At 36.0% G+C, this 144,179-nt stretch overlaps 2 protein-coding genes across 5 annotated transcripts in view; both read left to right on the plus strand.

The window, feature by feature from the left end:
- The first annotated feature begins 2,851 nt into the window (after window positions 1–2,851).
- BLTP3B (bridge-like lipid transfer protein family member 3B) lies at window positions 2,852–83,136 on the plus strand. The gene is made up of 21 exons (XM_054574653.1): window positions 2,852–3,138; window positions 34,287–34,449; window positions 36,106–36,144; window positions 37,046–37,137; window positions 40,662–40,851; window positions 41,415–41,555; window positions 42,434–42,604; window positions 48,219–48,399; window positions 50,777–50,860; window positions 52,103–52,285; window positions 52,770–52,888; window positions 55,676–55,817; window positions 59,449–59,642; window positions 60,946–62,444; window positions 62,787–62,905; window positions 66,890–67,032; window positions 67,684–67,834; window positions 70,583–70,836; window positions 71,208–71,316; window positions 76,947–77,140; window positions 78,806–83,136. The coding sequence occupies exons 1-21, from the start codon at window positions 3,095–3,097 to the stop codon at window positions 78,923–78,925; spliced, it is 4,332 nt and encodes a 1,443-aa protein (XP_054430628.1). The 5' UTR covers window positions 2,852–3,094; the 3' UTR covers window positions 78,926–83,136.
- A 21,641-nt stretch (window positions 83,137–104,777) lies between these two features.
- Window positions 104,778–144,179, plus strand: part of ANKS1B (ankyrin repeat and sterile alpha motif domain containing 1B) — an 811,229-nt gene continuing 771,827 nt past the window's right edge. For all 4 annotated transcript variants that reach the window (XM_054574655.1, XM_054574656.1, XM_054574657.1 and 1 more), the window contains exon 1: window positions 104,778–104,921. In XM_054574655.1, the coding sequence (XP_054430630.1) occupies window positions 104,788–104,921 (134 nt within the window). In that variant the 5' untranslated portion in view covers window positions 104,778–104,787. The remainder of the gene's footprint in view (window positions 104,922–144,179) is intronic.

Here is a 144,179-nt window from a genome sequence, read left to right on the forward strand (position 1 = left end):
TCAGCTACCTTCAACTATAATTCTAGACTGAATCTCTGGAATCTGTCCTTGACCTTCTTTCATCTCTACTGATACTGTCCTATCTCTCACCTGAAATAATACCACTATATCCTCAGTGTCCTGTCTTCATTCTCTTCTGATCAGGATATATCCTTTGTGTTGCCAGCATAATTATCAGCAAGTATTTCCTAAAGCAGAAATCCGATCATTCTTCCCAAATTCACTCCCCACAGAAGTCTTTCGTGGCTTGACATTGCCTAGGAAATAGGCATTTGCAATCTCACCCCCCTTCAACTCATCTTACAGTATATACTGGTAACTGTTTAACACCCACATCTCCAGGAAATAAAGCCCTGATTTATAAGGCTTAACCACTGTCTGTGGAACAAATACTGTCAAAATAGATCATTTCAAGCTATCTTGAAGTCACCAAACACTGAAAACAGGGTCAGGAAGAGATGTACACAGTTGGTCTCACGAGCCAGTATAAGCCAGCTTCAGCACAGACTCTTCAGTAAGAGCTCTGACTTGATTTAATTTCACACTACACACTCCTCCCAGATTTTACACTTGATCTTAGCTAAAAGGCCAAGAAGCTGTCTTTCCTGCCAGGTTTTAGCACAAATAATCTCAAGCCTGTAAATTCTACTTTTCAGACATATACGTTGGCAATGTATAATTTTAAAAGTTAAAAACATGACTTTTATAAATATGTAATACACATGTGCAACATATTTATCTGTCATATTAATAAATGAATAGCTTTATACCCTATCTTGTTGATTCTGACATTAATATGAGTTAACAAATCTTTGATGTATATTCATTACATATTTGTGTGATAGTCATGTTTTTAACTTTTTGAAAATTTTATAATTAAATAGTAATTAACAAAAATATAAATTAATTAAAAATGCTAAATTTATGGTGGGTTTGTGACATTATGTGTTCTTTCAATCCAGGGAGAGTAAAATTAAAATTATCATTCATTTTCTCAAAAAAAGATGCTATAACTACAATTATTAACTTGTGGGGTTCATTAATACTTATTACTTTGAAAAGGAATCTACATTTTGTTCTAGCTAAAACAGTAGGTCACTTGCTATTTAGAAGCCATAAACTTTGACACTTCTGTTTTCATAATTATGTTTCATCTATCTGAAACATCCTTTCCTGCCTAGTGAATTAATACCATTCTATTGCATTTGGGATTCTCTAAGTACTTTAAAACTCACAACAACCTCATGAAGGTAAATAGCACCATGAGGCTCAGAGATTCTTTTCCTATGATTACATAGGAAAAAATCACATTCTTTCCTATGAGCACATACTTTTTCTATGATCACATACCTAAAAGTCTACAGGGCTAGGTTTCAAATGCAAGTCTTTGACTTCAGAGCCAGTTCTTTTTAACACATTAAGCTGACATTCTCATCTTTGAAATAATACTTCCACTGTAAACCTGTCTGACTTAACCAGATAGAAATTTAATCACTCCCTTGTGTTCTCATAGTACCTTGTTTCTGTTTGCAATTATGCTTATGTAACAGCATTATTAAGAGCTTGACATATGCTAGGCACCCACTTTATATGTATAATCTCATTTAATCCCCACAAAATTCTGAGTTGGATAGCACTACTCCAATAGTTATAAGTGGTAACTGAGGGTGAGAGAGATAAACAACTTGCACAAGTTTACACAGCTACAAAGTGGTTGAACCAGCATTTGAACCAGTCTAATGACAGAGTTCAAGGTCTTAGCATTAGCAATTTACCTTCCACACTAGGCTCTTAACTCTTTGATGGCAGGAACACATGTTTGTTTGTTTTTTTATCAAGGTATCCCTAGTTATTTGAATAATGCCTGGTTTATAGTTCATGATAAATGCTAAGTAAGTAAATGGTCAATACATATATATCTCCTTTCCCATCTTTGGAAAGGAACAGGTGTTGGGCTATGTGTATACTACCTACTCTCCCCCACACATACCCATACATCTTCTTCATACATCTCTCAGAGATAGTGTAATTTCTTTTCCTCTTTTAGAAATCACTGGGTGGTCATTTTCACCTCTGAAAATGTTGGTTTAGGGTTGGGTGGGGTGGAGGTTCAGCGCTGTAATAGTGCTCCCTGCTGTTTCAACAATTTCCTTCCTTTTTACAAAAATTTTCAAGTAAAATTTTACATCTTTATTTCTTTAGATAGCACAACCTAATGAAAGCTGATATTATTAACTCATTTTATTTTAACTCATTTTATAGATGATTAAACTGAGGCTAAAAATAAGGAAATCATTTTCTCCAGGTTAACACATCTAGAAAATACTAGAGCCAGGACTTGATTAGTCCATTTAATTCCCAAGTCCTGGGCTCTATTAGGGCATGTTGTCAACTTTTACTTCCCTTAGAATTGGAATCGCTAGATGAAACATTACAGGATTTAGCCAGGAAAGCAAGATATCGTAGCAAAGGAAATGAAAATGAGGCAAGAATATGAAGACAGCTGAGTATGTAAACAGAGCAAAGCAAGCAGAGAAGTTTGTGGAGCAAATTCTGAGGAAATGAAAAAGAGCAACAGGATGTGGTAGGAGACTCGGTGTTGGAGACAGGAAGAGCAATAGAGCTGGAGAGGGGAACTAAAGCCCAAGGAGGTTTTGGGATCGGGAGTCTAAGGACCCTATAGCGTCAGGGCAACTGAGGACACCGCCCCAGTCCGGGAAAGCGTGGCAGGGCAGCATGCCTTCTGCGCCTGCCTGGAACCTGCGTTGCCCCGCCCTTCCCGCGCTCGCCCCGCCCCTCCCGGGGCTGGCCCCGCCCCGAGCCCGTACCGCCCCCGCCCTCCCCCAGGTCTCTTAGGTGATGCTGCAGCCAAGATGGCGTTCGCGGCGGCTGCGGCGGCTTGAGGGAGATGCTCCCGGTCCTCCGCGACAGACGTGGTGGCTGTGGCCTCGGCCGGGGCCTCGGGTCCTTCCCGGGCGTGAGCGCTCAGGCGCCTCTCCCTCGGCCGGGTTAACCCGGACAAAGAGGAGACGGCCACGAAGAGAAGAGGCAGCGAGGAACCGAGAGAGAGCGCGGCGCCTCCCGCCCCGGCACCATGGCTGGGCTCATTAAAAAACAGATCCTGAAGCACCTCTCTAGGTCAGTGAGAACCTCGGACGTGGGGGTCAGTCTGCTTCCGCCTTGGCCGGCACCGGAGGCGGCCAGCATCCTCGGGGACGGCGAGGAGTGGCGGCCGTGCGGGAGGCGACCCTGGGATTCCCCGCGCCGGTCGGGGTCCCGGCTCTCCTGCCGCATGCGGCGCCCGGGGTTGGCCTCACGAGTGAGCCTCTGGACGGGTTCTCCGCTGGACGGGTTCTTTCCCGGGCCGGCTCGTGGAGCGCGGCCGGGGGAGGCGGCGGGCTAGGATCGCCCCCGCCACAGTGTCTGGCGACGACCCCGGGACACCTCTCGGGCAGCCCGGGCGGGGAGTGGAGACGGGCTGGCATCGCTCGGGTGCCTGGCTGGCGTGGTAGGATGAACGCGAGCTCGGTGCTCGCCTCCGCTTGGAGCGGAGACGTTCCGTTAACCGAGGGCGTCTAGCGCTGCGTGACCCTTGAGGCGGAGGCTGGTCTTCTCGGTGAAATGTGAACCTCGTTATTGTTCTGAATTCACCCCACCTCGCGATCCCCGCTCGGAGGCATTAGAGGGTGTGCCCGTTTGCACAGTTAGGATTTGTTTTAGGTAAATAAGCACTGTTCCAGCGTTTGCCAAGCTCTCTTCTGGAGTCATTTTAGCCCCACGTCATTCTTGCAAAACAGTTGTTTTGTTTTGTTTTGCTTTTTTCCCCCTTAACCCGAGACCCATAAATTCAGAGTCAACATCTGCGGTGATAAACCCAAGACGTCGTTCTTTCCATTTCCTAACGCGGTTTTATTCAGGAGCATGACTCAGTAAAGCTGGCAGTTTGTTGCTCCTGGCTTCCCCATATGTGTCTCAAGACACAGGCTAAATGTGGGATCTTGTTTCCAAGTTGTTAACAGCGAATCCAAAGTGCTTTGTTATGACCCTTTACACTGTTTTTTGTCTGTAAATTAATGATTACTTTTAACTCATTGTAGGAAAAGACTTGGGTATAATGATATACTTGTACAGTAATGACAATTACTGATTTTACAGATCATTGCAAAATCAATATTTCAGTGATTCAGCAAAGTTTCCTCATAACATTGAAAAAATATAGTTTTATAAAAGAAATTACAGCAGCATTTATGAATATACATTTCTTAATATTACCTCTAAATAAAAAGTATCTTAAAATTGTACATATGGTTCATGTGAATGACTTATTTTGGAAGAAGTTTTTATCTTTATTTTTCATTTATTATTTAAGTAAGGCCTGACTTATCAGATGTCCTTCAGTCTTTCTTATACTTAGGTCCACAAGAATATTCAGACCTACAGAAAATGATTTGAATGTTTATTTTCTCACTCTCCCAAGAATGATAGAACGTAGTTCCATTCCAGATGCAGGGAAGCAAAGTTAATCCAATCAGTGAGTGGCTTCGAGCATTAGAGTTTAATTCCCCTGTACAACAGTTGAGGACTCTTACAAATTAATACCCAAGGTAATGGCTTACCTCACAAAATAGAGAATACACATATATTCAGAATTTGTATTTCTAATATCTTGTGTTGTATATAGTAATGAGGATTTTTTTCAGAGACAAACTTTTGAAACACTTGAATTTTTATTTCATATTTCAAAACAACTCAAGTGACTGAGAATATCAAATTTATATTCTTGGTTAATCTTACTGCTATTGCTGTAATGTTTATGATGCTATTTATAAATCTAAAGGATGACGGTATATGGAACAAGGTGGTAAATAATAGTTATTCAAGTAGGGATGAACTTTTGAAATTACCTGGGTTAGGCTTAATTTTACAAATTATCTAGTAATGAAGATGTCACTGTATTGATGTAATCATCTGGAATACAATTTAATGAAGTTTAGCAGGAGCTACTTAACACACATTACTTCCTATAATAGACATTTCCAATGGCCAATGGATGCAACCGTAGCACCTTCTCCAAAGAGGTCTTCCTTACTTGACTGACCACACTTCTCTCTATACCATTCATCCTCATCTGTCTTGCTTAGGTTGTGGCTTCTCGATCAGGGAGACAGACTAAGAGACAACCCATGAATGCATAAATAAGTAGAACAATAAAATCAATGTCTCTCTCTCCCCTATTCCTCCTCTCTCCCTCTCCCCCTCTTCCTCCCTCCCTCCTTATCTCTCTTGCCCTCTTTCTCTTTATAAAATCAATTTAAAGAAAAAGTTTTTTATTAATCCTCACCCAAGGATATGTTTACTGATTTTGGGGGTGGAGGATACAGATAGAGACATTGATGTGAGGTAGAAACATTGATTGCTTACACACCCTCACTGTGCCCCGGACCAGAGATCAAACCTGCAGCCTTTTTTTGGTGTACCAGGACAACAAATGCTTCCACGAACTGGACCACCCAGCCTGGACAAAAATAAAAAACCCCCACAAAAACAAAAAAAAAACCCTTTTTAAAAAATTCTCACCTAAGGATATGTGTATTGTTGAGAGAGAGGGAAAAAGAAGCATCGATTTTGTTGTTCCACTTATTTATGCACTGACTAGTTGCGTCTTGTATGTGCCCCTGCTTGGGAACCACAACCTTGGCCTATCAGGATGACACCCAGCCAACTGAGCACCCAGCCAGGGCCGCCCAAAAAACCACATACACACAAAAAAAATCCCACAAATTTATTTTCTGAATGAACGGAAGAAAAGCACTAATCACCTGACTCTCCCTCACATTGCTTGCCTTCTTTTTTTTTTTTTTTAAACTTAGCTGAGACTGTATGCCACCAACATTATCGAAGTTTACCTGTGGTTTTGAGGAAGCAATGGGTAATTGAATCATTGAATAAATGTGGCGTTTATGGTATCCTGGCAAAGAAGGACTAGGGAAATGAAGCAACAGGAGAAAGAGAATGCTTACTCTGAGCCTTGAGATTGACGATTAAAACCAAAAACAGTGTTACCTGGGTATAGGTGTGCGAAAAACCGACTTTGAGTAAATGCTGAAGTATTTGAGCTGTTTAAATTGACACACTTGTTCCTTGCCTAATTGTTTAGTTTCTATCCCAAGCATGTCTTGTATTTTTAATAAAGTAAGTTTGTATACTTGGAGCTGATCTGAAACTAACAGACATGGGGAGGGTGGAGGAAGGAAGAGAGAGAGAACATTTGTGTATGTGGTGGGGTGGGGGTTGGAGTTGTTACATTTTAAGAGAAGTGAAACAGGATGTCTTTGAAAGAGAAATTACCTCCAAGTTTCATACTGTAATTGACACAAAGTATGCTTTGGAGTATTTCCTAGGAGTGTCTTTTTTTTCACAAGGGAATGAAAAATTATAACAAGTATCAGAAAGGAAATAAGAGCAGGGGCTACTTTTCAGCTCAAGTCCTTATGATCTTTTACTGTGTTTGTGAGTGTACATGTATGTGCATGCTTGAGCAAAGGCGAAGAGGTGGGATACAGAAGCCAGAAGATGGGGTATATTTAAGCCAGGACCTGAAAAGGGGTAGGGGAGATTCAGATGCAGATGCTCCCCTTTTCCCTCTGACTTGAAGGCATACTGTAATGGGCACAAGGTTTCCTGGGGGGTGGGAGTTGGCAGGACAGACATCCACCAAACCTGAGTGGAATCTTTGTCTGGTTTGAAGCAGTGACTCTCAGTCAGGGGTGATTTTGCTCCATAGGGAAATTTGGCACTGTCTGGAGACATTTCTGATTGTCATTACAGGGGGGTGGCTTAAGGGTACTAATGTCTAGTAGTTAGAGGCCAGGAAATGCTGCTAAACACCCTAAAATGCACAGCGCATTCCCCCACAATAAAGAAGTATTCGGTCCAAATGTCAATAGTTTTGAGGTTGAGAAACTGGTTTATAGTGTACACATGTGTGTCAGATGATTGAACTAGGGTTACTGTACTAATAAAGGTTATTGTGTCTATAAACAACAAAACCCTGCTCTGCTTAACTTAGGTAAAAAGGTAAGTGTGACCAATAGCTATTAGGGTGGGTCACAGAATAAGGGGAAGGGCAGGAGCTAGCCAGCTCCTGGAACCTGTTTGGAAGTGTTCTTGGATCTCAGCACTATTGACATTTCAACAAGATAATTCTTTGTTGTGAAAGGATGCTCTGTACACTGTAGAATGTTTAGTAACATCTCTGATCTCCACCGACTAGATGCTAATAGCACTCCCACAATCTTGACAATTAAAAATGTCCCCCATGTTACTAAATGTCCCCTGAGGGCAAAATTGTTCTTGGTTGAGAACCACTGCTTTAGGGTGCTAGCTTATCTCTCTCAACTCCCAGACTATGATCTTTCCTGTCAAGTTTCTGGTTCCTGGGAGAAAAAAATCTGGCCCAGTTCTGTCTGTCCATGGACCAATTAGCAATGGCAAAGGATAATAGGTACAGTAGAGATATGTTCATGAGGTGAACTAGTATTTTGAGTCAGGCTTGTTGTCTTTAATAGGCACTGAACTAAATTAGATGTCAGAGGCCGTTTGTTATGTTCAGCAAATTGAACATCCCGGTGGTGACTGCCAACAAAGAATTTAAGACAAAAGAAGGACATGATCAGCAAAGATGCCTGGTTATCAGTTTGGTTTTTTAAGTCCAGGGTTCAGGAGCAATTTCTTGGGGTGGAAATATAGAGTCTGCAGAGGGGCTCTGATTAATTTAAATAGAAACACAATGTATTGGAAGGATGTGGTATCCCACAGGATTCATGAGGTTAGAGAATCAGACTCGGAAAGGGACTGGATCCAGGCCAGCCTCAGGGATCTAGGTAGGAGAAACTGTGTGACAGTTTCAATAAGATATGTTCCCTATACTAAGGGGAGGGAACAAATAGGAAGTGTGTGTGTGTTGCGGGGGGGGGGGGGGGGGGGGGGGATTGGTAAGGACCTGAGAAGGTGAGAAAATATTTGGGATATTTTTTAAGGAGATTAGGAAGGGTTGAGCACTTGGCAGGATCTTGTGACTGAATGGCAAAGTAATGAGGGTTTTTATTGCCTCGCAATGTATTGATGGGATGGCTTAGGTTGCAAAAGGTGGGGGTGGGGGAACAAAGATAGAAGGGAGGGAGGGAAGGAGGAGAGAAAAGGGCAGCTATTGATAGCTTGGGAAGAAAAGGAAAGACCCATCCAAGGGTTGGAAATTTTACCTAGGTGGAAGGGCAGTTGAGAAAACAAATGAGAGAGCTGGGAGGTTTGGAGGTTTTGTCTGAAAGTGTTATATTAAAGTTGAAGAGGTTGGGTAGACCTAGTTTAGTACATAGTGTCACCATAGAAATGAATTGCTGAAGATGTTTAGGTACATGTAATTGGATATGAATATTGGAGATGAATACTGTTAGGTCTATAATTGTTCCTGTACTGGACACTCCATTTTATTTTATTTTATTTTATTTATTTTATTTTATTTTTAGAGGGAGAAAGAGAGGGAAAGAAACACTGATGTGCAAGAGATAACATTGATCATTTGCCTCTTGCACACCCGCATCTGGGGAGCTGGACCACAACCACTGGGAATTGAACTGGCGACCTTTCAGTTCGCAGGCCAACGGCACGCAATCCACTGAGCCACACCAGCCAGGGCTGGACATTCTGGAAAGGAAATACAATATAGATTATTTAGACTGTCAAATTATTTTCTCAAATGGTAATTTTATATTATTATTGAAAGACTAATTATTTACATCTTCCACTTTTATAGTAAAGCTCAGTAAGTAATTTTTGAGATTTTATGTGTACATGGATTTTGAGCACTTGGCATTAGAGACACAAAGATGAGTAAGATATGGTCTCATCTCTTGAGAACCTTCACTGACTCCCATTCTGGCATAAGAAGCATGAGCAGGATCACTAAATATAACCTACTTATAGAACTATCCTGCCGTTGAAATTTGTGAGGTTTGTTTTACTTGGAGTAGATAACTGGGAAAAAATTGAGTTAAATGTTCCTTTTTAGGATTATAAATAAATTTACTTTTATAAATTTGGGGATTTTTAAAGTAACTTTTGGTTACTTAAATTGACAGTATTATTTTAAAAATCATCTCCAATAATATTTATTTTGACACTAGATATACTGGTCATTTATTTAACATATTTGCTGAGTGCTACTTTATACCACTTACTGGTTCCTATTCCTAGGGCAAAAATTCTCTGTCCTCAGTGGAGTTACATTTTAATTAGAGGATGCTGCTAGTAAATAAATAAATAAATAAATAAATAAGGGAAGTACATTTTATCAGTTTGTGGTAAGTGCTACTGAAAAAAAAAATAGTGGAAAAAGGGATAGGACATACGCAGAGGTGGGAATAGGGTTTGCAATTTCTAATGTGTTGATTCCAGAAGCCTTAATTGAGCAGGTGATACCTGAGAAGAGATCTGAAAGAGATGGTAGAAGCAAATGAAGAGATTCAGAAGTGGAAGGTTGCTTGTTATTTTTGATATATGTCAGGGGTGTCCAACCTTTTCGCGTCTCTGGGCCACAGTGGAAGAAGAATTGTCTTGGCCACACATTAAATACACAAACACTAACGAAAGCTGATGAACAACAAAAAAAAAAAAGGTCCGTGCATTATTTTCATGGTATCTGCCACTGCAGATAAGCAAAAAAGTCCTCCTCAGATAATAACCCTAATTATGCGGCGGCCCTTTCGATAATCTTTTAAAATCATCGAGCACGTCTAAAGTTTGTGATCACTAATATAAAAAATGTACATATCTAAGTTATAAAACTTAGTAATAAAACTAATATTTTAAGTAAAATGTATGATTTTGTTTTGGGCCGCATTCATAGCCATCCTGGGTCACATGAGGCTTGAGGGCTGTGGGCTGGACACCCCTGACATATCTAGGCCACTGATACAGGTAAAGTAGAGTGAAGAATGAAGTGAGAGCAAGATGTGATCAAAGGCCAGATCTTGTGGGGCCTTGTAATGACTTGGCTTTTATCTGGATGAGATTGGAATCCACTGGAAGGCTTGGAGCCAAGGATCACTCTGCAGCACTGTTGGAAATGAGTAACAAGAGGGCAAGGGCAGAAACAGGAGCCCAATTAAAAGTGTTAACTCTTCAGGTGAGAGAGACATTGACTTGGACCTAGGTAGGTGCAGTGGAGTTGTTGAGATATCGTCAGGTTTTAGATGTATTTTGAAGGTAGAACCACAAGATTTTATTGACAGATAAAATGTGATTGAGACAGACAGCAGTTATGGCTGACTCCAGCGTTTTTGACATAAGCAGCTTGACAAGATGCAGTTGCTGTTCACTAAGTTGGAGAAGACCGAAGGAAGAACAGGTTTATGGAAGAAGATCAAGGGTTTGGTTTTAGAGATATTAATTTGGATACCTTTCGAAATCTATGAAGACCCGTTTTATTTGTAAACTAATTTATACTACATGTTTTAGTCTGGCAATACTGTCCATATTTTTGGGGTGGTTATCCTTTGGTTTATGTGATACAGAATTTTTATTTTCTTGATTTCTTTGCTATTAAATGAGCCAGTAGGTGCTCGTTTCTTTCACATTAATTTCCAAATAAAACCAGACACTGATTCTTGCAGAAGTTACTTTCAGGGGATTGATTTGAAAACTTTAGGTGGAAAGAGGGTTGAATGCTTGGTCTGTTGGGTGTTGTAATATCACCATTTTGTTATAGAATCACAAGGGATTTATTCCTGTCTATGAGAAGGTGATTATTAAACATTGAGATGCGTCGCTTGCCTAAGGTTAAAGTTTGACAAGTAGTGTTGGGTGGTTAAGTCACTGAGCCAGCACCCTTTTAATTTGATTTTTCTGCGCTGCCTGCACAGGCTGTTGTTCCCACCTAATGACTTGATATTCTTTTACTCAATTTTCAACATTTCCCTTACTACTCTTACGATGTTTCACCATCTTGCTGCAGTAGTCCTTAGGAGATTTTTATTATTTGGGAATCTTTTGACACAGCAGTTCTTTGAAGTTGTGGGAGCATAATTTCTCCATCCATTTCTTTTTACTTGCATAATCTTTTTTTGCAACATTACTTTGTGCAATATTGCACTTTACCTTAATACTGAAGTTCCAGTGTAAACATTTCCTTAATAAGTTGATTTTTTATCAGTTATATAGCCTTTCAGTTCTGCATATTACATTATTTAGGGTGAGTAATTTAATATTTATATTTAATATTGGTATTTAATCAGTCGGTATGAGTGGCTGGAGTTCATACTGAATGCAAGTTATGAGTAGAAGACATAATGAATATTTCCATGAGTGAAATATGAACAGTCAAGATCAAATTGAGAGCTGAAGCAAATATGATTCAGGACATAGTATTTTATTGTTGTTTGATTTTTCAGGCAATAGACTTATTACTGGTTTGTCTGATAATTCGCTGACATTTTGATATTGCTCCCAGACAAAATGAATGTAGTGTATAAATTTTGAATTCTACAGGGTCTGGCATAAATAATGCCCCCTTTTTATTACAAAATCATAAGCATGTAATTTTGTAACATAACAATATCACAGTCAAGCACACTGTATGACATTTTAGGTGAAATGTTGAAATTGCAGTCTATCTTGTGTGAGACATTCACGTACTCTACCAACCACACTCAAGCAGGCATTACTTCTGCTGGACCCTGTATATTAGTCTATCCTATAAGACTTTAATGTATGTATATATGCTCTTTTTCTACCCAAAAAACCATTAAGAGAGAGCTATCTGGCTTATTTTGACACTGCTAGCATAGCATCAAGTGTTGTTTTCATCTACTGATGTCTATTTGTAAACCTTTTGTAATTTTATTCATAGGAATTAATATTTAGGAATAAATTTAGTAATACTGGAAAATCAGAGGTTTAAAATTTTGTAAAACCGTGTTTTTAAATACTAAATTGAGTTTCTGCTCCAAATTTTTAGTCAGTTGTGAGGCTTTATATATAAATGACATGCACTATAAAAAAGGGGCATCCAAAGTATGTAGGATTTATCTTATCTTTAAGAAATATTGTAAATATCCTCATTGATAAGTCATTTATTTTTTTTTCTACCAGTACTTAAGGTTCTATAAGATGTATAAATAAAATTAAGAGCTAGGAATATCTTCTGGGAACAATATAGTAGGTAAGTGAGTAAGTAGAATTTATGGGTGGCCAAGAGTGCTGTATGCAACTTTAAAGGAAGAGACAATGAGATGGAGGTGGTCTAAATTTCAGAAAATTGTAAAGCAACAACAAAATAAAAGCACATAAATGACAGTTTAGTGATACAAAGTGAATAGTTATGAAATCTATTTTGTCTGACTATAGCATGCATACCAAGGGAATATTTAAGGGAAGTATTTAGAGACATTAAGGATGATCGAGGTCTTCCAAATTTGGGTGCAATTTTGTTTTTCACTGTTTTCCCAAACTACACTCCCTCACCCTCACCCTTTTCACCCATTTTTGTTTTATTTCCTGCAGTCAAATTGTCTGCATCCCTTCATGACAGTGCATCCTCTCAGGCTTCATTTTACTTGTACATCTTCCATAGGGAACTTTAAGTAGACTAGTCTTTACAGGTCATCTTCATGTGAAGTTTTTTAGGTCTTAAAATATATTGTTTGTTTTATTAAAACAAAAACTTCATATTTGTTAGTAGTGCAGATCCTCATCTCTTTAAGGGCAGAATCATCCTGATAACCTCTGAATTCTGAGAACAGTGATTGTGCTTGTCTTGTTTGCCATTGTATCTTTATGGTACATAGTATTTGTTCAGACACATATTTAGCTGACTGGAGAAATACATTTATACTACATTGGCCTTTATAAAATACACAGGGTATGAATTGGTTGCCCGGAACCATTTTTGGCTGGTTTAAAAAGTTCATTCATTTCCATAAAATGAAGATTAAAAGTTTTTTCCTAATAAATACTATCCTTCTCCAATTTTTTTTTTGAGTATACAGATATAGTTTATTGCCGGATTTCTCTTTGGGTTTTGGGTTGCTTTTCATAGGTAATTTTACTCTAGTATTTTCTATAATGAAATGAGGACTGTATTTTTCACTGGGCCTTTTGACATTTAATTTTAGACAGTTTGTATTTGTAGATTATGTGTCTTTTAGAGGGCTTGTCCTAATTGGCTTTATTTAATGTTGAATTATACAGTTGAGTCTTTGTATAACTTTCTTATAATATAAGCTATCTCATTTTTCTTAATTAGCATTTTTAATATAAAATATTAAAAAACATTAATTTGGTAGAGTAGTAGCAATTCCTGTGATAGGTTAATTTATCTTAAGATTTCAGCAGTGTTTGTCTTTAGAATCCAGGGTGAAATACAAATATTTTTAAAAAGTGAATCACAGCTAAATATTTTTATCATATCATTCCTTTCTTCTCCCTTCCCTTAAACTTGCTCCCTTCTGTGTCCCCCGTGTACCCATTACTTGCAGTGATCCCTGCTGGCTGTGGTGGAGATTGGTATGCTGTGAATTTCATAATCACCCAAATGAGTACCAGAGGAGTCTAAGAGACCCTGGCAACTGGCTACTTGCTTTCACCAGGAATAGGGACCTTTTGTCTGAAATTTCCTGCCGTCAGGTAACACTCGTATTCCCCATGGTTTTTTTTTTTTTCCTCTGTAAATGCGAGCACTTACTATGCCCCTCTTAAAGATACTTAGAGAATAATTTCTAATTCTTATTGTTTTAGTCAGATACCAATTTCATTTAAAAATTAAAACAACTATGTAGCTACAGGCTGGTGTAATTCCTGTCTTACAGTATCTTTTCTAATATATAAGGTTTGGCTATGCTCCTATACTCTGATATTGTCAAGAGAAAAGTTTTATAATTTAGAGTAAGATACTTGGAAATAGTAGTTAGCATTTGATATATCCTTTAATGGGTAAGGCTTCATAATCTAATACAGTTAATGAGGTATGAAGGCTCTTTTGATAAAGAGGATGTTTTGATCTGTTCTGTCACTGGAGGACTTAAGAGTTTATTTTGAGTACTTAATGTTAATTATAATCTTTATTAAGGAGATTGAAGTAACTTTCATGGACAGCAATGAAAATAGGATTCATTTCTGAAAGATGTAAAAGCTCTCTACCTCATTCGTTTCTTCTCTGCTGCCCCTTTTAAAAATTCATTTATAAGGGAAAGCAATTATGTTATAAAACCAGATTCATGTGGAAATGGCACTGAATTTCCTTCAATTTAGGATTCAGTGAAAAACTTAGAAACTCAATGTTGTAGAACACTTCTAATGCTTGGAAAATATATTCATATAGATACTTTGAACCTATTCTAAAAGCCCAGTAAGAAATTGTAAATTAAAGAATAACCATGAGTAGAATTGTGCAACGCATTACATACTTACTCTAGGAGTAATGGGACGGGTGATTAACATGTTGGTCATATGTTAGCGAGCAATCACACAGTTATGGTGATGTACATATTATTTTTCAATATTCTTTTCTGCCATGATTCCATGCTATCATTTGGATATCTGGTACTCTACCAAAATTGCTAAAGGAGGGATGCCATGCTTTAAGCTTAGGTAGACCATTAGTGAAACCTTTGAGATTCTCTCTGTGATTCTGACAGTTAAGGTCTTGTTGTTCATAATGTCGTTCAAGGATGGTTCGGATTTTATATATTCCTCTAGCGAATCCTCTGGGGCCTTACTCCTGAAGTGTAGTCATACTGTCATCCTTTGCTTTTTCTAGATTATACATCCTTAACATATCTTTTTTGGTCTGGTTCATACTTAGCCTATTGAAGATGAGGTGTTACGATTTTATTTTTGGTTTAAACCACAGCTGTTCATGAGTTTATTCACGTCACTTACAAAGTTTAATTCCTTGGTGATTTCTGTACCTTCTCATTTTAATCAATTATGCCTTTTTTTATTTAAATAACTCTTGAATGTATGTTTTTTTTATCCTGAACCTAGCACATAGCTAACAACTTTGCACAAAGTAGATATCAGCAATATTTGAGTATCTCTGTTGTCACTACCCAGATGTAACTAGTATTGGCTTGCATCAGTTGTTGCAACTAAGTATTCTTCTCTCCTTCCCAGCGCATATTTCTTTAGAAGTTCCGTCCTTGACACTGTTATCAGAGAGATCTTTCTAAAATGCTAATCTTATTTAATTTCTGGATAAGAATCTTTTAATGGCTCATATTTAAGATTTTTTTTAGAAAAAGTTTGTTTATAGCAATAGAATATTTTCTCCAGAAAAAAAAATTAAAGTAGAACTTCACTGCATTGCAAAATAGACAGAAGTAGAGCTCTTCTAATTGAGTCAAGAATTAGAGGGGTCAGCTGTCACATCCTTTACATTTTTATTTCTTCTCCCACCTGGGTTGAATCACTGTGGGAACTAAATACTAAGATAGGATGAAATCCACATTTCTTTACGTGGGATAACAAGAGTTCTTTATGACCTGGCTTCAGTCCATCTTTCAAGGCCTCATTTCTTTCCAAGCTACCTGACGCCTTGTACTTCATCTTGGACTACTTGTATGTGAACCTGTAACCTTGAACATGCCGCTTCTTTGCTTGAAATGTCCTCCTCTGCCCTATTCACATTACTTTTACTCTTAAAAACTCAAATGCCCCCTCCTCCTTGAAGCCTTCCCAGAGCAGTATTCTTTTAACCATAGTTACTCACCTCTTTGTGTGTCCATCTCATCCTATTTTCATGTTTGATAATAGGATTATCTGACAGTGCCTGGCACATAGTAAGAACTTAATATACTACAATGATTTATTTATGTGCTTGTCTCTAATGATAAACTTTGAGGTCTTTGAAAGCAGTAATTATGTCTTATTTATCTAAGTTGCCCAAGAGCCTAAGCAGTACTGTTATTGCCATGAAGGATGTAGGTCTAGTTGTGTCAGATCTTTCATTGTTTCAATAAAATTCAGAAGCTCAGATTTCAATATAAGGTCCACCCATTTTAAATGTTAGCCACAAATTCATGTCTTTAAAAACACTATGCAAGCCAGAAAAAACATATCTGTGGGTAAAACTTAGCTCAGAGGCTGCCAATTTTCAACCCCTTTCATTCTTTAAATGTTCTTGTGGAAAAACTGGTTAGACAAGATTGGTTGATTTTCTTTACATGCATATTACAAAAATACCAAGCCAAACAAACTCTGTAAATTGAGAATGCTCAAAAAAGGGTAACTTACTGTGCTGTACCTTCCTTGACCTTTATTCCATTAACACTGTAGGTTTCATTAAAAAATATTAACATTTATGCTTTAAATACCTAATAAGCCTCACCAATTGACATGGAAGATGAAAATTGCCATATATCCCCATAATGCCTAGTAATTACTCAGTAACATTGAAATTTGGTCAGTATGATAATGGAATGGTAATTGATCCTAAATACCTTTTATGTTACAGTTGTACAAATTTGATTATAATTTTGGCTCTGCCTTGCTGTAACTTTGAGCAGTTGATTTAACCTCTCTGGGCTTCCCATTCTTTACTATAAAATGAGGACATTGGATTAGAAGAACTTTTTAGGTGCTCAGATTCTAAAATTATTTGATTCTTTTTTGCTAGTATGAAGGCTAGATGGCTCTACTCAGTTTTGTTTTTTTTTAACTTGGTTTAAAGTTACTTCTCCTATCTTTAGATGACAAATGCAATGGTGTAGTTTTCAAAAATCTATGATTCAGTTACCATAAAAATTCTTATTCCTTTGTATATTATTGACTTAATTAGTTTCTTTTTGTGTATACAGAGTGTATACACAATCTGTATACAGATGTGTGTGTGTGTGTGTGTGTGTGTGTGTGTGTATCAAGGTGTGCTCATGGTAAACAACTTTTTGAGCCTTCCCAACACCCAATATACAGAGTTTGTTTCGTTTAATTATTTTTGTAATATACAAGTAAATAAAATCAACCAATCTTGGATAATCCGCTTTATTGAAATATAGTTGATTTATATGAAGTCAACTGTAGATGCTTAAGATGTACAATTTGAAATTTTGATATGCCCCCAAGCTTTCTCATGCCCCTTTGTAACTTCTCCTTCCTTCTCTCCTGCTTTGTCTTTTTTTTATTATGTGATATATTTTATTTCACTTAGATTAGTTTGCATTTTCCAGATTTTATAGAAATGAATCATATCATTACTTTGTTTTTCTATCCTCTTTTCCTCAGCATGAATATTTTACAATTAATTTATTTCAGTTGTATGCATTTTATGTTATTGCTGTGTTTATTCCATTGTGGATATGCTACAACTTGTTGACCCATTTACCTGTTGGTGGCCATTTGGGTTTCTTCCAACTTTTAGCTATTACAATAAAGCTGCTATGAACATTCATGTATAAGTCTTTGTGAGGACATAGGGGGTCTGTCCAGAAGGTATCCAGCCACGTAATGTGAAAAATAGAGACATTTATTGAAGAAGATACAAAACACAAGAAATATTGTACATAGGACAAAGACATCTCAGTCCCCTTTAAAGTAGGCACCTTGGGACCTCACACAGTTTTCCCCATGTCCATCAGATGCCCCAACGTATTTTCCTGAATCTCATCTCCAGTCTGAAATCCCTTCCCTTTCAAAGGCGATTTTAGTTTTGGGAAAAGCCAGAAGTCACAGGGTGTCAAGTCTGGAGTGTAGCGGGACTGGGTGATTTGATGTTTCGCTAAAAACTCTGCATGGCTGTGATGTGTGAGTGGGTGTGTTGTCATGACGAAGCTGCCAGTCACCAGTTGCCCAGAGCAGCAGCCCTTGGAATCATCTGAATAGTTTCTGCAGAGGAATGTTTAAGCTTAATGCAAAATTGTTGACACAGATTCCTTGCTCTTCTCATTCAGTCATTTTGAATGTGATGGCCACAAAGTACACATGCTCACTCAAGGGCATCTTCTGCCCCCCTTGATTAGTACAGTGAAGTTGAAAAATGAGAGAACAAAGAGAGTCCACTCTCCTTGGCTGCCAGGTTACATCGATGTTGTGCAAACCGTTCTTGTTTTATTAACCGTGGATGAACTTTTTCTAGACAGACCTCGTATACTTTTCATTTCTCTTGGGTAAATACCTAGTAGAATGGTTGAGTTATATGTGGGTAAGAAAAACTTTTTAAGAAACTACTGAACAGCTTTGCAGAGTGGCTTCAAAGTGTACTTTTTATATTCTCACCAGCAAGTATATGAGAATTCCACTTGCTTCATATCTTTACCAATATTCAGTATGGTCAGTCTTTTTAATTTTCCCCATTTTAGTGGGTAAGTAGTGGTATCCTGTTGTGGCTTTTAATTTGCAGTTCCCTGTTGACACTGATGTTATACATCTTTACATGTGCATATCTGTCATTAGTATGTCTTTTTTGGTTTGAGGGTCTGTTTAAATCTTTTGCCTGCTTTATTAATAGATTATCTTATTTTTGAGTTGTAAGAGTTCTTTTTATATATAGATTCAAGTCCTTTTTCAAACAGCCTTTAGAAATAATATGCTCCTGGCCTGTGGCTTATCCTTTAGTAATAGTGTCTTTTGATAGGCTCGGTTTTTAATTTTGATAAAGTACATTTTATTGATTTTTTTCTTTTATTATTTGTGCATTTTCTGTTGTGTTAAATACATTTTTTGCCAAGCTCAGGATCCACCAAGATTTTCTCCTATATCTTCTTACAGAAATTTTAGTTTCCATTTTTAGAGTTCAGTCTGTGATCCATTTAGAGGTGCTTTTTTATGGTGTGAAGTGTCAAGATTCCTTTTTTTTTTAAAAAAAATGGTTATGTAGTTGTTTGAACACAATTTATTGAAATACTATCTTTTCCTCATTGAATTGGTCTTGCACCTTTGTTGAAAATTAGCTGATGAAAAATTTGGGTGTATTTCAGGACTCTGTTTTGTTCCATTGATCACAAGTCTTAAAAAATTAGTGGTACAAGGCCTCCAACTCTGATATATTAAGTCTTTGGCATTTTCATATAAGCTTTAGAATCATCTTGTCATTTCTTCCAAAAAGTCTTCTGGGTGTTTGTTTGAAATCTATAAATCTATTTGGGGAGATTTGACATCTTAATATTAAATATTCTGATCTACATACATGTTTTTATTTCTCTGTTTGTGTCTTCTTTAATTACCCTCAGCAACATTTTATTGCTTTCAGTATATAATTCTTGTACATCTTTTGTCAGATTTATCCCTAAAAATTTCATACTTGTTATGCTAATGTAAATGGTACTTTAAATTTTCAGTTTACAGTCCTGACCTGTGTGGCTTGGTTGGTGGGGCGTCGTCCCGCAGAGTGAAAGGTTGCAGGTTTGATTCCCCATCAGGGCACATGCTTGGGTTGTGTGTTCAGTCCCTGGTTGGGGCTGGTATAGGAGGCAGCCTATCAATGTTTCTCTTCCTCTCTTTCTCCCTCCGTTTTCCTCTCTCTAAGAATAAATAAAATTAAAAAAAACTCAGTTTCCAATTGTTTGTTGCTAGGATATGGAAATACAATTGATATTTTTATTGCACTAACTTTTTATTGAGTGGAATTTACATATACCTTCCATGTACAGCTAAATGATTTTTAAAAATAAGATGTTCAATTTAGAATACTTTTAGATTTATAAAAAAATTTTAAAGATAGCACAGAAAGTTTTCATATACCCTTCATCCTATCTCCCTTATTATTTGCATTATTAGTGTGGTAGATTTGTCAAAATTGTGGACCAATATTTATAAATTATTGTTAACTACAGCTCAGACTTTATTCAGATTCCTATGGTTTTTTACCCAATGCCCTTTTTCTGGTTCAAGATTCCATTGTGACTACCATGTTATATTTAGTAATCATGTCTTTTTAGACTCCTACTGGCTGTGACAGTTTCTTAGATTTGCCTTGTTTTTGATGACCTTGAGAGTTTTGCATAGTGTTGATCAGATATTTTGTTCAGTGCCTCGCCATCAGAATTTTTCTGATTTTTTTTTTTTGTGATTAGAAAAGGATTATGCTTTTTGGCAAGAAGACTAGATTGATTAAGTATGTTTTTATTATGTCATATCAATGGTGCTTAGTATCAATGTGTCTCACCATTGTTGACATTGACCTTGATCATCTGGTTGATGTATTGTTTGTCAGGTTCTCTGTTGTAAAGTTATTCTTTTTTATCCTCATCCAAGGATATGTTTATTTATTTTAAAGATTTTATTTATTTATTTTCAGAGATGAGGGAGGGAGGGAGAAAAAGAGAGAGGATAGCATCGATGTGTGAGAGAAAAGATCTGTTGCCTCTTGCACATCCCCAACAGGAGATCTGGCCCACAACCCAGGCATGTGCCCTGACTATGAAGCGAACCCGCAGCCCTTCGGTTCTCAGGCTGGTGCTCAATCCAGTGAGCCACACCAGCCGGGCTGTTTATTGATTTTAGAGAGAGAGGAAGGAAGAGGGAGAGGAAAAGGGAGGGCTGGAGGAAGAGAGGCAGAAAGAGACAGACAGACAATAATGTGAGAGAGAAACATCAATTGGTTGTCACTCATACACAACCTGACTGAGAACCAAGAATTAAACCAACAACCTTTTGGTGTATGGGGCTCCAACCAACTGAGCCACCTGTCCAGGGCTGTAAAGTTATTCTTTACCCCACTTTTGTACTGTATGTTTTGGAAGGAAGTACTATGTGCAGCTCACACAAGAGGAGTGAGAAGTTATGCTGCACTTCCTTGAGCTTAGAATATCTATAAAAGTAATTTGGAGATTTTCTGCATGGAAGGTTTATATGTTCTCTCCCAATTATTTGGTTATCCAGTCATGTGTATATATCTGTGTAGACTTATTTATGTTTATTTTATAATATGGGTTATAATCCAATAGTATTTTGTTGTTCAAATTGTTCAGGCCTTGGCTGTTGGGAGCTCATTTGTTTGGCTCCTGTGTCCCTTCAGTTGATTTTATTTTTTTTTTATGTTGGTCTTCTATCCTGTAACCTGCTAAACTCATTTATTAGTTCTAGCAGGGGTTTGTTTTTTTTTATAAGATTCTGTAAAATTTTTCTATAGATTATCATGTTATCTAGGAAAAAAGACAATTTTACTTGTTTTCCAAATTGGATGCCTTTTATTTCTTTTCCCTGCCTTATTTTTTGTGTTGGGTAGTGCTCTCTAATACAATGTTGGATAGAAGTGGTGAGAGCAGACATCCTTGCCTGGTCCCTGTCTTAGGGGAAAAGCATTTTAGTCTTTCGAAATTATGATTTCAGCTGTAAGGTTTTCATAGGTGTCCTTTATAGTGTTGAGGAAGTTCTCTTCTGTTGAGGGTTATTTTTCCATGCATGTTGTTGACTTTTGTCAAATGCTTTTTTTATACCTCTAATGAAATCATCATGTGATTTTACTTTTAATATGGTAAGTTACATTAGTTGGTTTTTGAATGTTAAATTAACCTTCATTCCTGCAGTAAATACTTGGTCATGATGTATTATACTTCTTATGTATTGTTTGTTAACTGTGGGTCATAGCTTTCCTTGTGGAATTAGTGTAATAGGTTGTGATCACCATTTGAAAAAATGAAATAAAATAGAAAATGCCAGACTATTAAGCTATTGCTTTGTTAAATTTTTGTTTCAATTATATGTGTGTATTAGATTGTAACTTAAGTAGTATATTTTTTGACCCAGCTCATATTAAACAAAAATTAAAAATAACTAATTTCGCTTTTGAGGCATAGAGTAGGGCAAGAAAGCAGCTATCCTTAAGAGGAGGGTGCCGGATTAAAGCAAGTACAGCTTGGGTGAAAAAATGCTGTTGGGTAAGGGAGAAACATAGTGGGTTTCTTTAGAAAAGCTTTCTCTGTTTCTTAGTTTTGATAGGTATATTTAGGTTGGACGGTGAAGCCCACAGACTGTGAAAGGATGTAATTAGTTGCAGATTAATAACTTAACGTTCCTAGCCAAAGGACTTGGCAGTCTATCAGATTTTGGGAAGTCTCTCCAAGAACATCTTCTGTTGTATGACTTGAACATGTGGTCATAAGGCACTTTTCTCATCTAGAAATACTGTTTTGAATAAAATCAAGCAGAAGCTGTTAAATTTGCTCACACAAAGATACTGCTTTTTGTACTATGTCTTCATATGCAATGAGAATTTAGTCCTCGTAAGGGCACAAATTTTGAGATACTAGCTAGTGCTTTCAATTTTTCATTTTAAGGGTGTTTGAGTTGGACTCAGTTGGGGAGAATGGAACATGATGGGAAAGTATTTGTACAGTACCTTTAAGATCTAAAATGTTGGATCTCTGTTTCTCTCTCAAATGGACTCTTTTATTATGTCATCCTGATCCTGTGTTAGTGCTTTAGTTTCAACTTTTGAAGGAAAGAATCTGATTAAACAGCCTAGAAACCTTGTCAACCTCTAGATCATCAGCTGTAACCAAGGAAGTGTTATAATATCTTAGATATGCACCTTTCCACCAAGTCTTTCTCTGAGAGTTGGAATCACTGGTAGCTAGCTGGGCAGACACCCTAAGAAATATTTGTGTATTAATAACAATTTAATTTAATAACAATTGTAAAAATCAAATTATGGTATTGAAATAATTTATGTTCTGAATGGTTAGAATTCTTTTTCTTTAAGGCATTTGTTCTTAGCCTTTTTGGTGTCTAAAAACCCGTTTTGAAAATATTAACAAATCTAAACCCCTTGATGAAGGGCATCCTCAAACTTAAGGTTGAGTGCCTATTTTAAGTTTTTTACTAAACAGTTTAACATGCATCATTAAGTTCTCTGTAAAATCTGGTTGTTCATTCTATAGCATGTAATATCACAGAATAGGAACGATCATTTCTAATCACAACTATTATTTTAGAAAACATTATCAAATAGCAGAGTCAATTCTTAAGTTTAGAAAAGTAGTAGGTATTGATGTAAATCTCTAACATCATACACAACAAGAGGAACTGTAAACAATTTCAGGACAAGGTAGATCAAGAAATTCATTATATGAATGCAAAGAGGTTAAGTGTGGAAGAAGGTCAGAAAAGGGTTTTTATAAACTCTGTTCTAAGATTCTTTTGAGCTCTAGTCTTTGATTTTACTCTCAAATATTATTGTTTTTAAGATTTTTATTTATTTATTTTTAGAGAAAGGGGAAGAGAAGGAAAAGAGGAGAGAAACATCAGTGTGTGGTTGCCTTTCACATGCCCTCAATCAGGCATCCGTCCTGCAACCCAGGCATGTGCCCTGACTGGGAATCGAACCAGCAACTCTTTGGTTCTCAGGCCGTCGCTCAGTCCACTAAGCCACACCAGCCAGGGCCAAATATTCTTAACCTGGAGATGGTTCACTTCACAAATCTGTTTCAGTTTTCTTTAGCAAATAACCAAACTATGATCTCAGTTTTTATGATGTTGCTATAAAATGAATCTAATGAAAGCTGAAATAAACCATGACTAAAATTTGTAATAACATCAGATATAAAATTTGTACCTTTGATTTATGGTTTGCTGCCTTCTTAGTGTTTAATCAGGTCAAATTTTTTTTTAGAAAATTATCATCACTGGTTATGTAATGTCTCTGTATTGTTCATATTCCTATTTAACCTGTATCTTAATAAGAGCTAACACTGAGTTTTCTGGTGTGGTAGGGACAGTTCCTAGCATTTTAAGTGTTGTAACCCAGTTAATGCTCAAAACAGCCCCATGAAGCAGGTGTCATTATTCCTGTTTCACAGATGAGGAAACTGAGGCATAGAGATGTTAAGTAGTTAGTGATATTTTTCTTCTTGCAGAGCTGGGATTCTTGACTTTTCATGCATTTATGCTGTGTTGCCTTAGCTGGTGTGGCTCAGTGGATTGAGGACTGGTCTGTGAACCAAAGGGTTGCTGGTTTGGTTCCCAGTGTATGGCACATGCCTGGGTTTCAGGCCAGGTCTCCAGTGGGGGGACGCACAAAATGCAGCCACACATTGATGTTTCTCTCCCTCTCTTTCTCCCTCCCTTCCCTTCTCTAAAAATAAATAAATAAAATCTTAAAAAATAATTATAAACCTTCATGATATGGACTTTCTTTATTTTGCCCTAATTTTTTAAAAAATATTTTTTTATTTATTTTTAGAGAGAGGGGAAGGGAGGGAGAAAGAGAGAAGAAATATCAATGTGTGGTTGCTTCTTACGCATCCTTTTCCGGGGACCTGGTCTGTAATCCAGGCATGTGCCCTGAGTGGGAGTTGAACCAGCGACCTTTTGATTCGCAGGCCGGCACTCAATGCACTGAGCCACACCAGCCAGGGCTATTTTGCCCTAAATGTTTGCTTAGCACAGTCCTTTGCACATAATTTAGTCTTTAATAATTATATATTAATTGTAAATTGTATAATATAAATCAAACCCATTCTTTCCATTTGCCTAGAACTTTTAGCTATTTTTGTTAATATAGTAAACATATTTTCCTGTATTATATGTAGTTAATGAAGATTTTGGATAAAATGGAAGCCTGTTTTCATATTTCAAGTGTGTTTTTAAATTGTTACATTGTTAAAAATGAGAAAGTTAACCAATAAAATATATACATTCACAATGAAATTTATTTTATATACTAATGTTAGAATAAAGGACACATGTATTTTAAAAACTCTCTGCATCCCATAATGCAGCAGTCCCCAACCTTTTTGGCACCAGGGACTGGTTTCATAGAAGACAGTTTTTCCATGCTCTAGGGTGGGGGAGATGGTTTCCGGATGATTAAAGCACAGTCCATTCAAGCTCAGCACGTGTTGTGTGGCCCGGTCCCTAACAGGCCCAGACTGGTACTGGGGACCCCTGCCATAATGTACATAGCAATGAAACATTAGTGTATGCTCTGAATTTTAAAAATATCAGTAACAGTTGTGCCATTTTTATCTTTATTATGTGGTATGACTTTCTTCTGTGCAGTTGTTACAACTTTGGCATATTGAGGTCAATCAGCTTTCATTTTTATCTTTGTTTTGAGTTTTTGTTAACATTACTTTGGTTTTACATAGATTTCATGCTTCTATTCTCCCCACCATCTCCACCAAATAAAATAAATATTCAGTGTTTAATTTACTGACCTAGATTTCTAACTTTTTTTAAGTTAAGCTTTAAAATATTAATATAACTTTTTACAACTTTAAATGATTTTTTAATGAGCTGAAATGGTTTCGTTCAGATATAATTTAATCCCTTTAGGATCAGGACCAGTGTTATAACACTTCTCAATTATAGTATTTAAAAGAGTAATACATTTATCTGGAGACTTCAAATGGCAATTTAGTCTAAAGAGCCTGTAACAACACTTGGAAAGATGCAGAGGTAGACACACTTTTCTTTCATGCCTTAATAGTCTTTTATGAGTATTCTTCCCTTTGTTTACCTAGTATACACTTAATGGATATCTGCTTTTCCTATATCAATTAAATTATAACAAATGTGGCTAAAGTCATTCTACTGTTTCTGATGTTAGAAGAAGCATAATTATATTAATAAATGGGAAATAGTTGTGCAAAACTGAGATATATATATAAAGTCTAACATATGAATAATAGAAGATAAATAATTTGATATATATATAGCCTACCCAATATAAGAAACCAGCTTTCTAATAGCTGTGGATGTGACAGTTACCAATATATATTCAGCTTCCTATTTAAAATATTTTAATTTAAAAAAATGTTATAAAAGATGAACACCACTAGTAGACGGTTTCGAGATTAGCCTCATAGCTCAGCCATTTAAAAATCCTGTTTGGATAAGCATGACCTTTTGATGTGGCTCCAATTAAAATTATAATTTAGTGTGTTCATTATTTAATCTAAATAGAGGGAAGGACAAAGAAAACTCAGTTGAACATCTAATTTGTACTGGATGCTTTACATATTATCTTTAATCCTCACTAAAATCTTTTGTGGTTGGTATTATTTTCCCCATTTTATAGATGAGCAAATTGAGTTAGAGACTTATCACAATAAGTAGCTAAACTAGAATTCAGATCTATTTGTCTGACTTTAAAGACCATGCTCTTTGCAGATGGTATCCCTTTGTTATGAAGTAATTTGAAGATAGGATTTTTCATGAATGACATCTATTTTAATCTTTCCATCTTTCACTTTTCACTTTTGCCAGGCCTGTCTTTTTGAGTTTCTGTTGAACTTTTGTTTTTATAAAAGTGATGCATGCTCAGTATACATTTAAACATGCAGAAGAGTATAAAGATGAATAAATAAATCTAAAATCTCACCAGCCGTAGGTACCCTTGATATTTGAGTTTTTATAATGCATTTTTAACATAATTGAAATCACGGGTTATAATTTTGAACCTAGAATTTTCACCAGACATTATAATATAAACATTTCTTTGCCAAAATATATTACTTGATATGTCTTTAGCGTAATGTATCAAAATTAAAGGGACTATTCCCTTTTGGACAGTTAGCTACTTTCACTTTTTTTACTTTGTAAATATTATTGACATGAACATTCTTGTACATCCCCAGTCAAGTTGTTGCCTGATTTCTCCACTAACCACCTCCCTCCACATGCGCATACACACATTCCATCCTGCCCAACACTAAGGATACATAGTTAAAAGTTGTGTTCATGAGTTACTGAGATTAGTCTTTGTCCACCAATCTGTTGTTCCTTTCTTCCTGTTTTTTTCCTTTAGTATGGTTTTAGAGTATTTTTGAAGTACAAATACGATCATTTGTTTAAGTTTGCTTTCAGTTTTAGGTGTTTCCCCTCCTCTTATTCTTTCTCATTTTATTTTTTTTATATATGTAGAGTACTAACATGCTTTCCAAAGTCAAAACTATTCAAAGCCAACCCCTCCTCTTGTGTACTTTTTTTGCTGTCTTCTAATTAAGGATTGTCTGTCCTCCTGGTACCATCAATACTAGTTTTTTGTCTTTTGGCTTTTTTCTGCATCATTGCCATCAGCATACAAGCTCACTGACTTTTCTCACCTTAAAACAAAATAATCCCTGGCTTGTGTGGCTCAGCGGATTGAGTACTGGCCTGCAAACCAAAAGGTTGCCGGTTTGATTCCTCGTCAGGGCATATACCTGGGTTGTGGCTCAGGTCCCCAGTTGGGGGCGTGCGATGTTTCTCTCCCTCTCTTTCTCCCTCCCTTCCCCTCTCTCTAAAAACAAATACAATCTAAAAACAAAAAATAAAACAAAATCTGGTTTCTCCTACCTCACTGGCCTTACTTATTATAAATCTCCTGTATTGGTTTCTTTTACATTGCTTTGGCCTCTTAATGATCCCTGACCACAGTCTTGGAGCCATTTATTTTTCTTTCTCCATCTTGTGACTATGAATACAATCTATAATAGTGAATACAAAATTTGTATCTGTAGCTTCTGAATAAGATTTGAATATCTGACTATGTAATTGACAGATGAGATCCTCTGGGATATCTGATAGACATCTCTTAATTAACCTTTTAAAAGCCTAAATTCTGATTCTTAATCCCAATTTATTTTTCTCTCTGTCTCCCTCTCCCAATAAATGGCAATTCTGTTCTTCCATTTACCGATACTTAGACCAAAAACCTTGGTATCATCCTTGAATTCAGTCTATACAATCAAATCCGGTTGGCTTTACCTTCAGGACATATCTAAACTGTTCCCTTCTCACTGTTTCCTACTCTTCCGTTTTGATACAAAGCAACATCTTCTCTTACCTGGATTGTCACAGTAGCCTCCTGTTGGGGCTTCCTGCTTCTGCCCATGAACTGCTTTTAAATATCCTCAATAGAGTGATTTTTTTACAAGTGAAAGTCTCCAGTCAAAATCATCTCTAGTCACTCTCATTTTCACTGAGAATAAAAGCCGGAGTCCTTAGAGTGGCTTAAAAGGTCCTGCATCATCTGGCCCCTGTTAGTTTTCTAACTCATCTCTTTTTATTCTTGCCCTTGTTCATTTCCTCAATCACAGTGGCCTCTTGTTGTTCCTCAGACATGCAAGTATGTTCCCACCTTAAATTTTTGTCCTTGCTTTTCCTTTGCCTAGAGCATTCTTCCTTGAGTTATTTGCATAGCTACCTCCTTCACTTTTTTCAGATCTTTGCCCAAATGACATCTTTTCTATGAGGCTTTTCCTGCCCACCCATAAAAAAATTGAAAGGTCCTCTGCTTGCACCTCTTATCTTACTGTATCAGAACCTGGCTTACTATATATTTAACTTATTTTTTAATTCTCTGCACAAAACTCCCCCCTACCCCGCCCCGCCGTTAACCTCCATTAAGGCAGAGATAGTTATGTCTTATTTATTGTTAAATTCCCAGTGCCTATTAAATTATAGAATTATAGGAACAATAAAACCTCACTTAATGTTGTCATTAGGTTCTTGGAACTGTGGTGAAAGGACGTGCAATGAAACCAATTTTACCATAGGCTAATTTATACAAACAAGAGTTAAGTTCCTGTGGTATGTCATTATTGTTCTAATAAAATGACATAATTTGAGGACCTGCTCTATCAATGAAAAGTTATTGAATATATGAATTAAGGAACAAAATGGTCAGGGCCCTTGGATAATTGGTTCCCTCTTTGCCCTCGCAGATTTATCTTCTACTCTCCTAGACCTCTTGCTACATACCAGCTGCTGATCTTTTTTTTAGTTCTATTTTATACCATGCTCTCTTCTGCCTCAGAAACTTTATATGCTTTATTCCCATTGCTTGGAATACTCTTTTTTCCCCTGCCATCTTCTTTTCCTTCCATAGTAAATGTCTACTACTCATCCTTTAGATATCAGCTCAAAAGTCCATGTTTCAAAGAAGCTCTGAATTAAGACCCCCCCTACTAAATGTTTGTTAGTCATGCTATTTGATCTTCTCTCTTACTAACTAAACTGAAAACTGCATGGAAGTAGGGACCTTGCATGTACTGGCCTGTACTGGTATGTATCTGAATCCTCAATAAGTACTTGTTGAATGCTCCATTCTAGCTGTAATATTTTGCCTTGACAAGTGGCTGGTCATTCCTGTATGGTTAGGAATGGTGGGTTGTCTGGAAACTTCATAGTATTAAAGTAAACATGATTGGTAGTTAAATATAATACAGCCCAGCATCATTAGTCAAGTATTGGTTAAATATGAACTTTGTATTTCTCAGTTGACATTCTCTGAGAAGATACGAATATAGATAAAATGTGACTCAAAAAATTCTGATTTAGTGTCAATGCAGAAGCATGTGTATATTTATTTGTATTCTTATTGATACGGCATGTACAAATCCAGCACATGTTGCTACTTTTAATATTTAATTCAGAAGAAGTCAAAATACTGGCTAATAGCTCTTGTTAGCCAGTAAATTTTATCAGTAGTTGCACCTTTGAAAAGTAGTTGCTGTGTGAAGTTAACAATTGTACACTTTTTAGGGTTGTTTTACAAATGTGTCATTTATCACTGTTGTTGCTCTTATTATCATTATTAGTTGTGACATTAAGCAAATAAGTTACTCATTATGCTTACTCATGTAAAAAGTGGGGATAAAAATAGTATTGACCCTAATTGGTTATTTTGGGAATTAGATGAGGTAATAATGCATGCAAAAGCCTGATATACAGTAAACCCTTGAAAAATGTTCACTACTATTTTAACTTATTATTTCCAATCTTCTAAAGTTTAAGAACTTTCATTTCTAAGTCATTATCTGAGTTCTTTATTTAGAATTCAGCATCCACTTTTGGCACTTTGATTATACACTTTATATAGTTACCTTAACTCCTGTAGAAAAGATAAATGGTATCTGTACAGCTAAATCAGGGTTGTTAATACTGGTATTTTTAAGAGTCTTCCATGAAGAACTCCAACATTGGCTGCTAAATAGAGTTGCATAATCCCTTTTTTGAGGTCTTTTAGAACAAAATATTTATACTATAATTTATTCCTAGAATGATCTGTCAGTTTCTAAAACTGAGAATCACTGGATGATTCTAAAAGGAGTGCTAATGTGGACTTAGACTTACTTGCTCTGAGCTCCAGCACTGGGGCAGCAGCTCTAAAGGCATCAAAGACAGTGTCTAGTGAGGGCTGGAGGGGCAGCTTTCTCCAAGAAAGAAACTTTGGAAGAGGCCATTGTTTCTTTGCTGAACCCTCCCTCTACAGAGCTGGTAGGCAGACATCATATATGAGTTTCCATCAGTCTGGCTAATACTGTTTGCCCTGTCCCACCCACCCACCTTGCAGGCCCACCCAAGCTGTTTCCAGTGTATTTTCCACACAGTCTATCTTGGTTCACAAGCTTCGGATTTTTCTAAACTCTTTCAAAGGTTCATAAACCCTAAACAAGCAATGCCTGGCATCTTGCACCTCATATCTCTTGCAGCGTGGGCACAAGCCCAGCACTAGTGGCATATGGCTTCATTTTGCAGCTAGGCTTCTGCCCAGTGCCTCCAAGCCCAGCAAAATAGCCATCTGTAGATTGTTTTGTAATTCATGCTGGGTGGCCCCTGGCAGGGCATAGGCAACCAGTGACTTTGGCTTATACCTCCAGGTAGGCCCTAGAGTTAGCACACCAGGTGGACAGCTTCGCACCACACCAAAACACCACCCAACCACCTCCATGAGTGAGAGACTCAAGAGGCAGGCTCACTGGACTCCAGAACCCTGCTTCAGTGAGTTCTGCTACCTGAGATTGGCCCCTGCATAGCCTATCCTCCACTGTGGTTGTTGTCAGTCTCTCTACAACCTTTTGGACTGGGGATAAACCCCTCTCATTGATCTGCAAACAGCAATCAAGGCACAGCCACAACAGGAAGGTCTATTCAGGCAACATGACATGGGGGCACTTAGGCTGCGCCCCTGGGCCCTACAGGCCGCCTACTATATAAGACCACTCTACCAAGACTGGGAGATGTAGCAGCTCTACCTAATACATAGAAACAAGCATAGGGAGGCACCCAAAATGAGGAGACAAAGAAACTTGTTTTAAATGAAAGAACAGAACAAAACTCTAGAAAAATAACTAAACAAAATGGAGACGAGTAATCTACCAGACACAAAGTCAAAACACTGGTTATAAGGATGTTCAGTGAACGTAGGGGAAGAATAGAGGAACTTAATGAGAACTTCAACAAAGTTTTATAAACTTAAAAATAGAGATAGAAAACAAAAAAGAACTAGTTAGAAATGAAGATTTAATTATCTGAAATGAAGACTACATTAAAGGAATTAACCCAAGGTAGATGAAGTAGAGGATCAAATCACTAATTTGGAAGATAAGGAAGCAGAAAACACCCAATCAGAAGAGCAAAAAGAAAAAAGAATAAATTTAAAAAAAAAAGAGGATCGTTTAAGGAGCCTCTGGGACAACTTCAAATGTACTAACATTTGCCACAAGGAAAAGAGAGAGAACAAGGAATTGAAAATCTATTTGAAAAAATAACAAGAGAAAACTTCCCTGACCTGGTGAAGAAAATAAGAGATACAAGTCCAGGAAGCGTAGAGTCCCAAACAAGATGAACCAAAAGAGGCCCACACCAAGATATATCATAATTAAGGTACCAAGTTCTAAAGACAAAAAGAGAATCTTAAAAACAGCAAGAGAAGAGCAGTTAGTTATCTACAAGGGAGCTGCCATAAGACTGTCAGCTGATTTCTCAACAGAAATATTCCAGGCCAGAAGGGATTGGTTTGAAATATTCCAAGTGATGAAAAGCAAGGGCCTACAACCAAGATTATTCTACGTGGAAAGCTATCATTTAGAACTGAAGGCCAAAGCTTCCCAGACAAAAAAAAGGTTGGAGTTCATCACCACCAAAGCAGTATTATGAGAAATGTTAAAGGTCTTTCTTCAAAAAGAATAAAAAATAAGATAAAAATATGAATAATAAAATGGCAATAAATACATACTATCAACAATTACTTTAAATGCAAGTGGACTACATGATCCAATTAAAAGACATACAGGGGCTAAGAATGGATAAGAAAATGAGACTCTTACATGTGCTTCACCTCATATCAAAAGATAAGCAGAGACTGAAAGTAAAGGGATGGAAGTATGTTCTCCCATGTAGTTGGTTTCCTTTTCATTTTGATGATGGTTTCTTTAGCTGTACAGAAGAAGCTTTTTAATTTGATGTCCCATTTGTTTATTTTTTTTCCTTTATTTCCATTGCCCTAGGAGATATGTCATATACATCAGACAAGGGTTTACTCTTCAAAATATATAAAGAATTTATACAACTCAATACCAGGGAGACAAGCAATTCAATTAAAAAAATGGGCAAAGGACAAGAATAGACATTTCTCCAAGGAGAACATGCAGGTGGCCCATAGACATAGGAAAAAATGCTCAACATCACTAGCCATCAGAGAGATGCAAATTAAACCACAATGTGATATCACCTCACACTGGCCAAAATGGCTATTTTAAATTAATCAACAAGTGACGAGTGCTAGTGAGGATGTGAAGAAAAGGGAACCCTAGTGCACTGTTGATGGGAATGCAGACTGGTGCAGCCACTGTGGAAGACAGAATGGAATTTCCTCAAAAAATTAAAAATGGAACTGCCTTTTGACCCAGTGATTCCACTACTGGGCATGTATCCTAAGAATCTTAAAATATTGTTTCAAAAGAACTTATGCACACCAATGTCCTTGGCAGTGCTATTTACAATATCCAAGATTTGGAGACAGCCTAACTGCCCATTAGATGAGTGGATTTAAAAACTGTGGTACATTTACATGATAAAATACTATGCAGCAGAAAGAAAGATGGAATTCCTACCTTTTGAAACAGCATGGATGGAACTGGCGACTATTATGCTAAGTGAAGTAAGTCAGTCAGTGAAAGACAAATATCATATGATCTCACTTATAAGAGGAATCTAATGAACAAAATAAACTAATTAGCAAAATATAATCAGAGACATAGAATCATGGAATAGATTGACAGAGATAAGAAGGGAGGAGGGAGGTCAGACTGATTGAAAAAAAGGTAAAGTGATTAGTCAAAGAAAGTATATGAAGGACCAACTGTAATAGCATAAACAATAGATCATTAATTTTAAAAAGGAAGTAAAGTGATGGAAAAAGATAATTCATTAAAATAAAAAAGGTAGATATCAGTACCTATACCAGACAAAATGACTTTAAAACAGAGACTATGACAAGAGATGAAGAGAAGGACCCAGCAATTCCACTTCTTGGTATTTATCTAAAGAAACCCCAAACGCTAAATTAGAAAGACATATACATCCATATGTTCATAGTAAAGGAATATGACTCAGCCATAAAAAAGAATGAAATCTTGCCATCTGCAAAAACAAGGATAGACCTAGAGGGTATTGTGCTGAGATAAATCAGACAGAAAAAGACAAATGCTGTGTGATTTCACTTATATTGTGGAATTTAAGGAACAAAATAAATGAAAAAGTAGAACTGAAACAGACTCACAGATAAAGAGAACATTTTGATGGTTGCCAGTGGGGAGGGGCATTGGCGCAAGGGTGGAAAAGGTGAAGGTATTAAGTACAATTGGTAGTTACAAAAATTCATGGGGGTGTAAAGGACAGCATAGGGAATACAGTCAGTAATTTTTTAATAGCTGTGTATGGTGTCAGATAGGTACTAGATTTATCAGGGTGATCATTTCGTAAGTTATATGAAAGTCTAATCACTGGACTGTACACCTGAAATTAATGTAATATTGTATGTCAACTGTGATTGAAAAAAGTTACTTAAAAATAAATTTAATATAAAAGAAAAGGAGTGCTACTGTCTTTTGATCATTCTTGGAATGATTGAATGGCCATGACTACTGTTGCTGCTGCTGCTTATAAAGGGCTCCTTTTTTCCTTATCTTCCTTGTAGGTTGGTTAGTGGAATAGGAATATCCCCTTCCTCTGATGCAAAGTGAACAAAATGTGATATGCACCGCCTTTCATAGTGCCTAAAAAATAGTAAATACTCAGAAAACATTCATAAATTTGCAAGGCAGTAAGAACCTGAGCTTGATTACATATGGGAATAGTCAAATAAATGTATGACAAAAACACCGTAGCTTTCTATAAAAGGGCTACAGACAAGAGAGATAAAAACAAGAAATAATGAAACCATGTTGAAAAGCATGAATTAAAGCAGAGACTGTCACTGTGCTTTTGGGGATCTTAGTGCTATTACATTTTTAATGCTCTGTACCTTTGCAAGAATGACTCTATTGTAACTGACACTAAAATAAATGTCAATGTATATTCTCTTTCAGATTTACCAAAAATTTATCTCCTGACAAGATAAATCTAAGTACCCTTAAAGGAGAAGGCGAACTGAAGAATTTGGAGTTAGATGAAGAGGTGCTCCAGAATATGTTGGATTTGCCAACATGGCTTGCTATCAACAAAGTTTTTTGTAATAAAGCATCTATTAGGGTGAGACTGATATCTGTGAAAAGCCATTTTCTGTTTTTATTTTTTAATTTCATCCCTATCTTTTAAAATAAATATTTTGTTTTAGATAATTCTGTAAAAAAGTATTTTTATTAATATAGTTTAGAAAGATGAATACCTTTGTCTAAATAATTACATGAATGTGTGCCTTATAAATTTAATCATATAATATATTAGTTATTAATTTGTAGAGTTTAATTTTCATTTAAAATTTCATGTTATTAACATTTAAATAAAATTATTGGTATTTTATAAATAAAATAATTGGTTAAACTTGGCACATTGAAACTTTTTTAAAAAGGATTTGTTGTCAAATGCAACAATTTAAATTTGTTTTTATTTTAAAACTCAAAACTATCAATAACTGAACCTAAAAACAAAAACAAAAGTGAACTACTAGAACAGGAACAGATCACAGAAATGGAGATCACATGGAGGGATATCAGCGGGGGATAGGGGAAAGGGGAGAAGAGGATAAAAGGTACAGGGAATAGGAAGCATAAATGGTAGGTACAAAATAGACAGGGAGAGGTTAAGAATAGTAAAGGAAATGGAGAAACCAAAGAACTTATATTATGACCCATGGACATGAACTAAGGGGGAAAATGCTCATGGGAGGGAATGTGCAGCATGGAGGAGATTAAAGGGAGGAAAAAATCGGACAACTGTAATAGAATAATCAATAAAATATACTTAAAAAACAAATTTGTGTTTATTTTAAATGAAGATTTTAAAATTATTATTACTACTACTTATTAAAACTTATTCCTACTTGCCTTGACACTATTCGTATCACTTCTTGCTCTTAAAGACTAGACTTAGTTAGGCCCTGACTGGATAACTCACTCAGTGCATTGTCTTTATATGCCAAGGTTGTGGGTTCAATTCTTGGTCAGGGCACATACAAAAATCAACCAATGAATGCATAAAAAATGAAACAACAAAAACTGATGTTTCTCTCTCTCTCTCTCTCTCTCTCTCTCTCTCAAAATCCATAAATTATAAATTTTAAAAAAGACTATCTTAGTTTGAAAGCCTGCTTAGTAGAAATAGTGAATACTAATTTGTTTCATAAAGTTAAACTTGGGCACCAAAAGGAGACTGTGGGGAAAAAGATAGTCTCCTTTAATTCTATACTTCTAATCTTCATAAACCTAAATATCTCCAAAGATATGATATTATAGTGCAGGTTATGTTTCAATATTTGATATTGGCTACATTTTACAGCAATGGCTTCACTTTTGTATTTGTCTTGAATATCTACAAAAAGATTGGTGAGAATTTCAGAATATAAAAAATTGTTAAAATGAACAAATTACAAATTATGCTTTGCTGGGAAGTCTTAGCTAAAATTCTGAAATTAAAATGTGTTTTAAGGACTGGAAAGAAGATATTTAAGGCAACCTGAAATCTTTATTTAAAAAGATTACTAGGAAAGTATGACTAGTCTTTTATGCAGTATGGGTACGTCTGATTTTAAGAGTATAAGTGAGTTGCTTATTTAATATTTTGCAATTTAAAAAATAAGTCATCTGATACAGTTTGGTATGTTTATCACTATATTAAGAAAAACTGTTGGTTACTGTTTTACAATTTTTTTAATGATTTGTTTTAAAGCAAAAATTTTTTTTCTTTTAGATCCCATGGACAAAACTGAAAACACATCCTATCTGTTTGGTGAGTTCTGAATTGCCTCAGAAATAAACATTTATATAAGCATATGATCTAACTATTCTTTTAATATTAACACGTTCTGGGATTAGAAACTGCACTTCTATAACCTGATGATCTCAGTAGTATATGGCTACTTCTTAGAGTTTTTCTCTCATAGTCCTATAATGCAGCTTTTCTACCAGATAGTAATTACCTTGAGAAAGGACTGAGCACATTGTTTTCTATTTTGATATGTCTCTTTTTTAATCAGTTAAATTTTATTTATTATTAAAAAACTTTTTTTTATTGTTCAATTACGGTTGTCCCCATTTTTCCCCCATTACCCTCCTCTGCCCTACCTACCCCACCTCCCACATTCAGCACCCCGCCCCCGTACTCTCCCCAACCCTTGTCTGTGTCCATTGGTCCTTTATTAGACATGTTCCTTGACTTAACCCTTCCCCTTCTTTCCCCTGTTGTCCACCTCTCCCCTCCCATCTGGTCACTGTCAGTCTGTTCTTTATGTCCCTGGTTCTGTTTTGCTCACTCGTTTATTTTGTTGATTAGGTTCCACTTATAGGTGAGATCACATGGTATTTTCTTTCACTGCCTGGCTTATTTCACTTAGCATAATACTCTGCAGTTCTATCCATGCTGTCAAGAAGGGTAGTAGCTCCTTCTTTCTTTCTGCTGCATATTGTTCCATTATATAAATGTACCATAGTTTTTTGATCCATTCATTTACTGATGGGCACTTAGGCTATCTTTTTAGGCCTTCAGAGAGACATTTAAAATGACTCTGCTTACTGTTTACTTTGCTCATAATGAAATGAAAGAGAATATAGTCTTAAATAATATTTTTATAATGTACATAACATAAAAAGGAAATATCTAGTTGTTTACTTTTTAAATGTAATTGTATTAGTCCTTAGATAAAGTAATAATGGAAATGAGTACATGTGAAGAACCACGAAATCCTAATGGCCCATCACCAATTGCAACTGCTTCAGGACAAAGGTAAGCCATTTCCATTAATCTGTATGACTGGCAAAGAGAAATTTTTCCCATTATCATTTCTATTATCTGCAGTAATGTAACATAAAACCCAATGTTTTAGTCCCTTCTCTCATCAAACATTTTACAGTTTTAGTATGTCTGTTATAAAAGTAGCAAAATTGATTTTTAGTCTCTTTTTTTTATCTTGCTTGTCTTGATATTTAAATAGTAATTGTCAACCAAAGGCAGAGCAGTAGTAGAAAAATGAAAGCAGAAGAGCTTAGGCATACTATAAATCAGATTTATTCTATGCATCGATAAAAAGTTAAATTGATGTCTAAAAAAATTATAGACCCTTTGGATTACTCTAAAATTTATTAAATAAAGAATGCTCACAAATTAGATTTTGATAGACAAAGTCAGATGCTAATAAAGTAGAACTGTGACCCATTTTACAAAGCCTTATTGAAAAGTTAGAATAGTTCTTGAAAAATAGATCTTTAAGACAATGCCTGTTTATTTTTGCATTCAGTGTGTTTGGATTTTGTACTGTACATCATTTCCTCAAGGCAGGATTTTGCACTATTTTAAATTGTACAACTATTCATGTAAAATGTTCATGTAGATTTTAATGTGATTGGTACAACTCAGCAGCCCTGAACATTTATAGTATTCTAGGTACAGAGTAAAACCAGTGATAATACACTTCTTGAGGTTAAAGAAGCACATACACAAACACACATACACACACTTACACTGTTCTCTTTTACCAAGGTCGAACCACCTTTACATCAGTGTATTGTACCAGATGTACAATTTATATTTGCACCACAGGTAATAGTGACTGGGAAAAGAGCTTTCACATGAACCTCTTTGTATTTTTTGCATTGTTCAGCAATTTGAGATTTTAGTGTATATTTTCAGGTTTGATAGAGTAGTTTGGAGCAGTTGGTCTTTAAATTGGCTAGAGTCAAAAAAATTAGCACATAGAGATGTTTATAAGATTATTGAAAGAGGAAAAGATCAGGAAAAATGATACTAATAAAAGATTTATTTTAGTTAGGTATGGCAGAAATTAGGTATTTTGTCAGTGTGCTAAATGTAGTTAATTGATAGTGTTCTTCCTCTTTCCATTTTTATAGTATCAATAAGATTTATATTCTGGATTTGTAATCATATGATGGCAACCCTTATATTTTGATGCATGGCAGTATGGTTCATCTATTTCATGTTTTTCAGACTTGCTTGATTGTAACAATCACTTAGGGTGTTTACTAAGTCTACAGAGTCTTTTAAGCTTCTTCTTTTGAAATTATGATTCATTAGGTTTATAATGGTTGTTTAGAAGATGAATATGGGCCCTGGCCAGGTAGTTCAGTTGGTTAGAGCATTGCCCCAATATACCAAGGTTGTGGGTTCAATCCCTGGTCAGGGCACATAAAGGAAATCAACTAATGAATGCATAAATAAATGGAACAGCAAAACAACAAGTTGATGTTTTCCTCCCTCAAAAAAAAAGTATGAATGTGTATTTTTTACAGTTCTTTATAGTCATGCAACTTCACGAAACACTGATCTATTTGGTTTCCAGCTAAGAGATTAAAATAGAGGGAAACTAATAATTAATGGGCTTAGAAGATACTTACTTGTAAACATGAAACTTAACCTTAATTTATAACGAATGACATAACCATCAACATGTAGACTTAGTCTTTGATACTGGCATCAGCCTGCTGATGATAAATCCTGCAAAACAATTGTAATGCTCTGTAATGTACATAAATTAGAGCAGATAGTATATTATAGACATATTCTTCTGATTCCAGGAATATTTGTACTTAAGTGACTGATATTTTTCCTTAGAATCAAAGCAGCTCCTCACTAAGATGCTGATGAGTTCTTACTCTTTGATTCTTAATTTTCTAAACCCAAGGTAGATGGTCACCTCTTTTTATAACAAAACTATGTCACGCAAGCCAAGAACTATGTAAATTACTACACATACACTGTTTCACTTAAGAACCACAACCACCTTTTGAAATAGGTATTATTTTCATTTTACAAAAGAGGACACAGGCTTACAGACTTTAAATAGTATTAATAATATACTACTGTTAATACTATGTTTTCATGAAGTATCATAAAACCAAAGACTATCATATTAACCAAAGAGAGAGACTATTTGGTTAATATGCATTACTTCATGCAATACTACAAAATATTACCTGACTTAAAAGATAAGTCAGGCCATGGCTGGGTAGTTCAGTTGTTTGGAGTCTTGTCCTGATAAACCAAGGTTGTGGGTTTGATCCCCATTCAGGGTACATGCTAGAAGGAGCCAATGAATGCATGGGTGGTGGAACAGCAGACTAATGTTTCTGTCTCTCTCCCTGCCCCCAACCCCTTCTCTCTCTCAAATCAATAAATAAAAAAATTTTAAAATGTATCACAAAAACATAAGTCATATGAGGTTTAGAAAGGTTAAGTGATTTCCATATTCAGTAAGGTAGTGAATCAAAAAGCATAGGAGCAGATATACTGGAGGCATGTACATAATCCATAAAGATGATGGATTTGTTTTTATTCCTGTTGGCTTTGAAATGTGTGAGAGCAAGCCTGGTGGAGCTATGTGGTACATGTTTGAATTTTACAGTCTGAAGTGAGAGATTGGGATAGAGACATGCAGTTAGGAATAATGGTGATATTGATAAAAATTGAAGTAATGTGCCAGTTGGGCAAACTTTCACCACCCCTCCTGCCAATATATTGATAGTCTATAGCCTACTTTCACTGTACTATTCATCATTCTCGAAGTATAACCTCTGCTTTCCTACTTATCTATGTCTTTCCTCATGCTTTTTCCTATTCTAAGATTTCCTTTCCCTCTCATCTCTCCCCATGGAAAGTTTTTTGTTTTTTTTTCTGGATATACTTCTCCCTAGTTATAAGCAATTTCCTCCTCTACTAAGTGTACTGATGATTTCCTTTTTAAAAAAACTACAGATAACCTCATGTTTCAGTTACTAGGGTCTTCCCCTGCTCCCCAAGTAACTTGAGATCCCTATAATGCCATAACTATATTTTGGTTTTCCTTATGTCCCAGTGTTGTTCACATAGTAAATGCACAATAAATATTAGTTGAATAGAATTAGAGAATGTGAACTTTTTCATACCTTATTCCTAAATTACGAGATTATATTCCAGCTGGACTCTGTATACTTCTTGATGTCAAGAATTTAACTTTCTTACTTACATTATAGATGCCAATTGCCTGGACTAATGCTTTTTGAGAAACTGATTATAAAAATTTAATTTGGGGAGTGACCTCCAGTTTTAAACACTGTTCGTCATTTTGAGAAGAACATTTTTATAACTTGCATGTAACCATGCTAAACTATTGTTTTAACAAAATAATTATTTTTAAAAACAAAATTTATAATATTATGATAGTTTATGACTTTGTGAGAATATTAACAGAAAATTTTTCTTTCAATGGTATTTTTTGGCTTTAGTGTATTATATATTGTTTTGCTTTACTTTTCCAGTGAATATGGCTTTGCTGAAAAAGTAGTTGAGGGAATTACTGTTTCCGTAAATTCCATTGCAATCCGCATTGGAGCAAAAGCCTTCAATGCATCCTTTGAACTTTCCCAGTTACGGATCTATAGCGTAAATGCCAACTGGGAACATGGAGATTTAAGATTTACTCGTATTCAAGATCCACAGAGAGGAGAGGTAAAGATTTTTTTCTTTGTTTAAAAACTATTTTAGTCACTGATAAGTAAAAGATGTTTAAAATCATTAACTTCTTGTGGTTACCTAGATTCACATACTACTAGATTTACTCTTGCTGTTTAACTGTACTTTTCTCTGTTTTATTCTTAATCATTATTAAATGTACATATATAATATTTTTATTGTAATAAATCCTCCAACCTGTAGGTTAGTAAGTTCTATTTTAACTTTAAGCTCTTCAGAATTGAATTTTACATTTACAAAACTAAAATATGTTATTTAAACTCTTGGTCACATGATTCAAATACTCTTTGTACTTTATATTAAAATTAAATTACTTGGAATAAAAGCATTAACAGCTTTACAGGTGATGAATATAATTATGAGGATGTGTTACTGAATTTATTGGAAGTAGACAATTTTTAAAAATATAATTATTCTGACTTTATCTAGAATGTCATATGAAAATTAGTGAAAAGGTACATTTCTGTTTTTTTTAAATATACATTTTTCTCATTCTATTTTGCATGTTCAAGTGAAGCTAATTTCTGTGTTCTCTTTAGGTTTTGACATTTAAAGAAATAAATTGGCAGATGATTCGAATAGAGGCAGATGCTACCCAGAGTTCACAACTTGAAATTATGTGCGCTCCTGTTCGATTAATAACCAACCAATCAAAAATCAGAGTCACACTTAAAAGAAGAGTAAGTTAGCAGGGTTTCCGGTTTGTTTTATGTAATAACTATTGGAATTGACAGGAAGTTTAAAATAATTTTTAGGCAAAATATTGGTATATTAAAACAAGCCAAAGTAAAAGGAAATATAGTAGCTTAAGCAATATGTGAAGATACCTACTGTAATATTAACATTTTTCAGTCCTCTAGATTTAATATTTCGATTTTTATTTTTTATGAATCAGTAGGTTTCTCAGTTGTCAGATATCTGTTGAATATTACAATTTTATTTCTCCTATTGACTCACTCAAGAGTGGGTAAACTTTAGTAACTAAAACTACTAGCTTTAGAAGTTTATTAAGAAATGACTGGTAATTAAGATAAATAGGGATGATAGGTACTTAAAGATGTCAGAATTTGAGAGTTTACTCTGGATTGTGATTAAATTTAATGACAGAGTAATAGTTTAAACAAGACTTAAAGTCTCAACAATATGTTTTGTATCACTAGACACAAATTACTATATTAAATTAGAAAAAAAATTTTAAAATATGTGGTTAAAATAGCATTTTCATTTTTAATTAATATTAATGCTCCTTTTGCTACCAGAATTAGTTGAATTGGCATAGGTAATTAAATGCCTTATTAGTTATAAGTGCAAAATTAAATTATATATGTACTTGTATCTATATTCCTTTTACCTGTTTAGGTAAAGGAATTTGTCAGTCTTTTTTACCACTGTATTGCCAGTACTAGGAGATATTCTTTTTATGCTTTTGGAACTCAGTAAATACTGGGTGAATGAAGGAAGGATCCATATTTAATTCATTCAAAACAAGTTTTCTAAAAAACAAGTACATTATAAGTTTTATTTCTTGGCTTAATTTTATGAATCAATTTTTTGACAGTTAAAAGACTGCAATGTCATTGCAACGAAATTAGTTCTCATATTGGATGACTTATTATGGGTTTTAACGGATTCTCAGTTGAAGGCTATGGTACAATATGCAAAGTCTCTTAGTGAAGCAATAGAAAAATCAACAGAACAAAGGAAGAGTATGGCTCCTGAACCTACACAGGTATGCTATTAAGTTAACAGGAAAAAAACCTTACTTTACATATAAATGGTTTAAAAATCAGAATGGATATTCTGGAATGTTTTCTTTATGTAAAATAGATCGTAATAATCTGAGTCCAGGAATCTCCTTACATATCTTACTGTAGAATTTTATATATTTGATACCTATATGAAAACATATATTAATTGTATTTCTGTCCGTATAGTGCTTATTTGTTTGGAGGTCTGTATTAGGCACTGGAATTAATGATGACAAAAATACTTGATTTCTCTTCAGGACATTAAAAATATACAATTTAAATATTACTAAAGATAAGACAAAAGGGAAAAAAACAGGTAATTATAGTCAAGGGTGGTATGTGAGAATTAATAGTGCAGAAAACTAAAACCCTGGGGAATTGCTGAAGTTGAACACAAAACTATTATAGTTGTCTGATGGCTGGTGCAAAAATGGGGGAAATACAATGATTACTTCTTAAAATCAGAAGCAGTACTAGTGTTGTCTGAAGAGTAAAAGGTTTACTAAAAATCTTTCCCAGTACTAAATTTTGAGAATTTAACATGAAAATGTTTGTAGAAGGGATATTGAAGATCCCATTGTGTAGTGTCTTTTGATAATTTTATAAAAAGTACAATTGCATTTTTACGTTAAAAGTCATTCGAGGAAAATGAATCAGGAGACTTTGCCAGACTTAAATGACAAAGTTTTATGTAGGGATCTTAAATGAACTGCAACTTGAGAAACACTACCAGGCCACACCTAGAGTGTTCAGAAGCAAAGAGAAGTTGAGAGTTTTTATAATTTAAAAAACAAAACAAAACATAGTTGAGAAGAACCAGTTCTCCATTCTTAGCCTCTGGGTTGGTTGAAGGGGGCAATTTTTGAGATGCCATGTGGTCTGGATAAGGAAACTGTTTCCTAAGTATGTCAGGTAGATAATGGATACATTTGTTCCTGAATGTTACCTGTAGGATTTATGTACATTCATGCATTGACCCACAACTGAAAAGTTTGAAAGTGTAAGCCATCAGGCTAGTTAAAGTAAAATAAAAGTTTCCTCATGGTTCCACTCACTCTGATTAATTTTGTTAGCTAACTGTAGTGACTCCATTTTGTTTCTTTACTCTTCCTCACTACTCAACAAAAATGTAGGGGTTACGGTAAAATCATACTTCTATGAAGCTACAGTATTTCTTTGGAAACTGAGTAACGTATTTCAGGTTTACAGTCTGGTGATTTGGCTTGTATGTGAGATTGGCGTACACTTAGGCTTTCACGTGTCTGTCAAATTGGCATTATTTACACAGCCTGCCTCCTTTGTGCAGGGCTAGACACTGGCGATATAAAAATGAATACTGTCTGACCTCTCATGGATCTCAGAGTATAATGGGGAATCAAATTAAAACAAATCATTGCAGTTCAACATAAATGCTAGAGTGCAGAATTAAAAAGAGGGGTGAGGTACAGAAGTTTTAATCAACTGCTTGTGGAGTTTGGAAAGGTTTCACTAAGGATAATGAAATTAAGTCTTAAAACACATAGATGTTTATAGGTGAGGGAAAGGGTATTTCAGATGAAGAAAAAGAATCTGCAAAAGTATGGTTATGTGAAAGAGAATAGTATTTCCTGATAAAGATGAGGAGTTTGGTGTTACTAGAACAGTGTTTTTGAGAGTGAGGTACACATGCCTCTGATAACTTTCCATATGACAACTTTCCAGTTTTTTAGGAAATTGAATACATCTTCCATTTTGATGTGTACTCTTTCTTAAATTTGGTCTACCTGAGAATGTTTCTTATGTTAAGGTATCAGACTGATTTTCCCTTTCCATAATTACTTTTATCCTACTTTACAATGGAAGGCATTCTTCTTATTTGTTCCCATTCTTACTGTAATGGATTTGTCCATGGGGGGGGGGGGGAACCTCGGGAAGCAACACAGGCAATTTGAAATACCGCTATCCTTATCAGAAGTGAATGACCAGTGATAAAGTAACAAGTTAGGTGATTTCCACCTGTTCACTTTCAGTATCTTTGAAGGAGGATCTAATAAATGTCAGCTTTTAGGCTATTAAAAGTAATTTATAATAGATTGCTTTGTGAGTCCTAGAATGTAACCTGGAGTTGAATCACATTACATTGCTAAAACAAGACTCACTTTATTCCAGCCTACCTGTTTATGTGATCAAAGTTTTTCAGAGCTTTTCACCATAAAAACAAATTAAGTAGGGAATTGATGGTAAGGCCTGTATCATTCTACCAGTGATATTTATTCAATAAGGTATCTTCGTAATTCTCTGGGGTAATCTAATTTTAAAAGTTTGATGAATAGAACACCGGACTGTAGCAAAGAATAGAATTTTCCTGGGCAGGTAGTCTGAATTTAGCAGAAGTATGTGGTGACTAAACATGAAATGCGTTATATGTTGAGGAATTTGGACTTTTTCCTATAGCCATGTTGAAGCCCATGGAAGTTTTTAAATAGGAAAGGACAATCAAATATGGCATGGTGGTATTACAGCAGCGAACACGATAACCGCTGCACCACCTTACATGGTGGTATTACAGAGAATGGACAGAAAAAGAGATAGCTAGTGTCAGAGGAGGGGTGGACTTGAACCTCTGGAAATGGTTTTAAAGAAGTACAAGCTAAATTGTTGAGAGTAATAGAGTCTTTCATCAGCTGAGGATAAAGAAAAGGGAACAGTTGAGGACTTTACAAATCATAATTGGTAGTTCCTTTAGCCAGTAATGGGAATGCAGAGAAAGAAGCAGGTTTCATTAAGGGAGGCAAGGCTAAGAAAAAGTAATGAGTTCTATTTTGGAGTTGAAAAATGATTGAAGATGTACAGAAGTTAATATTTTACAATTTTGCCATCATAGACATCAACAGTGGTCTGTTGAGGCTTGCAATGATGATTTAAATAGCTTAGGATGTCATTAAAAGAGGTGGTAGTTGAAATTAAAGACTAATAGACAAAATGTTGATGTTACCATAGCTCTTATTTATATAATGTGTAGACATTTATATAAAATAGAATATAGGTTAGGAAACTAATAAAGATAACAGATTAGGAAACTAGGAAGAAGCATGAAATTCTGTAATCTTACCATCATAAAATAAGTGTTAACATTTTGAGGTATTTCCTTACAGATTTTTATCTGCATTTTCTTAGTTTTAGTAAAGATGTAGTAAATGGATATATACAATTTTCTCCCATGTCATTAGTCTTTGTAATTATTATTTTTGTCCTTTCATAATACTTCACAGATTAACTTCAGCACTCACATTACCATAGAGTTTATTCCTTGGGTTGTAGTTGTCATATCACTACTTTAGGTATAATAAAGAATGTCCTGATTATTTGAGGTATCAAGAGAACGGACTAGAGAGTGAAGTAGTTGACAGCTCAGCTTTACAATTTGAGAGCCAGCTCTTACCGTAAATATTTGCTTATCCTCACCCTTTCCCTCTATAAGAGAGAAAGAGGACTACAGTGAGAATCGAGAGATGTTAAGATTAACCACAAGGCAAAAGAGTTATCGTGACCAACTTTTTTCCCCGCAGACAGCATCCAAACTCCTGAATCTACTACAGTATTAAGGGAGAGGTGTGTAGAAAGATGTGTATTTATTTTTTTAATTTGTATCAGTATTTATCTTGAAGAAGAGAGAAAACATGATTAATGTTTTCATTCCTGTAATGAAATACAGGAGAGTGTTTGCTTTCAAAATAGGACTATCATAGATATAAATACTAGTTTGTGAATGTTTTGAAGTAGATTAGAAAAAAATAAGAAAAATGATTTTTATGATGGAAACCATTTTAACAATCAAAAAGTTTTACTTGAGCCCTTAGTATTATTATTGTTTTTTATTATATTTTATTGATTATGCTATTACAGTTGTCCTGATTTTTCCCCCTTTGCGCCACCTCTCCCCAACACCGCCCCAGCACCCCACCCCCCCAACTTCCCCAGGCCGTCCCCACACCATGGTTCATGTCCGTGGGTCATGCATACAAGTTCTTTGGCTACTCTATTTCCTATATCCTATACCGTATTTTATATTCTCATGGCTCTTCTCAAACTACCTATTTGTACTTCTTAATCCCCTCACCTCTTCTCCCATTCTACCACACCTGGCTCCCATATGGCAGCCATCAAAATGCTATCTGTATCCATGATTCTGTCTCTTCTTTGTTTGCTTAGTTTGTTTTTTAGATACAGTTGTTGATAGATTTGTATTTATTGCCATTTTATTGTTCATAGTTTCCATCTTCTTTTTCTTAAATAAATCCCTTTAACATTCCATATGATGATGGTGAACTCGTTTAGTTTTCCCTTGTCTGGAAAGCTCTTTATCTGCCCTTAGATTCTAAATGATAGCTTTGCTGAGTAGAGCAGCCTTGGGTACAGGTCTCTGCTTTTCATGACTGAATATTTCTTGCCAGTCCCTTCTAGCCTGCAGAGTCTCTTTTGAGAAATCAGCTGACAGTCTTATGGGAACCCCCCAATAATAGGTAACTATTTTTCTCTTGTTGCTTTTAAGAGTCTCTCTTTATCTTTAACCTTTGGCATTTTAGTTATGATGTGTCTTGGAGAGGGCCTGTTTGGGACTCTTGTGTTGAGCCCCTAGTATTGAAGGCTTCACAACTACATTTCATCTTTTCTTTAATTACTGTAGGCTCCAGTTATTTTCATGGAGGTTTTTATTTACTGAATATATTTTGAAATTCTTTTACAGTGTGATCATAGTTCTTAGTAGATATGTATAAATACATAGAAACACAGAATATATACTTTAGTTTTCAATAAATAATCAATTATGCTTTTATTAATGCATCATTTTTAACTAAAATTTTTTTTGATATTTTTTAATGAAATATCTGGTGCTTATTTTGATTATTATTACCAAAGTTCCATGTAGAGTTCTTAGGCTAATGTATCAGATCATCAGATTATGTATGCAGAATTATTTTAGGCTATTAGAAGGTCACATATATGTCCATCTATATACTTTACTAATATTCTATGTTTTTTCTCCTTGAGGAGAAAGGAATTTGAATTTATATTCTGTTATAAGTCTCTTCTGCTTTGTAGCTTCTTTAGATATCCAAGTTCAAAGGACATATTACACCAGTAAGAGGCACCAGGGCACTTATGGTACTAAATAGTATCACGAGCACTTTTACAGAGAAATGATTAACTTCTATAGGATATATAATAGTGTATACACCTGATGTATACAGGGCTCATATTTGGTTTTTTTTTTCTGTAATATATTTAACTAAAAATAGTCAAATAAGCTGCCTGTGACAGTTAAGTATATTTTCTAAGACAAGAAGGGCTATAAATATATAAATACAGCTATTCGAATACTTACCAAAACATACTGGTTTCATATTCAAATTGTGTGTAGTTTTCCAGTTTTTGGAATTTAGTTTTATTCCTGTATAGTTCAGAAAATATTTTAGGAAAAGTGAGTTATTGATTCAAAAGAAAATGTATTAGTGTATTTTTCATCACTTTATTCCTGAAAATATTTTAAGTTTTATTGTTTGAGGAATTTCAAGTATTTAACGTGCAGTGATAAGGCAGCTTTGAATCTTACAGAGCTCTACAGCAGCCCCATCTGCGCAACAAGTGAAGACACCACAGACTTCAAATGCCCCTGATCTAAATGATGCAATTGCGAAACTATTCAGTGACTTTGATGTTAAAGAAACCTCCCATCATTTAGTGATTTCTCATCTAGATCTACACATATGTGATGATATTCATGCTAAAGAAAAAGGTAATTAAAGTTGCTTATTTTAAACTATTTTGTTTTTTCTAGAATTTACTATAAAACTGGATTATCATATGTAATATGTAGTATGTACTATAAGATAACTGGCCATAATTTTATCATTCATAAGAGATACATGCATGAAAGGTGCAACGTTAAACAGTATAGATTACAGTACATACATCGAGCTCCATGGAGACAGTGCTGGGGCATGTGCGGGATGGGCGGGCACTGAGTGACTCTGCTTCCTGTGGCAACGTAATTAACATGGGCAAAGGAGCACCTGGGAAGCCGAGAGGCAGAATGCCATCATATGCTTTATTTGTGCAAACTTGACAGTCGGAACACAAGAAAAAGCACCCAGATGCTTCAGGCAGCTTCTCAGAGTTGTCTAAGAAGTGCTCAGAGAAGTGCAAACCATGTCTGCTAAAGAGAAGAAAATTTGAAGACACTGCAAAGGTGGACAAGGCCCATGATGAAAGAGAAAGGAAAACTTACATCTCTCCTGAAAGGGAAATAAAAAAGTTCAAGGATCCCAACATACCCAGAGGCCTCCTTCAGCCTTATTGTTGTTTGGTTCTGAGTATTGCCCCCAAATAAAAGGAGAGCATCCCGGCTTATCCATTGCTGATACTGCAAAGAAGCTGGGAGGGAGGTGGAATCCCACAGAATCATAACTATGAAAATTGTTGTTCTGGAGCAAAAAAGAAATTAAAAAAAATCATGGACACGGACAACAGTGTGGTGATTGCTTTGAGGAGGAGGATGGAGGAAGTAGAGGAAAGCTAAAAACAGAAAATAAAACAAAGAAAATTGTTACTCTGGATTTTTAAAGCTGAAAGAGTGAATACTGAGACTGGTCCTGCTGGATACTTAGTAGTAGAAATTATCTTGCCTTCATCATATAAGGCTACCAGATCAAAAGGTGCAGTATAGAAGGTGAAGAAGATTTGGATTTTGGAGGCTTATTGTCCTTCCTTTGTTCACCTTTATGCCATTTGGCACAGTTCATGATTTGGAAGGAAAATCTAAAAAAATTAAACCACCATAACAAAATGAGGGATCAGGCTTAAGTAATAAGCAAAAGAACAGAGAAAATTGTTTTCTAAGCTGTTTGGCATTCTTCACTTACATATTCCCTCAGAGAATAAGCTGAATGATGTTATTTCAGAGAAAGCCCCTCGACCAAAATATCTTCATCATTGTACAGATCTGCAATTAGTTCTCTGCTTTTGTGAAATACAGAAAGTTCTGAAATGTTCCTTTTTATGTTTGTGAAAAACTTATTTGCTGGAAAAAACTTGTCCTAAACACATTGCTATTAATCATCTGTATTTTACCCACTTAGTGTAAATATTTAAGTTTTACTGTGGAATTACTTGTTTTTTTTTTTTAATTTAGTGCTGCATCAGAATCTGCTGGAGGTGTTATATGATATACTTTGTGTATATATACTTTTACTTTCATAAAATATTTAAAAAATTTTAAATTCTAAAACATTTGGTTCTGGGGGGTTTTTTTGTTTGTTTTTTTAATTGATAAAGGGTAAAAACATTACTCATCTTTATTTTTCCCAATGGTGTGCTGTTGTCCCATCATGATTTAGGAATAACCTTTCTCCGGCTGCACTAGTAAGGGTGCTGGGCTATGAATTAAATACCATGTCCAGGATTTTAAAATGAGTGGTTGTAGATAGATCTGTACTAGAAACTCTGCCAGTTGAGATAAATTAGAGTTAACAAATCAATAAAGAGAATGTGTACGTAGCTGTGACTTAATTTGTATTTGATTTGCCTGTGCTGTTATAAAATTTGATTTTTATGTTGGAGTTACACTGACTTACCAACTTCTGGTCTTAAGATAGCTATGTGATCTTGGACAACTTACCCAGCCTAATAGACTCAATTTCTCTTCAGTAAGAGGCAAGATGACATAATGTAGTGGCAATATTTCTTGGGTTCAAAACCAACTCTACACTTACTGGCTATATGAACTTTGCCTATTTTACTTAACTTCTTTATGTCTTAATTTTTTTATCTAGAAAATGAGCATAATAATAATAGTGTCTATCTCATAGGGTTGTTATGAAGAACAAATGAGTAAGTATACCTAAAGTATTTAAAAACAATGCCTAACATATTGTTACGGCTGTAAATACAAAAGTTGTGCTATTGCATCCTCATTTTTTAGCCTATTACTTTGCAAATGATAGAGGCTTAATACTTATTAAGTTGAATTGCATTTCCGAAAGTCCTTAATGTATTATCTGTGATAACAGAGAGACACTTATTGCTTGGACTGTAGGTATGATAAATTAAGTGTGTCTGATATTTGCTTAATATCCTTTCCTCTTTCTGTCAAATCCATTCTTTTCTTTTCCCAGAGTCCAATAGACGTATTACTGGAGGAGCTATGCAACTGTCTTTTACACAACTAACTATAGATTATTATCCTTATCACAAAGCAGGTATGTCTAACAATTTTTTTAAAAGACATAAATCTTGCTTTCAAATTATATAGCCAATTTATTTCATTTTGTTTTATTTTTATTTTAGTTTGATTTTAAAAGCAAAAAGAGATCAAGACATTTGTTATTTTCTCCCCATAGTGTCTTACCAAGAAAATAAAATTGCCAAAGAAAATACTCATGCATTTTATGCTGAGGTTTATGTAGCTTGTTAGAAAGTATAATTGTGAGATATTGGCAATACTGTAAATAATTTAAAATTTGTTAAAAATGAGAACACAGGGGACACATATTTGTGCTATTAATTGTGACAAATTTATTAATCAGTGTTTGAATTTTTAGGTAATATACTTAGATACTAAAAAAACAACAAAAGAGGGCCATGTGGGGATAGAGCAAAAAAATAGTTTTAAAAAATCAAAAAAATATAAAACAAAAGGATAACAGTGATTTTAGCTAAGATGTAAGAGTCCAGAAACATGTTTTTTAAAAACATTTTTATATTTTCTAAATTTTATCATTAAATAAGATTTAATAGAGTCTTTAATAATAAAATATTGATAAATTCTTTATCCCAAATAATAAAAACAAAAAAGAATGTATGTTTATGGCCAAATTAATTTGACCTTATACCCATCTCTGCATTTTGACGGTATGTGGCTTTTTGTTTTTGATTCATACAAATAACTGTAATGAGTTTTCTGGGTTACATACACCTAAAATATTTTTAACTATAGATCATTCATATTGGGAGGCAAAAGTTTCCATTATAAAGTAGATTTTGTTTTCTTAATCCTTTTACATACATAATAGTTGCCAGAGAAACCTAATATCCCGATATTCACCTTGAGAATTTTTATTTATTCAGTGTTTTAATAATCACTTCACAACAGATGAAAATAGTCTTTGATGAAAAGACTATTTTCTTTGATGGTTGAGTGTTCAGTGAAGGTTCGTTCACTAGTAGTGCTGCTTCTAATTGAAACTTTGAGTGATGTTTTTGCCAGTGGTAGTTTCTAGATAGAAACCCTCCCTGATTATTGCTTTTGACCTTCTTTCCCTCTGTTCTAAATGTTTGCTCATATTTTCTAGGAAGATTAAAATCTGTAGTAAGTTAAGGCTGTAAATTTATTGGAAAATGGGAGAATCTCCTGAGAATATGCATAAATCTCATTAGAAGCATAATAGAATAAATGAAAATTGTGTACTTTTCAGTGAAGTTTGTTGTTACTCATTTTACAGGAGATAGTTGTAATCACTGGATGTATTTCAGTGATGCAACCAAGACAAAAAATGGATGGGCCAACAAATTGTTAGATGAATTTGAAGACAACGTTGAAATGCTTAAACAGGCTATAAAGGATCATAATGTAGGTTCACCTCCTAAATCACCAACACATGCCTCTCCACAGCACGCACAAACAGGTATTTTACGTACAACAACGTTATGACATTTCCCTAATATTAATTTGTGTATGATCATAATAGGATATTTTCTGGAAATAAGTATTAATGTTTAATTAAATGTGTAAAAATTCTGCATCTTTTTCAGACCATATGCATAGAATATTTTAGACTCTTAAATGGCTAGTAGATTTCTCTTTTTAGTAATTATTTCAGCCAGAAGTTATATGGGAGTATCTTAAAAGTTTCCTTGTTTCCTATTAAAATATATATACATTAAATATGTAATATTTAAATGTTTCCTATTTAAAAAATAACCATCATGAAAAAAATCATCATAATAACTTACATTTCTATATCAGTTTATATGTAAAGTGTTTCTATATATATTCTCACATTTGCAAAATCAGAGTTCATCTGTACTTCTAGTAGCTGTCATAATAGTAAAAGAGCAATTGTTAGAAAAAAATTGCAGTAAATTGAAAGGAGTTTCTGTTTCCCACAGAGAAAGATGCAGCTCTGAAATGGACTTCCAGAACACCTCCAGTATTATCTCAACAGTCCAAAGCTAAGTTAATGTCTAGTTCTGTTGTGGTAAGACTTGCAGACTTCAATATATACCAGGTATGTTTTACTTTTTAAGTTAAATTTTCTGATTAATATATTTAGTATCTCCTGCAACTCTTACAACTAATGACACTATTTTATTTAAAAACATCTGACCAGATTTGTGAAATGCCTAAATTAGACAGGATAGAAAATATCAGTTCATTAATTTTTGTGTATATAGTTCCCCAGGTTTAAGCACACTGTAAGATTAAGGTCACAGTGCTTTAGATTGCCAAGTCTGCTCACGACTTCTGATACCAGCTTCAGGTTCAGGAGTTTCCATAAACTGGCCACAGATTCCTGAATTTGCTGGAAAAATTCACAGAACTCGCTGAAATCAGTGATACTCAGAGTCACATTTATTAGAGGGAAGAATACAAATTAGAACTAGCCATAGGAAGAGAACATAGAGAGGAGTCTGGGAGGGTTCTAAATTCAGAACTTCGTTTTCCTCAAAACACATTAGCCTCCTTGCATGCATACGTAACAATATGTATGAAATGTTGCCCACCTAGTTGAATTTAGTCTCTAGGCCTACTGATACCAGGTGACCCAAGGAGTCCACCTTCTAAACACTACTAAGACAATTAAAGTGTGGCCAGTCTCACTCTGAGACATTTTGTGAGCATAAACTATCACTTGCGGCCACAGGGGTCCACCATGAATAGGAAATTCCAGTAGTTTAAAATTACCCCCCCCAGGAGCAGGGACAAAGGCCACACCTCTCTTTGTAGTCAAGATTCCTTATTACACAATTGTTTAAATGGAAGAAGCTAGAATGCATTTTGCTTTACTGAACTACCACCTATTGGCTATACTGTGAACATAATTTTATAGCTAAGAACACTGTGTCCCATTTTACAACTAAAAATCTTATTCAGGCTGTAATCTCACAACATAGTTTAACCTTACAGTTCTTGAGACCCACACTATAGAATATATGACCTATTTTTTAAAAATAAAGGATTTCAGATGTGTTAGTATTTATGAATTGTTCTCATTTATTTTGATAAGCCTGTGATTTTGAGACTTAGTTTTATCTGAAAAGTTTTTATTTTACTCATCGGTTTTTAACTGGGCTGGTTTTGCTCCTCAGGGGACATTGGGGGACTAGTCTGAGGACAGTTTGGGTTGTCACTGTTAGAGGAGGGTAGCTACCAACATTAGTGGGTAGAGACCAATGATTCTGCTAAACACTCTGCAATGTCCTGGTCAGCGTCCACAACAAAGACTTACCTGGCCCAAAATGTCAATAGTGTCAATTTTGAGAAACTCTGGATTAACAGTTATGTTTTTTATTGTGCTATTGCTTCTTTTTTTACATTCTCTATATAATGCATACCATTTAAAGCAGATTTTAAATTATGAGATTTAATAAGTTCAAATGGTAATGAATTGCTTGTAATTTCAAATGGTTGAAGGTGAAATACAGTAAAGAAATCCCACATACACAAATACACCAAAACAAAACAAAAGTAACTGGAAAAAAATAAAATAGTATATTCATTCCAGTTTTAATAACTTTTTATCTATTAAAGGAAAAAGTAAGCTGTTGTCAATTAAAATAACTTGACACTTTGAGTTGGAAAGGATTTCCATGTATGCAGAGAAAAGCTTCTTAATTAGATAATATGAGGAACTAACTTAAATTTATAAAGACTACAAATAATCAAAAGGTTTGATTAGCAATTTACACAAGAGAAAACATAAACCATTGAAAAAGCATTTTTCTTTGTATGAGAACTATACATGTTTGTTGAATGAATGAAAAGAAAGTGACCTTGAGATACATCCCTGGGTCTACTAAGTGAGCATAAATAAATGAAATTGATAAAACTCTGTTGGTTGAACTTTGGGGGAAATCAGTGTATACCTTTTTAATATAATTATAAATTATCAGTTTTAGAGATAACAGGAACTTTAAAACTAATAGCTTCTTTTTGAAAAATAATTTAAACTATATAAGAAGCATTTATAATTGTATTATTTTTATTGTAAAATATGCATAATTTATCATCTTAATCACTTTTAAGTGTACAATACATTGGCATTAAGTATGTTCACATTGTTGTGCAACTCTCACCACTGTTGTTCTTCATGATTTTTTTATCTCAAACTGAAATTCTGTATGTACCTATATTATTTTTCATAATAAAGAAATTTGGATAGAGAATTACCATAAAGTACATAGTGGAGAAGTGTTCTAGTCTTGAGGACTTAGAACTATGCCCAGACCCTGCCATTTACTTATTTGCTTTATCTTACAGAAATATTCTATCTGTTATTTTAAGGCTTGAAATAATAAGTTTGCAAGGAATGTTGTACGGAGTTGATTTTGTAATTGATAAGAATCCAAAGAGATGATTGTTTTCTGAAAGTTAATTAAAAAATAATTTAATGTGCGCCCTGACTGGTGTGGTTCAGTGGATTGGGCGTCCTCTCTTGCAAATCCAAAGATCGTGGGTTTGATTCTTGGTCAGGGCACATGCCTGGGGTTGTGGGCCAGGTCCTGGGGGGAGGGAGGGTGCACAAGAGGCAACTGATGGATGTTTCTCTTGCACATTGATGTTTCTCTCCTTCCCTTCCCCTCTCTCTAAAAATAAATAAATAAAATCTTTTTAAAATGCCTAGTAAAAATAATTTAATGTGCAGTTAAATATATAACAAAGTTTTCAGTGGAAATAAGCGACTAATAAATTATTGGAAGCAATTTTAAAACTTTGAAGTGATGTTCTATTTGCATAAATTCTTTGGAAAGGGCCTTTCTCAGTGTCACTTTAGAAAACTTAATTATTTTTTCAGGTCTCTACAGCAGAACAATGTCGTTCTTCCCCGAAAAGTATGATTTCTTGCAATAAAAAGTCCCTGTATCTTCCACAAGAAATGTCAGCTGTCTATATAGAATTCACAGAATATTATTATCCAGATGGAAAGGATTTTCCAAGTAAGAGGGTTTCCTATTTTGTTATTATTTGTCCCATTGCTTGGGAAGTTGTTTTTTTTCTTGCTAAGTTTTTGACTTACGTGAAAAAGAAACAGAAGTCCATTATTCTTTACTCTTGTCATCATTGTATGTAGTATACAGCTATAGCATAGCATTTTTGTATATAATTTGTTCATGTTCTTTTCCCTCACTAGCTTGTAGCAATACTTAATGTCAGGAATTATGCAGTATTCACACTTAATTTTATCCCTGAGTTTTGACTCATTTTCATACTTAATAGCTATTTGTTTAAGTTAGAATATTTGTAGAATAAGATTTTTTTTCCTTTAGTAAAACTCCATTTATACTTCTGCTATATAAATATAAAACACTGTTATTTCATTGAAAAAGTGAATAAGTTATACCGTTAGCTCCAGAGAATTCTTTGGGCTGGTTTTTAATGACCGTATAATATATTTTGGACAACTTTTGGCACTTTAGTCAGGAACACTGAATTACATGAATATTTATTTGTAAGCTACTTCGGCTGCCTAAAGTTAAAATGACTATATATTTGTGGTCTCTGAATATTAAAATTCTGTGCTACTTGTCTTGGTTTATCAAGGAGTCCTTCAGACTAAAATTTGCCTTTGTTTATGTGGTACCTTTTTCATTATTGTAGTTAAAAATCATACTTGAGGGAAAAAGAGTTTAAATGAAACTGATTATGTTATTGGAAGACAGAAATTTTATGTCCTCTCTTAAAAGTGGAGCTCCAGAATAGTTTGACCTACTTTGCCCATTTGTTTAATATTGACTTAATGTAAGTTCTTAGTTTCAAACGGAATTTCTGATGCTCTTGCCTTTGTTGTTACCTAAAAAGAAGGTACCCTGGGAATTACTTTGGAGAAACAGATATAGAACTATTTTACTGCTTTAATTTTTGTTTATGCCAGACTTTTGTGATCTAATTCTTACCACATTATGCTTTTCAACAGTCTTTTGTGTACTTCTCATTTTTTGTTTCTTCTATCTTCCTGACTAAAATAATGAGAAAATTAAGATAGATTAAGACATTTGCTCAGCACCTTATAAAGAGTAAAATGGCACAGATGAAACTCAAGCATGGGTCTTCGAAGTTCAAATTTATTTCCCCCCAACTGTTTTCCCAGGACATTTACAGCGATTTTCCTGTAATTGGGTAATCCTGTTGGTTCCGGCCCTCTTGCACACCCCCAAAATTATTTTCCTTAAATAATGCATCATTGAACTAGTGATTTTTCTTTAGAGTTAAGACTAGTTTCCAGGATTTCTAACTTCTAATTGATGTTTATTTCTGTCAGTTTTTTAATGCATGCCAAAGGAATTATAATCCTATTCTATAATCTATATATTCTTTTCCTGATAAAAATAAAAAATTTATTCCCAGTAATTTAAATCCTAACCCCCTAGATACCTAGGAGTGTATGTTGTAACTCTTTTTACTTCAACTTTTTATTATGGAAAATTTTCAAGCACACACAAATGTGAAGAGGGTTGTATGTTGAATCCCCATCTATAGACATTCATTTTTAATCCTCCTGTTTCATCTCTGTGTTAAGTGATTCAACTTTAAAAACATAACTTTTAAAATAATTTTAAATGTAATATGTTAATTGTATTATAAAAAAGAAAATGCCAAAAATAAAAAATGCCCGTGAGCCTACAGTTTCGAAACAACTCCTCCTAAAACTTAAGTATATTAGTTTGCTAGCATTGTCATAACAAAGAACCACACACTGAGTGGTTTGAACAACAGAAATTTATTTCTTCACAGTTCAAGAGGCTAGAAGTTCTAAATTAAAATGTGGGCAGAGTTGTTGCCTCAGAGACCTCTCTCATGGGGTTGTAGATGGCAGTCTTCTCACGTGGTCTTTCCTCTGTGTGTGTTTCCTAATCTCTTCTTGTGACGCATATCATATTGGACCAGGGCCCACCCATAGGAACTCATTTTTGCCATAATTGCCTCTTTAAAAGCCCTGTCACCATATACAGTCACATTCTGAGGTACTGGAGATTAGAACTTCAACATACCAATTTTCAAGGGACATAGTTCAGATCATAACAATTGGTAGAGTGTTGTTAGTTTTGTTTTTTAATGTATGTTTCTTTTATATATTTGATTTACATCCTGTTTTTTTCCTTAATGATAAGAGCATATTTTTGTTTTCTACAAGTTCATTTTAAATATCTTTAATAGCCACATAATAATCTATTTCATAAGTAGACCCCTATTAGAAACTGCAGATTGATCTTTCTACTAGTGTTCAGTGTACTAGGTTTCTTCCTCTCTCCAAAATCTGCAGTCAGGGTCTTCTTTACTTTTGTGTTCCAGCCCTGGGGACTGCATTTGCTGCCCAGCCCCATCATCATCTGCCATCATCACTTATTCTATACTTGAGATGCTCTCCCCTTTCTTCCTTCCATAGTGAGACGTGATCTCTTCAGCATCCTACTTCCTTGCTGTTTCCAAAAACAAGCATCTCTACATCCCAGCTGAATGTCTCTGTTGGACTTGAGTTATAGTTTTTCTGCTTTCATGTCTGTCTTGTGTGATAGTCTATGAAATTTTTTAAGGGAAGAAACCATGCCCTATTTTTAAAAATTCTTTGTGCTTACCACAACACACAAAATATAGTTGCCATTCAGTGAATCTTTGCTGAAAGTAAGTAAATGAGAGTGAGAAAAGATAGAAAGAAAGAAGAGGAAGGAGGAAGGAGAAAAAAGAAAAAAGAAAGAAATCCTATCTATTCAGGACATTGTTATAATGCTATATCTACTGGTATCCTATCCGTTGGGCTTATTTTTCTTAAATTAATAAAGTTTAAAAGTTCTAGATATGCATACTCTTTGCTTTGGTAGAAGTAAATAGGAATGAATTTTTGGGATAAAATGTCTTCATCAAGATGATCTGAAAATGATACTGGCTTTTATGATATGAATATGTGTGGCTTTCAGGAAGTGATATATACTCTAATTATAAATATTAGTCTAACATTTATTAACACTAAAACATTTATCTAACCCCTAGGCATTCTAATATTTTGGAGGAGCTATGAAAATGAGTGTATTCATTTGATTACTTAAGAGATAGTTGAGTTTTTACTTTGCACCAAGCACTATTCTAAGTTTAAGATTAAGGGGAGAGTAAAACTATACATGGTCCCCCCCTCAGAGAGATTTCCCTGGTTTACCACTTCTCTCAGCTGTGGAGGATTCAGATTAAGATTCAAGTAGTAAAAGTCCTTACAGAAATAAGGGATTAAGGATCACAACTTATGTAATAATTCATTAAAAGGTAAGGTTTTTTGAAGTTAGCTTATTGGTGACTGTAACATTAGGAAAAGAAATCTAAACAGTATTTCCCATTTATACAGTTAGTTTTAGGTTAAACTGTATATTCTTCAGTTAGTGAAACAAAAAATAATTTTTGTCTATCTAAACATGTTTGCTACCATCTATGTGTGTCACTTTAATTTTGTAAATAACATCTGAAAAACTTTTTACCTTAATTAAAAAGAATACAATGTGTTAAAAATGCCTTTTCTGTTCTCAGGGAAGATTTAGAACTATCTGTTTATTAAAAATCTTTTAAAAATTTTTTTCTCCACAGTTCCATCTCCCAACCTTTATAGCCAGCTGAATGCACTACAGTTTACTGTGGATGAAAGAAGTATTCTATGGTTAAATCAATTTCTATTGGATTTAAAACAGAGCCTTAATCAATTTATGGCTGTATACAAGTTGAATGACAATTCAAAATCTGATGAGCATGTTGATATTCGAGTTGATGGCTTAATGCTAAAGGTACCATATAAACAGGTGGCTACAAGAACAAAACCATTTTTACAGAAGAAAAGCTAACACCATTATAATTCCCAGGATTTAAGAGGGGCATTCAAATATAACTCAGCTTCATTGCATCTTAATTTTGATTTTGAAATTTCAGTTTTAATTTTCAATTATAGAAGCTTTAAGAGACTTTTTTTCCCTTGCTTCTTTCTCTGCCTTTCTTTTATTTTTTTTTCATTGCTCATCCATTTGGAGGTAAGCAGTAGAAGTAAAATTTAGATCAGTCAGTTTGTTCCTACTTCTTACCAGAGCTGATAAAAATTTTCTTTTAAAGAGGGTAAATACAATGAAGCTTTCAAGTTAAATCTGGGTCTTATGTATTCACATTTATTCTATTATTAATATCCAAAGATAATAGAAAGTTGCTCAATATTATAACCAGGTGATTATTAATCTGAATTCCATGGATATTTAAACTTTGAAGGAAGGAAATTTAAAAAAAATAGTTTAGTGTAGAATAAGACTTGGATATGGATGAAAATTTCAGTGTTGCTGGTACACCAAATTTATATACCTTTAATTTCTTTTCTGTAAGTTGAGGTTAATAATTAACAGCCTCATTATAGAAATGTTTTAAAAATCTTATTATCAATATAGAGACATATTTTATAACATTTATTCTTATAATTTAAGATACAATTATATAATGATCTTTACATTTTCCAAATGTGGCCAGTTTTAAAACCAGTCACTTTTAACTCTTTGATGTGAATATTTTAAGGGCTGGGCTTAATTATCTCTGGAAAATTATTTTAGTAAAAATTAGGCATGTACATTTAAGTTTATATTCTTAATAGTTTTCTCCCAAAGAAGTGATTCTTATGGCATCTATTGAGTCATTCAATTTATTCATCTATTCACCCTCCAAATTGCTTGAAACAAAAATATCCTAATAAAAAACTTTCTCTTTTAAACTTGACACCTTTTATATGCTCGTGGCAGAATAAGCATTTAGTAATATCAGTTTAATTTAATTTTGTTCTTTTTATTTTGCAATATGTTGTATGCAAATATATTTGTATGCTATATACATTTTCCATCATTTGTTTGGTTTTTAACCTTTTCTTGGTGGTAAATTATTTAAGTCCTTTATACTCGGTTTAATAAAAACATTTGGAGGGGAGAAAGTTAGTATTTTATATCTGGTTAGGAAAGTATCATTTTGAGTGGGAATGTGAAAAGCTTTTTTTTTTGTATTTTATCTTCAAGATATATGGATATGTAAGTTAGACTAGATTAATATTTTTTTCTCTTCTAGTTTGTTATTCCTTCTGAAATGAAATCTGAATGTCATCAGGATCAACCACACGCAATTTCTATTCAGAGTTCTGAAATGATTGCCACAAATACAAGGCACTGTCCAAACTGTCGACATTCTGATCTAGAAGCCTTGTTTCAAGACTTTAAAGATTGTGACTTTTTCAGTAAAACATATACCAGCTTTCCCAAATCTGGTGACAATTTTAATCTTCTGCATCCAATCTTCCAAAGACATGCTCATGAACAAGATACCAAAATACATGAAGTTTACAAAGGAAATATTACTCCCAGGTTGAATAAACACACTCTTAAAACTTCTGCTGCCACAGATGTTTGGGCTGTGTACTTTTCTCAATTTTGGATAGATTATGAAGGGATGAAAAGTGGAAAAGGGCGGCCAATAAATTTTGTAGACTCTTTCCCTCTTTCCATCTGGATTTGTCAACCAACAAGGTATGCACTGTCTCAAAAAGAGCTGCAGACTTGTAATCAAGTATCTCTAAATACATCACAAAGTGAATCTAGTGATCTGACTGGCCGATTGAAGCGGAAGAAGCTCTTGAAGGAGTATTACAGTACGGAGTCTGACCCCTTGACAAATGGTAGTCAGAAATCTTCAGATACATTTTTAAGATTTTCCTCTTCCTCATCAGATGCAGATATTCATGTCCTGGTTCATGTTCATAAGCACATCAGTATGCAGATCAATCACTACCAGTATCTTTTCCTGCTTTTCCTCCATGAGTCACTTATTCTGCTCTCAGAGAACTTAAAGAGCGATGTCGAAGCTGTGACTGGCAGTCCTGCTAGTCAAACATCCGTTTGCATTGGGATTTTACTTAAAAGTGCAGAAGTGGCTCTTTTACTACACCCAGTGGATCAAGCAAACACTCTCAAGTCTCCTGTGTCTGAAAGTGTGATCCCAGTGGTTTCTGATCATTTGCCTGCAGAAAATGGAGAAGTCTTGTCTTCAAGAAAGAAACAAGTTAGTAGTGGTATAAATCAAACTAGAAGTGTAACTGTTCATCATAAGTCAGACAACAGATCTATGAGTGTTGACTTTAGCCATGTCCCTTTGAAGGATCCTTTGCTTTTTAAATCAGCTAGTGATACAAATCTGCAAAAAGGTATTTCTTTTCTGGATTATTTATCAGATAAAAATTTAGAGAAAATAAGTGAAGATGAAAGTAGTGGAATTCTTTGCAGAAGTGGCTCAGGGGAAATTGGATTAGAAACAGGCGACAAAAAGGATTTATCTTACAGAAAATCAAATAGTGTCTTAAACTACAGAGAAGATTCAAGTATGCTGTCATTTGATAATGATGGTAATCAAAACATGCTTTCAAATAGTTTAACTAGTAAAGGAAATGAAGCCATAGAACCTATTTTTAAAGCTGAAGATTTGCTTCCAGAAACAGCTTCACTCTCTGAGAACCTGGAAATTGGTAAAGAAGAAGCACCCACAGTTAGAACACTTAAATCGCAGTCATCTTTAAGGTAACAATGCACTATTGGAATGGCGGGGAGGTGGTTTGGGGGTGCACGTGTGTGTGTGTGAGCATATTTTGTTTTTAGACCAAAAACCTCTTGGCAAAATATGACATTGTCAGAGTTAACACATGGAAGAGTAGGTTTTTCACAATACGAAAATACTTTGAGCTTATAAAATAGAATTTGAAAACTTATGGATACTATATACATATTTTTATTTTGTTAGGAATAATTTTAGAATTTTTAATATTATATATGTGGTGTTTTTCTTATAGTTTTATTTGTTAACAGTGGGAAACCTAAGAAACGGTGCTCACCAAACCTGGTTCCACCCTGTATTTCTTATAGGAACATGAAAAGAAGCTCCTCACAAACCTCACTGGATGCCATTTCACTTGACAGCATGATATTGGAAGAACAGTTGTTAGAAAATGATGGAAATGATAGTCATATATTTCTGGAAAAAGGTAAAGCAGTACAGTAAAGAATTTATTTTACATATACATACTACAAGCACACGTATCTTAGAAGTGATGTTTAAGTATTTTTAGGTATATTCAATAATTAATTATATTCCCCAAAACACATTTTATTTATACACACATACACACACCGTACACAAAGACTATTGTATCTAATTTTCTAATAGTTGTTCCAGTGCTGCTTTTAACCAGTTCCTTTGTCTCCCTGCACCGCTCTCCCCACCCCACCCCCGCCCCCGCTTTCTCTTCTCCCTCTCTTTTGTAGCTGACTCTAACACTTACTTTGATTGTAGGTAGATCATAAAACAGACAGCATTAAAGTTACTAGCTCTCTTACAGGGCCTTCTACATCTGGAATTTTGATTAGGTGACCTTACTTAGCATTATGGATTCTCAATTATGTGGTCCTAGGACTGGAGTCCAGACTGGATCTTATTTCCGTATTAGGATTCTCTCACATACATGATTATATATGATGGGACTTCACAATTGCCCTTTTTTAAAAAGTTTTTTAATTTATTGATTGAGAGAGAGAAAGAAATATTGATTTTGTTGTTCCACTTATTTATGCATTTATTTGTTTAATCTTGTATGTGTCCTAACTGAGGATTAAACCCACAACCTTGCTGTATCAGGACAGCGCTCTATTTGGCCTGGTTCAAAGGCTACTAATGCCCCAGTAAAGACCACTAGGAATGACTTAGAATTACATGCATACCAACCACTAAGGCATTGGGGACTTTGTGAACAGAAATAAAAGCATGGGCCATAAGCAGAAAGTAGTTGTCCCATACACTGAAGCATAAAGGATGAGAGACATACAAATTTCTTTGTACATATAGAGTAATAACCCTATTAGATGTAGTTGAAGACATCTTAGGTAAGGAAAGACTCACAGCATCAGAAAATAAAGCTTAGAGAAATTAGAATGCAGTCAAGAAGCAATAGAGGTAGCTTTGGAACTCAACTAGTCTGATTCAAGAGCCTAAGCATTTAACCAACCAGTGTGCTAGACTAGCTCTGGACATGGGAAATGGTTACCATACCAAAAAGCCCTGATCTAACCCTGATATAGGCAATTTACAGTGATATCCTTTTCAGCATACTCTACCAATTAAATGGAGAACAGGTACTAATATGGGTCATAAAAATCTATCTTAGATTCACAGAGCTCTATTGCTCGTTCCTCTGCCCCCTTAATGGTTTTAAACTCTGCCTTGGCAGAGGATTTATGTTGTGTGATCAAAATATATTTTAAAAAGTGTCCTTTTAGGACTCATGGACAAAACCAAAGGGGAAGAGCTGAGGGAGGGAAGGAGGGAGGGGGCAAGTGAAAGTGGTGGGGGGTAGGCCGAGACAAATGTATTTGAAAAAATAAATTAAAATTTAAAAAAAAGATATATTCTTAGAAACTTATATTTCAGAATAAATCAGAAGATGCAACATTTTTGCAAGTTTATCAGAGTAGAACTGTCTTTAAATGACAAAAAAAAACATTTAAAATGACATGGTCATAGATTAGATTACAATGCGATTGACTAAGGAATTTGCTTTTTTTTTTTTTTTTTTTTTTTTGCAAAATTTGAAAATAACACTGAAAACTACAAATGAAAGTGTATCAGACTAAGGAATTAATTACTCTGTTCCCAACTGTCCATTTTACCTGTGGTTTCTTTTGGGAAATAACAATTGTTTTTGGAAAACCAAAGGAAGCTTCTGGCTTTTTGGTCATTAAAATTATTCTGCTTTAAAAAACAAAAAACAAAAATTAAAAAAAAAGTGTCCTTTTAGAAAATAGCCCTACATAGTCTCAGAAAGCATCACTGATTTTCTTGTTGTTATTTCTGAATATTAAATCATAAAAGTAACTGTCACTCAATTTGGAAAATAAAGACAACTGCAATTTGAAAAATAAAATAACTCCAAAGTTTACAATCTAGTGATATTACCTATCATTTATTCTGTAAATTTTTATATGTATTTACATATATGTGTATTTGGTGGTGTATTACATACATGATTTTTAACCTACTTTTTATCACACATAGATTATATAAATAATATAATCTAATATTATTTAATGAAATGACCTTTAATCATTTCCCTGATAGTGGATGTTTAGATTGTTTATAGTTTTCACAGTTATAAAAATGCTATAATTATTATCATTCATAAAGTTTGCTTGTATTTCTAATTACAATCTTAAAATAGATTCCAGCAGTAGACTATTTTTAGGATCTTAAACAAATCAAGGCATTATTCCCCTGTCACATATAAATATGTGACTATATAGCCCTAATTCTCCTGAACTGTAATAATTTTCTTTATGTCACAGGAATTGGTTTTCATTAGGAACACCCTTGTGTTTTTTTTATTTTCTTTGTTTTAATTTTATAAGAAATATACAATTATGTTCTCAGTTTAAAAAATTATCAGATATTATGGAAATTCGAGAGTCAAAAAGGAAGGTGTCACTTTAAACCACCCTTACTCTGCCCCTTGATACCTTTTCCCCACTCCAGAAATAACACCCATCTGAACTTTGGTATATACTGTATACTTTCAGACATTTTTCTGTGTTTTTCTATATATATGTGTATGTATATGTTTATACATATATACTCTAACAGGCATGTATACAAACAGATACACATGTGTAGGTATGTTTGTACACACATTTTTGAGTATATATACATCTTTATATACAGAGAAACAAACACATAGCTGGACTACGACCCCACCATGGGCTCCTATCTAGTCTCCTCACTTATATTGTTGTCAATTTTCAGTTCATTCTTCATAGGAATACTCATTTTAAAAATGTCAATACTATCATGTTGATTTCCATTTTAACCCTGATAACTTCTCACTGCTATGGGGCTAATAAGTTGAAAAACCTTAACGTTACTGACAGTGCTCTGTGTGATACGGCCCCTGCTTCACATTTCTGCTGTTTTCCTACATGCTTACTACACTTTAAATTTACGTTAGTATATTTCAGTCCTTTTCTCAGTTTCTTCACAGTGACAATTTCTTTTCCACCTCAGGGTCTTTGTACCTGTGCATAGAATGCTATTTTGTTTTTGTTTACTTTAACTTAAATATTACTTTATCAGGGAAGCCTCTTTAACCCCTAACTGTGGTAGGAACTCCCTGTAAAATGGAAGTTTATTATCTCTTCATGCCACAATTGTATTTTTATACATCTTCCCTGGCACTAAAAATAATTTTATTCATTCTTTCAGTGAATAATTTATTGAGCACCTACTATGTTGCCAGGCACTGGGTTAGAAGCTGATTGTATAATAGTAAATAGTAAATATAATAATGAAACCATTGAGGCCATGTTTTTGTATGTCTTTGGTTTTTCTAATCTAATTTCTAGTAATTTATTTTTACAGTATTTTTAAAAAGTACTGATCTGTGACAGACATTTTTTAAAAAATTATGTTTTACCGCAGAGAATTTGAGAAATACTGAAATATAACACACTGAGAAAGGAAGGCAGGCAGATAAGGATGGAGGATGATTACATTGATGATAGTGGCATCAACTTCATGTACAAGATAATTAGAAGTTACTTTAGGATACTGAAAAGAAAAATTAAGTGGTAAAACTGGAGCTATTCAATGTAGGACAAAGTGAAGCAGGCCGGGCTGGCTGACCACGACCCTGCTAGTTCCACAAGCACCGTGCCTGCCTGGAGACCACACGCTGTGGTCACCCTGGTAGATTTCTTGTTGCACTAAGTTTAGGTCTTAAGTATCTCTAACATTTTACTGTGAAAAGTAATTTCTTATTACAGTGTTTGTTAACTAATCATAACTTATTTTTATTTATTGTCTTTAAAACAAGGCTGTGCTTAGGAAAGAGTTAAAGCAGTAGCCCATCTTGGTTAGATAAATATAACATTTTTGCATCATTTGTAAAATTGATTTAAATTTATTAGTTTATTTTGTATTATTTCAGGTATTAAAAAGGATTCGAGCACAAATTATCAGAGCCCCGCAGATAGTGCAAATGCCAGTGCAAATCTACAAAATTATGGTGAAACTTCTCCAGATGCCATCAGTACAAATTCAGAGGGTGCTCAAGAAAATCATAATGATCTGGTAATCATTTCAGTGTGTGAAGAGAAATGCTGCCAGCTTTATTTCATATTTAATATGTTCACATTTTAATACATTGATGTATAAAATGACTTGACTTAGATTGTCGGTGATTTACTTTGTTCTTTTTTGAAAATTCTCCCCTCTTACTGAATTGTTTTCGTCTGATTTTGCTTTTAAAAAATTTTGTTTTTGTATCAAGGGGAAGTTCTATCTTTATCTCTCATTTTTCAATATTTAGTTTCCATTTAAATATGGAAAAACTTTGATAGTAAGGATGGTAGTCAGCTTCTTTGAGGAGCTTTCTACAAAAGAAATATGTTATTGGTTTATTTAAGCCCTCTTCATCCAGTGAAGTATTCTATGGATGACCTAGAAAATATGTTCAGCTTTTAATGGAAATAATTTTACACCAAAATGTCGTGTAATTAGTGTTTGTGGTAAAAAAAATTCCTCTCTTGACTGAGTAAAAGAAAGGGAGTTGAAGTTTATGACTATACTGTAATAACCACTTTCATTTGATCACAAGTATATATTTGGTTAATTAGGCCACAGGTGTATTTTTAGAGGTTATAGTATTAGTTTCTTGTGTTATTTTTTAACTTTTGTTTTAATTACTTGGTATACTAATATTATTTATGCAATCATTGTTAGATGTCAGTCGTGATGTTTAAAATTACTGGTGTTAATGGGGAAATTGACATACGAGGGGAAGATACAGAAATCTGTCTTCAAGTGGACCAAGTAACACCGGCTCAGTTAGGCAATATCAGTCTTCGGAATTACCTTTGTAATCGTCCAGTAGGTGAGACTTTAATATGACTTAAACTTTTGCTTCTTTATACATATGATTTATCAGTGTATAAGTGAATTCAAGCAGCATTACATTTACACCAGAGATTTATTCTCTTAGATTACCTTATTTTTATAATGTTGATTCAGTTATTAGAAATATAATCTGTTGAAGGTGTATTCTCTAATATTTTTTTGTTTCTGCTATTGATAAATTATTATATTTTTTCAGTTGTTCTGCTTTTTGAGATAACAGGTTTGAGAAAACCGAGGTCTTTCTATATGAAAAGAGTGATGAGTAATTCTACAAGGTCAAATTTAGTTCCATACTAGAATGCCAATTTCTACATTCCATTGTTTTGATTATAAGCAAATATTTCCAAATACTTGGTGTTTGGAAAAATCATATATCTTGTTCTTACAGTTTTTTGTTCTAAAATAAACACCTTCAAACATGCAGTATATGAAAAGGAACCACATTAAACCATCCCTTTTTCAAAGTTTAAATAAAGTGTTTAGTCATTTGAAGAAATGAACTTCTTAGAATAGTTATACTAAGAATTTAAAATGTTTAGTTTTAAAAATTTTTAAAAAGTCACTGTGCTGTGATACTTTTCTGTGCTATATGCACAGAATGCTATATCTCATATATAACATGTTGAAATACATGCAGTCCTACATGATATCAAAATGTGTGCTATTCACGTCTGAAAATTGCAGGCAGATGTGCTGTTTCCCTATAAATCAACATCATGGAAAGAAAATTGGCTCCTGGCTTTTTCTGTGTGTAGGCTTTGCCATTTACATCGCATCTGCTAAATCAATCAATCAATCAATTAATTAATTCAAGAATTCTATATTGGGAAGCATAAACCCCAATAGCATGCAAAAAGGAAAAAGCTAAGTATATAGTTGGAAAGGTTTCATAGTGGACAAAAACCAAAAAACGAACATAGTTGTTCGTTTTGAACATAGACTTTCAAAACTAGACTGTTGTTCTATACCCAACCCTACCTCTTTTCAAATTGTACAGTTTTAGATTATTTCCAGGTACACAATCATTTTTTTTCACTCTTCTTTATAGCTCACTTAGTACCATACTCTCTCACTTTTTTTCATATTCTTCCTAACTGAGGAAGTTATTTTGAAATGCCTTGTACGTATGGGTTATATAGTCAGTGCTATCTAATAGCTTATTTTTCCCAACTGTCTTGGTTGTTAGAAGGATAAAAAACAAACAGGAAGGGAGGGAGGGAGGGAGGGAAAAGAAAGGGAAAAGAGGATAAATGGAAAAAGAAAAAAAGTTTAGCTTTAACATTTCAAACATTAATAAACATATGAACAAAGATTGTATTTGATTGCTTTTGTTTGCTTTTTTTCCCCTATAATGTGTGGATTTTGGATTCCATTAATAGGAAGACCTTAATATAATAGGTTTATGGCATAAGAGAGAGTAGGGAGGAGTGGTTTTTGACTAATGAAGATTTTGTTTTATTTCTACTCCAAATGAGTACTCCTTTTGTTTGAAGTTATTTCTGGTTCTCAGCTCCCTGGAGTATGTATCTGGTGTATGTGTGTATAGATATGGTTATATAGATACATAGATTGGTAAAATACACTATAGAATAACATTTACCAAATTGTTTCTAATTGCTCTTTTTTTAAAAAATAGGTTAATTAACTCTTGTTCTTCTTGATATAGGAAAAAAACACTAACATCTAAATGTATATTCACATCTATGCTGAGGAAAAATAAACATTTTCTATTTTGAATTTAATCAGTGGGGTCTTCTTATGAGGACTCACAGGGCAGATAACTTTGATTCTTCAATAACTGAAACTGCTTTGCCTTTCTAGAACAATTAGTTTGCCTTAACCCATGGATTTTATGAATTGTGAAATGGATCATATTTTTCTCTGTGTTGCTAGAAAGCTCATTTTTGGTCCACCTTTGGTACAGAAATTTAAATAGTATATTTTGAGTTATTAACCTCTTACCTAGTTTTTCCTTTTCCCTTTTATCCTTATTTTTCTACTGCTTACTTATTTTTTTTTTAATCTGATTATGGCATGTATCTGTTGCCTCCTGTTCTTTTGGGAAGTAGGTAAAATAAAATAAACAAAATAGTTATTACCGTAAGGCCAATTTAGTTCAGTGGCTCCACTAGAAACTTTTCTTTTTTAAAATTATATATTCTGTGGGTGCTTTATTGAAATTTCAAAATTTATTTTTGAACTGGGGTATTTATATCTCTGTAAGCTATCCGAAATTCTTTTTTTGGAACAAGGCCAAGGCATAAATAATGTCAATATTTAATACTCACTTTTAATAAGGAAGGTGCAAAACTTCCGTCTTTTGTTATTTCTTGAGAAATGGCTTAGGAGTCACTTTAAATGCCATGACTGTTTCTTCATGACAGTTATCCATAATGTTACAAATGTACAGGTAGGTGCATAACCAGACACACTCTTAAGTATCTGAGGTGTGCATGATGTCAGATTTATATTTCATGTTACCAAAAAACAGAGCTGAGGCAATATTACTGTAATAGAAGATTGTTTATAAATATTGAAATTAATATGCTGTATATAGTATGTTGTAGATGTACTATAACTGTCACTTAAGTCACAGATAAATATTAAAACTTTATTATTGCTTTACCAATGTACAAAGTGGCAATAACCTCCAATGACAAATATTCGAGAGTGACATTTTTGAGTAGTATCACAGTTATAATTTTTATTTGTTCTTTTTCTGTAGGTTCTGATCATAAAACGGTTACTCATTCTAAATCTTCTCCTGAGATTGCTCTGAGGTTTGAAAGTGGGCCCAGTGCTGTAGTACACTCGTTGCTTGCAGAAAAAAATGGATTTCTACAATGCCATATAGAAAACTTTAGTACTGAGTTCCTTACATCTTCTCTTATGAATATTCAACATTTTTTGGAAGATGAAACTGTTGCAACAGTAATGCCAATGAAGATACAAGTTTCTAACACAAAAATAAATTTAAAAGTATGTTAATATCTTCAAATTATAAATGTTCACTTTACCTACCTGAACTTTGATTCATATCTAAGAATATGCTGTCTCTGTAATATATACTTCTCCAGCATTTATAGCAATGAATAGTCTTTGGTGTCGAATGATGTAAAGATCCTTAGGTGCTGGTTTTTGTGATGAATGATGTAAACATCCTTCTTAGAAATTAAAAAAAATATCAAAATGGAATGGGCAGTTTTCTCTCTATATTAACTAACGCATGTAAAAATGCATTTCTAACTCATTAAAATATTGACTGAGTAATATTTTTTAAGAAAATAATTACATTAGTTTAATCACTTACTTGAATAGCAACATGCTGATACTGTTTCCCTTCCCTGTAGGATGACAGTCCTCGCAGTAGCACAGTGTCCCTTGAACCAGCCCCTGTAACCATTCACATCGATAATCTTGTGGTGGAGAGAAATGACGATGGCTCTTTTCACATCAGAGGTATAGATGGAAAACAATTTAAGTGAATACTTACTAAGATTTGAAATTAAATTATTTACATGCTGATTGTTTTCACGCACACTTAACGCTATAGTTATGCACATATGTAGAAATAGATGGTTGAGGGAAACTTTCAGTGTGTTGTAATAAAATATTACCTATGTATGGATCCCTACCTATAGAAATAACTCATCTACAGTTTACAGGTGTTTGCTTTTGAGAATTCAGAGGAGCTTTTGGTAAATGCTTTGAATGGCCCAAATTTCTCAAGTAGCTTTTTAAGAAATTTCCAGATACGCTGTTTTTTTTCCCTTCCTTGAAGCAAATTTATTTAGCAAGCAGGAGCATTCAAAATCATCTCATTATTAGCTATTTCAAAAATTAGTTGTAGGTGTTTGTTGCTGTGATAACGGCAGTTTGCCAAATACTTTTCTTCACTCCTTTCCCCCCCCCATGTATTCTAATGTATACTTGCAGCTGTTCTGGATGTGATTAAAGTTCATCATGAAGGAATAGATGCTTTTATACTTTTTTTGCTGCTAATACTACTTCACATTTCTTGGGAAAGTCTTAAAAACAACGATCAACTTTTCAGTAAAGTCTTTAAAGAGAGACTTCAAATAATTTTTCAGAAAATTTGAAAGGTATACTATCACTAAAAGAAAAAGACAGAAAATGTTTGTTCTATGTGTGTATATATACAGTGTGTGTGTATATGCTATGTCATTTATCATTAATTACTTTTAATAGTAGTATACTGGCTCTCAACATTTTTTTCTCCCCAACGCCCGTAGGACCTAGCATATTCCCATCCAGAACAGTGGCTGTTAGGACATCAATTCTCAACCAAAAGGGTTGTGAGGGAGGGACTACCTCCCAATAGATTATATCAGAATGTATATTTGAAGGCCTGTAATGAGCAACTCTTTGCCGTATACACCCTTAAAATTATTGCTATATGCTTCCTAACTAGGAATATGGGAAGATTTATTTGATTACTAAACCTAAAGAAAGGTAACACCTAATTTCAGAAGACTGTCCTTATGATATGAAAAGAAAAACGAATAGAAATCTTCTATTTGAAAAAACAGAGAACTGTTGAAATATAAAGCCAAATATTTATTGAGCACCTATTGTGGTAATAATAACAATTCATATTTGAATAGTGCTTCCCAGTTTATAAAGTACTTTTACATTAAATGTAAACTCTTACCATAACCCTTTGTGATAATTAAGGCAAGTATTTATTCTTATCACCTCCATTTTGCAAATTACCATAAGAAATTGAAGTCTATCGAAGTTGGGTGACTTGTTCAAGATGAAAGAGCTAGAAAGTAAGTGGCAGATCCTGCACTAGGGAAAAGCGTATGTTGCTCTAAGACACTGCACATTTCATCCTTAAGGAGCATGGATTTGCTCATCAAAATTTGTCCTAAAAACTTGAAAGAAGAAGCTCTTTTAAAGCAAATGTAAGGAAATATGTCTTTCTATAGCAATAGATTCCAATCACCCGTGTCATTCACAGGTTCTCTTCCTTCCCATTCCTTTCCAGTTCTGCCCCCACCACCCCTGTCTTTTTACCTTCTCCACCTCCCTGCCTCTTTCTCCCCATTCCCTCCCTTCTTACCTCTTCCTTTTCCCTTCCTACATCTTTCTGCCTTCTTCTCCTTCTCTCTCACTCTACCTCTTCTTACTTACATGGCCCTCTCACTTTCTTCCATCCTCCCTCCTCTTTCTCCTTTACTCTCCAAATCTCTCCTTCTTTTCCATACTTTTTCCTCTTCCCTTCTCTCTCTCTCTGTTTTCTCTCCTTATTCTACCCCCCAGTGATTGATACAAAATGGTGTTTAGAGTTGTTTAATCATTTTTTTTTCATTATTCTTAGAATCCCATGAGTAGTAAGATGTAGGCTAAATAGAATGGGTCCTGAGTCTTCTATTGTCCTTAACTACAGCAAGGTAACTCAGCTTTTATTTTTAGTTCATCTTAGCATTTTAAGTCATATTTCACTTTTAAAAAAGAGGTCTGCTTCTTTAAAAGTTTGAAAACCAATGACTAATCAAGTAGTATTTTAGGGGTGCTATTAGTGTTTTGAGGTTGTTCCCTCTGGGGAATCTTTTTAAGGGGAGAGGGGAATTATGTTGAGCAGATATTACTCTTTCATTTATGCAATCTAATTTGACTTAGTGTACTGTCGTTCGCTCATTCCATGTGATTTTGCTGGACCTGGCAGTCATATGACACTCTGTTACAGACATGAGAATAAAACCTAGGCCAATCAAGAATTTGGCCCTTGAGACATGGTGACTAGTAAATAATTTGATTGTGACCCAAGCATTCTAAGCCTGTTTTGTGATAAGGATAGTAAGGGAGAGGGGTCACAGACTGTGAAACTTACTTGTTTGAGTCACAGGTGGCTGCCTTTGCTATCATCTGACTAAACCAACACAGAGAAAAATAAAAGTGGACCTAAGAAGTAAAGTCAGGTTCCTAAAGTGATACTCCTGAGGACATATGAATCCTCGTATCCAGCAATGCCTGAAGCATCTCACTTGGATTTCCCTGTTGCAGAAACAAATTTCCTTTATGAAAAGCAAGTTTGAGATGGGCTTCTATTTACTTGCAACCTAAAGTGCTCTGTGATCCGAAAAGTAAGAAAAAAGGTTGATGTATAAAGATATTCCCTGCCTTGTTTTTTGTAATTGATTTTAATAATTTTTGAGATATAATTCAAATGTCATACCATTCACACAAAGCATACAATTTAAGGATATTTAGTATGCTCACAAATGGTGCCACCATCACCACAGTCAGTTGTGGAACATTTCCATCACCCTCAAAAATACCTATACCTATTAGCAGTCTCTTCCTATTCCTTCCCCAGCCCTGGGCAACCACTGATTTGCTCTCTATGGATTTGCCTATTCTAGACACTTCATATAAATGGCATTACAGAATATATGGTATTTTGTGACTAGTTTCTTTCATTTAGCATAGTTTAAAAATTCATTTATGTTGCATTTATTAGTATTTTATTTTCTTGCATGGCTAAGTAATAATTTCATTTTATGGACACTACATTTTGTTTATTCATAACTTGATGGGCATTTGGATTTTCTGGTTTTTGACTTACGAATTATGCAGCTATAAACATTTGTGAATATATTTTCATTTCTCTTGGGTGTATGTTTAATAATGAAATTATTGGGACATATGGTAACTCTTATTTAACCATTTGAGGAAATGCCAGACTGGTTTTGAAAGTGGCTGCACTAGTCTACCTGTTTACCACTCAAGTGTATTAAAGGTTCCAACTTCTCCACATCTTTGTCAACACTTGCTTTCATCTGACTTTTTGATTATAGGCATCCTAATGGGTATGAAGTGATAATATCATTATGGTTTTGATCTACACTCTTCTAGTGGCTAATTATGTCAAGCTTTTTTTTTCATATCTTTATTTGCTTATTTGTATATCTTTGAAAAAATGTCCATATTCTTTGCTTTAAATGGATTATTAGTCTTTTTATTATTGGATTTTAGGAATTTGTTATATATTGTAGAAATAAGTTCCTTATCAAATATAATTTGGAAATATTTTCTCCCATCCTATGGGCTGTCTTTTTACTTTTTTCTAAGTGTCCCTTGAAGCACCAAAGTTGTTTTTTTTTTGTTTTAATGGAGTACAGTTCATCTCGGATTGTTGTTGCTTTTGTTTCTTTTGTGCTTTTGGTATAATATCTGAAAATCCACGAATACATCTGAAGTTATGAGGATTTATCTCTATGTATTCTTTTGAGAGTTCTATAGATTTAGCTCTAATCAATTTAAGTTAATTTTCGTATTTGGTGTATGGGTAAGAACCATAGCACATGGGTTTATTTCTGGACTCTCAAATGTATTTCATTTATCTGTGCATCTAATCTTGTAGTGGTACCACATTGTCTACCATTTCGATTACCATTTTGTTAAGGAGTAAGTTATGAAATCGGCAAGTGTGAGTCCTCCAACTTGGGTGTTGTGTGTGTGTGCGCGCGCGCGTATTCTAACAGAATGCATTTGTTCTAACTGTTCAGGTTCCTTACAATACCATATACATTTTAGATGCAGCTTGTTAATTTCTACAAATAAGCCAGCTCAAATTTAGATAGGGATTATGTTAAAGCTATAGATCTATTTGGGAAGTAGTGCCATCTTAACAATATTAAGTATTTTCATCCATGAACATGCAACTTTTTTTCATTTATTTAGATCTTTAATTTCTTTCAACAGTGCTTTGGTTTTTAGAGTTTAAGTTTCACATTTTTGTTAAATTTATTCTTAAATATTTTTTTGATGATGGTTTAAATGGAATTGTTTTCTTAATTTATTTTAGGGTGGTTTATTATAAGTGTTTAGAATAACAAGTGATATTTGTATATTGATTTTGTATTCTGCAACTTAGCTTAAACTCATTAGTTCTAAGAGTTTTTCGTATATTCTTTAGTTTTTTTCTATATGTAAGGTTATATCATCAGTGAGTAGAAGTAATTTTACTTCCTTTCTAGTGTGGATGCTTCTTATTTCTTTTTCTTGCTGAATTGCCTTGGCTAAAACCTCTAGGACATTGTAAAATGAAAGCTGTGAGAGCAAGCAGCCTTGTCTTTTGTTCTGATCTTAGGAGAAAAACGTGCTGTCTTATACTATTAAGTATGGTATTGGCTGTAGGTTTTTTGTAGTTAGCCTTTATCAGATTGAGAACCTCCTTCCTATTCCTAGTTTGCTGAGTGTTTTTATCATGAGAAAGCATTGAATATTGTCATGTTTTTTCTGTATTGAGATAATCATATGACTTTACTATTCTAGTAATGTGATATATCATGGTAATTGTTTTCTGGATATTATTTCTACCTTGCATTCCTGGGATAAATCCCACTTGGCCATGGTCTATAATTTTTTTAATATATATATTACTGGGTTCAGTTTGCTAATATTTTGTGGAGGATTTTTGTGTTTATATTTATTTGCACATTGATTTCAGTTTTATCTGGTTTTGGAATTGGGGTAATACTGGCTTCATAGAATGGAGAAATACTACTTCTGTTGTTTTAGAGAGTTTGTAAAGCTTTGATATTAATATTTCTTTAAATGTTTGGTAGAATTCACCATTGAAACCATCTGGTCCTGGTCTTTTCTTTGTGGGTAGTATTTTTGATTACTGATTCATTCTCTTTGCCTGCTATATGCCTGTTCCCAGTGTCTATTTCTTCTTAGTCTATTTTGGTAGTTTATGTTTTCTTCGGAATTTTTCTGTTTCATCTAACTTATCTAATTTATTGGAATACAGTTGCTCATAGTATTCCTTTATAGTCAACTTCATTTCATGAATGTTGATAACAATGTCCCCTGTCTAATAATTTCTTTTCTTCTTCTCCTTTTTTTTCTGTCAATCTAACTAAAGTTTTATCAATTTTGTTTATCTTTTTAATGAATAAGCTTTTGGTTTTATTGACTTTATTGTTTTTCTATTTCATAATAATGTCTTCATACTAATAGAAATATATTTATTTTTAAATTAGTTTTTCACAATAGAAATTAAGATATATCAAGTATTTGAAAATGTTGCATGAGCATTTTATTTGTTTTATCAGATTCTCAGATACTTAACACTGGAGATGACTTGAAAGAAAATGTCAGAAGTGAACCAGTGCTGCTTACCAGGGGAAGGTATGATCTGGAGAAACCGCACAGTGTCACTCGAGGCACTCAGACAAGTCCAGAGGTTCCTTGGCCTTCACAGTCAGTTAACTGTCCTGACTGCTCCTTTGGCTTTACTGTGGAACAGGTAATGGGAAAACTTAATTTACTCTCATTCAGTTTCAGCAATTAAAATAAATGTTACATATTAAATAATTAAGAAGTTATTTATTTATTGAAGGAGCATTTGTAGAGTGCCTGTTATGAACCCCCGCACTGTGTTAGATGTTACAGATGTAGTTTGAGCAAGATAGGAGCAGACTTAGCCTTCAGAGAGGTTGTAGTCTAACGGGGAGACGTAGGGGTAAATGTGGGAGAGTGCCGGTTTCTTGAATCTAGGAATGCTTCCTGGAGGATATATTCATTTTGATCTCTTATTTTTAAGTTGCAAAAGTATTATAATATTTCAGAAAAATATTTTTAAACCACTTTAATACTTTCTAACCTCCTGAAGTGCTATTAATTCTTCTTTATTTTCCTCTCAGGCCCTTTGCCATAATTTTCCTACACAATTGTTATTTTAGTGTATATGTTGTATTAGTTTTTACTTAATATTTAACAATTTTAAAAATATTGCTACATAGGCTTCATATTCATTTTTAATGGAAGAGTAATGTGGATGTCGATGTACTCTCATTTCTAAACTTTCTGTTAACATTGGTTAATATTTGACTTGCTTCTTATTTTTTGCCATTGTAAATAAATAAAATGTCCAGCAGAAGTTTAATTCTGTGTGATAGAACTACAGAATGAATTCATTTATGTTCAACAGGATATGTTGGATGTCAGCTGTGAGCTAGGATATAGAATTGAACAGTATACCATCCTTATCTATTGAGAAACTCAAAGTCTAGTGGGAAAGAGAGGGGCATGTAATGGGTGCTTAAAACATACCACCAATTGTAATGCTGTACTAGAGACTGAGGAAACACAGGAAAGTGCCCTGCCTGGTTTATAAAGCAGGAATTCTTAAACTGGGACTAAATGAAGTCTGAGAACTCTTTGAAATTAAATGTATATATTTTGATGTATCTGTAAATGCATTTTTTTCTGGGGGAGAAAGTACTTAGTTATATCAAATCTTTATAGTCAGGGGTTAGGGAATAGTTCTAAGAGGATAAAATACTTGAACCAAGTGAAATGAGGGAGACCTATTGGTCATCTAGGTGAAGATGCCTAACGAGATACTCAGAATGTGGGTCTGAGGCTCAGGAGAGTGGTTTACACTGGATCAGGCTCCATATGATAGTTGGAGCCACAGGAATACATGAGGTCACCTAAGAGAGTGACTGAAGTGATAATGGAAGATGACCAATTATGGAGTCTAACAGAATGTTAAAATGTAAAGATTCTTACCCAGCAGAAGAAAAGATGAGAAGCTCATATGTGGAGAGCAATAAACATGAAAGAGCTGTGGCAGAAAAGGAGAGAGACACTTAGGAAACTGAGGTGAGGTCAGCATTGTCTAAAGCCACAGAGAGGTCCAGGGAAGTTAAAATTAAACTAAATCATGGTTAGATTTTGAAATTTGGATTTAATTGTTGTTTTGAATTGCTGGGTCAAAAACTTGCAAACATAAAGCCTTGAAATGTGTTCCCAACTAGTTTCTCAAAGCAGTTTTCAGCGTAAGTGCATTCTTAGCATCATTGGGTATTTTTACTGTTCCAAGTGTCACACCTTTAGCTTCTATATAAATTGTCTGTATTTTCTGAAAATGATTAAATTCTCTGATTTTTCAAACGTGTCATTTCAGCTCTTGGAAGAGAATGAATCTCTTAAGCAAGAATTGGCTAAAGCCAAAATGGCCCTTGCAGAGGCTCACTTGGAAAAAGATGCTCTTCATCATCATCTAAAGAAGATGACAGTTGAATAGCGGGAGTGGCAGTCAAAAATTCAAATTATAACTCTGGAGCAGGGAGATTATATTTATAATGTGATGTTACCAATTAGCCAGAGAATTTGCTTTTCATGAAAAGACAATAAAATGAAATGGAACATGATGAAGTCGTGACTATTCCAAAGCCAGTTTAGGAAATATTAGGTACGGGCATTACAATCTTTTGGTTGTTTTGTGTTTTGGGTTTAACCCTCTTTTAAACTGGTGTGATATAGGGAAGTCAGTGCATACTGTAAAATAATTACATGCCTAATGAAAAGAAGATGTCATTTCCTAATTTTGATATCACACTATAGGCATTTTTTAAAAAGAAAAATGAAACCTATTCTGTTCCACAGATAATAATTACTATTATTTACAAAGTTTCAGATGCTTTTAGGGCTAATGTAAAATAAAAGGCTTTCATTTTAAATGTTATTAAAATAACGTGCTTAAATCTCTAATTATTTAATTACTGTACAAGTCCAATCAGATTATAAATTACATAATTACTGGGTTTGAATTATCACCCTACTGATCCTATAAAGTAATTTGAAGATGTGAAAAATAAATCATTTTAAATGATGGGTAAACTGTATAACGTGATGCTATAATTTTCAACAAGAAAAGATGGTACAAGTGTAAAAATAAAAAGCACAAACTGTAAAAAGCAAAACATTGGAATATATGGCCGACTGATTTAAAAACATTACTTGTACATTCCTTGAAATATTTATTGTTATAAGTAAAAGAGTAGTTTGACTATTCTGCTAAATTTGGCAGCATTTATAACTGTACGAATTTTAATTAATACTATTTATATTATTTCTTTATCTTTTCTGTATTTAAGGAGGGGGATGTTTTCAGAGAATTTTCTTTATACATACAAAAAACAATTTGATACCATTCTTGTAGTATCAGATTAGGTGGATGTTTGCACATACCCAATTTATATAGCTAGTTTTGATTAAAGTTCTTTGTGACATATATACTATCTTCTATAATAATAATAATTGCTAAATTTTGAATTCTATTTTCTAGGAATTGTTATGGTTGAAGTCAACAAGAGAGAGACTCTCAATCATGCATTATGAAATAAAAGTTCATGAGCGTTTAAGAAAGAGGCTTTTAAAGATTTAAAATATATTTCTGATAGAATTAAACTAAGTGGGGTCTATTTTAAAATTTACGTTCTTAAACATATCAAAGGTAGAACATGAAACAGCTGGACTACTTTTCTTTAACATACTTGAAAATTTTAAACCACATTACGACACTTTTATGGTGCTTTGCTTGTTGGCATGACTAACATAGCCATCCCTATATCTGAGTACTTGCAGGAAAATACAGGTTTCATTTACTTAAGTGTTGGAGTGGCTTAGATTTTACTGACAACTCTGCTGGCCTTTTTTCTGCTATAACACCCATTTTCATTGACATGGTTTTTAAATACAGGTCCTGTTTTGGGAGCCAAGGATACAGCAAAGAACAAATTTAAATTGTTAATATTTTACCTCAGAGTATTTAAAAATTATGTTAAACTATGTTAATCTAAAACTATTTAATAGTCTTAGATTAAAAACAAGATCTAATTAAAGATTTGAAATGTATAGCTAATATCTCTTTTTCTTTTGATGTATGGTATATCTTCAACAAATGCAGTCTCATATAAAAAAGCAGATTTGATGGGACATGAACTTCTTCAGAGCTGACAGTGTTTCTCAGGATTCACCTATGTGTTCTATAAAAATTTTAAATTTGTGGTATCTTTTAATTATTAGTGTTATATAAGCCAAATGTTTTCCTCATTCCTTCTCATTGGCCTTCTCAAGAGAATCATATACACAGTAGAGATGATAATTAATATGGATGTGAGCATTCTGTATGCTTTGATGGGTTTTTAAAAAAATTATAGTGTGTTATTTTTATAGAGATTTAAAATTCATAAAACCCTTCCAAAAAGCACTATCGTATATAATTCCCACCAGAAAAATATGGGAGATAGGTATTATTCACATTTTAGAAGTTAAATAAAAACTAGGTTGACTTGACTGAAGTGACAGTTAATAACCTGCTCTTTGGACTTAAATGCCAGTTATATACTCTTATTTTACGTTAGTCATTCATTCACACATTTTTGCCATGGGTGGGGAGAATCACTTACTGTCTTTTATCTGTTTTTCTTTTAAAGATAAATATAATACTTATAATAGTGTGTGTGCTATGTATTATTCAAACTGCTAAAATGATAGTGGGAGGACTTTTGATTGATTATGTGAATTCCAACTTTTTGGGTGGTATGAGAAATACAGGAATAAGGCTATAAAAAACTTACCAGAGTTCTTACATCACCACAAATTACAACTGAAGTTGCCATGTCCTGAAAAAAATTTTTTTTTTCTAAATTTCTAGCAGAGATATTAGTGATTGGGGAGAGAAATGCTAATTGTGTTTTGCATTTTAATCTTGTGTATGTCAAAAACATTTTCTTGGTAGCTTGTATATTTTTCTTTTCTCATTTTATCCTAAAATTTCAAAAGGCCACCTTGTGATACTAGTTGTGGTGAAACATTATTTTTATTTAAGCAATGTAAAAATGGCTGCGTACGATTGCAGGCAAATATATGTGGGTTTTTATTTTAGTTATTGTTATTCAATACTGGCCAATACAGAAATTATAACTTCCTTTTCAACAAGTTTTTATTAACCTCCAGTTTTTCAAAGCATCTTCTGTTTCAGTGAATGTCAACACCATCACCCTGGTTCCCAAGCTAGTCACCTATAATTCACCTTAGGCCTATGCTCTCCATAACCCTCTTTCTCTACCTTTGCCCCCATCGATTCATTACCAGGTCTTGGCATTTAACCTTGCAAACATCCCTCAAATTCATCCACTTTCCTAATCTAAGCTGCCATCTGCGCCTTTGCCTTGCATTACCTTAATTGCCTCCGAACAGGTCTTCCTAAGCCATCCTGGACCTCCTCTGGGTCATTCTCTATATACAGGCAGATTTCTTGTCTTTGAAGTGCAGTTTTAATGAAGGCAGCCCACCTATCCCTTTCTTTCCCTTAGCTTACAGCATTTCAGAGACTTTTCATTGCTCTTAGGATGGAAACAAAAATATTTTGTGACCTGTGATTAGGGCCACCATTTACTTTATAGGGTTACTCTAAGCATTAAAAGAGTTAATGTCTCATAAAATGACAACAGTGGCTGGCACATCACCTTAAAAAGCACTCAGTACAAGATATTATTATTGCTTAGTTCGCCTCATCGTGTTCCATGTTTCAGTTACTTTGCGTTCTGCTTTGGTTGCACTTTAAGTATCTGGAATAAATGAGAATAGAGTGGTTCTTCCACATTGGAAACTGTTCATGCTATTCCTTTGATTTGAAATATCTTTCAAATCACTCATTGCCTAGTTAACTCCCATTTGTGTTTCAGATCTCAGCTCATTCTCTGATTTCTGTCACAAAGCAAGACTGCTGTTACACATAATCATATGAACACATACCTCTAGTTAGTATTGAACACCTTTGTAATTTAATATGTATTTGTTTGATTAATGTAGACCCTCTAAATTGTAAACTCCATGAAAGTAGGGATTATGTTTGTGTTGTTGTCATTGTTCAACTTTGTATTCCTTATGCCTCCTCATACAGTGCCTGGCACATAGTAGGTGCTCAATAAATTTGTTCAAAGAATAAAATGGATAAGGTATCAAGGATGTTTTCAGGTATCGCGTTCTTCCTCTCAGTTGGATTGATGGGAGATGGAACATAGGCTGAAAAGTAGGTGCTGGTGGTTACAAAGGACAGACTCCTTTATCCACAGTGGGAAAGGTGGGGGAATAGAGAAATTTGCCATACTGTGTTCTTAAGAATTTTGAATATCTGAACTCCTAGTTAATTTATTGCAAGCCATCCAGAAGCAAAATTAGCATAGCACTTCATAAAACTACTACAGTGCCAGAAGGTCATCTGTCTTTGATTGTAGCATATGTTGTTGTGGCTGTCGAGATCAGCTAAACAGAATGGAAACAAGGCCGAAAGAGTAGTGGCTGAAAGTTTTCGCTTTTGAGAACTTGAGTGATAACACAGTATCTGTTGTGCTGAATTCCTTAAAGTGCAAGCAGTCTCATTTTAGCTTATGCCTAGAGAGGCAAAGGAAAGTAAATGTTGAACTTAACTTCAGTTTCCTTTTGGTATATGTAAGATATGGAAAGTTGAAATCACACAGGATATAAAAACACTAATGCAGTAATTTTAAAAAACCATTACATTATAATTTTTTAAAAGTGTTTTGCTGTCTTTATTGAGAAATACAAAACTTAAGGTAACATGAAGCAAAACAAGCATGGTGGTTTTTATAAACCATTAGATATTACCTAATGGATCATCATAAAGTGGAGGGAAATTCATGTTAATGTTACCATATTGAAATTCAGCATATCTGTTGCCAGCATTGCTGTGTTGTCTTGACAGATTTGAGAGTTTGAAGTTTTAAGAGAAAAATTTTAAGAAATATGAAGTCAACTTAATGTCTTTTTTCTATTTATATGATAAAACATTTATGATAATTTGTTTGATCTTAGAAAAATAAGGTATCTAAACTACCAAGAAGAATAATCTGGATTTTAAAAGACCCTGAAAAATTATTTGGACAAAAAGACAATACTTATAAATTAGATTTTATTTTCAATTTGTATTATCAATCAAAAGTTGGTTCATTCGTTGCAAGTTATACTTAACCACATGGTAAGTAAAGTTTCTCATTCTTGACTTGATTCTTAATTTTTATGTGAAGAAATATTTGATTATTTAGGTGAAATACTTGGTGTTTTGGTGGTTAGGAGAGTACAGTGAGGTGATTAACCTTTTTCTTGTGATCATTTAGCAGAATTGTTTTGGTTGGTATGACAGAAAAAGAACTCAAATGGTCATAAATGTCATCAAGAATAAAAGACATAGGCACATGAATAAAGGTTTAAATAAGTAGAGATTACAAGAATTCCTATAAGATATGGGTGAAATAAATTTATAGGGGTATGACCAAAGTGCATCTTTCACAGTATTTTAAATCACTCCAATTAAAATAGATACACAGTAAAATCAGAACAGGAGCATTTAAAAATAGCCACAGTGAACAAATCCAGTGTAAGGAAATATGTTGAACAAAATTCCAATAATTAAGGACTTGAGAAAGATTTATGATAAAGAATTCACTTGGTGTATCGTATGAATTAAAGCCTAAAACAAAAAATAAAAACAGAAATTCTTCATTTTGTGTAAAAATTGGCATATGCAGAAATTGTTCAGTAATGATATGCCCACAAAAATATATTTATTGGAATCTAAAGATTCCAATTTTGACATAAATATTCAGGGCATTCATTGCTGTTAGAGACATTTTATTGATATAACAGTAATGTGGCATCTTAGCATTTTTTATTGATATAACAGTAATGTGGCATCTTAGCATTTTGTCTGAATTCAATATATTTACTTAATTCTTATTAGCATAATTAGCATAGATATGATAATCATTTGGTGCTTCTGATTTATTTTTACTTTCTCTATTCCTTGCAGTCTAATGAGATTTTTTCCACAGAAAACATTAAAGCTATGAAGGCAAAGAGTTCTAAAGAGGGATACAAAATTAGCAAATAAAGCAACTTTTTAATATTTTATTTCTATAAATTTCCAGAACTAAAGGCATTCTCATACTGTAATATCAATATAAAAACATGTGAAAGCCAAGTATACTAAAACTAGTAGGTTCTTGCTTCTTAGCATAAATACTTGAGAATTACTGTAATATATGTAAGCCTTTCATATATTTTAATGGGAATCTAGTTTTTACCTGTATCTTTATTAAGTCCCCTCCCCCGACTTTTGTCTTCAGAATTGTTTCTTGTTAATATATTTTGCTGAGTAGGCTTCAGCTTTGATTTCCTTTTGATCCACTTGTTGGGCAGTTTTGTTATGTCTAGAGGTCATTATAGTGTGACCAGTTTTAGAAACTAAAGCACAACTAATATAAAAATATACACTACAAAGTCCCTTTTGCTGTGTAAAACAACATAAAATTCAGAGCAGAGAGGTGGGTATCATTATTCCCCTTACCACAGCCTTCTTGTACTCTTGGTTCTATTTTTAATTTTTTAAGCATAATTGGTTGGATTGTCCACTAGTTCTAAAATACCTTAATATATCTTTTGAGCGTACTGAGTTATTACTGTTAATGTTATTTCTCGTTTTCTAGCTACACAAATTATTAGACACTTACATTTATGTAACCATGGACTACTTTTCCTCCTTAATATTACCATGAACATTTCCCCATGTCACTGTTAGTTCTTTATAAAAATAATCTTAATTACTGTATAATGTTTCATTGAGTAGAATACTAAAATTTAACAATGGCTGTATTAATCATTCGGGATTTCCCAATGTTTTATCATTGCAAATAACTAATGCACATTTTTGTGCCAAAAGATTATCCATGTGTTGGATTATTAGTATAGATTCCCAAAAGTAGAATAACTGCATCAAAGGCCGTGAATTTCCTGTGATCAAAACTACTTTCCAAAAGTCTTCAGCAAAGCTTGAATGCTCAGAGGCACTGTCACCAATAGTGAATATCGTCATTAAGAACAAGGCAAACAAAGGCTGCAATGAAAGGACATAAGGCAATGTCTCAGAGTCATAGGGAAGTAAAAAAATGTCGGTAAAGGTAAATGTATAAGCAGTTACAAGAGATTATTGTAATAATGGTGTGTGACTTTTTTCTACAAGATGAAACTTTAAAAATTGTTAGTCTGAAAGCTAGCATTCTAACTTTGTTTTGTAACTCCATATTTTTTACGTAATTTAGGAGACCAAGACGTTAAAAATTAATTAGCTTATGTCTTTGGACACAGTGTATAAAGTATAATTTTGTGTGACATTAACAACTGAAAGGAGTAGGAGCAGAAGTGAGAAGTTGGGGCCTGAATATATTTTGAAGGTGCGTCTGTTGAGCATTTGGGTTGTATGTGTGAAAGATAAGACTCTAGAGTTAATCTATGGTTTCTGACCTGAGCAAGCAATTTACTGAAATGCCAAGTGGAGTGTTCAGCCTCTCTGGACCTGAAATGTTGTGCTGTGATCACACACACCCATTCAGCAAGCAAACAAAATTCCTGCAGATAACTCTCCCTAGACTTAGTTGGGAACCATCTGTAGTTACTTGAGCACATCTCTTTTGTGTAAGTAAGTATGTATGTGTGTAAGGTACGATGGATGTTAGTTAGCTCCTTCCCTAAGTAGCTAGTATACAGGGTTCAGCACAAATAATGCCCCTTTTTTGTTACATAAAAATCTCATTACAAAATCATAAGCATGCAATTCTGTAACATAACTATCACACTCAAGCACACCATATGACATTTTAGGTGAAATGTTCAAGTTAAAATTATAAATTATTACACCCATAGAATTACCCTACCAACCACACTCAAGCAAGACTGCCTTCTGCCGGACCCAGTAGATAAAAAACAGAAGAGGTTTAAAGACAGCTCCTTGTCACTCCAGTGTTCATGGGTCAGAGAGGTGAGGAAGAACCATGACAGATGACCAAGAAGCAGTGACAGGAAGAAAATCAGGACAGTGTGAAGAAATTGATTAAGAAGGGGGAAATGACTGTCTATGTTAAATGCTGCTCAAAGGTCAAAAAGGTGAGTGGTGAAAAATCAACAATTAGATTTCACAATATGGACATGATTGGTCACCTTGAAAATGGTTTCAATACGAACAGGAGCAAGACCTGTTTGCAGTGGGGCACAGGAGACAATAAAAGATGAAAAATGGGAGAGAATGAGCATAGACACCACTAAAGGAGTTTCATATGAAAAGGGAAGCTAACCATATAATTTACAATCCAAATTGGAACACGTTTGCAAAGGGCACCATTAATAATTAAGCCAAAATTTAATTAATTAATAATCAAGTGTAAATGATCTTTCATGACAAACTAAAACATTTCACAAAGGAAGGGAGAGAGGGCTATGACTGGAAATGATGGTGGGTTTTGTTTTTTTAAGGGAGAAATAGTAGGTAATAGGGATCCAGTAGAGAGGGGAAGTTTTATGATGGAGAAAAATGACGTTTTTGGAGCAATGTCTTTGGGTAGGCCAGAGGAGATCGTATACAGTGCACAAGTGGAATGGCTGGTTTTAGCCAGGAGCACAGAAGGCAAAAGATACGGGGGCAAATGCAGGTAGGGGAGGTGATGTCTTGGGAGCTCATGGAAATTTTCTTACTGAGATAGGTCATTAGCTGAGTGAAGATTAGGGAGGAGTTACTGGAGGTTTTAGGACAGAAGATAGGGAATAGCTTTATAGGAGAAATGAATGAATGGAGTAGAGAAATACAATATATTTGCCAAGCACCATTAGGGTCCAATTGCATTTAGTCATGTGTTCAAGTGAGACCAGTCAATGTGGTGGTGCGTTTTTCTCAAGCCAAGTTTCACTGCAGGTATAGTCAGAGAGTGCTGAAAATTGGATTTATTGTTTAGTCAAGTATATTGAAGTAAGCAAGGGAATTCAAGTGATATACAGGTAATGATTTTATCATTGGACTAATAATTTTTGTCATTTTTTCATTTGGCCATATATAACCTGGTGTATTAGTTTCATAGGGCTATAACAAAAATACCACAAACTTGAGTGGTTTAAAACAATAGAAATTTATTTCACATTTCTGGAGGCTAGAAGGCTGCAGTCAAGGTGTTGGCAGGTCCATGCTCCGTCCGAAGCTTTTAGGGGAGGATCTTTCCTTGCCTCTTTCAGCTTTTGGTGGCCCCAGGCATCTGTTCCTTGGCTGTGATTGCAGAATTCAAATCCCTACCTCTGTCTTCATATGGTTGTCTAAATTTTCCCCTTTTTTAAGGATACCAGTCATACTGGGTTAAGGCCCATCCTTAATTAATGGTAATAGGATCTAGAATGACAAGGAGTGAAAAGCTAACGAAGTGAACAGTCTCATTGAAGGAGGGGAGACCAAGGAACTGAGATACCAGGGTGTTGGATGGCTCAACAGTAAGTCCCCAAGAATAATGACAAAAGGAGTATTAAAGCGAAGTGATCCAGAAGCTAAAGTGTTCAGGGACCAAGAAGGAGTAAACGATGGTGCTGGAATATAACTGCAGCAAGACTGAGTAGTGGATGCTATGACCTGATGGTACAAGATTGAAAGATGATTGTTTTTGAAGAGAGGAAGGAGGGGAAATGTTCTGGAAGCATTAGTAAAATGCAAGAAAAACACCTACCCCGCTTCAGTGCCTGTGATACGAATGATTTGGGAGGAACAGCTGCCTCTACTTGAGAAGGCTGCAGAAGACGCCGTGCCCTAAGAGGAGAGACAGGTTCCAGTTAGATGAAGTCGGTAAAAGGACTAAAGAAAATGTTAAGGAAATTGGTTCTGCTGATGACTGACTGAGTTCGAGTGGGACTCGGTGGCAAGGTTTTGGGTGCTAGAGTGGGATGAAAGATGGGGTCAGGAAAGCTGATGTGCAGGTCAGCACGGGGATTAATGGCTTGAGAGTGAAGGATGCGTTAGGAGACTGTGGCTTGTGTTGCATGACATAAATACACATTGAGGGTACGATGATCCTTGTTTCTGCCCCAGCGATGAAGGTAGTGGTGAAACATTTGTTCTTTTAGCCCAGACAGAGACAGATGTGAAGCTATGAGTTTTAGGGGAAGGAGAAGGGGAGTCTTGCCTGGGTCACATGATTTAGAAGCTCCCAGTGGATTTTTACTGATGGATAATACATGGAGGTTTGCAGGGATGGTCTCATTCTAGGCACATGGACTCTCTTGACTTCTTCAGAGCAATTATCAGTATTCAAAATATCTTGTATATTTAATTATTTTGTTTATATGTTTTCTTTTTCCACACTAAAAAGTACAATCTTACGGGAGATAATGTTGGCTGTCTTCATTTTCATAGCACTGGTGCCTAAAACTGGGCTTTATATAACACTCAGTGACTACGCTGACATGTGGGTACATGAAGATTCCATTCTTTCAATCTCCTGATGGGTTTGAATGCATTTACTCCTTCAGATAAACCCCATCTCTTTCATATCTCCAACCTATCAGATCATTTGTCAGCATTTAAAGATACGTTAGTACATCCAATCTTTAAAAACAAATTTCCCTTGAGCCTTCATCTCCAGTTACTGTTCCAATCTTCATGGCCAAGCTTCTCAGAAGAATTATCTAAAACAAGCTGTCGCCATATCCTCACAGTCTCCTTATTCTCAATTCCACCGCAACCTGAAGTTCCGCCCCAGCACCACCATTCAACTGGAAATGCTTTGGTTACCTCAACCTTCATGTTGCCATGTGTAATGGAAATATGCGTGTCCTTATCTTATTAGACTTTCTGGAGTTTCTGGCTACAGTTGACTATTCCCTTTTTGGCTTCCACGATGCCAGCACTCGGTTTTTCTCTTCATTGCCTGTTCCTTTTCCATCTCCTTTACTTTCTTCTTCTCTATCCAACCTTTATGTGCTGGCATTTCCTTTCTTTTTCTTCTCTTAGGTAATCTCATTCATTTCCTGTGTTTCTTAAATACCTTCTATGTGCCAAGACTTCCAAAAATACATTTCTAGCTCAGGCCACTGTTCTGACCTCCCACTGCCTACTTAACATCTTTGCATGGATGTTTCACAGGCATGTCACACAAAATGATCAAAATAGAGCTTTTGGTCCTGCTTTTCCCCTCTTCTTTGCCCATGTTAACATTCAACATAATATTCTCTTGGTATTTCTAATTTTAGTAAACAACACTGCCATCCACATAGCCAAAGCCTGGATCTTTGTTTCCACAATTTCAACTTATCCTCATAAACATGCAATCCATCAACTTGTCCTATTAAGTCTCTCTACACATGTTTTCAATATATCAATTGCTCACCATTTTCACACTCTTTCCCAGTCCGAGCGACATAATCTTACCTTCAATAGCCTCTCAATTTCCATCCTTGCTCCCCTCCCATCTGTCTTTTTAAAGAGCAACCAGAATGATCTTCTTAAAATAGAGTGCAGATATATCACTGCTCTACTTAAAATACATCAATTGCTTTTCAATATACTTAAAATAGAACTCCAAATCCCTAACATGTCTCACAAGGCTCAGCACAATCTGACTTCTGCCTAATCTATCTTGTGCTTATCTCTACTCCAGCCTTAAGGAAATGCTCACATGTTGTTCCTTCTGCTTGTAATGGTCTTCTCCCAATTCTTCACCTGCCTAAATATCTCTCAGCTTTTTGGTCTCTGCTTAAGTGTCATTTAAGGATTTGGTTTTTAATATAATATGCAGATACATGTATTAAAAACAAGTAATTATATTTAACTTTGTTTTATTGGACTCATTGATTACTACCAGCTCTTATAACATGACTTAGCCCTTTTGGAGTTGTTTTGATTCTCCTTTCAGTCACCTGTGATATTTTTAAGAAAAATTTTCAGGAAGGATATATGGTTGATATATTTTTTTAAAGTATTTTTATGTCTGCCAATATGTCCTCACAAAAAAAATGACAGTTTGGTGGGTTTTTATTTTCAGGTCACTTTTTTTTTTTTTTTTTTTTTGTTCTCTCATGAAAGAGGCACTGTTGGTTGCTTATCCAACAGCCATTTCCCCTTCTTAGTAAGAGAAGTCTGGTTTTGTCTGGGTAATTCAGCCTTCTGCACCCAGCCATGCACTTTACTAAGCCAGTTGCATTCTCCTTAAAAGTGACTGGCTTAGGAATGGGCATGTGACACAAGTCTAGCCAGTGAGATCTTTCTTCTGCTTGATATTGTCATGTCTACTTGTAATGACTGGAACTGTGGGATCACCTTATCAATAAAATAATGAGTAACTCAGGACAAGATTAGTCCCCTGAGCTTGGCAAAGCAGAATTATGGAGGGAAACAAGGTCCTTGAGCCACGAAATTAACCAGTCTCAGAACCAATTTAGAAATTCTTAATGTGAAATAACAAATCTTCTTTATTGCTTATGTAGTGTTGGGTTTTCTATTTCTTGGAACTAAAAATCTCCTGGTATATGACTTTTAACTCTATATTGTGGTCCATTGCTTCATTGGGGAAATATAAGGACAGCATGGTTCTTGTTCAGTTACCTATAACTTGTTTTTGTCGACTGATTGCTAGCAATATTTTTTAATATTTAAAATAAAAAATCTCTATAGCATGTATAACCATTGGTTTCTATTTTTATTGACACTTGGCCTTTTAATTTGGCAGATTCAAGTCTTAATAGTAAACGTTTTCTTCATTTTTTTCAATAATTCTTGCTTTTCCTGATCTTCCCCTCAGTGATCTTCCTTTAAATTGATGACTGTCAAACACTATTAAATCATCAGGGCTGCCTAGTAATCTCTTTATATTCACAGTTATACTCTTCAAATCAACTGTTTACTTATATCTTTCCACAAACATTCAACACCTCCTCCTCTCCCCAACTCAAGTCCAGGACTTCGCTTATTATTTCACTAAGAAGATGGAAGTAGTCAAAAGAGAAATTCTCCGTCTTCTCATCCTATGACAGATATAAGGATGTGTATCCATTCTTAATAGCTGGCATAGTTCCTTCAGGAAAGGACCAGTTGCCCAGTTGCTAGATGTGTGCTTGGTTGATAGCTGCCAGCTACTAACGCTTTCAGGGTTAATAGCTGGTCCATTTCGGCTTTCAAGCTGAAGCCATGGGCTTCTCAAGTGGTCTCCAGCCAATGACAGAGCGAGGTGGCATGCAAGGATATATACATTTTCATCCAAGGTGGGACTCCTCATGGGCAGTGTCGAGCCTGGACTTGGGCTGGCAGCGATTGTTTGGACAGCATTGCAGACGTGAAGTCTACATCGTAGTATGATGGCTCCTCTTTCCCATGTTTTTTCCTTCTGTAGACGTCACTTCCCAGGCGTCATTTTAGGCTCCTCATTCTGTCTCAGTGTCTGCTTCTTGGAAAACTTATATGCCCTCGGAACCTGAAACACCCCCTAAATCCATTGACCTAGTAATGCCGGTGCCTATAAATACTGCCCTCCATGAGTGAAATGTGTGGACTGATAGATAACTCTGGCCGAATCCTCAATTTGTGTGAATACTGGTGCCTATAAATCATGCAAGCCTTTTCCTTCTGATATGTTTTCCTCTCTCCTTTACATCATCAATTTTTATCTCTATAGGATTTTTTACCAGTATGCACACATGTTGTGAAATCTCTCAAACTAAGAAACAATCTTCCCTTAACCATACATTCCCCTTCAGGTTCTACCTTTTTTTTAGTTCATATATTTTATTAACCCATACACAATTGTCTTCTGGTTTGTTGAAGCAATAGGTCAGAGAACATTTGCCACAATAATGTCTGTCAAAGTGGCTGGCCATAAAAACTCCAGTACCGCATTCATCCGAAGGGCACTCCAGACAAAGGTGACTGATTTTGTCATTCTCGCCCACTTTATAGTATTTCAGGACAGCCAGTAATCTTTTTCTTATGGTTATTCTCCTTGGGAGTGGTGTAAGACTTCTTCCTTTTCTTAGCACCACCACAAAGTCTCAACACAAGACGAAGAGTGGGTTCCTTTTAAATGTTGTAGGTAGGAAAAGTGCTCCCATCTTCCAGTTGCTTCCCAGCCAAGAGCAGCATTTGCTGATTAGGAGGAATTCCTTATCCTGGCTCTTGACCTTTACATTTTCTATTGTATCTGAGGGTTCAAGTTCAAGTGTTCCCCCTAAGGGTTTTCACAAAAATCTGCATCTTGGTGGAGATTCCACTGCAGACAGTGGATTGGAAAAGCCAGCTTCTAATTTTTTCTGCTCCTCTCTATAAAAAAATATTCAAAGCATTGTCTCTTGATTTTTTCACCCCCTTCCCCTTTTATCTTGAACAAATTCCAATTAGGTTTTATCCCTACTGTTCCACCGAAACGGTTCTATCTCCAGTTTGCATCCACTCTCAGTACTCATCTGGTCTCTCAGAAGCAATTGACACAGTTGATCATTTCCTCCTTTTAAAATACTTGATTTATTTGGTTTTCAGGATTCACTCTCCTGTGTTTTGCCCCCTGCCCTGCTGGCTGCCCCATCTCAATCTTTTTTTTTTTTTTTTTTTTTTTTTTTTAATGCTCCTTATACTCTTGAGTGTCCCAAGACTCAGTTTTGTGTCTTCTCCGCCCACACTTATTTCCTACATGATCTCTTCTAATCTCATGGCTTTAAATACCACAAATACATGAACTATTCCCCAGTCATATCTGCAGGTCTGACTTTTCACTTGCACGCAAACTCCTGTATTTAACTCCCACCTCAGTGTTTCTCAGCTTATACTTGGTGTCACTAGGCTGTCCATGCACAGAGGAGGGGCATTCATTTTAATAATTGGAGATGAGTTTATTTCATCAAGATTTTAAAATTTTTCACATGTAGAATTATATATGATATTAAAAATAATTTTGTTTAGGTTTCCTTGTTTTTTTGTACTTCATTTGTTTTATTTCTTTTCATTATATGATTTCTCAGAGAAAGGTTTGAGATTGCTTAATTAAAAAAAATTTTACTAGTCACAATAAATCAGGATCTATGTTAGTAATTTTCAGGTGTGTAATTTAAGTAATTCAGTTTAGTGAAAAAAAATTATTTTGAAGTGATCACTTGAAAAGATGTTGATAAACTATATGCTTCATCTCTTCTATAATTTTGCCAGCTTTTAATATCATGCTTATTAGCATTTAGTTCCTGGAATCCTTTTTTTTTATGTTTTGAGAATGCAAACATCTGTGCATCTTCAGTCTTCTGGCAACTCTTGTGTTCTCCATTTCTCAAAATTAGTGACAATGATTCTAACATTGCATCACTTAGTATTATGTTTTATACACATGGATGTAATTAATCTGTGGCTGAAGACTTGAACCAGTTTAAAGGAAATATGCGTATTCTTATCATGCTTTGTCTCATAATCATGTTCATTTAACCCTCTTAAATTTGAATATAATGAATATGAGCAACATAGTGTTTAATAATAGTTTACTACTTCACACATTAGGCTTTTCCTTCTAAATATTTTCAGATCCAGTAAAAAAATGTCCAAAATGATCTAATTAATGCTTTTGCTTTAAACTGTATAGTAAAGAATACATTTTAAGAAAGATTAATCATTCTTGTTTGCTATTACTGTATTTAACTTTTGATAAATTGTATGCTTCAGTGGAAGGTATTAAATATTATTTTTCTTGACATGTTATTGTGTTCTACAGGATTAAAATCAAAGGACTCATAAGAATAGACATATAGATCAATGAAGCAGAGTTAAGGATCTAGAAATAGACCCACACTTAGGTGGTCAATTGATTTTCAGTAAAGGTATCAAAGAAATTTAATAGAAGAAGAATAGTCTTTTTAAGAAATGTTTTAGAAACAACTGTATATCCACAACTGGAATAGAAACATACTTTGATTAATTTAATTCTATACACTAAAATTAAAAATGATCATAGACCTAAATGTAAAGGCAAAAACATATACATCCTATGGAACAAAATACTGGAGAAAAATCCCTGTAACCCAAGGATAAGATACAAAAAAAACATGAACCAAGAATGAAAAAACTGATAAGAGTTAAAAACATTATAATCCTTTGCTTGTTGAAACCATTGAGAAAATGAAAAGACAAACTACAGCTTGGGGAAAAAAATATTAGCAAAACATATATCTGACAGAAGACATATCCAGATGTCAATAAAAACTTTTTCAACATAGTAAGATAACTCAATCTTAAGAAGCAGGAAACAGATTTGTACAGGAACTTAACCAAAAAAAAAAAAAAAAATGCTCAACTTCATTGGTAATTAGAGAAATGCAGATTAAATGCACAATGAGATACATACCTATTAGAATATCTTAAAAAGACTGAAATGCCAAGTGTTGGTAAAGATGTGGCAGCCATTGAAAAACAATTTTTCAATGTCTTTAAAGTGGAAATATACATCTACGTGACCCAGCAATGCCGCTCCTAGGTTTTTACCCATAAATGAAAATATATGTCCACACAAAGATTTGTATACAAATGTTCACAGCAGTATTATTCATAATAACCAAACAATAGAAACAACTCAAGTATCCATCAGCTGGTCAATGTGTAAAGAAAATGTGGCATATACATTCAATAGAATATAATTTAGCAAATAAAACAGAATAAATTGTTGATATACAGAACCCTGTGGAAGAATTTCAAAAGCATAATAAGTGAAAGAAAGCAGACACAAAAGACATGAAATATGCTATGAAGTTGTAGAAAAAGCAAAAACACAACAGCAAAAAGCAGATCAGCACTTGCTTTGTGGCTGGGCATGAAGGACATCCTGGTTGCAGAGGGGCATAGAGTGTTGAGAGTTCATGAATTGTTCTAAAACTCCACTCTGGTGCTGGTTGCACAACCCTGTATATGTACTAAAACTCACACGACTTCATCTTAAGAATGGGTGAATTTTATGTTACGTAAGTATGCTTCAGTAATGATTTTAAGGGTGTGTACATGAAACCTCAAGGTGGTTCCTCCTAAAAAAGAATTGCTATTCAGCAAATAAATTTTTGCTGATGAACATTAACTTAAAATGCCTAAGAGTTATAATATTTAAAAATACTAATTGTATTATAAGTAATTTGATAGCAATCATGATTTGAGTTACAGGATTATGAGGTTATAAATTTAATATGAGTAAAATTTTCAGTAACACTCTATTTGAAGTTAGTTGTCTTTAACAAATTCAGGAATGTGTAAATAATCTGAAATATATTTTACAGCTGACCTTGAGATCACAATATACAATAATTTTAGACATTTTTAAGGTGTTTGGCCAAGTCACTGTGAAAAATACAGTATATTACTTGCCAAAATGAACAGAATAACTTACACAGGGAATAAAAATGTATGAATGAATACATCTAGGCTTAGCTATTATTTTTCTTTTTAAAACTGATTTTAGCTAGGTACAGAGGAATGCAGCGAGAGGGGGAAACATCAATTTGTTGCATTCCTTGGTTGATTCTTCTATGTGCCCTGACTGGGGACTGAACCCACAACATTGGCATATCAGGATGAGGCTCTAACCAACTGAACTGCGCAGCCACGGCCTTATTTTTCATCATATTTGCCACCACTATTATCATCTACTATTAGAAGAAGAATGTATTGTTTTTATTTATCCTGATTTTGGACCAGAAGACTTTAGGAGCAGTCCAAGAGAATGCCATTTCTGTTAACAAAGAAATGAACACATTGCCAACCATCGATAATGCATTTCACAAATGATTTTCTGGAATAATAGTTTATTATAGTAACAGTCATTTGAGAGGAAATGTAATATTTACGATTTAAAATAACATTTCCAGGGCTGTGTATACATAAAAACTTTTTTCCCTTATAGCTAAACATAACATAGATTAATTTGAAGTTAAATCTTATCTTCAAAATGCCATTTTATTCTATGAGCACTGTCTTGTAGTCATTTATCTCTTAGATCAAAATATAAAACAAACTTAAAAAATTAGTAAGATGATGGGAGGAAGATGGGAAGATGAAATAAATACATCTCTTTAGTTCTATAAGATGAAAAGATGCTCAACATCACTAATCATCAGAGAAATGCAATTTAAAACCAGGATGACATACTACCTCAGAAAGGCTATCATTGATAAATCAACAGACAAGTGTTTGTGAGGATGTGGAGAAAAGGGAACCCTAGTGTGCTATATGTGGAAATGCAGCCACTAAGGAAAATAGTATGGAGATTTCTCAAAAAATTAAAAATGAAACTGCCTGATGATCTTTGATTCCACTTCTAGGTATATTTTGAAGAAACCCAAACACTAATTTGAAAGACTATATGCATCCCTATGTTCATTGCAGCATTAATTACAATAGCCAAGAAATGGAAGGAAGCCAAGTGCCCATCAATAGACAAAGTGGATTAAAAAAGTTGTACATCTTGTCATCTACAATGGAATATTACTCGACGATAAAAAAAGAATAAAATCAATAAAATCTTATAATTTGTGACAGCATAGATTGACCTAGATGGTATTATGCTAAAACAAGCTACACAGAAAAAGACAAATACCATGTGATTTCACCTTATTCAATCTAAATAAAATAGAAACAGACATACTGTAGAACATGACAATGGATGCCAGAGGGGAGGGAAGCTTGCAAGGCTGGGTGAAAAAGGTGAAAGGATTAAGAAATACTAAGTAGTAGTTACAAAATAGTCATGATATAGAGTAAAGCATAGGAAATACAGTCTATAATATTGTAATAGCTAGTATGGTGCCAGGTGGGTACTTGAAATATAGAAAGGAACACTTTGTGAAGTATGTGATTGTCTAAAATTTACTATGTCAAATGCTAGTAAGTCTCATTTAATCGGATCCTCAAAACATCAATCAACCCTGTTGTTATGGACTGAATTGTGTCCTCCCCAAATACATATGTTGAAGTTATTAGCCCTTACTACTAACCCCCAATACCTAAGAATGTGATTGCATTGGGTTGCCCAAAAAATTCACTTAGTTTTTTCATACAATGGCTCTAGTAGTGTTTAGTTGTCTTTAACTTTGCTCAAAACAATTTTGTTAGATTGTATTGTGACAGCTGTCATATCAGCGTGCATTTAAAAAAACTTGTCAAAATTAGTGAATTTTTATGCAGCCATTTTAATATTGAAGATGGAAGAAGATATGTGACATTTTTGATGTATCATGCTTTATTATTTCAAGAAAGATAAAAACAACTGAAATGCAAACTAAGATTTGTGCAGTGTATGGAGAAGGTGCTATGACTGATCGAATGTATCAAAAGTGGTTTGTGAAGTTTCTTAGTACTACCGACGTTTTAGATAAATAATTCTTTGCTGTGGGGCTGTCTTATACATTGGAAGATGTTGAGCAACACCCCTGGCCTCTACCTACTAAAAGCCAATAGTAGGAGATAGTTGACATACTCAAAATATCCAAATCAATAGTTATTGGTGAAGATGAAAAATATTTAATTTTATAGAAAAAAAACATATGGACCTCTTGGCCAACCCAATATATGGGGGAAAGGGTCTTTAAAGAGGTATTTAAGCCCTGGCTGGTGTGGCTCAGTGGATTGAGTGCCTGCCTGTAAACCAGAGGGTTGTTGGTTTGATTCCCAGTCAAGGCACATGCCTGGGTTTTTGGGCCATGTCTCCAGTAGGGGGTGCACGCAAGAGGCAACCACACATTGATTTTTCTCTCTCTCTCTCTCTCTCCCCCTTCCTTCATTCCCCCTCTCTCTAAAAATAAAATAAAATCTTTAAAAAAAGAGATATTTAAGTTAAAATGAGGTTATTAGAATAAACCTTAATTCAGGATAACTGGTGTCCTTGTAACAAGAGGAAATTAGGCCATACATGTGTGCATGTAAAGGAAGGACCAAATGAAGACATCAGGAGAAGATGGCCATCTATGAGCCAAGGAAAGAGGCCTCAAAAAAAAACAAAACAAAACCCCAAACAGACAAACAAACAAAAAACAAAACCAAAAACAGAACCCTGACAATACCTTGATCTCAGACTTCTAGCCTCCAGAACAGTGAGGAAATGAATTCCTGTTGTTTCATCCACTCAGTCTGTGGTACTGTGTTATGGCAGCCCCAGCAAACCAATACATCTGTAAAGGTATGTGTTGCACTTCTCTGTTGACCTAATGTTTTCTATAAGTTTTTTCAGTTAAAAAGAGGTCACACCAGGTCTTCTGAACACAATGCTAGTGCCTTTTCTTTTATAAAACCATAATTTATGGTATAATGGAAGAGTGCTTTGGAAAGCATTTAGGTACCAATGTAGAAGATGACACATACATTTAGAAAGATAATGTTAGCTACTGAGTCCAGGAAAATCTAACAATTACTCCCCTTCTGTTCTTGGCTGCAAATCCAGCCCAGCTTGGTCCCCTAATTGGCAGGCTTGGACCTCAGCTGGGTGACAGGAGGAAGCTGGCCCATGAATATGGAAGGTGGGAGGGTTTTGGATTGTGGCAAATAAATAATTAGTTGCACGTGTTTCTTTGTTATCAAAAGAGAATAAAAAGGCATATGTATGCTGGACAGTTATAGTTAGAATTAACTACTTAATTTTTCATATTCAGCTTCGCTTTGTTTTCATGTTTTTTCATGCAACTAATTCCCATTACTATTCATTGATCCACAAAGTATACACAGACATTAAAAAAGGGTCCAAGCCACAGTTTACTCATTTGGGTTTTCTTCCTATGAAAAAAGAGATACTTCTTTGAAGTGGGCTACTACCAATTAAAAAAGGAATCAGAGGCCATATACAAGTGAAAAAGCAACTTTATTTTTAGAAAGAGCATTTGATAATACCATATATAATTTTGAAGTTAAGAATACTCAATAACAATAATAAACTTAAATTCCCTAAAAATACTAACATGAGTGGGAGATGCGAGTGAAGGAAACAAAGGAGAAGCAAAGGTAAAGAAAGGGATAGCAGGAGGTGACATGGGAATTTAGTTCTGAGGGTGTAATTCCCGACTGCCCTCTAAAGAGCGAAGTGTACTGATTCCCAAACAGCTCTCTGCGTAGGACATTTTTAGTCCACCTCCTGCTTCTCTTTGCCATTTATCTCTCAGGTCTTAGTTTAATATCTCCTTTGGAGGCAAGTCTTCTTCTCACTTCTAAGACTTGGCTAGGTGTCCCTGTTATTCAGACCCATAGCCCTTACGGCATCTTCTTTATAACACTTGGCACATTTGTTAATACTTATTCTGCCTCTTTTCCGAATAAGATGTGAGCTCCATGGCAGCTGTGACGATATTTGCCTTACTCACTGCTGAATCACCAGCGCCTACCAAGCTTCCTGGCATCAAGAAGTGTTGAGTGAATGAAAAGATGAGAAATGTATACTTTATTTGTATCCTTAAAGCCAAAATAAGTTTGTTTCTTACAGTACTTTTTGAAGAGGAAACTAAGCTCTAAGATATTCCCTATGCCTGCTTTCATGTGAGAGTAAGTGAAATAATTACAAAAAGAAATAGAGAATGGGGTACTTTTCCTTAATTTCTGGAATGTTTTATCACTTTCAATTGAAGTTCTATGAGGAGAAAGAATATGTTTATTTTTACTTGTTATTCTATTATCTAGAGCAGTACCTGGCATATAGCAAATTCAATAATATAGATAAAAGTTCAACAATACAGATGCCTATATATCTTATACCAAAAACATGTTGAATAAAGTACAACTAAATATCAAAAAAAAAATCAAGGCAAAAATATGTAAAGAGTAATGATTAAGATGCAAAAAGATAACAGATATGTCAAATCTTAAATTGGCTTAGTTTCCTGAAAGCTAAAGTGGAATGTCAATTTATTAGTTAATATTATCAGAAAAGGAATTCCTTAGATGTAGCAAAATTCCTGCATAGTTTAATTATTTTGTAAATATTAGCTTCAATATAGAATTCACTAAGTAAGTAGTGGACAAAACTCCCAAGAACATCTTTACATCCCATTGATAACAAATGTTATAACTGCCGATAAAAGTCAAGGACTTTAAATTACAATTCAATTCAATGAAAACTTCTGCAAGGGGCAGAATTTGTCACGTGTATAGCCAACAGGTTGCCCCAGGTTACCTAATGCATGCTCCAAAGTTCCCTCCTGGCAGATCTATGCGGGTGGGATTATCTTGTTTCCTAAACAAGATACTGGTTCAACTCTGGCTTGCTTTCGGTCTAGACCTACCTGTGAACTTTCTTCCACTTCCTACCCCAAGAGGGTGGACATACTTGGATCAGGACCTGGACACCTCTCATTCTCTCCAGTCCTCTGACCGCACTGTAGTCTGGCTGGGTATATATTTGTAGGTCTAACTTTCTCCACAGGTAGGTCTCAGGGTGCACATTTACAGAGAGGTAGGGCCTAGTCTCATTTTCAGTCTAGTTTTAGTAGGAATACCTGCATTTTGTGGCATATAAATATTTACCTGACCTAGTAATAAAGATGATGCTCTAATGAGATGCTCATTAGAGATCATTAGAGATTAGAGTAGATGCTCATTTGTTTCCTTGTGTCTGTTCTCAGTTGGCTAGAACCTGGAGAAGATGGGTGATTGACATTGCATGGCTTTCAACACTCATGACCATAAATTCAGAAAGACTGCAAACATCACAATATGCTTGGTTTCTGGGTTCCTCAGGAAGATGATGACAGGCAATTTGTTCCAAGTGGGCACAAGGAGACAAATAAATGAACGGCAGCAGGCAAAAGCTTGTCTTCTATTTAGATATTTAGTATCTTCATATTCTGTCACCTGAAGCTGTTGACTTCTGTCCCAAAGCCTATCATAGTTCCAGTTATGCAGAGTAACTGCAGAGCTTGAGATAAAGAAAGTAGGTATTCTCCAAATCCACTCTCTAAATCACAGGGTTATCATAGCTCAGGTGATAACTTGATGCTATAAAACATCATCTTTTCCTCTTTCTCACTGAAAGCAGACTGTGGTATACAGTTCTAAGATTGATCTAGATTCCTGTTCTTTCAATTTACGTCTCCAAAGGCTATTTTGTGGGTGTGCAAACACTTCTATACTTGTTTTTTCTTTTGCTTTACCTCCCTTTTCTAGTCTCAACCCCTAGTACATTCTTCTTTTTTCATTGCTTTTAGAGAGAGAGAGGGAGGAGAAGAAAGAGAGAGATACAGACAGACATTGACCGGCTGTCTTCTCATATGTACCCTGACTGGGGATCAAACCCTCAACCTGGGTATGTGCCCTGAATGGTAATCAAACCCACAACCTTTTGATCCATGGGGTGATGCTCCATCCAAATGAGCCACAGCAGCCAGCCAGGACCCTAGTACCTTCTTGTATTAATCAACCCCACGAGCAGTGACTTGCAGTATGCGTATATTGGAGCAATAATTCTCAGCTTGCTAAAAAGTGTACACAATTAGATCTATGTATGTCAACATTTAGAATAAAGGATACAGGGGTTTTTCAGGAATTATATCTGCCTCATAGGGTAGATTATATATGGTTATATAAAATATACATTATGCATATATAAATATAATGCATATTATGTTGTTATGTACCAGGAATGATACAAGATTCTTCACTTTATCTCATTTGGTCCTGACTGGTGTGTGTGTGTGTTTGTCTGTGTGTGTGTGTGTGTGTGTGTGTGTAATACAACAATATATAATATACACACAATCATATACATACATACACAGTGTATATAAAATGAAAAAAAGAATCTAGTATCATTCCTGGTACATGAGTATAATATAAACTTACAACTATTAATAATACTGTAGATTCAGAATAGCAAAAATAGATTTTGATAAAAAATATTCAATTAAAAAATGTGGAGAAGGGATAATCCATTTTTATTTTTATAATTAACAACAGAATAGAATTTGATCACACCTGGACTGGGGATTGAACTTGGAACCTGCAACCTTTTTGTTATTGTATGATACTCCAACCAACTGAGCCACACCAGTCAGGGATATTTTCACTCTTAATTTGCATGTTTGGTCCCCTGCAGCCAAGCCTTTCTCCTTTTCGACAAGAAGCTATGACGTAACTAAACACAGAGAGTTTGGAGTTGAACACTGGCTTTGCGTATCACACACCACGATAGCTCCCGACACTGTGGAACTGATTCTTCGAGTAGTCATCACTGGCGGCTGCCCCACGGGAGGGGATTCTGAGGGAGATGGCTCAGGCGCCTCCCAGTCACTCACTCAGCCATGATTAAATGTATGTTTGCTTAGGTGGCAACATTAGGAAAATGGAAGTAAGGCTTCCGTATGGAATTTTCAAAATGAATTCAATGGCTTGCTTCTTTAATTGGTCTGGTAGTCCCATTATGTCTAGGATCATATTATTATCACATGTAATAGTATCTTATCATTAAAATAGATCCTAAAACATTAACAAAACAAATAAAACCCACAATAGCTCAAAATCTACTTCTGTCAGGAAACCTCCCATGAGTAACCATAATTTACTTAATACTTTGAACCTTTCAAATGAAATTTCAGAATACTGAATTCCATAACATTTAAAAAAATATAGTCGTGCTGTTACTTATCTCTAAATATCTTTTACGTTTTCTCCAGTTACTTATTTAAAATCTCTGCCTATAGCAGGCAGTCCTGGATTTGAGCCTTGGCTAACTTTCTTGGAATAGTCAGTTTCCTCATTTGTAAAATAGGAATAAAAATAGTACTATTCTCAGGGGATGGCTATGAGGGTTGAGATAACATATGGAAAGCACTTAGTATAGTGTCTGGTACATTGTAACTACTCATCAAATGACTGTGATCATTACTGTCTGTCCATTTTCTTTTTCTTTTTTTTCCTGGAGGCAGTAAGGTATATTAGGAAGATCATGGCTGTGCAGTGAATCAGTTCTGGGGTTCAGCCATCACCACTTACTGAGAAATTTAATTGACCCTTTGTGCCACTACTTTTTCATTCCCAAAATGGATATAGCATAATAATATCCCGATCACTGGGTTGTAGAGAGTGCCTCTTATGTCCCTTTACTCCCAATACATTTATGAAGCGTATCCCAAGGGCAAGGCAAAGCACAAGGTGTCAAGTGAAGTTTCAAAAGAAAAGAAACCCATGTTCTCCACCACGGGCAAGGAGAGCAGGTAACACAATCAAGCCAGCCGTGCTCAGTGAATTGTTGGTGATATATGCAAATTACAGTGGGTCTCTATTCCATGCCCACTTATATTGTCCCCGGTGTTCAGCGAGAGCCTTTTTTTCCTGGTATTTTTACAAGTCAGCAGATCCTCAAAGCCCTAGAAAAACCTGGAACAGCCACAAACTGTACAGTGCCAAGGCAACTAGGATAAAACAGTCTTCTTTCTAACCAAGGGCAGATCTCAGTCTTCTTAGCGCGAAATGCGGGTCAAGTTGCCTGGACGCGGATAGAAGCGGTGGCACAAGGGCCCCTTCCCAGCATCACCAGCCTCCCCATGCCCGTCATGGAGGATTTTCCTCGAGCGTCGTGACTGACCCGAGGTGTGGCGCCTATCGGGCTGAGCAGGAGGTGCGGCGGGCCCGCAGAACTCCAGTCATCACACGGTTAAACCTCTCCCAAGGAGACCGGAGGAGGGAGGGTCCCCGCTCTCGAAAACGAGGATAACACCGTCCCGGGGCCCCGCCCCCATCCCGGCACGGCCTCCTCCTTCCCCACCCCCCCGCCCAACTCAGGACCGATCCGTGGCCGCACCTGCCCGTGCGCACACGCCCCCAGCGCGCCGGCCGCCCCGCGCGCCAGGCCTCAGAGCCGCCGGCGGCGGACCCGGGCGCCCGCCCGCTCTACCCCAGCTCCTGCGCCGCCGCCGCCGCCGCCCTCCGCACGCGCCCGCCGCGGCTCGTCCGCAGCGCCCTGCCTGGGCAGGGGCCACGGCCGCGGGCGCCGCAGCCGCCGCGCTCCTCTTCGCCGCCTCACCGCGGGGCCGGCCCGGCGCCGAAGCCGAGGCGAGATCCAGCTGGGGCGCGAGGGCCGTCGCTGTCGTGGTCGTGCACTGCGCTCCGGCTCCAGCGAGGACGCTCCCTGCCTCCTCCGGCTCCGACCTCCTCAGTCCTCACCATCCAACGCCCGCACCCCCAAAGCAGCGGGGTCGCATTTTAGGGTGGGGCGGGAGGGCCCTGTATTTGGGGGTGTGAGGGTGGGCGGGGAGAAGGACCCGGAGGGGGAAAGGACTCTGCGAGGGAATCGGTGAGAGACTATGGGGAAGGACCAGGAGCTGCTGGAAGCTGCTCGCACTGGCAATGTGGCTTTGGTGGAGAAACTCCTGTCTGGCAGGAAAGGAGGGATCCTGGGCGGTGGATCCGGACCCCTGCCCCTGTCTAATCTGCTAAGGTAAGGACGGGCACCTGCTCCGGGATTGCAAACCTCCTTATGCATTGTGATGGGTACCTGCTGCTCCTCACGGTAATTGCACCTGCTGGCTGCCAGGGATTCATTCTTAAATTAGGCAGGAAAACAGAGAGTGTGTATGAAAGGAGGCTTGAGCCTCCCTGTCAGATGGACGCCTCAAATTCTGTGAGTAATTTTAAAATAGCCTTCCATCCGGGCGTCAATAGATACTTTTCTCAGAGCTGTGGTGCAGAACTTGGACATGCACTAGTGTTGCTGGAAGAAAATAGGCGTTCCACATGCTTTCCATCAGTGTTTATTATACATTTTGAGCCTCGAACCCAGCCTTTTTTGTGTGTCTGTTTAAGTGAAATTGGCAGAGGAGCTATTGCGTGCATGCAATTACCCTGCAAAAGCCACTGCCTTTGGTTGCTGCTACCTTCTCTTGCAGAAGACATTTGCTCTGCTGTAGGTTGTGATCCCACAAAATGAAGAAAGTGAATCTTCTGATGAGATGGCATCAGTACGGGGTGTGTATAAAACTTGTCGAGGCAGCCCAGCAGCACTTTCAGTTACCTGGACATAGCCGAGTGAAAACTTATTTCATATCTCAGGATGAAGGATGCCAGCTCAGGATTGGGATACTGTATTTGGAGTATGGTAGAGGCCTTTTAATGTGAAGATGTTGCAGGTGAGACTAATATTGCCTGGAGAATCTAACATGACATTTTTTTAAAAAGTCAAGGTCTTTATTCAGTAAGCAGTACCTTAGAAATAGCAGGGTCGATTTGCATATTTCAAAAAACTATTAAAGTTGAATTGATGGACAAATGAAATCACTTGGGAGGGAGGAATCCTGAAGAATATTCACTAGAAAACATTTGAGGAAATATCTTCGGTTTCTAAAATCAAGGCTTTTCCATTTATCCTGGATATTTTGGGAGGCATTGTTCCTATCTTCACCCTAAAACATCTCTTAGGCAACTCAGCTGTACTTGTAAAACAAACGTAAAAGCCCAAGTGAGGCACTGGCCAGGTAGCTAGTTGATGAGCACGTTGTCCTGCTACACCAAGGTTGCGGGCTGGATCCCAGATGAGGGCACATGCAAGAAGCAACCAATGAGTGGATCAACAAATCGATGTTTTCCTCTTTCTCTCTCTCTCTTTATCCCTTCCTCTCTCACTCTCTCTCAAATTAATAAATAAAAAAGATAAAAGCCCAAGCAATTTTCATGGCTTTAAAAAGCTGTTCTGTGCTAGTCTTAACAAGCGCTTAATACAAACTTTTGGTTGATGACATTGTGTTCTTTACACCATTCTCATATGTTGTAGTGGTCAGACAATGCAATTCAATACAGTCCTGGCTAATAGGGTAAATTGAAATATTTGTATTACAGTGAAATGAATTTAGTTGGACAATAGTTGTTGGGATTTCAAAAAAAGCTCCCCATGTGATCGTCTATACTTGTGACAGTGATGTGTTATTGGAATGACAGTTCACTTCAGAACAATAAATATTTATGGGACTTTTTTTCAGTAGGTCTTAAAAGTGATGACTCTTGGTGTACTCCCTTGGCAATATACTCCCTTGTTCAATACACAAGCAGACAAGTGTATATACTTCAGATTATAGCTCCCGTAATTGACCTTAGTTGCAGGTAATTTGTACAAAAGCAGCTTATCTGGTTACAGTTTTAAGTTGAAGGTAAAATAAATGTTTGCCAGTGTATCATATCAGTTATAAAAATGATTATGGCTAGACACCTATGTGTTAAAAGAGGTTTCTAAAAATAATCAATTCCCTTGGAATAACCCTAAAGAATTCTTTGAGAACAGTTAATTTCATTGAGCTATATAGTATTTTAAAAAGCCTATTTTTGTGATAGGCAAATATCTATTAAATAGTTTCTCAGTCATGCCATTTAAAGAAAAAGAATAGATGTCAAATATTAGGAATAAAATATCAACTATTTAATGTTAGTAAACATTAAATATCAAAATCGTGACCCACAGTGTACTCTTGAATGAGAGGCTTTCTCTTTTGCTGGTTTTATCTGAGCAGCAGTAGCTCTACAATAAGAATGCAAGTAGAAAACAATGAAACTGAAAACATGTTTTAATTAGAGTAGCATGCACAGAGTTGAAAAATCAAAATCAAAACCAATAACCTTAAAGTTTGCATTTATCTATCTCATACTGAATAAACAACTAAAGCAGTGTCTTTGAAGAAAATGGGAGTTGAAATGGTATTTGGATGATCATTTGCATAAAATGAAATTCTTAAGAGAAGGCACATTTTATTTAGCTGTCACTTTATTTCATAAATAATTGTCATCAGAAACTTATTTGTGGGATAATGGAAAATGTGGCCCTTTCTCCTCAAACATAAAGACACCTTGAAATTTTTAAATATTTTGGAATGAGTTGTGGAAAGTTTTGTCTCTCCTGCGTCCCCCCATCCCCATGTATTACTTGTGTTGGGTAATAATAGTGTTAGATCCTATGGTAAATGCTTACATGTATCGTCACATTCAATTCTTTGTGTACAACCAAGCCCTGGCTGGTGTGGCCTGCAAACCAAAAGGTCACTGGTTCAATTCCCACTCAGGGCACATGCTCGGGTTGGGGGCCAGGTCCCTGGTTGGGGGCATGTGAGAGGCAATCAATTGATATTTCTCTTGCACATGGATGTTTCTCTCCCTATCTTTTTCTCTCCCCCCTCACTAAAATAAATAAGTAAAAGTTTTAAAAAAGATTTTATTTATTTTTAGAGGGAAAGGAAGGGACAAAGAGAGGGAGAGAAGCATCAATGTGTGGTTGCCTCTCTCACATCTCTACTGGGGATCTGGCCCACAACCCAGGCATGTGCCCTGACTGGGAATTAAACCAGCGACCCTTTGGTCCGTAGGCCAGCACTCAATCCACTGATCCACACCAGCCAGGGCAATAAGTAAAATCTTTAAAAAAAAATTCTCTGTGAACCTTAAGTAGGTCAATTCTCATTTCACAGGTGAAGGACCAAAAAGACAAGAAGACTAAGAACTTGCCCAAGGTCAGGTGACTAGTACTAGCAAATACGTGAAGTTATTGATTCACGTTTGCTCTACCACATCTTATATCTTATTCATCAAATGTTTTATTCTCAAAAGTTTAAGATGATTGAGATAGTCTACTCTGAACATTTTGTTTTGCTATGAATAATTTAATTTAAAAATCCTTAATTTTTTTCCAATTAAAAAAATCTTATGACTGCTCTTTGTGGGATCATTAGTGAAGAACTTCTGTGAAGATGCTTTTGATTACATATTGCCTACTAAATGCACAGTGGCTATGTGACAGGCAATCAGGTATGCTGGGGTGACACTGCAATTATCAGTACAAGAATGACCTTGAATAAATATCAAAATCCCTTTAAGCCTCACTGTTCTTTTCTATAAAATGGAAATGGTAATAATAGTACCTACCATGCAGGGTTGTTGTATTAAATGAGGTGGTAAGCAATGAATGCAAAGCATTTAGCACATTCACCATTAGTGTTATTATAATTTCTCATGCATCTCTAAAGCACTGGACTCTGTTTCTTAAGACCTTAATGATTATGGATTTGCTTCATGTTGGATTGGGAGTAAATTTCTGTAGTAAGGTTTCCATTAGAATCACAGCCTCTTCAAATAGAATGGGACCGTTTAACTCAACATCTCACCTAGAGGAATTACCTCTAACATCCTTTACCAGTTAGTTGCTCCATCCAGGTTAAACCCATCCATTCCATTTTTTGACAGCTCTAATTACTTAAAAAAAATCCCTTTTATTAGTTGAAATCCACCTCCCTTTAATTTTCAGAAATTGGCGTGTGTTTGGCTACATGGGTTAATATAAAGTACTTTAATTCATCTGCCAGGACAGTTCTTCAAGTACTTGCATTTAGCTATCTTGTTTCATCATAGACCTTCTATATTTTTTCATGGAAGTACCATTATTTCCATCAACCTTTTGTGATGTGGCATTACAGATTAGGTGAACTTAGATTTTCATACTTTTCTCTACTCTGTTTTTCCTCCTCTGTATATTCTCAAGTTTTGCAATGACTCTCTTAAAGTGTAGTGAGCAGAAAGGAACAAAGTGCACTTGCTGTCATCGGACCTGTGTAGAATATACTAGGGCTTTATGTACTGTTGAATTAAAAAACAAAAACAAACAAAAAAAGGTACAAAATAGTACTTGTAGTATGATCCTATTTTTTTAAGAAAAAATAAGTATGTGTGAACATTTATAATTTGCATTAAGAAGTCTGGAATGATAAACACCAAAATATAAATTGTATTTATCTTTGAGTGGTGGAATTGTGGGTAATCATTATTTTCTTCTTGCTTATGTACATTTTCCAGTATTCTACAATGAACATATATTATGTAAGTTAAAATAAAAAGGCAGCTATTTAAAACATGATACAATGAAATTATCACTTTATTATTGTTGATATAAGACCTACCTTAATTCAAGTCAGTTTTTTTTTTCTAAGCTGTATAATGGCATTGGTTCACATTGAGCTGATTCTCAAAACTTCCAGGTATTTCTTTTTTTCAATGATTTGTGGAGCCATGGTTCCCCTACCTTGTAATTGTAGACATGTCATTTGGACTTAAATTATTCCTATTACATTTAATATACTTGTTCTAGGCTATATTTATCATCTATCTAGAACTTTGCGCCTCTTGCATCTGTCTTCCAGCATATCCACTTCTCTCCTCTGCATCATCTGTAGACTTAATAAACATGTTTTCTATAGCTGGAATTCAACACACCATGATATATCTCTAAAGAACCTCTCTTCAGCTTAGCAAATTTGAAAGTAGCAATCTTTATGCATGGTATTTCTACCAACATTGAAGCCACTTGATAGAACTGTCAGTTACTTATTTCCAATATACCTGTGAGAATATTATGGGGTATTTTATCCACTGCCTTTCTAAATTCACACTATATTCTGTTCATGGCATTCCTTTAATCTATCTCTTTAGTAATATACCTACACTTTCCACCCAAATCAGGCTATTTTGTTATAGCTTGTTTCTGGGAGTGAACCATTGATGATTCCTGATGTCGATGCATCTAATTTTTCTGTGTTTGGATACTTACATTCATTTGAAGCAGCTAAGTGTCTCTTCAGGTCTTTGTCTGTTAGCAGCTTCAGAAATCTCCTAACATTATTTGTTTATCCTTTCTGGTTTGAAAATGATTCTCACTATGGAAGATAGAAGCAAAATAGAAGTTGGGAAGAATCAGATTCTTGGCATTGTTCAATGTCATAGGAAATCCTCTTGTGGTCTAAAAGCAACCATGGTTTTCTACTGTTACTCCGTCAGAGCTCAAGGTTACATTAGCTGCCATAGCCGTGAACTTTTATACTTCCCTTCTCTTTTTCAAACTAAGCTGAAAGGGACATTAGCATTTTTTCCAGGATGAGCATATATTTCTTTTTCCTGTGTTTGTTTTCAACTATACTCCTCACCACTCCCTTTCATCCTTGTAGAAATCTGAGCTCGTCAGAGCTCATCAGAGTACTGAAAATGAGTCGCCTCCTGCCTTTTTCTTCATCCATAATATACGGGAAATTTCATTTTATTTAACATATCTTTCATGAGACAGCTGCAAAACCTTTTTAAGTCCCTTCTTTTGGGCACAACTGCCTTTTAAGCCAAATAAAAATAATTTCCATTTAAAATGTATATTAAATTATTTCTTTTTTTAGCGTGCCTAGATTAAGAGTTATTTGTATCTTAATAAAGCAATAAAAAGTTTGTTAATGCTTCAAGTTTACTTGATTTTCTTAATGCCTCAAAATGCCAAACACTATACAACGAGTATTTAGTAAATTCTTGTTGAACATAAAGAATCCAGGTCTCAAGACCCCTATGTGAAAAAGTATTTCAGTAAACCAGATAGCTTATACATTTTTTTCAGATTCAGGATTCAGCTCATGAAGTTTCTTGTTGATGGGCACAAGGAGATAAGAAGCAACTTGGAAGCGTTGTAATTCTTACAACTATTTGGACAATTGTGGTTATTGGGACTCAGACATAAGATACTTCTAGGGAAACTGCATTGGTTAAGTGGAATAAATCACAAATAGAGCAGTTAAACTGCATGAAAATGTTGTATCTATAAAAATAGTCAACTTGCAAGTGGGTTATCTATTTTAGATAGTAATGATGTTTGAAGTGGTGATTGCACCATTATGCTCAGGGAGCTGTGTCTGCCAGAGAGAAGAGTGCCAGCTGCACGGTGGGGCGTGAGGGGGAGGAGAGGGAATTTGGGTGCTGACCTCTTTCTCTAGTAAGCAGGGTTTTCTGCTCCCTCTTCAAAACAGTGAGGCTGATGTGTAGCCGGGAATTAGGACAACCAGCCGGTGACTACTACGCATCTTGTCCATTCTTCTATTGCCCGAAACCTCGTGTGTCTCAGCAGTTTCTTACAGTTCATGGAAGGGTGGAGCAGGCCTTTAATGGCACTAATGCAGAGGCTTGCAATATTCAGTGGTGTGGCTACCGACTTTAGCAATTTAACCTCTCAGGTGTTGGTAAACACAATTTGATTCGTTCAGTTGTATACTGAAATAGTTTACGTAATTATGCATTTGAGATAATTTTGGAAAATTCTTTCAAGGAGCCTGTTATAGAACATTCTTCCTAAGTATTGAACTAGAAATGGAAGCTGACTATAATTCAAATCAAGGATCAGCAAAGGCTAATTTCAACCTACAGAACCTGGAGATATTTAACACTTAATGCATTTTAGTCTGCCTTTGGTTTCCATTTTGAACATACTGCAGCAGAGTTTTAGTGCATTAAAATACAGTGAGTTTTGGTTATTCATCATATGTTGATACGAGAGAATATTTTACATCTGAAAAAGCAGGAATTTACACAGCAGATTCATCTATGTTCCAGTCTTTTCTTATGTATGTGATGATGTGGTCATATAAACCGTATGGCAGGTGGAGATACAATGCCAGGGGAAAACCAGTGAATTTGCTTGTGTGACAGATCTAGAACCTCTGCTCAGAGTCCGTTTTTCCTCTTTCACATCCGTAGGTCAGCACGTGATCACCACATTTCAGTTAAGCCGGGCAGAGGAGTGGGGGATTGAAACTGTGTGGTTTATTTAACAGGATGTCTTCATGAATCTATGAATCTGTTTGAAAATTGAACTTTGATTCAATTGGGCCGTGGAGTTTTTGGGTTCCGTTGTGTTGTGGGAGCAGCTTTATTTAAAATGGTTAATTACTCCTAGTTAAGTGAGCTGAAATAGTCAGCTTAGACTTGTCATTATTCTTTGAACAAATTCTGTCAAATCTTGGGTGAAGGATGTGGGCATAAATGGCCAACCTCATTTCTTTCTGCCTGCTTGATATTTCTGTTCCCCATTCCACATTTCCTTTGACTCTTCCTGACCAAATCTTTTTCCAGAGAGAAAGCCTCTTCTTCATTCTAAAGATTACAAGCTCACCCTGGCTCTTTCTCTTCAGGGGAAGCAAGTTTTGTGGGAGGAGTAGAGCTGGAATGGGCTGCGTAGCGAGAAGTAGATTAAGAAGAACTAATATTGAACCTTTAAAATTGAGTTTACAGAGTTTGCTTTCATCATCTTTGGTTTTCTGCCTCCATCAATGTTAACCTCTAACTGCATGGACTCAGTAAAAGGAAGTATCCTTTCTTTCCAGCTTTGCACCGCCACCAAAAGCTACCTGTGGGAGCTGACAGTTAATTCATACCAAAGTGTGATTGATGAGTAAATGCATTTAGGAAGAAGAAGCTCTTTTAGTATTTTCATTTACTAATGAAAATAAAACAAAACAAAACTTTAGGCTCAAATAGTTAAGCTTTGGAGCTCTTATCCTAGAGCTGATGGAGTGGATTTTGCCGGATTTGCAAGAGGAGTTTGGATAAAGGCGGTCATTTATCCTTCCTTCTTATTGGGGACGTGATAAATGGGATACCATAGGTCTGATGCTGGAAAAGCCTTTTCTTTTTGCTACTTATCCAGTCTTTTTATTGGATATCTGTTATATTACATATCCATTTTAGGTATCAGCAAATGGCATGTTGTTTGTTTCCAGAAGAAATTATTCCTGAGATGTATATATTTATTATATGATCACAGATGACGAAGATATGGAATGTAATTGTACATTCCATATGTACATAAGAGCTTTAATATCTAATGTGGGTTGAGATTCAAATTTTGTAAATGCATTTTTTTGCTATTAAAAAAAATTCTTGTTGCAAGTTGCCTTCTGTATCTAGGTTATTCCATAAACCTGTTTCACTTTGTAAGGGAGGCATTTGAAGTTCTGACCCCTGGATCCCAATTAACATTCTTCCACATCAAAGTTTTCTTTCTTTCTCTTTTCTTTTTTGGCCTTAATTACTATTTAGCCTCTTTGAATCTTTGTTTGATACCTCTAGTTACTACCTGCATTTGAAATGTTTTATGTATCATGTATATGCTAAATATATTACCTTGTGTTTTAAATACACTAAAAAAATGCTATTTATTTACAGGATTTCCCCTGTTTTGTATAGCTGTTTTGCTGCTAGCACAGAGGCATGGGAGTGAGCAGGAATATGTCTAGGGGAGCAGCAGAGATTGTGCAGAGGTGTTTTTCGGACCCGTAAACGCCAGCCGTGGGGTAGCCCAGGACAGAGCTGCTTCCTGTTGGCTTGCTTTCGCTAGTGACCAGAGTGGTCTGTCATTCAGAAGGTTGACAGGAACTTTAAAGGCATATCAGAGAAGGTAAAGAATTAAGAACAATGGTAAAAACTATCTCCTACAAGTTTTTTCACTGGTATGTTTTATGCTGTGTAGTAAGACCAAATCTTATTAATGAACCAACTTTCCAACTAACCAAAGTCAGTTAGGATTTTATAGGGAACTAACCTAAGAAACAGTTATAACAAAGAATGATTGTTTTTTTTAGACAAGTATTGATTGAGTACCTATGGATTCTCAAATTGAACCAGATCATCTCTGCCTACTCTGTAGCACTTGTAGAATAATTGGGCACATATGTCAACAAATAGTTAAAATATATTGTGATATGGGAAGGAGACTTGACTTGGGGTGGTGAACGCACAATGCAGTATAGAGATAATATATTATAGGATTGTACACCTGAAACCTATATAGTTTTACTAACCAATGTCACCTCAGTAAATTAAATACAAATACAAAATAAAAAAAACCATTCTGATATATGCTGTAATGCAAGTCCCAAACAATGCTAGAGGAATATGAGGAGCAAGGAGAAGGCACCGTTAATTCTATCTGGGAGGAATAGTCAGGGGAACCTCCAGAGAGGAGGTGATTCTTAAATCTTTTTAGATGAATAGTTTACCAGGCCAACAATCTGTGGGAAGGGCATTTCAACCTAACATGACGTCAAAGTCTGAGTCGCATAAGGAAGATGTTGACCCAGGGGGGCTATTTGGCAGTGGAGGGGATTGGCTACATACAGCAGGATTTATCAAATAGTATACATACTAACAAGAACAGGACCCAAGTTTTTCACTATTGGAGAAGCAAATTACAAATATAGGAAGGGAGAAACTAAAATGAATCCTTTCTGTGGAGTTGTATTGGACTTAGATGAATCAATTTTTAATAAATATAGATGTAAGTGTGTGTATTTTTGTGTATGAAAGTGTTGTTTTCACTAATGAGCATAACTAGTACCAAAATATTAGCCTTTAATTACCATTTTTTTAATAAAGGGGCCTATGGTTCCTTGGAGAAATGACTGATCTAGAACTGAAGCAGAGATAGGTGCCAAAAGCAAGAAAATGCTCAAAGAAGGTCTCTGTGAAGCCAGCCTGAAAGGGCCTGAACTGGCAAAGTCGGGGACAATTTAAGTATCAAAATTAGTAATGAAGAATGGGATATTCAAATAATTAAAACGCGCCTCTCCACACAATAGCTATTACCAAGAGTAATTGTATACAAAGCCTGACAGACACCCTCATATGCAAATGGTTAAAGTGAACGTTGTGAGCATCTCCTGCACATACAGCCTCTTGCCCTTTTCTGGCTCTGACTCCTTGTGCCAGATTACATCTCCGAGGGATACCCTCCTTCCTGCTTTGGGTCTAACTCGCTGCCTTGGGTGACCCTTGCGTGCGGGTGCCCTCTTCTCTGGGCTCTGATACCCCATGCTTGGACATTTCCCTTGGCCACCACCACACGGGTACCCTTGTTACCCTCCTTGGGCTCTGACCCTCTCATACCATGCACCCCTCTATAGGGATGCCCCCTCTGCCTTGTGTATGCTCTGACACCCCACACTCAGCAGCCCCCAGTATGGACATTCCCCCCATCTGGCTTGGGCTCTGATACTTCTTCCCTCTGGAGTGGGTGCCTACTGTTCTCTGCCCTACTTCATGGATTTAGGAACTGAATTGTTCAGGAAGAGAAAGGAACTAGAAGAGGAAAAGAGAGTGGAAGAGGAAGTGGAGAGTAACATAATGCTCTCATTTTTCTCTAATGGTGATGAAGATGATGATGATGATGATGATGGTGGTGGTGGTGGTGATAAATCTCTCCAAGTGAACCATGCCTATACCCTTGTGCTGGGCAATTAAAAATTCTAGGTAACATGAAGATTATGACCAGAGCTTGGATATTACCTGGCAGTTCTTGTGGGCACTATTTCTCCTTGCATTTTGGAGGCAAAATAATGATCATTTGATAGGCCGGCACTTCCATTTTTGATGAGCTTTTTCTTCATGCATGTCATTGTGGATATGTAGTAGGTCTCTAGAAGGACTGAAAGACAGAAAACCTTTATATAATTTTTGCTGTTTAGCTGAAAGTCTTTATCATAATTGTCAGTGAAGTGCCTTCTCAAGAATTTTAGTAAGATGATGATAATGCAAAAGAAGAGTTATAAAAGCACTGAGCCAGTAACTGTCATTCACTGAGGAAGTTGAGTTTGCAGAATTTGATAGAGATAAGGATTTCAGCAAGTAGGTTTTTCTTGTTATATGATATTCCCGCTATGATTTTTTAAATGTCCCCAAAACATTATGTCAGGAAATTGACCAAGTGTGTTTTAAAATATGGTGACCCTGCACAGGTCTTATAAAAAACGTTATTGGTCCAAATGAACCAGGACAGTGACTAATTTATACTGGGGATTTCCCAGACTTTAAATTATTATCAAGAATCTATAATTTCTAGAAACAAATCTAAGCAAAGAAACTTCCAGGAAGCTCTTTAGTAAGCATTTGAAATAGCTTACTAAAGGGTGAAAAATACCCTTTTTACTTGAAAAAATTGGGAGGATTGCAACAAGGATTTATTGCAGTTAGAGTCCGTACTTTAAGAGACCATTCCGCTTTTAATGCCAATTTTAAGGAAAAATAAGCAGCAGGCAGCATTATCCTTTTCTAGGTCTGAGAAAACAAGTTCAGTGGGAAGATGATAACAATTTGGGTCTTAATACCTCAGAAGGGAATGAAACAGGCTTGGATTTAAACAGCCTGCTTAATGTACAAGGTACCATCTAGGGATCTAAAGAGATCATGATTCCTTTTCTTTTCTTACCTTCTTACCTGTTCTTATCATCATCAGCACCTCTGATAACATGTGACCTCTTCATAGTTTTTTTTTTTTTTTTTTTTGGTACCTTGGCTTTTTATATTTGTGGAATCCTTGGGCTTTCATAGACATTGTTCTTAAACTTTGCAGTGGTTGTATTTAATATTTATTTGCAGAAAAAAGGACCACACAGTATCTGTGCAGCCCTGTTCCCTTCAGTGTCCTTCTAAAAGTCTTGAATGTGGTATTGGCAGTCACTATTTTCTCAGAAGTGTAATCCATATGTTGTTTCTCTGGTAGACAGGAGTTGAGGAAAAGAGTACATGATCCATGTCTAATGTGACCTTCACTGGGAGTGTTGTTTGCTTGCTCTTTACAGGGAAATGGGGTTTTAAAGGCCTATACAGATCTCATAGAATCAAGGAGAAGTTGAATTGCCAGGAGTTGGAAAGACCAAGAATCAAGGCAGTGAGAATTGGGAGGACAAGGTTATGTGGCATATATTAGGGGCTGCTGGATTGCATTGGGCCCAACTTCCCACTCTTGAGCCAAGAGGCATGGTTAGGGGGGAAAAGGCGCCAAAAATCTCAGTAAAAGGGCATCTGGAAAAATATTTATTAAGAAAAAAGAAAAATTCTTATTACTTTGACCGTTTTGTGAACTGCATGAGAGAACATCCAAACCATAACTCTTTCCTTTACCTTTCCCACTTCCTCGTTGTTATGCTTCTCTTACCCCTTTAAAGAGCCAAAATACTGTGTGGTACAGCAGAGCACCTTATCCAAGGTGACAGTGGTGTTAGTAGCAAGGCTATAATTGTTGGGGAGTTTTCAGTAGTAAAGTCACTCAGAATGAATGCCTACCTCTCTCTTTTCCCTGGTTACTAGCTGTCAACATTATCCAGACTCTTCTCTTTCTGTTTGTTTTTTTTTTTTTAAAGACATATGTATTTATTTTGAATCATTGAGAAGCCCATTTAGAAAACCCTGGTGACACTTAGTTGACTGTGGGCCCTGATCTGAATTGAGGGCATTAATCTAGGGTTACAAGTTTATAAATATTCAGATGAAGTCCAAGGTTTTTCTGTTTTCTCTCTAGTGAACATTTCTAGGTTCCCTTCCTCTTTACTCTCTGATTGCCTTCTTAATAGTGCAGTTCTTTTCCCTCAGCAACTCAGCTGTGCCAGCTTGCACTAGCAAACCCAGTGGCCAGGAAACTAGAAAACTCTCTGTGGCAAAAGAGGAATAGCAAGGTTAGAAAACATAACAAAGAAGTTAAAAGGAAGAGACATCGGTTGGCAATGGTAATTTATGGAGTGAATTCAGGTAAATATGTGCGAGGTCAGGTACCTGTCTTGGAAGTGTGAAAGGGAACCTTGCTTTGGATAGATGGTCACAGCCTTGAAAGAAGAGGGTCAAGTTCATCCTCAGGGATTCAAGGGGCTCTACCTTTGGCTTATAGAGTTTGTTAGATAAGGGACTTGTGCTTTTAATCTGTCTTAGATTATTTTCAAACACCCATAAATGTGAATCTTAAAAGAATTCTCCACATTCCACATTTCTACATCACACATTTTGCTAATATTTCAAGAGTCTCCTGGGTTTTTTTTTTTGCAAATAAAGTGCTCATTTTGGCCATTTTCCAGATATGACAGTTGGTGGACATGCTTCAGTAGAGAAAAGGAAATTTTCCCTGCTTATCTGCTCTCTCCCGTCTGCCCAAGATAGTGTGTCTGTCAATTGTGACCTGATTTTGAAATAATTTATTAAATAGAGGGATGCATGATGTTACTTAAAATTTTGGTATGACATTGGCTTTTAGTCCTTTATAATAAGCTCTTGACTAGATTCTCTGGGTGAGGTTTATTGCTCCCGGGATTTTAGAAATTTCTTAACTCCTTCAGTGACTTTGGACTCTGTTCAGTGTCAAGTATGAGTAATGTTTACTCAGGAAATTAAACATGCTGTTTATTCAGAAGATGAAGTGTGCTGTATTTTTTGGCTGTGAAACAGTATTTTGGAAATATATTGTTAGTTAGTAGGCTGCTTAAGAAAACTGATAAATAAATGACTGTAAAATATTTGTCTTTGGTACGAGTTTATATTTTTCATTAAATATATTGATAGCTTTTCTTTTTATGTTAAAATTAAATATATGTGCAAGGTGAGTAAATTGAGATTTTTAATTTGTAATCTTTTCATTTGAAGTTGGGAGAAAAATCCGAAGAAATGTCATTTTTTTTTAAAAGTATGTTCCTTTTTTTAAATAAAGATTTTTATTTATTTTTAGAGATGGGGGAGGGAGGGAGAAAGAGAGGGAGAGAAATAGCAATGTATTGCCACCCCCAATGGGGGACCTGGCCTGCAACCCAGGCATGTGCCCTGACTGGGAATCGAACTGGTGACCTTTTAATTCACAGGCTAGCACTCAATCTACTGAGCCACACCAACCAGGGCCTGTTTTTTTAAATTTTTTATAGTATTACAGTGTTCCTGCTTTTGGATTTTAAAAAATTGTTACTCTTAATATCTATCTACATATATCTCTCTAGTTTAGTCCTCTCTCCTGTACTCTAGACAAATTATTCCCAATGGCCTATTGAACATCTCCCCCTCAATGGGGATATTAAAGTCAAAATACTCATTATTTTACCCACAGTTCTACTCCGCCTCTTGTATCACTCCTTTGTGTTGGTGGAACTACAGTGTGCCATTCATCTAGGCTAGAAACCCTAGCACATCCTTGACTCTTCCTTCCCATATACATCCATTCAGTATCACCACTTCCAATATCAGCCCTTTCAACTCACCCCTTCCTCTGCCATTCAGGAATTGTTCTAAAACATGTTACTTTCTGACTAAAATTAGTGGCTTTTTAGTTCTTAAAGAATAAAGTCCAAACTCATTGGAGTATTGTTTGAGGTCTTTTGCGATTTGGCACCCTCCCACCTGCCTCATTTTCTGCTAGTCCATTGCAGCAGCATCCTCCTACCATACGAGAACAACACGCCGTGTTGTCGGCAGGCATCATAGACTTTCCACTATTGCTCCTCCTGGAATACCCATCCTTCCCTTGTGTGCTCAGCGAAGGCCTGTTCATCCTTCTAGTCTCATTCCAGCACAGTTGTCTCTTTTGGGAAGCTTTGCCTGTTCTCTATCTTCTGTGCATCCCTGCACCTTGTCCACGCCTCGATTTTTAGTACTTCAGATACTGCATTGTAATTGTTTGTTTGCATGTTTGCCTTCCCACTAGACCCTGAACTCCGTGAGGCCTGAAACCTTGGCTTAGTTATCTTTTCAAATGCTGTACAAATGTTATTATTTTATGCCTAGAATATGTAGGCATAAAATTTTTTGTTGAATAACTAAATGAGTGAATAAGTGTGGGACAGGGCATACTAAAGGTACATAGTTTAGAGTATGTATCTCTTTTTGGATGACAGCTTTGAGAGCAATTGTTGACTGAGAACAGAGTCTTGATTAGCAACCTCAGTGCTGAGAAATAGTAAATACTGTCTAGAGCATCTGCTATGTGCTAGTCACTGTGCTCATTGCCATACATGTATTAGTTTATAGGACATTGAGACTCAGGGCAATTTAGTAACTGGACCAAGTTAGTAACTTGACTAAGTAAGTAAGTGGCAGAGTTGGAATTAGAATCCATGATGCCTGACTCAAAAGCCATTGTTCTTTTCTCAGTGCTAGAACATTATCAGAATTAGGGGCAGGGGAAAACACTTTAAAACAAAGGCAAAGCAGTGTTTTCAGAGTAAAGGCCAATGTGGAACCTTAACTTGTAGTGTTTACTATGGATTCCAGAGATGTTTGGATGATGTTTTGGGCAAGGCAGGGGTTCATGCTCTTTGTAACTTTGAATAAATGAAATAATTAAGAGTTAGTAAAGTGGAGGGAGCTAAAGAAAATTAAGCAAAAAAAAAAAAAAAAAAAAAAGAAAAGAGAGAGAAAAGAGATAAGACAATTCTGCTTGGTAAATTTAGATTAAAGGGAATGCTAGTATTCACCGAGCACCTAGAATATGCTAGTCTTAAAGGTTATCATCTTCTTATCAACTCTCACAGTGAATCTATAAAGTAAGTATTATTTTCCACATTTGCATGTGGTTAAAGTCCCATATGCACTGTTGTCTTAAAATAGGTTAAACATCTTGTTTAAGGTCATGTAGACAGAACCCAGTGGAGCTTGGGTTCAAACCCAGCTCTCTATGACTCCATCTCATGAATAATGGAGATAATCTCAGTTGCAGCCTCAGATATCTCAGTGCAGCTGCAATATAAATTGTCATGATGAGTCAAGGTATTATTATACAGAGACAAAATCAGTCTACCCAGGTGGATCCTTTGCGCTGGCTCAATTTGTAACTGTATTTTTATACTTTTAGAGGAAAAGGAATATAATATAGTTAGGATCTCTTTTTTTAAAACCCTACCTGTTGCTCTAAAATTGAGAGATTTACCAGTCAAACATGACATTAAAACTGTTTAGCAACTGATAAGACACAAACACTGACCAATTAGATGGGCACTGGCTCTAAACACATTGGAGAAGTTTTATGGTGCATTGTAGCCCAGTATCAGTCTCGTTAGTGCACAGACTGGTGGGCTAGATCAATTCAGAAGCTTCTTATCTGGAAAGCTGAGATACAAAGATTTTTTTTTTTTAGCATAGATTGTGTTATAGAATTATTCTACCACTAGATTAATTTGTTATACATGCTAAACCAATTAGCATTTGTAGTGAGAATGACATTTAAGGAAAATGAAAGGAGATGTAGTAGAATAATGAAACTCTTATTTATATGCTGTACATACCACCTTGCCTAAGACCCAAAAAAAACTTTACTAGTTTGGTATTTCGTTTCTCATATATCCATCTGTTTGTTCATTTGCTTTCATCCATTCTGTATACTTTTATTTTGGGATTGTTATTTCTGTCAATTCTGAGAAAGGATTTTTTTCTTTTTAAACTATCGAAGAGGGATAGTCTGACTATAGTCAGTCTAACTGAATTATTTATTTAACTATCTGACATATTTTAAGCTTTAAGCTATTTAAGGGGAAGGACCATGAAATTTTTTTTAATCTTTTCAACCCCCAATGCCTAATACATTGTACTTCAATAAATATTTTAGTGACTAAATGAAAGAACTCACAATTCAGTCAGTCTAAATGTATGTTCTTTGTAACTCAAGCCTGCAGGTTATTGGTTCGTGTATTTCTTCAGTGACCATGTAAAGAGCTCTTAAAACCTATAGTGGCTGTTCTAGGGATAGACAGCAGCCCCGAAGGTGACTATGGAAAGAAGAGATTAAATGCCAGGACTCCAGCATTAGACAGGAGAAAACCTTTTAAAGGCTGCTCTGATGTGTAATGTCAAGCCATATTGTCACCCTGGGATGTAGGAAAGTGATTAAGATTAGTCAGGTTGGATTGGAGACCAGCCTGTGTAGAGATCTATGTTCAGAAAACCAGGGATTAAAGTCTCCTCATTTTCCATGATGAGAAACAAGTCAGGGAGTTTTGGAACTGGACAAGAGGCAGCAGTGTCTTATGTGTTAGATATCAGGAGGATCAGTATATCATAGCATTGCTGGCAAAAAAGCAAAGTCTCAATGGTCAAGGCAGGCACAGGACCTGGGAACACAGCAAGTCAGGGAGTTACATTGAGCCTAAGGCAGATTTTGCTTGATTGTTGAGGTATTTGGAGGTCTTAGAAGAAGAGTGAAATAGCTTTTGAGCAGGATTTCTTAACATCGGCTCAACTGACCTTTGGGGCCAGATAGTTCTTTACTTTGGGTAGGGATGGGTTGTCCTTTGCATTGTAGGATTGCTGCATCCTTGACCTATACCCATTAGTTGCCAAAAATGTCTTTAGGCATTGCCGAGCGTCCCCTGGGAGGCAAAATCACACCTGGTTGAGAAGCAATGTTTTAGAGGGGTATGAATCAAGTGGCTGTTGTTGACTAAAGAAAGCAGAGGGGAACAGTGATGACTCTATAATGACTCTAAATGTTATACCTTTTCTTATGAATTCCAAAAGGGATTAGGACCAAGAGTAAATCCTAATCGTGAACACAAATTGGCAGAGATGAAATAAACACCAAGAAGAAAAAAGCTTTTGTAATTGCAAATGTATGGAAATGTGAAGTATTTAGATTGTAGTGGAGAAATAGTGTTTGGAGAAAGGAGATTGGAGTTTATATAGTTAGCAGTAGTTTTGAGTGAACTCTGAAGATCAGTTATAGAAGGTTTAATTAGCCTGGAATTAGGGTTTGCTTAGTCTGAGATGAGCCAGGAATAATTTTAAAAGAGCTTCTGGACTGAAGAATTTATTTTTATTAGTTTTTAATTTTTATTTTTAAAAGTAAAATATAAAAGAAATGCTTTAATTAAAAATATTTCAGACTCTGGAGACTTCCAGTCAAGATGGTGGTGTAAGTAAATGCTCCTCACCTCCATGCACAACTATGGTGAAAAAATACAACTAGAATACAAAAACAAAAATCACCCAGAATTGTCAGGAAATCAAGTTGTGTGGAAGCCTAACATCCTAGGATTTAAATAAGCCACATTTATCCAGACAGGTAGGAGGGGCAGAGATGTAGAGGGGTGGAGAGGTATGGATAGGTGGAGAGGTGGAAAGGTGCGGAGAGGTGCCAAGACAGGAATGGGTGGTCCCACATCCATGTGTGGTGGATAAAAATCAGGAGGGATATCTTTGAGGGAGATGGATCCCAGCCCCAGACCTGACTACCTGGCCCAGGTTTCCAGCGCCAGGGAGATAAGTCCCTATAATTTTTGGCTGTAAAAACCAGTGGGAATTGGGGTGGTGGAAGAAACTGTGAGATTCTCAAGAGATTCCTCTTAAAGGGCCTATAATGGATTTAGGACTCACACAGACCCATCTCCTGTGGAATTCAGCACCAGGGTAATGGCTGGAAGGGCACCAGTGGCATATGGGGAGAAAGTGAAGTGACCGGCAATGGGGTGAGTGGTGGGAGACAGCTTCCTCCTGGGCAAAAGCTCCAGAGACCAGGCAGAGGCATTGTCCCCTCTCTGAGCCCTCCCCTACCCAGAGCAACAAAGTGGTGACACGGGTTGCCCTGCCCTGGTGATTACCTAAGGCTCCACTCCATACAACTTACAAGTGTGTTTTTCTACAATAGGCCATGCTACTAAGACAGAGAGTCATAGCAGCTCTACCTCATACACAGAAACAAACACAGAGAGGCTGCCAAAATGAGGAGACAAAGAAATATGGCCCAAATGAAAGAACAGAACAAAACTCTAGAAAAAGAACTAAGTGAAATGGAGATAAACAACTTACCAGATGCACAATTTAAAACACTGGTTATTGGGATGCTCCAGGAATTCACTGGGTACTGTGACAGCTTAAAAAAAGACCCAGGCAGAAATGAAGGTTGCATTAAGCGGAATAAAGAAAAATATACAGGGAACCACCAGAGAAGAGAATGAAGCCAAGAATCAATTCAACAATTTGGAACACAAAGAAGGGAAAAGCATTCAATGAGTGAGATCAGCAAGAAGAAAAAAGAATTAAAAAACAACAACAAGGATAGGCTTCGGAACCTCTGGGACAACTTTAAATGTACAAACATGTAAATCATAGGGGTGCCAGAAGGAGAAGAGGAAGAGCAAGAAACTGAAAAATTACTTGAAAAAATAATGAAGGAAAACTTCCCTAATTTGGTGAAGGAAATAGACATAGAAATTTAGGGAGCACAGAGGTCCCAAACAATATGTAAAGAGGACAACACCAAGACACATCATAATTAAAATGCCAAAGGTTAAAGATAAATCACTTTAAAAGGGTTAAAGATAAAAGAGAGAATCTTTAAAGCAGCAAGAGAAAAATCAGAGTTACCTACAAAAGAGTTCCCATAAGACTCAGTTGATTTCTCTAAAGAAAGTTTGCAGGCTAGAAGGGACTAGCAGGAAGTATACAAGGTGATGAAAAGGAAGGACCTAAACCCAAGATTACTCTGTCTAATAAAGCTATCATTCAAAACTGAAGGGCAGTTTTTCCAGACAATGGAAAACTAAAGGAGTTCCTCATTACCAAGCCATTATTACATGAAATGCTGAGAGTACTTATTTAAGAAAAACAAGATCAAAACAATGAACATTAGAATTCACAATTATAAATAATTGAATCCAAATAACAAACTAAGCTATCAGCCAGAACAGGAACAGAATCATATGACATATGGAGATCGTTTGGAAGGTCATCAGATAGGAAGGAGAAGGGAGAGAATGGGGAAAGTGGTGGAGGGGTTGAGAAGCGTAATTGGTAGGAATGGAATAGACAGGGGCATATTAATAACAGTATAGGTAATGGAGAGCCAAAGAACTTACATGCATGAACCATGGACATGAAGTAAAGGGGGGCATTGCTGGAGGGGAAGGGATACCGGGGAGAGGGGGGCGGAGGGCGAAAATTTGGGACAACTGTAACAGCATAATAAATACAATATATTTTTTAAAAATTTCATGTTTTTAAAACTTGAGGGTATTTCATCCTGATCACTTGACATTAACTACCTCACAATTCAACATATTTGAGATCTAATCGGGGTACCACTCATGAATCCATGTATCTAAACCCTTTGTTTGATTCGTTTTTTAAGAAGTTATTGAGATGACATTATCCAAACCCTTTGGTGGTGCCCTTTGACATTTATGGGGGTCCCTGTTCAGGCGTCAGACATGGGGGACTCTGGCCCACGACGTCCCCCAATTCGCCATGGATGGAAGAATCGTTCCAGACACCAGTTGCCTGTCAAGGAAAGGGGAAGGTAATTCCCTCTAGTGGGGAAAGCCCTGAGCCCCCGTGCTCAATGACAAGACAAATGGCAGGAAAGACACCAAGTTTCTTGGTTCCAAGATGAGTGTAATCATAATGGCGCCAAATGGTTTAGGGTCAGGGTCCATGAATAATGTAAATTTCCTTCCCAGCATGAGCCAGGTATCTGGTGTGAGAGTAACAGAGCTTGAGGGAGAAACAAAGCATGCTTCAAGGAGTGTAATTTACTTAGGCCTGATTTCCCCTGGGGGCCCTCGGAGCTATTATCAAGTCCTGCCTATTAACTGCATTACCAGTTTTCCGGCCAAGGCTTACTAGCCTCTCCCAGACCCCTGCTTGCACAGGACTATAGTCCCCGATACCACTCAAAGTGGCCCCCAACAGACATTCACTTTGGGCTTGACTCTGTGACTAAATTTGGCCAATGGAGCAGTAGAAGATTTGACACAAATGGAACCTTAAAATATACTTCTGCTTTATGTCTGAAACCTCTGTGGTTATCATGAAAACATTCAGGCTGTCCTGCTACAGGATGAGACTCATGGAATAAGGGCCTATCTTTCCCAGTCCCATTTTATTTATTTTATTTTAATAAATTTAAAATTTCAATTACAGTTGATATATAATCCTTTATTAGTTTTAGGTGTACAACACAGTGATTAGACATCAGGTGTACAACACAGTGATTGGAAGTGATCCCTCTGATAAGTCTAGTACCCACTTGACACCATACATGGTTATTACAGTATTATTGACTGTATTCCCTATGTTGTACTTTACAAACCCATGGCCCAGTGCCGTTCTAATTCAGCTAGTGTCCAGCCTCCCACAAATATGTGCATGATGCCCAGCAAGACCAGAAAGAACTGTCTAAACAAATGCAGCCAAGACCAGCAGAACTGCTTAGCCGACTGGTAAAATCCTGAGCAATTATAAGTGGTTATTGTTTATGACACCAGGTTTTAAAATGGTTTATTATGCATCATTATTGTGGCTATAGACAATGGATACAAATAAAGAAGAAAAAGTTGTGTAGGAAATTATCACAGGAACATTACGAGAAAATTTTCTAGTACCAGCAAATGCAAGTCTCTAGACTGAAAAGGCTCCCCAAGTATCCAGCATTATGAAAGAAGGCACTGAAGACATATCATTTTGAAATTTAAGAACACCATGGATTAAAATAAAATCCTAAAATTTTTATGGAGAGTAGATAAAACAATGGAAAAGAAAACTTAAAAACAAGTCACAGAGATGAATGGAAATCGGAATGACATTAAACTTTTTATAGCAACATTAGATTGTAGAAGACAGTGGGGCAGTGCTTTCAAAATTATCAGGGAAAACCATTTTCAACTTAACTTTCTCTATTCAGCCAAATGATCAGCTAGAGATGAGGACAGAATGAAGAAGTTCTAAGACATTTTATTTTTATGTGTTCTTTGATAGAAAGCTCTGGAGGATGAACTTGCATAAAACAAGGGAGGGAATCGATGAAGAGAAAGTATACAGGATGCAGGAAACAAAGGATTCAATATAGGAGAGCAGAGAAAAGGGGTTTCATGAAAACAGCTGTTCAGTCGGCCTAGAGAGCATCCAGTCAAAAAGAATGGAGATCTGTGGGAGAGTTTTGGGAGGAACAAACAGAAACAATGAAGTATTTAGTATGTTTGAACATTTGGAAAAAATTGACAGTTGACGAATTTATTGGACTTGAAAAAAATCAGTGATAGGCAATAGAAAACTAAGCAAATAAAACAAATGATTATTATTAACTCCAGAAAGACATTTTTTTATAAGCATGGAAGCATAACCACATTACAGTACCTGGCTCCATGATAAAGAATATTTCGGTAGTCATAATGTTGTGAACACGGACTACTGATTTAAATATGTATTAATATACTAGGAGAGAAAAGTATGTGTGTGTGTGGGTGGGGTTTAGGGGGGTGGGGAGGGAGAGAGCCAAACTCTCAATTACTGTAGTAAGTACTGAAATGATAATCTTGGAAATTGGTCAGTCAAGAATATCCATATAAGCCTCATATTTATTTATTTTTTCTTACAGTTACGCTCATTTCTTTTTATTTTTAAATGCTTTTCAGTTACACTCTACATACAATATTATTTTTGTCTTAGTTTCAGGTGTACAGCATTGCAGTTAGACAATCATTGGCTTTTCAGAGGGTCCCCCCTGGTCTTTTCCGGTCCCAACTGGCACCAGGCAGAGTTATTACAATAGTATTGACTGTACTTCCTGTGCTGCACTTCTCCATCCCTTCGCCTTTTCCACCCAGTCCCCCAACCCCTTTGCTCTCTGGCATCCATCGGCCTGCTCTCTGAATGTTAAGGTTCACATTTAGACCAGACCAAACGACCTGAAGGTTGGAACAGGAGGTGATAGGATGTGGGGCTAGAGCGAATGTTGGCAATTTTTTTTTTTCTGTTAAGGGCTAGAAAGTAAATATCTTAGGTTTTGTGGGCCATATGTTCTTTTGCAGTGGTAGGGCGGAAAGCAGTCGTGACAGTTCGGCAATGACTGGACATGGCTGCGTTCCAACAGAAATTTACAAAAACATATGGTGTACTGAATTTGGCCTGTGGGCCATGGTTTGCTAACCTCTTGACTATAAGGCAAAGCGAGGCGGGATATTTTTCCGTTCCTAAGTCAAGCTCATTTTTTGGACTTCCCTTCTTTTTTTTCCGCTTAAATATAGAGTAAATATAGAGTAATTTCACTTTGTCTCTCACATTCTCACATCAGTCCCCCTTCTCGCTTTTAACTGCTGAGGTCCTAGATTGCACGCTTGCCTGGATGAATGCACCAACCTCTTAACCCCTATATTTGGCCCCTAAAATTTGTGTTCAATTGAATATTTATTTGTAAAGAGTTTGTGCTATAGAGTATCTGAACTATTTATTATTCTCCAAATGTTGACCCAGATTTCTTTCTTCTTGTTTTATGCTCTTTCCCTGGAATTGTTCTCCTCCCTTAACATCTCAGCTTTTCAAAAATATATACATCTTTCCAAGTTCTGCCTGAAATAATTTCCTCTCAGGGTTCCCTCCGCTAGCCTCCAAATCCCCATTCAACCAGCCATCCAGAGATGATTTATCCCTCCTTTGGGAGAGACTGGGTTTTGGGGTCAGTCAGTCCTGAATTTGAATCTATACTTTACCCCATATTTGCTACATGATCTGAAAAAATGTTTTTTAATTTAGCTGAACCTTTGTTTTTCACATCTGTAAATACTTCATATTGTTCTTATAGGGTCAAAAGTATCAATTTAATATTGAATTCCTCCCTTCACTTTTAACACATAGCATCACTCAACTTCACGTTATAATAATTTGTGTACTTCACTTATCCCCCAACCCTTAGTGATCTGGGCTCAGATTCTGGTTCCCTCATCTTAAATATCCTGAGGCAGTGCTCAGTAAGCATTGATTTGATTGACTTGAAATTAAAAAGGAAATACCTCATTGTTGATCCTTAGCTGAAGCATTCTGATTTTATGATAAAATTACAGATTTTTTTGTATTCTAGTTTGTTCCCTAATCGTTGTTACATGGTCTGTTTTTATTAGTTCACTTATGTTTTCTCCCACATTATAGTGTTGGAGAGAGGAATACAGTGACTCCATTTTTCCTTTGATAGAGAACTAAGCCATATGTTTGTATTGAGTCAGCTACTCGACTGTGAATTCTCAATCAGATGGTCAGCAGTGTTTAATTGAATTCCCAATATGTGCAAGGCTACACTGGGTGCTGTCACTCTAGGGAGGTGTAACCATCTGGAAGAACTTTTTCAAAGAACCCAGAATATGAGAATATGTCTCTTTGTATCTAAATTAAAATGATACTAATTTTGGAAAAGTAAATAGCTGGCATAAATGCTGTCTTTTGCTTCCCCCTCTTCTCTTTTTATATTTTTTCTTCCAATCTCTAAGAAAAGGCATTCTTCTTTTTTTGCCATGGCTAAGATGGTGTACTTTTTCCTTGATTTCTTTCCCTCCTAGTTATTGGTAATACAAGATCCTGATGCTTAAAATGTTCTTCAGTGTCTATTAGCTTTTGGATCCTTTTCTAACATTTAGATACATGTATGTGAACGGCAGAATCCTAAAACGCCACCCAAAGAATTCCTGCCATAATCCCTAGGCCTGTGACTGTGATGGATATTACTTCCTTGATGATCTTAGGTTACATAGCAGAAGGGATTTTTGAGATACAATTAAGGTTCCTCATCAGTTGACCTTAAGATAGGAAGATTAGATAGAGAGGCCAATTAGTCACAGGAGTTGTCTCCAAAGGTAGCAGACAGGGAAGCCAGAGAATCAACACAGGAGAAGGATCCATAGCATTGTTGCTAACTTGAAGGTAGAAGGGAAGATGTGCAGGACCTAGAGAGCAGCCTCAAGGAGCTGACATCAACCTCCACCCAATAACTAGCTTGGGAATGGGACCTCAGTTCTGTAGCTGCAGGAAACTGAATTTTGCCAGCAACCCAAATTAGCAAGGAAGTGGATTCTTCCCTAGCGCCTCCAGACAAGAGCCCAGGCTGGTGGACATGACACCTGGATATTGTCCCTGCAAGACTTGAAGCAGAGAACCTGGCTAAGCCCGTGAGGACTCCTGGCCTGCAAAAGAGAGAGAATAAGTTTGTGGTAACTTGTTACAAAGCAATAGGCATGCTGCAAAACTAATGCAGCATAGGTCTTTCTTATTGAGAAGAGTTTCATTTCCTGCCCCACTGGTTATTGCCCTATTTCTTCTTTGCATTGTTAAACAAAATTGTCTAAACTCGCTCTCTCAGTTTACATGTAACTTAACTCGTTTCCGAATTCTGTGCCCCTGCCTCTCTAGTGTCCAGAAATGACCTTCTGTTGAACTAGCAACCTCTTCCTTACCAAACCAAGTATTTTTCCATTCTCATTTTTTTATGTTTTGTATTGCACTTGATTTTAATTTTTCTCCCTTGAAATTATTTTTTATAACACTATCTGATTCTTTTTTCCGTCTCCTCTGTTTTTTTCACAAATCTTGCTGACCAGTATTGTAATTGAATTCAATAGCTATTGCAAGGAACCAGAAGAGGTGAATACAGAAAAAAGGATTTGAAGAAAATAGTTGGGGCAGTTCAGTTTAATTTTCCTGGAGATCTTTGTTAACATAAGGCACTTCCTAAAGAGCTAGCTGTTTCCTTTGGCCTGTGGATATTGTATGGGTGTTATATCAGTTCACTATTTTCCACAATAATACTTTCTAACAAACTACCCTCAAACTCAGTGGCTTAAAAACATAATCATTTATTGTCATTCAAACATCTGCTGATTTAGGGTGGGCTCAGCAGGGTGGCTTGGGCTTGGTGGCTAGGTGGCTCTGCGTCTCATTGCAGGCTGTTACAGTACAGGTTGGCTGTGCGGGTGGTACACCAGGTATTTCTGTCCTCCTTGGTGGAGTGGTTTAGCTATAGCATGTTCTTCTCATGGCCATGACAGAGACGCAAGAGGGCAAGTGGAAACATGTCAGGGCTTTTTAAGGCCTGACCTTGGAACTGGCACACACAGTCACCTCCATCTCATTTTATTAGTCTCAGCATGTCACGTGGCCAAACCACAAACCAAAGGGTAGGAGGATGTACACTGCTATGGACTGAATTGGGTTCCCTCACCCAGTTCATATGTTGAAGCTCTAACCTCCCATGTGAAGGTAGTTGGAGCTGGGGGCCTTTGGGACATGATTAGGTTTAGGTGAGGTCATGTAGGTAGGGCCCTCATGATGGGATTGGTGCCCATGTAAGACGAGGTGCCAGAGGGCCCCTCTGCTATGTGAGAACACGATGGGAAGGTGTCCATCTGTATGCTAGAAAGACTCCTACCAGGATCCAACCATGCTGGCACCCCAATCATGGACTTCCAGCCTCCAGAACTGAGAAAATACATTTCTTTGTTTAAGCTGCCCAGTCTATGGTATTTTGTTATGGTAGACCATGTTGACTAATACATACTTCGTCTCATTAGGAGGAGGAACTGCAAAATTCCATATCTGATAGGGCCATCGATATAGGAAAAGATAGGGAATTGCAGTCTATCTTGTTTAGAAATCTCTCTTTTTCTAGTACATCAAAGTCCCAGGTTTCATTCTGAACTTGGGTTCTGTGCCCATTCCCAAATCTAACACCCTGACAAGGCAGATGATGATTTTGTTGGTTTTCGAGGCCACCCAAGATCAACCCCTGTTACCAGTAGTGGAATCGATTCTGCCCAAACTGCGTGGCAGTTACACAGAGGGGAGCGCTGGAATGGATGTTAGGGTGGAATTCTACCACGCGCACTGTATTATTCTGTTTCCTCTGGAAGCTTAGTAGACTCACTAAGCTCCGTGAGGTCAGGACTATAACCTGTTCTCCAGTACATATTCTCCAGTTTTGAGTTCTTCATGGGTGCTCAATAAATATTTATTGAATGAATAAATCAAATATTTTTATTCATCTTTGTCTTTTTACCAGCTCCTCTTCATGTCTCTCTAGTTCTTTCCTGTTCAGAAAAAGTTGCTTTTATTTTTTTTGGCCACTTAATCTTTTTCCTCCAACTAATAACATGCAAGTCAGGCGATCTTTTCCTATCCTAAAAAATCTTTCTCTCCTCCTGAGATTTCCTTGAAACTATTATCCCATTATTTGTTTTTTCTTCACTGTCAGACTTCAAGAGAGAGGCTGGCTTTTGCGATCTCCATTGCTTCATCACTCACTAATACCTTAACTCCTTGCAAACAGAATCTTCCCTTATCCCTCTGCCACTCTCAAATGTCACTAGTACGTTTCTTTTGTCCCCAGGTACAGTGGCCTTTTCTCAGTCCTAGTTTTCCATGATTTCTTTGCTGCAACTGGAAATGCTGTTGATGGTCCTATGCCTCTGGAAATACTTCTTTGTCTTGATAATCCCTTTGCCTCTCCGGTTGCTCTCTTCTCTCTTGTTTCTCTACTTTGATTTGCTGATCATTCTTCCTCTTCCTTTTTCCCTCCATCCCTTTAAAGGTAGAGAGTCTCCAAGGTCCTACCATACCATCCTACCTTATCTCTTCCAGCTCTCAACTTCAACTCTCATTTATGCTAGGTTTCCCGAATTATAAGGCCCGACCTCTCTTTGGTTCTCCAGTCTTGAATTGCAGCTGCCATTTCAACACATTCATTTGGTTATTTTACCCAAAGCCAACATGCCAGAACTGTCCATATTCTCTACCCAGTCCCTTCTGATATCTTCTCTGAATGGTGCTGCATCCTCTTAGCCACCTAGACTCAAACCTTAAGGGTCTTTGATATCTCCTGTTCTTCATTTGTCGTACCTTCCATCAGTTTTCCCTACTGGGATGACTCAGAGAGAGTGTCTGCCTTTTGAGATAAAGGGCTGTGGCTTATTTAATTTTCCTGTCTCCTAGCACAGCGTCTGGGGGACACATAGCATAGTAGGTGCTTAAAAGATGTTGGAATGGATGATTGATGACCCTATTGATATTATCTGTGTAACATTCCTGTGGTTATTATTTATTTATACTTTTTATTCCACTGCCTTTATTTTTAGTTCAGGTGCCTGTTATCTTTGATCTGCACTCCTGTAATTGTCTCCTGATCGCCTGCATTGTCTCTGTTTTGGTAACCTACTGCATGTATTGCTTTCACATACACTTTCTCAGCACGGCCCTATTTATGTCGCTGCACTCCTTAGAAACTTCAGTGACTCCTTATTAGCAATCGAATGAAGTGAAAATTCCCCAGTTTGATTCTTGGCCTCTTTTATGATTTGGCCCTGAGTAATCTTTTGATCTTTATGTCCCCTTTTTCGTTACTTTCTAGGCAATTGTTACTTTCCTCTCTTTCTTTCTTATTCATTTATATAACAAATAGTTACTGAATGTTTACTATGTAACAGATATTGCTAGGCACTGCAGAGGTCATTGAAAAAGTGAGCCTCAGCTCTTTCAGAACTTAAAATGTAGTTGGGGAGAAAAATGTTAAATGAATAATTACACATATAATTATTTCATTGCAGTTATACAGACATATGTTGTTGCCTTTTTTTTTTTTTTTTTTTTTTTAATGAAGGCTACCATAACACAACATATTCTAAGGCTGTCTTTAAAACCCAACTCAAATGCCCCTTCCTTGATGATGTCTTTCCTTATCTCAGCCGGAAGTTATTCTTCAAGTTCTGGTTCCATTTTACCTGTATCTTCTCATGATTCGCCTTGCTTTTTGCTTTCGGTTATGTGTACGTATTCTTCCTCTTATAAGCTATTTAAATTGTTAGTGAGGAATATGAACCACTTGCAAGTCAATCTTGAATTTTTCCGTATATTTCTCAGTGCAAGTTGGTTGCATTGATTTAAGTAAGTTGTGTTGTAGATGATTCTTCTCAAGTTTTACTCTAAGTAGCACTTTTTAAAGTAATTATTAAATTTATTTGGGAAAAATCTAATAGTATTACAAAATTTAGATTTCTATTAAGTTTGTTCATAGTCACATTATAATTTTAGTCTAATAACTGAATTTTAAGTGAATAATTTTTTAAGTTTCTTTTTGTTTACTATATTATCTCATTTAACCTTCAGGACAGGCCTATCAGGAAGAGTGGGAAATGTCTTAACACAGATTGCTAGAATGTGGGGAAGGCAGAAGAGTACAATCTAAATATAAAACGTAAAAAGAAAATCGGAATAGTCTTTATAGAGACAGAGTTCTTGGTTCATCAATTTGGCCAATTTCTCTGCGAGCTTTTCTTCCTTCTACATGTTAATAACCTAAATCTAATTTTAGTTTCTGTATGGTATCCTGCTGATTTTATCACATGGAATCAGGGAGAGTACATACATTTATTTAGCGATATTGACAATACGTGTGGTAACCAGTATGGTTTAAACCATTCTGCGTTTAGTGCTTATGCAGCTCCAACCACCTATGTTGTCTCTTTTCTTCTCTCAAGATTTTGTAACAGAAGCTCTCAGATAATGAGAAGCATTGTTATGCCGACATTGGAGGGGCTGTAGTTTTCTGCATGGAATTGACTCCTGCAAGGCTGGAACCTACCATGTGGATCTCGTTACCTCACTGTGATTACCACTCACCTAATCTACCTGCAGAGAGAGACCCATACAGTTCATGTGGCTTTATTCTTTTATATAACTTCAGGGTATGGACTTTAAGTGTTGAGTCTCAAATAATTAAAGGAAAATTATATTTTGATGTCTGTTTAAAAAATCCAAGTCTATAATATTTCATATTTGCTAAAGTAGCAACATAAATGACAAAAGAATTATTCTTACAGGCCTATTTACTTTTAGCTTAATGTAAGTGGGTTAGATATTTTGGGTACCTACTGAAGTCGGCACTAAAGCAGTGATTATCTGTTGCCGATCCCTGTACACCTGCATTTCAGCTGTCACGGTATTTATTATTACCAGAAGCCAAAGGAGGTCCAGTGGCAATGTTTTTGCTTTTATGTAGATTGTGACACTTTTGCTTTCTGTATTATATCTGTGCCTTTAGAATGGTACACTTTTTCAGGACATTTAAACAATTTTTAACAAGGTATAGCATATGGCAAAGTACATAAATCTTGTATGCAACCCAGTGAACACAGATCGAGATAGTGAACATTTCTAATACCCAAGAAAGTTGCCTTATGCCTTTTCCCACTGAGCAACCCTTGAGTAGCAACTACTATTGTGACTTCCATCTGCATATTAGTTTGACTTAGTTTGTTTCTGAAATTCATATAAATGCAATGGAATCACTGTGGCCACTCAGCTGCAGTCGGATGTTAGCTCTGGCTGTGGTCACCTGAATGAAGGCTCAGCTGGGCTGGTGGACAGGCTGGCTTACTTGCGTGGCTGCCAGCAGATGTTCACAGGCAGGTACTCAGCTAACCTGTTGATTGAAGTGCTTACATGTGGTCTCTCTAACGTGACAATGTTAGGGTGCTTGGATTTCCTATGTGGCCCCCAGTTGAGCATCTCAAGAGACACAGAAGCTGTATGGCCTCTTCTGACTTAGCCTCAAAGCATATGCTGTGACCTCTGCTTCATTTTCATGATTATAAGCAACTTTCTAAAGCTGATTCAGATTCAAGGCACTGATGCATAGATTCTTCCTCTCAGTGAGAGGAGTGTAAAAGAATTTGCAGATGTGTTTCAAAACCCCCACAGTTACCATAATATCCATTTACTGAGTGATTGTAGTGTATCAGGTAATTTGATAAGCACTTTAACTGAATTCCCTTATTTATTCCTCACCCCAACTTTATGATTTTTTTTTTTTACTATTTTATAACCATTTTGTAGATAAGGAAGTAAAACTTGGAGTGGTTAAGTAACTTGTCCACTTATGCAACTAATAAGTCACACTAAGTTCTCATTGACCTCAGAGTCCATAGGCTTAACCATTGCTAAACTGGCAACTTACTTTAAGTGGAACAGAACCACGTTTTAGAGAACTCATTCCTGGAAGCAGGGAGTCTAATTAGGAAGTTATTACTATTGTCAGGTGCTTGCTTTATCTATTTTTACACAAGGTAACAACAGAAGGAGTGGAAAAGTAGGAGAGGGAAAGTATGTATTATTAGATATTTGCAGGAAAAATAATAACATTTTTAGGTCAGACAGAATTTCTGTGGGTCTAATGATTCTCAGTAACGATTTGTTTTTGGTTACTGACCATCTTCCGTCCTCATCTACCATAGTGTTTTAGTTTGTTCATTCCCAGAGTCACACAGACCCCTAGGTCTGCTATATAGCTAGTTTGTGCTTTTGGAAATGTAAAGGCAGAATAGAAATTATTAGGTTCCTTCTCTTCTTTACCAAAGGCACATTTTTCAGCTACTTATTAGATTTAAAGATTTGAGGTGTGGGATTCTCTGAGATTGCCTGTAGCTTGCTCTTTGTAAATAAGGTTTTACTGGAACACAGCCACACCCATTAACGTACACATTTTTTAAGGCCACTTTAGCACCAGGACGTTGCATAATGCTTGCAGAGATTATGTGGCCTTCAAAGCCCGCAATATTTACTATGTGATACTTAACAGAAAAAGTCTGTGGACCCCTGTCCTATATAATGTAAGACCTATTTAGTTACTCTGTTGAATATATGAGATGCTTACTGCAGGTCAGGGACACAGCCGTGAGGCAGACTGGGCACGTGTGTTGTCCTATGTCTTAGTAGCAGAGATCAACAATTTAGTCAATTATCAGTGCGTGTCATAGGTCTAAAAAAAGCAGGTTCCAAGGTGTCTTAAAGGGATTCCAGCAAATATGGCAGAACAGCCATTTTAACATGGGGCCAGTTACTCTCCTTGTTTTGTACTGTGGGCTGGATGTTCATGAGTTTGGTCACCAGGTTATTACTGATAACTGAAACTAGCAGGTGAGAGACAGTATGTGACTCTTACCCCTTGCCGAGGCAAGAATAGATATCTGTAGGTTATCCTGTTATCCTTCATTCACTCTGCCTGTTTTTTGTTTTCTTTTTTCCTGCAAAAAGACTTAGCAGTATTTTTGTTTTGCTTTGTTTTTGCCTTTGTATGTTGGTTTTTACTATTGTTACATTTGGTACCTCATTGAATCTGGGAGATACTTTCATTTGCATTATTGTGCATTTCATTTACTCTCATGCCCTATATAGGACATTGTTGTTTCAGCCGCAGGACTGACCCAGATGTTCACACATGGGCATTTGGAGAGATGCCTTGAGGCACTGTGGGAGCGTAGATCAAGTTATGCTTTGCACACACACCTCGGGTCATGTCCTCAAGCTTTACTTAGAGTAAACGTACATTTTTTTCCAATTGTTTTGCTTTTATTTCCTGCAGTTTTGAAACTGTGATTATGCATTTACTAATGTTACAAGGATGATTTTCTCAGACAACCATGAATATTGTCAAGGAAAGTACTTCTTAGCTAGTAATGATTTGCAAAAAAGCCTTTTTTATTGTGTGTAATTAAAAGAAATTAAAATAACTCTTAAATATGCAATAAAAGTTAATTTTATTAGCTGCCCATGTGATTCAGTTTTCCTATGCATAGAAAAAATTAAATGAAATAATATAGTGAATCTCCTTTTACAAAGAAGAAAACTACATTACTCTAAGTATATATTTTGTCATGTAATTTGTGTTTTACAAGTAACTGACTTTATTCTTTTAAACGTGGGCATTATATAAGTACCGTGACAGCTGAATTATACGTCTCACCGTGGAAGAATAACAAAATGACTTGGGGTGCTGGACACACAGTCCGGAGCACAGATGGTGTGTTGTGGGGTCATGCGTCTGGAACATGTATAATTTTATTAACCAGTGTCACCCCAATAAATTCAGTAAAAGGGAAAAAATTTAAAAAATAAATCTTGTTAATGATTTGTTCTTAGTTAAGTTTATGATCCTGACAAAATTACGCTAACACACCCCTTCCGCTCCTTGTGAACATATTTGTGCTACGGTCACGCTGTGATGGCGGCGTCCCAAAGAGTGATGGCGAGGAGCTTCCGATGGTGTAGCGTCGCTCTCGTTCTTTCATGATGAATGCCTGTCCCAAAACGGGGGCGAGTTGTCATTTAAGAAAAGGTGGTTTAACAAAAAGGTAAATACGGGAGGTGATGAATATGTTAACTCAACTGTGGGAATTCTTTAACATGTATACACATATAAAACATCATGCTTTACCCTTTAAATATTATAATTTTATTTGTCAGTTATACCTCAATAAAGCTGAAACAAAAAAAAAAATGGTGGCTTTTAGATATGAAAGAAGACAGCTGTATTTTGTTAGGTGGCATACCTTTGTACTTTCTTTGAGGAAGTGGGAACGAGGCATCTTCCACACCTTAAGCTTGTCGTTTCTACCGGGCTCTGTGGGCTTTTCATTTGTACTTAATGGGTGTGATGGCTCATTCTTATCATTTAGTCAGGAAATAAAAGCTGCTTGCTCTCTCAGAGTAAGCAGCCGATCTTTAGTTTTTGATCTGTTAATCAATCAACCAGTCTGGCCCTCCTGGCAATACTGGCAACAGATTGGAGCTTACGTCTTCCAAGAGTGTGAGTGTATGGCTGATTCTAATGTGTTGGCTAGGGTTTCATGCCAGCAGTGATCTGGTGTTTAGAATACATAAGTTCACCTCTTATTATATATGAGCATATTAACATAAACTTAGTGATTAAAAAAAACATTTATTGTCTCACAGTTTTGGGGACAGCTTATCTGAGTCCCTGCTGAAGGTCTCACAAAACTTCAGTCGTGGTGTTTGCTGGAACACAGCTCTCAGCTGAGGTTTGAGTGGGAAAGGAGTTGTTTACAAACCTTTTCAGGTTGTTGGCAGAATCCAGCTCCTTGTGGTTGCAGGACTGAAGGTTTCAGTTTCTTGCTGGCTGTCTGCTGGGGCCAGCTTCAGCTCCTAGAAGTCTCTTGCAGTGAACTTGAATGAGGACCCCACACTCCAGATGAAACCATACCCTGGCCGGCAGTTTGATTTCAGACTAGTGCCACCCTGAGCAATGGACCCAGCTAACTCGGACTCCTGAACATCGAAACTGTGAGATGATGAATTTGTGTTGATTTAAGCTGCTAACTGTAAGGTAATTTGTTCTGCTGCCATAGAAAAAGAATATGGCATCTTATATGTAGCCTACACTTCTACATTAACACTTTCCTAAACATACTGCATCCCTTCCCAACTTTATATCTGTACTCAGGTATTCTCTCTCCTGGAATGATTTCTGTCATGTATCTGTGCCAGCCATCATTTACGGCCGATCCCATGTACTGTCTCCTTGTCGACAGTTTCCCTGTTTCCATGGATAAATGTTCTCTCTCTATTGTCTCTGAAACTCCAGTACACTTTGTATCTCTTGCATGTAACTTCCGTATTTTCCTTGCATAAGAATTATTTGTATTCATGGTTTATCCTTTTTATGTTAAGTTCTTTGATGTGAATGGGAAATATATACATTCAAATATTCAAAATGTGGGAAAGAATATATAATGGAAAAATAAGTTTATTAGTCCAATTTACCAGTTCCCTACTCCTCTCGTCCAGAGGCAACCATTATTTTCAATTTTTCATGTATCTGTCTGTAGAATTTCTATAAATAGGCAAATGTATATTCCTCCTCTCACTTTTATATATAAAACTAATATAGTGTTTACCCTTTCTTCTTCATTATAAGACATGCAGAATCCATGCCTTTTTCCTTCTTGTATTAATCTTCTGAGGTACTATCTAAATATTTAAGATCTCCTGAATGAAATCTTTTCCATCAAACATTTCATTGATGTTACTTATATTAACTCTAATATCATTTTGATAGACACTTTGATTAACGTGCTTTCCTTAAATTGGACTCAAAACCTTTCTGAACATTTCACTGTTTAAGGTGAATGCTGTATATCAAAAAGTGCCAAAGGCTCATAACTATATCACATGCTTATTGGATTAGAACTACAGGGACAGATATTTATGAAGTGGATATTAATATCAGCAGAAGTACCCTTTCTGTCATCTCTGGTAGTCCCTTTGCCATTCTCTTGGTGGAGTGGTTGCTGTGTGAGGGGTCTTAACAGGGGTAGGGTTGGGAACATCACAATAAGATAAGAGGTTTTCAATTATATAAGAATTTGTGAGCACTGGCTGGTGTGGCTCAGTTGGTTGGAGCATCATCCTGCACACCAAAAGGTGGCAGGTTTGATCCCCTGTCAAGGGGCCTAAAAAAGGCAACCGGTCAAGTGTTTCTCTCTCTCTCTCCCTACTCCCCTTCCTCTCTCTATAAAAGCAATGAAAAAATGTCTTCAGGTGAGGATTAACAATAAAAAGAATTGTGAAAAAGTAGTGTTTTGACCTGAACCTGAAGCTCATAACATTTCCTGAAATTCTATAAAATTAAAGCACTAGAAAAACCTAACCTTTTTGATCTGTGAGCATGATTCTGCACCTTATATTTTGTTAAGATTTTACTAATGTGCTTACCTCTCTGCACCTAGGCGTTTTAAGAGCCTTATTAAAAGTATTGACTACTTCCAAGCTAGCTTTCCCTCTCTTACCCGTTCTGGGAGTATCTGATTCCCTTTCCTAATTGGTGAAATTAGAACAAGTGAAAAAAAAAAGTTACCTGGAACTATGATCCTTGGAGGGTACAAACCCCTTGTGACTAAGTTCTTACCAAATTTGTTTTTGAGATGTATATGTGTGTTTGCTTCTTCTTTCTTTTATGTCCTTATTATTCACAGTTGCACTGTTTAACGCATCCTTCAGGAAAATATATGGAGATAATCAGATCATAGAAATCAGCCATGAAACCACTGTTAGCGACTTAAGAAAACAGTAGAAAGTTAGAAATGAATTTGAGTACCAAAGACTGTGTGTTTATCTCTGAATTTTAGTTATCTAAGGCACCATCTTTCTATTTCATAAGATAACATTGATTTGTTGAAGAGGAAATTCAGGACTAGAGTTTATTCTTTATGTAACCTGTGTATTAATAACCATTTTATGATTAAATGCTTTCTCTGCAACAGGGATTCTGTGATGTAGAAGAAGATAATTTCAGCCTTCACCCAACTCAGTAAGAAATCAATTACTTACTTAATTAATTTTTAGTTTGAAAAACAGAAATCTATTTTCTCAGCAGTTCTAGAGGCTGGAAGTCCAAGGTCAAGGTGTCAGTAGGTTTGGTTTCCTCAGAGGCCTGTCTCTTTGGCTTGTAGGTGGCTGCTTTCTCCCCCTTCCTCACATAATCTTCCTTCTGAGAAAACACTGAGTTTAAAGCTTTAAGTACCAAGCGGATATTTATTGATGACCTTATTTTGTAAATAGGTATGTTTTTTGAAAGATTCAATGATTGTAGAATTTGTATAGTATTTTAAGTTATAGTATTATTTTTATATAGTATTTTTAATGGGACCTCATAGTGTTCCTCAGAGAACATGGAGCTTGTATGGTTTCTAACTGTGCTTTCTAATTTGGTAAGTCGCTTTTATAGAAATAGAAGCAAAGAGAGATTCTTCTTGGGAAACCTTTGCATTTTAAGTAGCCCCAATGTTAATGATGTTTTAGGGGAAATATTGAACCCATTTAAATTTTTGAGCAATATCAATTTATGGAAAACAGAATGAAAAACACAAAGTTAGTTTGATTCTGTTTAGTTCAATTATATAAATTTCCATAATGACTTGCACACACTAGGGATTTACTACGTTTCCTCTGGTTGCAGCTGACTGAAACCTAATTCAAACCAGCTTAAGCCAAGAGGGAATTTACCAACTGTTGTAACTGAGACAGAGAGAGGCAGGGGAAGCGAAGCTTCAGGAGGGGATGGAACAAGGGAATTGGGTATCATCAGCAGGTCTCTTTTTAGCTCTTACCTCTTTAGAGTTTGCTGCACTTTCTCAGGCCTGATTCTTCCTGCACATGGGTGTTGGCAGAAACTTTGTAAGTTCTCCTTAGTTTCTAAAAAAACAAAACAAAACAAAACTCATATACATGTGTGACCTCTGATTGGCCCAGCTTGGATCAGATGTCCCTCTGTCCCCGTTGGCCAAACAGCTGTAGCCTGGAGAGTAGGCAGGGTTTTCAAGGAGATGCCACCTTATATTCTAACTACACAATTACAGAGGTGGGATGGGAGGAAGGGGGAGAATGAAAAGAGCAGTCAATGTACATACTGCTTTCAAAATGGGGAAGAAAGGGAAAGGTCTGGAGCATGTGTAGCTCTATAGGAGGGATGTTTAGCTGGAGTCAATGGGCAGTGATTTGGGATGTGTATTAACTAAGGCTCTCCAGAGAGGCAGACCCAATGGAATGATATATATCTATGTATCCATATGAGGCTATACATTTTAAAAAATATATCTATTGAGTTAAGCAGCTAAAAATCTACTCAAATGTTAGATGTAACTGGGGAATATTTTCATATCTGAAAAATGAAGCTTGGCTTAAAGCCAGCTCTACTACAGGAAGAAAAGGGGCCTATTAGGTGACAGTTTGCTACTTTAACTTTCTTTTAGGTTTTCAGAGACAAATATTTTATTTTATTATAGTTAATGAGTGAAATCAGTTGTTGGAAATCACTGACCTTTCTTCTCAATGGGCTGATCAGCCTTGCCTCTTCAGGACTCTCTTTTGCAAAACTGAACCTAATTCATCAGGTGCAGGAGAAGTGGCTATAGGGTCCAGCTCTAATATTACAAAGTAGGATGAAGAAGGGTAGTTTTGGAGCTGAGAGCCAATAAATTGATAACATAATACCCCCAATATTAATTTCAGGTTTTAGGCTTGAGACTTCTTGACCATGTAGGTACTATACATTTAAAGCCAAAAGATTTGAGGGGAGGTCAGAGTTAAGAATTCTCAGAGATTTCCTGCTGGACCCTTGGGTGCTTCCAAATCTTGGTGATTGTAAATAGTGCTGCAATGAACATAGCGGTGCTTACGTTCTTTTGAATTAGTGTTTTGGGTTTCTTCAGATAAATTCCCAGACGTGGAATTGCTGGGTCATAAGGCAGTTCCATTTAGATGAGTGGATGAAAAAGCTGTGGTACATTTATACAATGGAATACTACTCGGCTGTAAAAAGAAGGAAATCTTACCCTCGTGACAGGATGGATGGAACTGGAGAACATTATGCCGAGTGAAATAAGCGAGTCAGAGAAAGACAAGTACCATATGATTTCATTCATATGTGGAATCTAATGAACAAAATGAACTAATAAGCAGAACAGAGACTCGTAGCTGGAGAGCAGGCTGACAGTTGTTGCGTTGGAGGGTGGGGTGTTGGAGGACTGGGTTGCGGGGAGTAGAGGGATTGAGCGAAAAAGAGGAGAAAACGCATGGACACGGGCGGCGGTGAGGTGACTGGCGGGGTGGGTGGAGGCGCGTGGGGAGATAAACGGGGGTGGACAGAGACTTGGCTTGGAGTGGCGAGCACAGCACAGTGTACAGGTGCTGTGTTGTGGAACCGTGCACCTGAAACCTGTATAATTTTGTTAACCAGTGTTACCCTGAGAAATTCAATAAAAAGGGGAAAAAAAAAGAATTCTCAGAGAGATGTTTTCATATTTACCAGAGCGGAGACAAGTTTTTTTGTTTATCTTCTTGCATGCCAGTGGTACCTAAGCAGGAAGTCTTTTGAAGGTACCAGCTTTCTATAGAGGTTTGGATCTCATCTGTATATGTCAAAGACTTACAAACACGCAAGCTGACTGGCTACCTAAAGTGACTACAGGTAAGCTCCCAAGGTGGTTGCTCTGGTTAGCAATCACATCTTTGCTTTTGGTCCCCAGGGGTTTCAATTACAGTCTTTGGAGCTCCTAGCTCTGGTTCTCTGTCCACACAGGGCATTATTCCTTTCCTTTGTCCCCTTTCTCCACCAGGATAAGGCTTCCTACAGCCAGCCCCCCACCCTTTGTCATGACTTGCGATGGTATTTATTCTCAGTGCTGAGGATACAACCGGGGCGGGGAGACTAAACAAAAACGAGCCCCATGTTCTCACAGAGCTTATGTTTTATAAAGGGGAAAGGCGTATAAATGTATACCGTTATCAGGTGATATAAATTCCATGAAGAAGAATGAGCAGGGATAACAAGATAAAGTAATGAGGTGTGTTTCACACAGAGTGGTCAGACTAAGCCCCCCGATAGAGTATTTGGTAGGATACTGTCAAAGATCGCAGGGATTAATGATACATTTGCACAATGAGCAGCTCATCTTGGCGTCCTAAGTAGTGTGAACTCGTAAGCTGGCTTTAGAAATTGGATACTGCTGCAATATCTCAAATATTAATGGAA

The sequence above is a fragment of the Pteronotus mesoamericanus genome, unplaced genomic scaffold, assembly GCF_021234165.1.
Source record: "Pteronotus mesoamericanus isolate MK-2021 breed Mesoamerican mustached bat unplaced genomic scaffold, CSHL_Meso_final contig_263, whole genome shotgun sequence".
Lineage (NCBI taxonomy): Eukaryota > Metazoa > Chordata > Mammalia > Chiroptera > Mormoopidae > Pteronotus > Pteronotus mesoamericanus.

Coding starts and splice junctions, on each gene's coding strand:
- BLTP3B (XM_054574653.1), top strand. CDS start 3,095: ATGGCTGGGCTCATTAAAAAACAGATCCTGAAGCACCTCTCTAG. Junction 34,450..36,105: donor GTAATAAAGCATCTATTAGG/GTGAGACTGATA, acceptor TTTTTCTTTTAG/ATCCCATGGACAAAACTGAA. Junction 59,643..60,945: donor TTGATGGCTTAATGCTAAAG/GTACCATATAAA, acceptor TTTCTCTTCTAG/TTTGTTATTCCTTCTGAAAT.